This window comes from Lonchura striata, chromosome 38 (genome assembly GCF_046129695.1).
Source record: "Lonchura striata isolate bLonStr1 chromosome 38, bLonStr1.mat, whole genome shotgun sequence".
Classification (NCBI taxonomy): domain Eukaryota; kingdom Metazoa; phylum Chordata; class Aves; order Passeriformes; family Estrildidae; genus Lonchura; species Lonchura striata.
Window position 1 is genome coordinate 1,820,729 of NC_134640.1, and position 140,193 is coordinate 1,960,921.

At 54.7% G+C, this 140,193-nt stretch overlaps 4 protein-coding genes and 3 long non-coding RNA genes across 7 annotated transcripts in view; 4 read left to right on the forward strand and 3 right to left on the reverse strand.

The window, feature by feature from the left end:
- LOC110483345 (uncharacterized) overlaps positions 1–3,102 on the reverse strand; it is a 29,678-nt gene extending 26,576 nt beyond the window's left edge. The window contains exons 1-3 of the mRNA XM_077789860.1: positions 1,215–3,102; positions 892–1,026; positions 553–626 (exon numbers count right to left, since the gene is read on the reverse strand). The gene's annotated coding sequence lies outside the window, so the exon portion shown is untranslated. The remainder of the gene's footprint in view (positions 1–552; positions 627–891; positions 1,027–1,214) is intronic.
- A 10,115-nt stretch (positions 3,103–13,217) lies between these two features.
- On the forward strand, positions 13,218–18,073 carry LOC144248121 (uncharacterized). The gene is made up of 3 exons (XR_013341526.1): positions 13,218–13,269; positions 15,280–15,334; positions 18,010–18,073. It is a non-coding gene; the product is annotated as an uncharacterized LOC144248121 (long non-coding RNA).
- A 5,704-nt stretch (positions 18,074–23,777) lies between these two features.
- LOC144248142 (uncharacterized) lies at positions 23,778–29,865 on the forward strand. Its single transcript, XR_013341529.1, has 3 exons — positions 23,778–23,860; positions 27,305–27,387; positions 29,836–29,865. It is a non-coding gene; the product is annotated as an uncharacterized LOC144248142 (long non-coding RNA).
- A 9,728-nt stretch (positions 29,866–39,593) lies between these two features.
- On the forward strand, positions 39,594–100,599 carry MYBPC2 (myosin binding protein C2). Its single transcript, XM_077789861.1, has 29 exons — positions 39,594–39,624; positions 45,174–45,255; positions 47,467–47,555; positions 48,832–48,980; positions 50,546–50,663; positions 52,983–53,031; positions 54,088–54,147; positions 55,622–55,821; positions 60,066–60,198; positions 61,520–61,644; positions 62,795–62,900; positions 64,311–64,477; positions 65,492–65,657; positions 69,194–69,300; positions 72,008–72,037; positions 72,734–72,873; positions 74,865–75,024; positions 76,151–76,255; positions 77,580–77,768; positions 80,610–80,744; positions 83,234–83,401; positions 84,718–84,806; positions 86,317–86,509; positions 89,373–89,512; positions 91,533–91,692; positions 95,681–95,817; positions 98,382–98,568; positions 99,830–99,856; positions 100,505–100,599. Exons 1-28 carry the CDS (start codon positions 39,606–39,608, stop codon positions 99,838–99,840), a joined length of 3,414 nt encoding a protein of 1,137 aa, XP_077645987.1. The 5' UTR covers positions 39,594–39,605; the 3' UTR covers positions 99,841–99,856; positions 100,505–100,599.
- Positions 100,600–104,491: 3,892 nt separating this feature from the next.
- LOC110478299 (myeloid-associated differentiation marker homolog) lies at positions 104,492–105,127 on the reverse strand. Its single transcript, XM_021544853.2, has one exon. The coding sequence runs from the start codon at positions 105,125–105,127 to the stop codon at positions 104,492–104,494; it is 636 nt and encodes a 211-aa protein (XP_021400528.2).
- Positions 105,128–111,888: 6,761 nt separating this feature from the next.
- LOC144248153 (uncharacterized) lies at positions 111,889–113,399 on the reverse strand. Its single transcript, XR_013341538.1, has 3 exons — positions 113,296–113,399; positions 112,408–112,481; positions 111,889–111,930 (listed from the first exon to the last, which is right to left on the reverse strand). It is a non-coding gene; the product is annotated as an uncharacterized LOC144248153 (long non-coding RNA).
- Positions 113,400–135,373: 21,974 nt separating this feature from the next.
- LOC144248129 (glutamate receptor ionotropic, NMDA 2D-like) overlaps positions 135,374–140,193 on the forward strand; it is a 21,317-nt gene continuing 16,497 nt past the window's right edge. Inside the window, exons 1-4 of the mRNA XM_077789828.1 lie at positions 135,374–135,798; positions 136,511–137,103; positions 137,952–138,066; positions 138,991–139,202. Of these exons, the coding sequence (XP_077645954.1) occupies positions 135,391–135,798; positions 136,511–137,103; positions 137,952–138,066; positions 138,991–139,202 (1,328 nt within the window). The 5' untranslated portion in view covers positions 135,374–135,390. The remainder of the gene's footprint in view (positions 135,799–136,510; positions 137,104–137,951; positions 138,067–138,990; positions 139,203–140,193) is intronic.

Here is a 140,193-nt window from a genome sequence, read left to right on the forward strand (position 1 = left end):
TTCATCCTATTATTATTTCAATTTAGTAAGGATTATTGATTTTTTCATCCTATTATTATTTTAATTTACTCTAGTACTGCTTATCTCCATCCTATTATTATTTTAATTTACTCTAGTAAGGTTAAATTCTAACTAAAATCTCTAAATTCCTCAAAATTTAATTTCAATTGGCATTGCGAGATTTGATTTTTCATCCTATTATCATTTCAATTTAGTAAGGATTATTGATTTTTTCATCCTATTATTATTTTAATTACCTCTAGTACTGCTTATCTCCATCCTATTATTATTTTAATTTACTCTAGTAAGGTTAAACTCTAAGTCAAATCTCTAAATTCCTCAAAATTTAATTTCAATTTGCATTGCGAGATTGGATTTTTCATCCTATTATTATTTCAATTAAGTCTAGTACGGATTATTGATTTTTCATCCTATTATTATTTTAATTTACTTTAGTAAGGTTAAACTCTAACTAAAATCCCCAAATTCTCAAAATTTACATTTCAATTCGCCCCCGCAGATCCTCCGCCCGCCCCGAACCCCCTCGGGTACCTTCGCCGGGCTCCGAGCAAAAGCTTCGACGAAATCCACCGTGTGCTTTGCATGAAGCGGCACCCATCCGGGATCTGAAAAAGAGGGAAAAAATCCAAATTATCGCCGCCGAGGACGGATGCGGAGCTGGGATTCCTTCCCCGCCGCGACGCTCACTGAGGTGCAGCTCCTCCACCGCGGTCACCGAGGTGGGTTCCTCAGAGTCCTTCTCTCCGATAACCTCCACCACCTCCCGAAAAGCCACTTTGGGTCGTTTTGGGGGTTTTTTCTCCATTTCGGATGAGACAAGAATGCAATTTGGAATGTTTTAGGTCAGACGCGAGCCAGCACCGTGCTCACCCGTCGCTGTCCTGGCGGACAGTGCGGGGCTCGGGTGGGTTCCGTGGTCGCCAGGGGTGCCGCGGGTGACAAATCCTTTGTGACATCGCCGCGGTTTTTATCCTCCCGCCGGGACGTTCCGCGACGAAAAACCCGCTGTGGAAACGCAGAATTTTTCAAATCAAACGCAGCAAAGCGATAGAGCAGAGCGGGCGCGACTTAAGGGGGAAAAAACCCAAATTTAATAAAGCTACTCCTGGTGTTTTACTATAAAAAATAAAGCGGAAAAAACCTGCAAAATTCAAATTAAAAGATTAAAAAATGTTCCTTTTCTTACCACTCACCTCGCAACAAGCTGGACTTCGATCAGGTTCACACACTCCTGATAATCAATATTCAGTTTATTGAGGGATGCCCTCCAGATTATCAATATTTAATTTATTGAGGGATTCCCTCCAGATAATCAATATTTAATTTATTGAGAGAGGCACTCCACATAATCAATATTTAATTTATTGAGAGAAAGAGGCACTCCAGATAATCAATATTCAGTTTATTGAGGGAGACAGGCCCTGCAGATAATCAATATTTAATTTATTGAGGGAGAGAGGCACTTCAGATAATCAATATTCAGTTTATTGAGGGATGCCCTCCAGATAATCAATATTTAATTTATTGAGGGATTCCCTCCAGATAATCAATATTTAATTTATTGAGGGAGAGAGGCACTTCAGATAATCAATATTCAATTTATTGAGAGAGGCACTTCAGATAATCGATATTCAGTTTATTGAGGGAGACAGGCCCTGCAGATAATCAATATTTAATTTATTGAGGGAGAGAGGCACTTCAGATAATCAATATTCAGTTTATTGAGGGAGGCACTCCAGATAATCAATATTTAATTTATTGAGGGAGAGAGGCCCTCCAGATAATCAATATTCAGTTTATTGAGGGAGGCACTCCAGATAATCAATATTCAATTTATTGAGGGAGAGACACTCCAGATAATCAATATTCAGTTTATTGAGGGATGCCCTCCAGATTATCAATATTTAATTTATTTAGAGAGAGAGGCCCTCCAGATAATCAATATTTAATTTATTGAGGGCTTCCCTCCAGATTATCAATATTTAATTTATTGAGAGAGGCACTCCACATAATCAATATTCAGTTTATTGAGAGAGGCGCTACAGATAATCAATATTTAATTTATTGAGGGAGAGAGGCACTCCAGATAATCAATATTCAGTTTATTGAGGGATTCCCTCCAGATAATCAATATTTAATTTATTGAGAGAGGCACTCCACATAATCAATATTCGGTTTATTGAGAGAGGCACTCAAGATAATCAATATTCAGTTTATTGAGGGAGAGACACTCCAGATAATCAATATTTGATTTATTGAGGGAGGCACTCCAGATAATCAATATTCAGTTTATTGAGGAAGAGAGGTGCTCCAGATAATCAATATTTAATTTATTGAGAGGCATTCCAGATAATCAATATTCAGTTTATTGAGAGAGGCGCTCCAGATAATTAATATTCAATTTATTGAGGGAGAGAGACCCTCCAGATAATCAATATTTAATTTATTGAGGGAGAGAGACCCTCCAGATAATCAATATTCAGTTTATTGAGGGATGCCCTCCAGATAATCAATATTTAATTTGAGAGAGGCCCTCCAGATAATCAATATTCAGTTTATTGAGGAAGAGAGGTGCTCCAGATAATCAATATTTAATTTATTGAGAGGCATTCCAGATAATCAATATTCAGTTTATTGAGAAATTCCCTCCCGATAATCAATATTTAATTTATTGAGGGGTCTGTGACCCCCAAAACCACAACAGCCACCCGAGGAGGGATGGAGGAGAGCAGCCAAAAAATATTAAAAAAATAAAAATAAAAGATTAAAAATTTAAAAATATATAAAAAATTAAAAAGAAAACACATTTTTAAAATAATATAAAAATATTTTAAAATTTAAAAAAATTTCAAAAGATAAAAATATTTAAAATAGAAACGATGTAAAAATATATAACATATATGGAGGAGAGCAGCCAAAAAATATTAAAAAAATAAAAATAAAAGATTAAAAATTTAAAAATATATAAAAAATTAAAAAGAAAACAAATTTTTAAAATAATAAAAAAATATTTTAAAATTTAAAAAAATTTTCAAAATATAAAAATATTTAAAATGGAAACGATGTAAAAATATATAACATATATGGAGGAGAGCAGCTAAAAAATATTAAAAAATATAAAAATCAAAGATTAAAAATTTAAAAATATATAAAAAATTAAAAAGAAAACAAATTTTTAAAATAATAAAAAAATATTTTAAAATTTAAAAAAAAATTCAAAATATAAAAATATTTAAAATAGAAACTATATAAAAATATATAACATATATATAAATATTAAAATTATTAAAAATATAAAATTAATATTAAAAATATTAAAAATTTAAAAATAAAAATATATAAAGATATGAAAAATATAAGAATATTAAAAATAACATATAAAAATATATTAAAATCTGAAAAACATAAAAAATATAAGATAAAAAATGAAAATATAAAAAATAAAATATAAAAATATATTATAAATATGAAAAATATAAAATATATAAAATATATAAAAATATAAAAATATTTAAAGATATTAAAAATATTAAAAATTTAAAAATAAAAATATATAAATCAAAATATAAGAATATAAATATATAAAAAATATGAAAAATATAAAAATATTTTAAAAGTTAAGAACATAAAAATATGAAAAAAAATATAAAATAAATTAGAAATAAAAATAAAATATAAAAAATATAAAAAATATAAAATACATTAAAAATACAAAATATATAAAATTTATATAAATATATAAAATATATAAAATATATATAAAATATAAAAAATATTAAAAAACATTACAAATATAAAAAGTAAAAAATGCTAAAAAATATAAAGAATATAAAAATATATAAAAATATTAAAATATGAAAAATATGGAAAATCTAAAAATATTAAAAATATCATAAATATTAAAAATATAAAAATATAAAATATATAAAAATATAAAAATAAAATAAATAATACAATATAAAAAATTGGAGGAAATGTGAGGGAAAAAATGAGAAATGTGAGGAAGAAATGGTGGGAAAAAGAAAGGGGAAAAGGAAGGAAATGTGAGGGGAAAATGGGAAATATGAGGGGGAAAAGGGCGGGAAACGTGAGGGGAAAAGGAGGAAAATGTGAGGGAAAAAATGAGAAATATGAGGGGAAAATGGGAAAAGTGAGAGGGAAAAAATGGTGGGAAATTTGAGGGGGAAAATGGTGGAAAATGTGAGGGGGAAAATGGGAAAAGTGAGAGGAAAAAATGGTGGGAAATTTGAGGGGAAAAGGGAGGAAAATGTGAGGGAAAAAATGGGAAAAGTGAGAGGGGAAAATGGTGGGAAAAGTGAGAGGGGAAAAGGGAGGAAATGTGAGGGGAAAAAAAAAGAAATATGAGGGGAAAAAAGGGCGGGAAAAGTGAGAGGGGAAAATGGTGGGAAACTTGAAGGGGAAAAGGGAGGAAAATGTGAGGTAAAAAATGAGAAATATGAAGGAAAAAAGGGCGGAAAAAGTGAGGAAAAAATGTCGAGAAAAGGGGAGGGGAGAGAAAAGGGAGGGAAATTTGAGGGGAAAAAGGTGGAAAATGAGAGGGGGAAAAGGCAGAAAAGTGAGGTAATAAAAGAGAAATATTAGGGGGAAAATGGTGGGAAAAATGAGAGGAAAATATGGGGGGAAATTTGAGGGGAAAAGGGAGGAAAATGTGAGGGAAAAAATGGGAAATATGAGGGGAAAATGGTGGGAAAAAAAGGGGAAAAGGGAGGAAATGTGAGGTAAAAATGGGAAATATGAGGGGAAAATGGTGCGAAAAAGAGAGGGGAAAAGGGAGGAAATGTGAGGGGAAAATGGGAAAAGTGAGAGGAAAAAATGGCAGGAAATGTGAGAAAAGAGTGGGAAATGTGAGGGGAAAAAGGCAGAAAATGTGAGGTAAAAAATGAGAAATACGAGGAAAAAAATGGTGGGAAAAGTGAGAGGGAAAAATGGTGGGAAACGTGATTGGAAAAAGGTGGAAAATATGAGGGGGAAAAGGCAGAAAACTGAGGTAAAAAAAGAGAAATATTAGTGGGAAAATGGTGGGGAAAATGAGAGTAAAAATGGCGGAAAATTCGAAAGGGAAAAAGGCGGAAAATGTGAGGTAAAAATGGGAAAAATTAGGGAAAAAGGGGTAGGAAAAGTGAGGGGGGAAATGGTGGGAAATTTGAGGGGAAAAGGAAGGAAAATGTGAGGGAAAAAATGAGAAATATGAGGGGAAAAAGGGCGGGAAAAATGAGAGGAAAAAATGTCAAGAAAAGGGGATGGGGGAGAAAAGAGTGAGAAATCTGAGGGAAAAAAGCAGAAAACTGAGGTAAAAAATGTGAAATTTAAGGGGAAAATGGTGGGAAAAGTGAGAGGAAAAAAATGGTGGGAAATTTGAGGGGAAAAAAGCCAGGAAATGTGAAGGAAAAGGGAAAATTTAAAGAGAAATGACATGAGCCGAGGATTTCCTGGTCAGGGTCAAATTCTGAATATTTTGGGTGTTTTTGCACCTTGAAGAAATTTTGGTTTCGGTGGAACAAAATGTTTGAGAATCTGAAGCTGAAAAATAGATGGAAAATTGTAAATTTTATTTTGTAAAGGGATTTCAGGGCAAGAAAGGAGAAATTTTATATTGAGCGGGAAAAGAGGAGGAATGGGGCAAAAAAGAGAATTTTGGGGATTTTCAGTGGGTATTGGGAGGGATTTTTGGTGTCAGAAAGGGAAATTTGGGGTGCAGGGAGGGAATTTGGGGGTTTGGGAGCAGGATTTGGGGTTCAAAAAGGGGTGAAAAAATGCAAAAAAGGGAAAATTTGGATTGAGGAGGAAAAAGAGAAGGAATGGGGCAAAAAAGAGAATTTTGGGGATCTGGGGATTTGGGAATTGGGAGGGATTTGAGGGATTTTTGGTGTCAGAAAGGGAAAATTTGGGGTGCAGGGATTTGTGGATTTGGGGTTCAAAAAGGGGCAAAAAAGGAGAAAATTTGGATTTAGGGGAAAAGAGGAGGAATGGGGCAAAAAAGAGAATTTTGGGGATTTTCAGTGGGTATTGGGAGGGATTTTTGGTGTCAGAAAGGGAAAATTTGGGGTGCAGGGATTTGTGGATTTGGGGTTCAAAAAGGGGCAAAAAAGGGGAAATTTTGGGTTGAGGGGGAAAAAGAGGAGGAATGGGGCAGAAAGGAGAAATTTGGGGATTTTCAGTGGGTGTTGCGAGGGATTTTTGGGGTCAGAAAGGGAAATTTGGGGTGCAGGAACGGAATTTGGGGGAATTGGGGGGCTCAGAGCTCCTGGGGGGGGTTCAGGGTGAGAATTGGGGGGTCCCCCCCTTTTTTTTACTGTGAAATTTTGGGGTGTTAAAAGAGATTTTTTTAATTTTCCCAAAATTTGGGGAAATTTTGAGAAAATTGGGGGAATTTGGGGGGGTCCGGGCGGGGATTTTGGGGGGAAAATGAGGGCAGGAATGGGGGGGGGTCCATAAGATTTGGGGGAGGGGGCAGCGAAGACCCCCAAAACAACACCCAGGACCCCCCAAAATCCCCTTGAGACCCCCAAACCCCCTCGGGACCCCCCAAAATCCCCCCGGAACCCCCAAAATCCCCTCGAGACCCCCAAAAATCCCCCCAGGACCCCCAAAATCCCCTCGAGACCCCCAAAATCCCCCCAGGACCCCCCAAATCCCCTCCCTAAAACCCTAAAATCCCCTCGGGACCCCCAAATCCCCTCCCTAAAACCCTAAAATCCCCTCGAAACCCCCAAAATCCCCTAGGGACCCCCAAAATCCCCCCAGGACCCCCCAAAATCCCCTCGAGACCCCCAAATCTCCTCCCCAAAACCCCCAAATCCCCATGGGACCCCCAAAATCCCCTCCCCAAACCCCAAAATCCCCTCAGGACCCCCCAAAATCCCCTCGGGATCCCCAAACACACCAAGGACCCCCAAAATCCCCTCGGAACCCCCAAAATCCCCTCGGGACTCCCAAAATCCTCTCGGGATCCCCCAAAATTCCCTCGGGACCCCCCAAACACACCAAGGACCTCCCAAAATCCCCCCAGGACGCCCCAAATCCCCCAGGACCCCCGAAATCCCCTCGAGACCCCCCAAAATCCCCGCAGGACCCCCAAATTCTCTCGAGACCCCCCCAAATCCCCCCAGGACTCCCAAAATCCTCTCGAGACTCCCCAAAATCCCCTCGGGACCCCCAAATTCTCCTCGGGACCCCCAAAATCCCCCCAGGACCCCCAAAATCCTCTCGAGACCCCCCAAAATCCCCCCATGATGCCCAAAATCCTCTCGAGACCCCCCAAAATCCCCCCAGGACCCCCAAAATCTTTTCGAGACCCCCCAAAATCCTCTCGAGACCCCCCAAATTCTCCTCGGGACCCCCAAAATCCCCCCAGGACCCCCCCAAATCCCCTCGAGACCCCCCAAAATCCCCTCGGGACCCCCCAAATTCTCCTCGGGACCCCCAAACCCCCTCCCCAACCCCCCAAATCCCCCCCCCGCTTCCGGGCGCGGGAAAGGGGGGCGTGGCCTCCCGTTAATTTATTCAAACCCCGCCCCTTTCACGCGCCCCCTCCCATATAAGGCAATAAAGGCGGGGGCAGTGGGCGTGGCCTGGGGCGGCAAGGCCGGCTGTGATTGGTCCTGGGCGGGGGGGGGAGGGAGGGGCGTGGCCTCGGCGGCGGCGTCGCCCGGCAACGGCGCGCGCGCGCGCGCTGGGCGCGGGTCCTCCCCCCCGGTAGGCGGCGCTACCCGGCGTGCCCCGCGCGCGGGCAGCGGAGCGGCCGCGGTAAAATGGCGGCGGGGCCCGGCCCCGGGCGGGGGGGGGGGCGAGGGAGGGGATCGGGAGGGGATTTTGGGGGGTCCTGAGGGGGTTTTGGGGGGCGGGAGGGGGTGGGGAGGGGGGGGTGGGGTGGGGAGAGGGGTTTGGGGGGGGTTTGGGGGGTCTGGGGGGCGGGGGGAGGGTGGGGAGGGGGCGGGAGGGGAAGAGGGAGGGGAGGGGGCTGAGGGGGAGAAAAGGAAAATTTGGGGTGCAGGGAGGGGATTTGGGGGTTCTGGAAAGGATTTGGGGGGATAAAATAAAGGTTTGGGGTTCTGGAAAGGATTTGGGTGAAGAAAAGGAAAATTTGGGGTGCAGGGAGGGGATTTGGGGGAGATTTGAGGGGATTTGGGGTTCTGGAAAGAATTTGGGGGGAGAAAAGTAAAATTTGGGGTGCAGGGAGGGGATTTGGGGGAGATTTGAGGGGATTTGGGGTTCTGGAAAGGATTTGGGAGGAGAAAAGGAAAATTTGGGGTGCAGGGAGGGGATTTGTGGTTCTGGAAAGGATTTGGGGGAAGAAAAGGAAAATTTGGGTGCAGGGAGGGGATTTGGGGGAGATTTGAGGGGATTTGGGGTTCTGGAAAGGATTTGGGTGAAGAAAAGGAAAATTTGGGGTGCAGGGAGGGGATTTGGGGGGATTTGGGGGTTCTGGAAAGGATTTGGGGGGATAAAATAAAGGTTTGGGGTGGAAGTCAGGGATTTGGGGTTCTGGAAAGGATTTGGGTGAAGAAAAGGAAAATTTGGGGTGCAGGGAGGGGATTTGGGGGGATTTGGGGGTTCTGGAAAGGATTTGGGGGGATAAAATAAAGGTTTGGGGTGGAAGTCAGGGATTTGGGGGAGATTGGGGGGGTTTGGAGGAAGAAAATGAAAATTTGGGTTGCAGGGAGGGGATTTGGGGGAGATTTGAGGGGATTTGGGGTTCTCAAAAGGGATTTGGGGAGAGAAAACAAAAATTTGGGGTGCAGGGAGGGGATTTGGGGGAGATTTGAGGGGATTTGTGGTTCTGGAAAGAATTTGGGTGAAGAAAAGGAGGATTTGGGTTACAGGGAGGGGATTTGGGGGAGATTTGAGGGGATTTGGGGTTCTGGAAAGGATTTGGGGGAAGAAAAGGAAAATTTGGGGTGCAGGGAGGGGATTTGGGGGAGATTTGAGGGGATTTGGGGTTCTCGAAAGGATTTGGGGTGGAAGTCAGGGATTTGGGGGAGATTTAGGGGGTTTTGAGGAAGAAAAGGAGGATTTGGGTTACAGGGAGGGGATTTGGGGGGATTTGAGGGGATTTGGGGTTCTGGAAAGGATTTAGAGGAAGAAAAGGAAAATTTGGGGTGGAAATCAGGGATTTGGGGATATTTGAGGGGATTTGGGGTTCTGGAAAGAATTTGGGGGAAGAAAAGGAAAATTTGGGGTGCAGGGAGGGGATTTGGGGGAGATTTGAGGGGATTTGGGGTTCTGGAAAGGATTTAGGGGAAGAAAATGAAGATTTGGGGTTCTGGGAGGGGATTTGGGGGAAAAAAAGGAAAATTTGGTGTTCTGGAAAGGATTTCAGGGAAAAAAAGGAAGATTTGGGGTGGGATCAGCAAATTGGGATTCTGGGAAAGATTTGGGGCAAGGAAAGGAAAATTTGGGGTTAGAAATTGGTATTTTGGGTTCTGGAAAAGATTTGGGGAAAGAAAAGGAAAATTTGGGGTTGGAATTTGGGATTTTGGGGAAGAAAAGGAAAATTTGGGGTGGGATGGGGAATTTGGGGTTTCTGGAAAGAATTTGGGGGAAGAAAAAGAGGATTGAGGTTAGAATTTGGGATTTTGGGATTCTGGGAAAGATTTGGGGCAAGGAAAGGAAAATTTGGGGTTAGAATTTGGGATTTTGGGTTCTGGAAAGGATTTGGGGAAGAAAAGGAAAATTTGGGGTTAGAATTTGGGATTTTGGTGCTGGAAAGGATTTGGGGGAAGAAAAGGAAAATTTGGGGTGGGAATTGGAGTGAAAGGATAATTTCGGGGTGGGATTTTGAGGGAGAAGTGGAGGATTTGGGGCTAAAAAAGGAATTTTTGGGGGGAATAGAAGGGATTTGGGGGCGGGAATTGAGAATTTTGGGGAGAAAATTATAATTTTGGGGTGGAATTGAGAATTTTTGGGTGGGAATTGAGGATTTTGGGGTGGGAATTCAGGATTTTGAGGAAAAATAGAGAATTTTGGGGAAAATTTGAGATTTGGGGAAAAAAGAAGAGATTTTGGGGCAGGAATTGACAATTTTGAGGCAGAATTGAGAATTTTGGGGTGGGAATTCAGGATTTTGGGAAAAAATGAGAATTTTAGGGTAAAATTGAGGATTTTGTGGTGGGAATTGGGAATTTTGGGGGGGGAATTGAGAATTTTGGGGGCTGGAATTGAGAATTTTGTGAAAAAAATGAGGATTTTGGGTAAAATTGAGAATTTTGTTGTGGGAATTGAGAATTTTAGGGTAAAATTCAGAATCTTGGGGTAGAAATTGAGAATTTTGAGGAGGAATTGAGGATTTTGGGGAGCAATTGAGAATTTGTGGAGGGAATTGAGAATTTGGGGTGGGAATTGAGAATTTTGGGACAAGAATTGAGAATTTTGGGAGAAATTGAAGCTTTTGGGTAGAAATTGAGAATTTTGTGGTGAAAATTCAAATTTTGTGGCAGAAATTTCGAATTTTTGGGTGAAAATTTTGGATTTTCGGGCGGGAATTCCAATTCGAGAGCCACAAGTGTCGAATTTATGCCCAAAAAGACCCGAAAAAATCCGAAATTGGGGAAATGGGGCCGGAATTGGGGTGAAACCCCCCGATTTTGGGGTCCCCCCAACCCCAATTTCCTCCCAGGCCATGGAGGAGGAGGAGAAGCCCCCCCGGGGGGGGAGGAGCCGGGCGAGGAGCGGGAGCGGCACGGCCAGGGGCTACTGGTGAGACTGGTTTGTACTGGGAGGGACTGGGAGGGGTCTGGGGGGGACTGGGATAAACTGGGAGGGGATTGGGATAAACTGGGAGGGACTGGGAGGGGTCTGGGGGGACTGGGAGGGACTGGGGGGGACTGGGAGGGACTGGGATAAACTGGGGGGGACTGGGAACCAAACTGGGAGCACTGGGAGGGAACTGGGATAAACTGGGAGGGACTGGGAGGGGTCTGGGGGGGACTGGGATAAACTGGGAGGGGTCTGGGGGGAACTGGGAGGGAACTGGGATAAACTGGGGGGGACTGGGAACCAAACTGGGAGCACTGGGAGGGAACTGGGATAAACTGGGAGGGACTGGGAGGGGACTGTGGGGGGACTGGGAGGAACTGGGAGGGACTGGGGGAAACTGGGAGGGATTGGGAGGGACTGGGATAAACTGGGACAGACTGGGAGGGGACTGGGAGGGACTGGGATAAACTGGGAGGGACTGGGAGGAACTGGGAGACAAATTGGGAGGAGACTGGGAGCGGACTGGGATAAACTGGGACAGACTGGGAGCGGACTGGGATAAACTGGGACAGACTGGGAGGGGACTGGGAGGAACTGGGATAAACTGGGAGCACTGGGAGGGGTTTGGGGTGGGTTTTGGGGTGATTTTTGGGATATTTTTTGGGTGATTTGGGGTGATTTTGGGGCAATTCATGGGCTGATTTTGGGTAATTTTGGCTTGAATTTCGCTATTTTTGGGGGTTTTTTGTTGTGATTTTGGGCTGGTTTTGGGGTTATTTTTGGGCTGATTTGGGGTGATTTTGGGGTGAATTTTGGGATATTTTTTGGCTGGTTTTGGGGTGATTTTTGGGCCGATTTGGCATGATTTTGGGTGATTTTGGCTGCTTTTGGGCTGATTTGGGGTTATTTTTGGGCTGATTTGGGGTGATTTTGGGGTGAATTTTGGGATATTTTTTGGCTGGTTTTGGGCTGATTTTGGGATATTTTTTGGCTAGTTTTGGGGTGGTTTTGGGTTATTTTTGGGCTGATTTGAGGTGATTTTGGGGTGAATTTTGGGATATTTTTTGGCTGCTTTTGGAGTGATTTTGGGCTGATTTTGGGATATTTTTTGGCTGTTTTTGGAGTGATTTTGGGATATTTTGTGGCTGTTTTTGGGCTGATTTTGGGTTATTTTTGGGCTGATTTGGGGTGATTTTGGGATATTTTTGGGCTGTTTTTGGGGTGGTTTTGGGTTATTTTTGGGCTGATTTGGGGTGATTTTGGGGTGAATTTTGGGATATTTTTTGGCTGTTTTTTGGGCTGATTTTGGGCTGATTTTGGGATATTTTTGGGCTGTTTTTGGGGTGATTTTGGGTTAGTTTTGGGCTGATTTGGGGTGATTTTGGGTTGATTTTGGGATATTTTTGGGCTGATTTGGGGTGATTTTGGGTCCCCCACAGAAAGCCCTGCAGCGCCTCCTGAGTGGCGCCGGCACCTGGGGACAAGGTGAGAGCCCCGGGGTCACCTGGGGGGTCCCCGATGTCACCTGGGGGTGTCCCCAATGTCACCTGGGGTCACCTGGGGGTCCCCAATGTCACCTGGGGGTCCCCAATGTCACCTGGGGGTCCCCGATGTCACCTGGGCGTGTCCCCGATGTCACCTGGGGGTCCCCGATGTCACCTGGGCGTGTCCCCGATGTCACCTGGGGGGTCCCAAATGTCACCTGGGGTCATCTGGGGGGTCCCCAATGTCACCTGGGGTGTCCCCAGTGTCACCTGGGGGTCCCCAATGTCACCTGGGGGTCCCCGATGTCACCTGGGGTCACCTGGGGGTCCCCGATGTCACCTGGGGGGTCCCCGATGTCACCTGGGGGTCCCAAATGTCACCTGGGGGGTCCCAGAGGTCACCTGGGGGTCCCAGAGGTCACCTGGGGGTCCCAAATGTCACCTGGGGGTCCCCAATGTCACCTGGGGCCACCTGGGGGTGTCCCTGATGTCACCTGGGGGGTCCCACATGTCACCTGGGGGTCTCCAATGTCACCTGGTGTCCCCTGGGGGGTCCCAAAATGTCACCTGGGGGGTCCCCGACGTCCCCTGGTGTCACCTGGGGTGTCCCCGATGTCCCCCGATGTCACCTGGGGTCCCCTGGTGCCACCTGGGGGTGTCCCCAATGTCCCCTGGGGTCCCCTGATGTCACCTGGGGTCCCCTGGTGCCACCTGGGGTGTCCCCAATGTCCCCTGGTGTCACCTGGGGTCACCTGGGGGTGTCCTGGGGCTGTCCCGATGCCACCTGGGGGTCCTGATGTCCCCTGGTGTCCCCTGGTGTCCCCTGGGGTGTCCCCGATGTCCCCCGATGTCACCTGGGGTCCCCTGGTGCCACCTGGGGTGTCCCCGATGTCCCCTGGGGTGTCCCCAATGTCCCCTGATGTCCCCTGGTGCCACCTGGGGTGTCCCCGATGTCCCCCCGACCGTGTCCCCTCTGTCCCCAGCCCCCCCCCGGAAGCCGCCCCGGCTGCAGCGCTGGTGCTGGGGAGCCCGGCCCGAGGGCGGCGCGGTGAGTCACCAGTACGGACCAGTACGGACCAGTATAAACCAGTATGGACCAGTATAAACCAGTACGGACCAGTATGGACCAGTACGGACCAGTACGGACCAGTACGGACCAGTACGGACTGGCATAGACTTGTATGGACCAGTATGGACCAGTATGGACCAGTATGGACTAGTATGGACCAGTATGGACCAGTACAGACTAGTATGGACCAGTATGGACCAGTACGGACCAGTATGGACCAGTACAGACCAGTACGGACCAGTACAGACCAGTACAGACCAGTACGGACCAGTATAGATCTATATGGACCAGTATGGACCAGTACGGACCAGTATGGACCAGTACGGACCAGTATGGACCAGTATAGATCTGTATGGACCAGTATGGACCAGTACGGACCAGTATGGACCAGTACGGACCAGTATGGACCAGTATAGACCAGTATGGACCAGTACGGACCAGTATGGACCAGTACGGACCAGTACGGACCAGTATAGACCAGTATGGACCAGTATAAACCAGTATGGACCAGTATAAACCAGTATGGACCAGTATGGACCAGTATGGACCAGTACGGACCAGTATGGACCAGTACAGATCTGTATGGACCAGTATGGACCAGTACGGACCAGTATGGACCAGTATAGACCAGTATGGACCAGTATGGACCGGCATAGACTTGTATGGACCAGTATGGACCGGCATAGACTTGTATGGACCAGTATGGACCAGTATGGACCAGTATGGACTAGTAGGGACCACTATAAACCAGTATGGACCAGTATAGACCAGTATGGACCAGTACGGACCAGTACGGACCAGTACGGACTGGCATAGACTTGTATGGACCAGTATGGACTAGTATGGGCCCGTACGGACTGGTATAAAGCAGTATGGACCAGTATAGACCAGTATAAACCAGTATGGACCAGTGTGGACCAGTATGCACCAGTACGGAGTGGCATAGACTTGTATAGACCAGTATGCACTGGTATACACCAGTATAAACCAGTATAGGCCAGTATGGACCAGTATGAACCAGTATAAACCAGCATGGACCAGTATAGACCCGTACAGACCTGTATGGACCGGTACAGACCAGTATGGACCAGTATGGACCAATATAGACCAGTATGGACCAGTACAGACCAGTACGGACCAGTATGGACCAATATAGACCAGTATGGACCAGTACAGACCAATACAGACTAGTTCAGACCAGTATGGACCAGTCCATCCCAGTCCATCTCACTTCTGTTCCCAGTTCATCCCAGTACAACCCAGTTCCCTTCCCGGTATATCCCAGTATATCCCAGTACCTCCCAGTATAAACCAGTCCCCTCCCAGTCCTTCCCAGTTTGTCCCAGTTTGCTCCCAGTTCCCTCCCAGTATAAACCAGTTCCATCCCAGTCCCTCCCAGTTTCCCCCAGTTCCCTCCCAGTCCCTCCCAGTCCCTCCCAGTTCCCTCCCAGTTCTCTCCCAGTTCCTCCCAGTCCCTCCCAGTTCCCTCCCAGTCCAAACAGTACCAGTCCCTCCCAGTCCAAACCAGGCCCTCCCAGTCCCTCCCAGTTCCCTCCCAGTCCAAACCAGTCCCTCCCAGTCCAAACCAGTCCCTCCCAGTCCCTCCCAGTCCCTCCCAGTTCCCTCCCAGTCCAAACCAGTCCCTCCCAGTCCAAACCAGTCCCTCCCAGTCCCTCCCAGTTCCCTCCCAGTCCCTCCCAGTCCCTCCCAGTTTATCCCAGTTCCCTCCCAGTCCCTCCCAGTTTATCCCAGTCCCTCCCAGTTTATCCCAGTCCCTCCCAGTCCCTCCCAGTCCCTCCCAGTTTATCCCAGTTCCCTCCCAGTCCCTCCCAGTTTATCCCAGTCCCTCCCAGTTCCCCCCAGTCCGTCCCAGTCCCTCCCAGTCCCTCCCAGTCCCTCCCAGTTTATCCCAGTTCCCTCCCAGTCCCTCCCAGTCCAAACCAGTCCAAACCAGTCCCTCCCAGTCTGACCAGTTCCGTTTCCCCCCAGGTTTGGGAGCCCGTGGGGGGCCCGGGGGGGGCCTGGAGCAGCTGCAGCTCAGCAGGTGAGGGGGGACCCCAAAATTTGGGGGGACACCCCAAAAATTTGGGACGTAACCCCAAAATCAGGGATGGAAAACCCAAAATTTGGAGGAAATCCCCAAAAATTGGGGGGGATCCCCAAAAATTGGTGGGGGGGGAACAACCCAAAATTTGGGGGGACACCCCAAAAAATGGGGAGACCCAAAATTTGGGGGGGACACCCCAAAAAATGGGGAGACCCCAAAATTTGGGGGGGACACCCCAAAAAATGGGGAGACCCCAAAATTTGGGGGAGGACACCCCAAAAATTTGGGTTGGGATCCCCAAAATCAGGGATGGAAAAAACCCCAAAATTTGGAGGAAATCCCCAAAAATTGGGGGGGGGGTCCTCAAAAATTGGATGAGGAGCCCAAAATTGGTGGGGGGGGAACAACCCAAAATTTGGGGGGGACACCCCAAAAAATGGGGAGACCCCAAAATTTGGGGGGGACACCCCAAAAAATGGGGAGACCCCAAAATTTGGGGGAGGACACCCCAAAAATTTGGGTTGGGATCCCCAAAATCAGGGATGGAAAAAACCCCAAATTTGGAGGAAATCCCCAAAAATTTGGGGGATCCCCAAAAATTGGATGAGGACCCCAAAATTGGTGGGGGGGAAACAACCCAAAATTTGGGGGGGACACCCCAAAAAATGGGGAGACCCCAAAATTTGTGGGGGGGGACACCCCAAAAATTTGGGTTGGGATCCCCAAAATCAGGGATGGAAAACCCCAAAATTTGGAGGAAATCCCCAAAAATTGGGGGCGTTCCCAAAAATTGGGGGGAAAATTCAAAATTTTTGAGGGGGACCCCAAAAAATTTGGGAGGACCCCAAAAATGGGGCGGGGAACAAACCAAAATTTGGGGGAAATCCCCAAAAATTGGGGTGACCCCAAAAATGGTGAAGGGAGACCCCAAAAATTTGGGTTTCTGTGCCCGTTTTTGGGGTACAGGAGGGAATTTTGGGGTCCATTTTTGGGATCTATTTTTGGGATTTTGGGGTCCGTTTTTGGGGTCCATTTTTCGGATTTTGGGGTCTGTTTTTGGGGTCCATTTTTGGGATTTTTGGGCCTATTTTAGGGGTACATTTTTGGGATTTTTGAGCCCATTTTTGGGATTTTGGGGCCCATTTTTGGGGTCCATTTTTGGGATTTTGGGGCCCATTTTTGGGATCTATTTTTGGGATTTTGGGGTCCATTTTTGGGATTTTGGGGTCCATTTTTGGGGTCCATTTTTGGGATTTTTGGGCCTATTTTAGAGTTACATTTTTGGGATTTTTGAGCCCATTTTTGGGATTTTGGGGCCCATTTTTGGGGTCCATTTCTGGGGTTCGGGGGGTGATTTTGGGGTCCATTTTAGGGATTTTGGGGCCCATTTTTGGGATTCATTTTTGGGATTTTTGAGCCCATTTTTGGATTTTGGGGTCCATCTTTCGGGCCCATTTTTGGGGTCCATTTTTGGGTTCAGGGCAGATTTTGGGATCCATTTTTGGGATTTTGTGGCCAATTTTTTTTGCCCCATTTCTGTGGTTCCGGGTGGGATTTTGGGGTCGGTTTTTGGGATTTTGGGGCCAATTTTTGGGGTCCATTTTTGGGATCCATTTTTGGGATTTTGGGGCCCATTTTTGGGATTTTGGGCCCCATTTTTGGGATTTTGCGGCCAATTTTTTTGCCCCATTTCTGTGGTTCCGGGTGGGATTTTGGGGCCAATTTTTGGGATTTTGGGGCCCATTTTCTGAGGTCCATTTCTGTGGTTCTGGGTGGGATTTTGGGCCCCGTTTTTGGGATTTTGGGGCCCATTTTTGGGATTTTGGGCCCCGTTTTTGGGATTTTGGGGCCCATTTTTGGGATTTTAGGGCCAATTTTTGGGATTTTGGGGTCGGTTGTTGGGATTTTGGGGTCCATTCTTGAGGTCCATTTCTGGTGTTTGGGGATTATTTTGGGGCCCATTTTTGGGATTTTGTGGCCAATTTTTGGGCCCCATTTCTGTGGTTGGGGGGTTCTATTTTGGGGTCGGTTTTTGGGATTTTGGGGTCGGTTTTTGGGATTTTGGGGTCGGTTTTTGGGATTTTGCGGCCAATTTTTTTGACCCATTTCTGTGGTTCCGGGTGGGATTTTGGGGCCAATTTTTGGGATTTTGGGGCCCATTTTCTGAGGTCCATTTCTGTGGTTCTGGGTGGGATTTTGGGCCCCGTTTTTGGGATTTTGGGGCCCATTTTTGGGATTTTGGGGCCAATTTTTGGGATTTTGGGGTCGGTTTTTGGGATTTTGGTGTCCAGTTTTGAGGTCCATTTCTGGTGTTTGGGGATTATTTTGGGGCCCATTTTTGGGATTTTGGGCCAATTTTTTTGCTCCATTTCTGTGGTTCCGGGTGGGATTTTGGGGTCGGTTTTTGGGATTTGGGGTCGGATTTTGGGATTTTGGGGCCCATTTTTGGGATTTTGGTGTAGGCTTTTGGGATTTTGGGGCCAATTTTTTTGCCCCATTTCTGTGTTTCCGGGTGGGATTTTGGGGTCGGATTTTGGGATTTTGGGGTCGGTTTTTGGGATTTTGGGGCCCATTTTTTTTGCCCCATTTCTGTGCTTCCGGGTGGTATTTTGGGGTCAGATTTTGGGATTTTGGGGTCGGTTTTTGGGGCTCACCCGTCCCTGTGCCCCCAGCGGGGAGGGGTCCCCCGAGGACGAGGAGCTGGAGTTGGTGGCCGAGGTTCGCGTGGCCGATCTGGGGGGGCTGGTGGCCACCTCGGGGCTCCTGCGCCGGGAGCGGCCCTGGAGAGCCCCCAAAGGAGGTCAGGGGGGATTTTTGGGGATTTTGGGATTTTTGGGAGGGTTTGGGGGGGATTTTGGGGGGATTTGAGGGGATTTGGGGAGATTTGAGGGGATTTTGGGGGAGTTTGAGGGGATTTTGTGAGGATTTTGGGGGCGTTTCTGAAGGGATTGAGTGGATTTTGGGTGGATTTTGGGGGAGTATTTGGAGGGTTTAGGGGATTTTGGGGGATTTGAGGAGATTTTGGGGGGATTTGGGGGGATTTGAGGGGATTTTGGGGAGATTTGGGGGGGCTGGTGGCCACCTCGGGGCTCCTGCGCCGGGAGCGGCCCTGGAGAGCCCCCAAAGGAGGTCAGGGGGGATTTTTGGGGATTTTGGGATTTTTGGGAGGGTTTGGGGTGGATTTGGGGGGATTTTGGGGGATTTTGGGGGAGTTTGAGGGGATTTTGGGGAGGTTTTGGGGGGATTTAGGTGGATTTTGTGAGGATTTTGGGGGATTTTCTGGAGGGTTTGGGTGGATTTTGGGGGAGTATTTGGAGGGTTTAGGGGAATTTGTGGGATTTGAGGAGATTTTGGGGGGATTTGAGGGGATTTGGGGAGATTTGAGGGGATTTTGGGGGGATTTGAGGGGATTTTGGGGGAGTTTGAGGGGATTTTGGGGAGGTTTTGGGGGGATTTAGGTGGATTTTGGGGGGTTTCTGAAGGGATTGAGTGGATTTTGGGATGGATTTTGGGTGGATTTTGGGGGGGTATTTGGAGGGTTTAGGGGATTTTGGGGGATTTGAGGAGATTTTGGGGGGATTTGAGGGGATTTTGGGGGGATTTTGGGGGAGTTTGAGGGGATTTTGGGAAAGTTTTGGGGGGATTTAGGTGGATTTTGGGAGGATTTTGGGGGATTTTCTGGAGGGTTTGGGTGGATTTTGGCTGGATTTTGGGGGGTTTGGGTGGATTTTGGGGTTTGGGGTGGATTTGGGGTGGATTTTGGGGAGTTTGGGACGGATTTTGGAGGATTTTTGGGGGGATTTGGGGGATTTCTGAGCGGGTTTTGGGGGGGATTTTGGGTGGGTTTGGGTGGATTTTGGGCGGATTTTGGGGCAGATTTTTGAGGTTTTGGGTGGATTTTGGGGAGGTTTTGGGTGGGTTTGGGTGGATTTTGGGGGGGTATTTGGAGGGTTTAGGGGATTTTGGGGGATTTGAGGAGATTTTGGGGGGATTTGAGGGGATTTGGGGGGATTTGAGGGGATTTTGGGGGGATCTGGGGGGGCTGGTGGCCACCTCGGGGCTCCTGCGCCGGGAGCGGCCCTGGAGAGCCCCCAAAGGAGGTCAGGGGGGATTTGGGGGATTTTGGGATTTTTGGGAGGGTTTGGGGTGGATTTTGGGGAGATTTTGGGGGATTTTGGGGGAGTTTGAGGGGATTTTGGGGAGGTTTTGGGGGGATTTAGGTGGATTTTGTGAGGATTTTGGGGGGGTTTCTGAAGGGATTAAGTGGATTTTGGGTGGATTTTGGGATGGATTTTGGGATGGATTTTGGGATGGAATTTGGGGGATTTGAGGAGATTTTGGGGGGATTTGAGGGGATTTGGGGAGATTTGAGGGGATTTCAGGGGATTTTGGGGAGATTTGGGGGGCTGGTGGCCACCTCGGGGCTCCTGCGCCGGGAGCGGCCCTGGAGGGCCCCCAAAGGAGGTCAGGGGGGTTTTTTTGGGATTTTGGGATTTTTGGGAGGGTTTGGGGTGGATTTTGGGGGATTTGAGGGGATTTTGGGGAGGTTTTGGGGGGATTTAGGTGGATTTTGTGAGGATTTTGGGGGGGTTTCTGAAGGGATTGAGTGGATTTTGGGATGGATTTTGGGTGGATTTTGGGGGAGTATTTGGAGGGTTTAGGAGATTTTGGGGGATTTGAGGAGATTTTGGGGGATTTGAGGAGATTTTGGGGGATTTGAGGGGATTTGGGGGGATTTTGGGGGAGTTTGAGGGGATTTTGGGAAAGTTTTGGGGGGATTTAGGTGGATTTTGTGAGGATTTTGGGGGATTTTCTGGAGGGTTTGGGTGGATTTTGGGGGGTTTGGGGGATTTTGGGGGGATTTGGGGTGGATTTTGGGAGGATTTGGGGTGGATTTTGGGGAGTTTGGGACGGATTTTGGAGGATTTTTGGGGGGATTTGGGGGATTTCTGAGCGGGTTTTGGGGGGGATTTTGGGTGGGTTTGGGTGGATTTTGTGGGGGTATTTGGAGGGTTTAGGGGATTTTGGGGATTTGAGGAGATTTTGGGGGGATTTGAGGGGATTTGGGGAGATTTGGGTGGATTTTGGGGTGGTTTGGGTGGATTTTGGGGGCGTTTGGGTGGATTTTGGGGGCGTTTGGGTGGATTGTCGGGGGATTTGGGTGGATTTTGGGGGGATTTGGGGTATTTTGGCTAAAAATGGGATATTTTGGGGTACAAATGGGATATTTTGGGGTGAAAATGGGATATTTTGGGGTACAAATGGCATTTTGGGGTGAAAACGGCATATTTTGGGGTGAAAATGGGATATTTTGGGGTGAAAATGGGATATTTTGGGGTACAAACGGCATTTTGGGGTGAAAATGGCATATTTTGGGGTGAAAATGGGATATTTTGGGGTGAAAAAGGCATATTTCGGGTGTCTCTGTGCACAATTTGACGCCACCTCTCCGTCCCCCGCCAGGTCCCCTCCCCGGCTCCTCGTCCCGCCGCTGGCGCGTCCCCGGGGGTCCCCCCGGCCCCCCGGGCCCCCCGGCCGGACCCCCGCCGGCGCCTCCCCTCCCCCACCGGACCCGCCGCGCCCCTCCCCCGACCCCGGCCCGGCCCCGCCGGCCCCGGGGACCCCGAGCGGCCGCCCCGGGCGGGCCGGGGGCGCCCCAAAACCAGCAGCAGCCCCAACAGCAGCGCCCCCCGGCGCCGCCCCCCGCCGGCCGCCAGCAGCCCGGCCGCGCCCACCCCCCCGAAAAAGCCGATTCCTCCTCTTCATCCTCCTCCTCCTCCTCCTCCTCATCCCGCTCTTCCTCCTCCTCGTGCCCCCCGCCCGTCTCCGCCCGGCCCCGCTCGCCTTCCTTGGATATTTATGATCCTTTCCACCCCACGGACGAGGAGAACCCGGCGGCGGCGGCGGCGGAATTCGGTTACGGCGCCGGCGCGGCCTCGTCTTCCTCGCCCGGCAAAGAGGCCGAAGGCCGGCAGGACCAGAAGTACGACCCCTTCGACCCCACCGGCTCCAACCCCAGCTCGTCGCGCAGCAGCCCCAGCCCCGAGGAGGAGGAGGACGAGGAGGAGGATGAGGACGAGGACGAAGACGAGGAGGAGGAAGAGGAGGAGGAGGAGGAGGAGGAGGAGGAGGAGGAGGAAGAGCAGGCGGCGCTGCCGGACGTGTCGCACAGCATCAGCCGCATCTCGGAGACCTTGGCCGGCATCTACGACGACAACAGCCTGAGCCAAGACTTCGAGAAAGATCCGGAGCCGGCGCCGCCCAAAACGCCGCCCAACGCGCCCGGCGCCGACTCCACGCTGCCCGAGGAGGAGGAGGACGACGAGGAGGAGGAGGAGGACGACGAGGAGGAGGAAGGCTCCTCGCCCCGCAACGCCGCCGCCGTGGAGGCGGAGCCGCGCCGCCGCGTCTTCGTGGTGGAGCTGGGCGGCAAAGGCGGCGCCGAGAGCGAGGCGCGCGCCAAGTTCGACGGCAAGCTCTCGCTGGAGGTGGTGACCGCCGGTAACGCCAAAGCGGCGACGGCGGCGACGGCGACGCAGCAACCGCGCGGCGCGGCCGGGGCGCCGAAAGCGGCGCGGCACCGCGGGCGGCGCGAGTGGGGCGCGCCGGGCGATTCGGAGATCGAGGAGGGCGAGATCGTGCAGCCCGAGGAGGAGCGCTTCAGCCCGCCGAGGATCTTCCGCGGCGGCGCCGGCAACGCCGCCGGCAACGCCGGCACCGGCACCGCCACCCGCGGCCGCGCGCCGGAGCCGCGGCCGGTGCGGCTGCCCGAGGGCGGCGACGATTTCCTGTCGCTGCACGCCGATTCGGACGAGGAGGCCGATTTCGGCGCCGAATCCCAACCGGATCCGCGGTGGAAAAGCGGCGGCGCCGGCTCCGGCGGCGGTTCCGACCTGCGGCGCAAAATCCTGAGCCAGCGGCGGCTCCGCGCGCCGCCCTCGCCGCGCTCGCCGTCGGCGGCGTCGCGGAAGAAGCCCAAGCGGTCCCGCGAGCGCGGCGGCGACGCCTGGGCCGCCGGCGGCGGCAAGAAAGCGCCGGAGCCGTCGCCGAAAGCGAAGGAGCGTCGGCACGGCGGCGGCGGCTCGCGGTCGCGCTCGCGCCGGCGCTCGTGGTCGCGGCGGTCGCGCTCGCGGGAGAAGCGCCGCCGGCGCCGCTCCGGCAGCTCCGGGCGCTCGCGGCACAAGGAGAAGCACCGCGGCGAGAAGAAGAAGAAGAAGCAGCGCTCGAGGTCGCGGGAGCGGCGCGGCTCCCGGCGCGACGCCGACGCCAAGGCGGAGAAGGGCGAGGCGGCGCGGCGGCGCCAGGCCCGCGCCGTGGTGCCGCCGTCGGTGCAGGAGCTGAACGACTCGGAGCTGTTCGCCATCAAGAGGACCATCACGGTGAGCCGGCGCGCCGGCGGCGCGGCCGAGCCCAAGCGCGAGGTGCTCTACGACTCGGAGGGGCTGAGCTTCGAAGGCGGCTCCGACCGCGAGCACGCCGAGCCGCCGGCGCGCCAAGCCGAGGCGCGGCCCGCGCCCGCCGAGCCCGCCAAGAAGGACAAGGAGAGGAAGCGCGGCCGCGCCGAGGAGCGCCCGGCGGCCAGGGAGAAATACAAGAAGAAATTCAAGGATTACGCCGAGCCGGCGCCGGCCGAGCCGGCGAAAAACAAGGAGAAACAACGGGAAAAAAGCGGGCGGAAAAGCAAAAGCGGGCACGGCAAGGACGGCGCGGAAACGGCGGCGCCCAAACCGCCGGCGTCGGCGGCGGCGCCGAGGAAGGTGAAGCTGCAATCCAAGGTGTCGGTGTTGATCCGCGAGGGCGTCAGCTCCACCACGACGTCCGGCAAGGACGGCGGCATCGGGGTGAAATTCGCCCGCGACGCCGAAAACCGCGCGGCGTTCCTCAAGGCCGAGGAGAAGGCGGAGAAAGGAACGGCCAAAAACGAGGCGGGCGCCAAAGCGCGCAAAGCCAAACCCGCCAAAACCAAGGGCGCGGCCAAGAAGGTGAAGATGAAAACCAAGGGTGAAGCGCGCAAGAAGAGGAAAACCAAAACCAAGAGCGGCGGCACCGGCGGCACCGGCGCGGCGCTGAAGAAATCCAAGGCCGACAGCTGCAGCCAAAGCGCCGCCTCCCCTCCTCTCCGCCTGCCCCCCAAAACCGACCCAACGTGGTCCGGCTCGGAGAAATCCGCCGGGGGAACCCCAAAACTTCCCAGCCCCGTCTCGGCGGCGGCGGCGGCGGCGCCGAAATGCGGCGCGGCGGAGCGGGAGCTGACGCCGGATTCGCAGACGGTGGACAGCAGCTGCAAGACCCCCGAGGTTTCGTTCCTGAGCGAGGAGGGAGCCCCAAAAATGGAGGGGACGGGAGAGGGGGACCCCCAGAGTCGAGGGGAGCCCGAGGCCGACAGCCGGAGCGAGGGGAAGGACGACGGCGGCGGAGCGGCGCCGGCACCGGCAACACCGGCGGCACCGGCAACACCGGCACCGGCGCCGGGGTGGAGCCTCCAGGGCGGCGTGGACTGCGCCGCCAGCGGCGTCCTGGCGCGTGGGTTTGGGGGTTTTTGGGGGGTTTGGGGGGTTTGGGGGGTTTTGGGGGTTTTTTGGGGTTTTTTGGGGTTTTTTGGGGGTTTTTTGGGGTTTTTTAGGGGGGTTTTGGGGGGGGTTTGGGGTTTTTTTGGGGTTTTTTAGGGGGGTTTGGGGGGCTTTTGGGGTTTTTTAAGGGTTTTTTGGGGGGTTTTTAGGGGGTTTTGGGGGGGTTTGGGGTTTTTTGGGTTTTTTTAGGGGGGGTTTGGGGGTGTTTGGGGTTTTTTAGGGGATTTTTGGGCGGGTTTGTGGGTTTTTTGGGTGTTTTTAGGGGGGGTTTGGGGGGGTCTGTGGGTTTTTTGGGTTTTTTAAGGGGGGGTTGGGGTTTTTTTAGGGGGGTTTTTGGGGGGTTTGGGGTTTTTTAGGGGGGTTTTAGCGGGATTTGGGGGTTTTTTTGGGGTGTTTGGGGTTTTTTTAGGGGGGTTTGGGGGTGTTTGGGGTTTTTTGGGTTTTTTTTAGGGGGGTTTTGGTGGGGTTTGGGGGTTTTTTGGGGTTTTTTAGGGGGGATTTGGGGGGATTTTGGGGATTTTTTGGGTTTTTTAGGGGGGGTTTTGGGGGTTTTTTGGGGTTTTTTGGGGTTTTTTAGGGGGGTTTTGGGGGGGTTTGGGGTTTTTTTGGGGTTTTTTAGGGGGGTTTTGGTGGGGTTTGGGGGTTTTTTGGGTTTTTTTAGGGGGGGTTTGGGGTTTTTTGGGTTTTTTTAGGGGGTTTTGGGGGGGTTTTTGGGGGATTTGGGGTTTTTTGGGGGTTTTTTAGGGTTTTTTTGGGGTTTTTTGGGTTTTTTTGGGGGGTTTGTGGGTTTTTTGGGGGGATTTTGGGGGTTTTTTAGGTTTTTTTAGGGGTTTTGGGGGGGTTTGTGGGTTTTTTGGGGTGGATTTTGGGGTTTTTTGGGATTTTTTAGGGGGGGTTTGGGGGGGTTTGTGGGTTTTTGGGTTTTTTAAGGGGGGTTTGGGGATTTGGGGGTTTTTTGGGTTTTTTTAGGGGGGTTTTGGGTGGGGGGTTTGGGTTTTTTTGGGTTTTTTGGGAGATTTTGGGGATTTTTTGGGGGGGTTTTTGGGGTTTTTTGGGGGGTTTGGGTTTTGGGGGATTTTTTTGGGGTGGTTTTGGGGGTGTTTGGGGTTCTTTTAGGGGGGGGTTGGGGGTTTTTTGGGGGGATTTTGGGGGTTTTTTGGGTTTTTTAAGGGGGGGTTTGGGGTTTTTTGGGGTTTTTTAGGGGGTTTTTGGGGGGGTTTGGGGGGGTTTTGGGTTTTTTAAGGGGGGTTTTGGGGGGGGGTTTGGGGTTTTTTGGGAGATTTTGGGGATTTTTTTGGGGGGGTTTTTGGGGTTTTTTGGAGGGTTTGGGTTTTGGGGGGGTTATTGAGGTTTTTTGGGGGGGTTTGTGGGTTTTTTTGGGAGATTTTGGGGCTAATGGGTTTTTGGGATATTTCGGGGTATTTTTGGGTGTTTTTGGGGTATTTTTTGGGTGTTTAGGGGTATTTTTGTGGTACTTTTGGGGTATTTTTGGGGTGATTTTGGGGGTAACGGGTTTTTGGGATATTTCGGGGTATTTTCGGGGTGATTTTGGGGGTAACGGGTTTTTGGGATATTTTGGGGTATTTTTAGGGTGATTTTGGGGGTAATGGGGTTTTTTGGGTATTTTCGGGGTGATTTTGGGGGTAACGGGTTTTTGGGATATTTTGGAGTATTTTTTTGATATTTTTTGGGTATTTTTGGGTATTTTTGTGGTACTTTTGTGGTATTTTTGGGGTGATTTTGGGTGTAACGGGTTTTTGGGATATTTCGGGGTATTTTTGGGGTGATTTTGGGGGTTTTTTGGGATATTTTGGGGTATTTTGTGGTATTTTCGGGGTGGTTTCGGGGCGGTTTTGGGGGTAACGGGTTTTTGGGATATTTCGGGGTGTTTTCGGGGTGATTTTGGGGGTAACGGGTTTTTGGGATATTTCGGGGTATTTTTGGGGTGATTTTGGGGTTTTTTGGGATATTTCAGGGTATTTTTGGGGTGATTTTGGGGGTAACGGGGATTTTTGGGATATTTCAGGGTATTTTTGGGGTGATTTTGGGGTTTTTTGGGATATTTCGGGGTATTTTCGGGGTGATTTTGGGGTTTTTTGGGATATTTCGGGGTATTTTTGGGGTGATTTTGGGGTTTTTTGGGATATTTCGGGGTATTTTTGGGGTGATTTTGGGGTTTTTGGGATATTTCGGGGTATTTTCGGGGTGATTTTGGGGTTTTTTGGGATATTTCGGGGTATTTTTGGGGTGATTTTGGGGTTTTTTGGGATATTTCGGGGTATTTTTGGGGTGATTTTGGGGGTAACGGGTTTTTGGGATATTTCAGGGTATTTTCGGGGTGATTTTGGGGTTTTTTGGGATATTTTGGGGTATTTTTGTGGTATTTTTGTGGTATTTTCGGGGTGGTTTCAGGGTGATTTTGGGGGTAACGGGGATTTTTGGGATATTTCGGGGTATTTTTGGGGTGATTTTGGGGATTTTTGGGATATTTTGGGGTATTTTTGTGGTACTTTCGGGGTGGTTTTGGGGTGATTTTGGGGGTAATGGGTTTTTGGGATATTTCGGGGTATTTTCGGGGTGATTTGGGGGTTTTTTGGGATATTTCAGGGTATTTTTGGGGTGATTTTGGGGTTTTTTGGGATATTTCAGGGTATTTTTGGGGTGATTTTGGGGGTAACGGGTTTTTGGGATATTTCGGGGTATTTTTGGGGTGATTTTGGGGTTTTTTGGGATATTTCAGGGTATTTTGGGGTGATTTTGGGGGTAACGGGGATTTTTGGGATATTTCAGGGTATTTTTGGGGTGATTTTGGGGTTTTTTGGGATATTTCGGGGTATTTTCGGGGTGATTTTGGGTGTAACGGGTTTTTGGGATATTTCAGGGTGTTTTCGGGGTGATTTTGGGGTTTTTTGGGATATTTTGGGGTATTTTTGTGGTATTTCTGTGGTATTTTCGGGGTGGTTTCAGGGTGATTTTGGGGGTAACAGGTTTTTGGGATATTTCGGGGTATTTTCGGGGTGATTTGGGGGTTTTTTGGGATATTTCGGGGTATTTTTGGGGTGATTTTGGGGTTTTTTGGGATATTTCGGGGTATTTTTGGGGTGATTTTGGGGGTTTTTTGGGATATTTTGGGGTATTTTTGTGGTATTTTCGGGGCGATTTTTGGGGGTAACGGTTTTTTGGGATATTTCGGGGTATTTTTGGGGTGATTTTGGGGTTTTTGGGATATTTTGGGGTATTTTTGGGGGGATTTTGGGGTATTTCGGGGTATTTTCGGGGTGATTTTGGGGTTTTTTGGGATATTTTGGGGTATTTTTGGGGGGATTTTGGGGTATTTCGGGGTGTTTTCGGGGTGATTTTGGGGTAACGGGGATTTTTGGGGCGCCCCTCTCCCCAGTGACGGCGCTGCTGTTCAAGATGGAGGAGGCCAACCTGGCCAGCCGGGCCAAGGCCCAGGAGCTGATCCAGGCCACCAACCAGGTGGGACACGGGGCACCCCGAAATTTGGGGGGGACCCCGAAACTGGGAGGGTGCGGTGACCCCGAAATTGGGGGGGGGGGGACCCCAAAATTTGGGGGGAGACCCCGAAATTGGGGGGGGGGACCCCAAAATTTGGGGGGAGACCCCGAAATTTGGGGGGGGGACCCCAAAATTTGGGGGGGGGACCCCGAAATTTGGGGGGGCACACCGAAATTTGGGGGGGGGACCCCGAAATCTGGGGGGGCACCCCGAAATTTGGGGTGGGGACCACGAAATTTGGGGGGACCCCGAAATTTGGGGGGGAACCCCGAAATCTGGGGGGGGACCCCGAAATTTGGGGGGGGACCCCGAAATTTTGGGGGGTACCCCGAAATCTGGGGGGGGACCCCGAAATTTGGGGGGGGACCCCGAAATTTGGGGGGGGGGACCCCGAAATTTGGGGGGGGACCCCGAAATCTGGGGGGGCACCCCGAAATTTGGGGTGGGGACCACGAAATTTGGGGGGGGGCACCCCGAAATTTGGGGGGGACCCCGAAATTTGGGGGGGGGCACCCCGAAATTTGGGGTGGGGGACCCCAAAATTTGGGGGGCATCCCGAAATTTGGGGGGGACCCCGAAATTTGGGGGGGACCCCGAAATTTGGCGGGGGGAACTCGAAATTAGGGGGGGGCACCCCGAAATTTGGGGGGGGACCCCGAAATTTGGGGGGGGACCCCGAAATTTGGGGGGGAGACCCCAAAATTTGGGGGGGCACCCCGAAATTTGGGGGGGACCCCGAAATTTGGGGGGGCACCCCGAAATTTGGGGGGGGAACCCCGAAATTTGGGGGGGAACCCCGAAATTTGGGGTGGGGACCCCGAAATTTGGCGGGGGGACCCCGAAATTTGGGGGGGGGGCACCCCGAAATTTGGGGGGGAACCCCGAAATTTGGGGGGGGGACCCTGAAATTTGGGGGGGCACCCCGAAATTTGGGGGGAGACCCCGAAATTTGGGTGGGGAACCCCAAAATTTGGGGGGGACCCCGAAATTTGGGGGGGCACCCGAAATTTGGGGGGGGGGACCTCGAAATTTGGGGGGGACCCCGAAATTTGGGGGGGGGACCCCAAAATTTGGGGGGGGAGACCCCGAAATTTGGGGGGAGACCCCGAAATTTGGGGGGGGGACCCCGAAATTTGGGGGGGGACCCCGAAATTTGGGGGGACCCCGAAATTTGGGGGGGGCACCCCGAAATTTGGGGGGGGACCCCGAAGTTTGGGAGGGGGACCCCGAAATTTGGGGGGGACCCCGAAATTTGGGGGGGGGGACCCCGAAATTTGGGGGGGGGACCCCGAAATTTGAGGGGGGAACCCCGAAATTTGGGGGGGGGACCCCGAAATTTGGGGGGGGACCCCAAAATTTGGGGGGGGGGACCCCGAAATTTGGGGGGGGGACCTCGAAATTTTGGGGGGGACCCCGAAATTTGGGGGGGACCCCGAAATTTGGGGGAGACCCCGAAATTCGGGGGGGGACCCCGAAATTTTGGGGGGCACCCCGAAATCTGGGGGGGGACCCCGAAATTTGGGTGGGAGACCCCGAAATTTGGGGGGGGAACCTGAAATTTGGGGGGGCACCCCGAAATTTGGGGGGGGGACCCCGAAAATGACCTGGGATACCCCAAAATGGGGGTGGGGACCCCAAAAATTAATAGGGACACCCTAAAATGGGGGTGGGGACCCCAAAAATGGGTTGGGGGACCCCAAAAAGGAACAAGGGCAGCTCAAAATGAGGGTGGGGACCCCAAAAATGACCTGGGATGCCCCAAAATGGGGGTGGGGACCCCCAAAAAGCACCGAGGACCCCCCAGAATGGGGATGGGGACCCCCAAAAAGGACCAAGGACACCCCAAAATGGGGATGGGGACCCCCAAAATGAATAGGGACACCCCAAAATGAGGGTGGGGACCCCACCCCCAGAAAATTAATAAGGACACCCCAAAATGAAGGTGGGGACCCCAAAAACGACCAGGGATCCCCCAAAATGGGGATGGGGACCCCAAAAAGGACCAAGGATACCCCAAAATGGGGGTGAGGACCCCAAAATGAATAGGGACACCCCAAAATGGGGGTGGGGACATCCAAAATGGGGATGGGGACCCCAAAAACACCGAGGACCCCCCAAAATGGGGGTGGGGACCCCCAAAAATGACCAGGGATACCCCAGAATGAGGGTGGGGACATCCAAAATGGGGATGGGGACCCCAAAATGGGGATGGAGACCCCCAAAAAGGACCAAGGACACCCCAAAATGGGGGTGGGGACCCCCAAAATGAATAGGGACACCCCAAAATGAGGGTGGGGACATCCAAAATGGGGATGGGGACCCCGAAAACAGGTTGGGGGACCCCAAAAGAAAACAAAACAACCCATAATTTTTTAAATTTTTTTTTTTTTTGAATTTTTTTTTTGGCAGATCCTGAGCCAGAGCAAGGCGGCCCCTCCCCCCCTGGGCCCCGCCCAGCCCCCCCCCGCCCCCCCGGGCCCCCCCCAGGGCCCCCCCCCGTACCTGCTGCCCCTCGGGGGGGGGACCCCCCGCGCCCCCCACCCCCGCCCTGCCCGGCCCGGGGGGGGCGGCCGGAGCCCCCCTGTACGGGGGGGACAGGAGGGACGGCGAGGGCAGAGGGGACAGCGACAAGGTGCGGGGACAGCGGGGGGACACTGGGGACATTTGGGGGGGTTGGGGACACTGGGGGGATTTGGGACATCAGGGGGGGTTGGGGACACTGGGGACATTGGGGACATTGGGGACATTGGGGAGATTGGGGGAATTTGGGGGGATTGGGGACACTGGGGGGATTTGGGACGTTGGGGGGGTTGGGGACATTGGGGAGGTTGGGGGGATTTGGGGGGTTTGGGGACATTTGGGGGATTGGGGACATTGGGGAGATTTGGGACATTGGGGACATTGGGGACATTTGGGGGGTTGGGGACATTGGGGACGTTGGGGGGATTTGGGGGGCTTGGGGGGTTTGGGGACATTTGGGGGATTGGGGACATTGGGGGGGATTGGGGACACTGAGGACACGGGGGATTTGGGGAGATTTGGGGTATTGGGGACATTGGGGAGATTTGGGACGTTGGGGACATTGGGGACATTTGGGGGTTTAGGGGACATTGGAGGGACGGCAAGGGCAGAGGGGACAGCGACAAGGTGCGGGGACAGCAGGGGGACATTGGGGGGATTTGGGGACATTTGAGAGATTGGGGGGATTTGGGAATTTGGGGGGGTTGGGGACATTGGGGGGATTTGGGGACGCTGGGGACATTGGGGAGATTTGGGAGATTGGGGACATTTTGGGACATTTGGGGACATTGGAGGGACGGCGAGGGCAGAGGGGACAGCGACAAGGTGCGGGGACAGCGGGGGGACATTGGGGACATTTGGGGACATTTGGGGGGTTGGGGACAATGGGGGGATTTGGGACATCAGGGGGGGTTGGGGACATCGGGGACATTGAGGGATTTGGGACATTGGGGGTGTTGGGGACATTGGGGGGGTTGGGGACATTGGGGACATTGAGGGATTTGGGGACATTTGGGGGGATTTGGGGACATTTGGGGGGATTTGGGGATATTTGGGGATATTTGGGGTATCGAGGCCATTGGGGACAATGGGAACATTTGGGGGGATTTGGGATATTGAGGGGACTGGGGACATTGGGGACAGGAGGGGACATTGGGGACATTTGGGGGGTTAGGGGGATTCAGGGGATTGGGGACACTGGGGGGTTTGGGACATTGGGGACACTTGGGGGATTTGGGGATATTTGGGACATTGAGGGGATTGGGGACATTGGGGACAGGAGGGGACATTGGGGAATTGGGGACATTTGGGGGATTTGGGGGGATTTGGATTATTGGGGACATTGGGGACATTGGGGACTTTAGGGGACTTGGGACATTGGGGACATTGAGGGATTTGGGGACATTTGGGGGGATTTGGGGGATTTGGGGTATCGAGGCCATTGGGGACATTGAGGGGACATTGAGGGATTTGGGACATTGGGGACACTGGGGGGTTTGGGGACATTTGGGGACATTTGGGGTATCGAGGGAGTTGGGGACATCGGGGACAATGTGGAGATTTGGGGGATTTTGGGACATTTGGGGACATTTGGTGACCTCGTGGTGACCCCGTGCTCAGCCATGACCTCGCCGTGACCCTGGGTGACCCTCTGGGTGACCTTGTGGTGACCCCCGGGTGACCCCCATGACCTTGTGGGGACCCCGTGACCCCTGGTGACCCGAGACCTAATGGTGACCCCGTGACCTAATGGTGACCCCATCGTAACCCTGGGTGGGGTGACCTTGTGGTGACCCTGTGACCTCTGGGTGACCTCATGACCTCGTGGTGACCTCATGGTGACCCCGGGTGACCCTGTGACCTTATGGTGACCCCATGACATCGTGCTGATCCCATGACCCCTCCATGACCCCTGTCTGACCCCATGACCTTGTGTTGACCTTGTGGTGACCCCGTGACCCCTGCGTGACCTCATGACCTCTGTGTGACCCAATGGTTATTCTGGATGGCCTCTGATGACTCCATGACCTTGTGGTGACCCCGTGACCCCATGATGACCCCTGGGTGACCCCATGACCCCTGGGTGACCCCTGCATGAACCTGTGACCTCTGTGTGACCTTGTGACCCTGTGTGACCCCATGACCCCTGGGTGACCCTTGGGTGATCTACGATTACTCCATGACCTCGTGGTGACCCCATGACCCTGGGCGACCCCTGGGTGACCCCGTGACCCCTGGGTGACCTCGGATGACTCCACGACCTTGTGGTGACCCCTGGGTGACCCCACCACTCACGGTGACCCTAAATGACCCAGTGACCTTTTGGTGACCTCGTGACCTTGTGGTGACCTCATGGTGACCCCTGGGTGACCCCCTGACCTCGTGGTGACCCCAAGGCCCTGGGTGACCCCTGGGTGACCCCATGACCCGTGGGTGACCCCCTGACCTCGTGGTGACCCCAAGGCCCTGGGTGACCCCTGGGTGACCCCGTGACCCCCGTGTGACCCCTGGGTGACCCCGTGACCCCCGGGTGACCCCCGGGTGACCCCGTGACCCCCGTGTGACCCCTGGGTGACCCCGTGACCCCCGGGTGACCCCTCGGTGACCCCAAGGCCCTGGGTGACCCTTGGGTGACCCCATGACCCGTGGGTGACCCTTGGGTGACCTCAGCTGACTCCATCACTTTGTGGTGACCCCGTGACCCCCGGGTGACCCCCGTGTGACCCCTGGGTGACCCCGTGACCCCCGGGTGACCCCGTGACCCCCGTGTGACCCCGCAGTACCTGCAGAAGCTGCACACGCAGGAGCGCGCGGTGGAGGAGGTGAAGCTGGCGATCAAACCCTTCTACCAGCGCAAGGACATCAGCAAGGACGAGTACAAGGACATCCTGCGCAAGGCCGTGCACAAGGTCCGACCAAATTGGGGGAAAAAAGGGAAAATTTGGGAAAAAACGGTGAAAATTTGGTGAAAATCGGGCGAAAAATGGGGAAAAACGGGCGAAAAATGGGGAAAAAACGAGCGAAAAATGAGGAATCTGCCAGAGGAAGGAGATCAGCAAGGAGGAGTACAAGGTGACTCAAAACTGGGGGGAAAAGGGAAAAAAAAAAGAAAATTTGGGGAAAATGGTGAAAATTTGGGGAAAAACGGGCAAAAAATGGGGAAAATGGGCAAAAAATGGGGAAAAAACGGGCGAAAAATGAGGAATCTGCCAGAGCAAGGAGATCAGCAAGGAGGAGTACAAGGACATCCTGCGCAAGGCCGTGCACAAGGTCTGACCAAATTGGGGGGAAAAAGGGAAAATTTGGGGAAAAACGGTGAAAATTTGGTGAAAATCGGGCAAAAAATGGGGAAAAACGGGCAAAAAATGGGGAAAAAACGGGCGAAAAGTGAGGAATCTGCCAGAGCAAGGAGATCAGCAAGGACGAGTACAAGGACATCCTGCGCAAGGCCGTGCACAAGGTCTGACCAAATTGGGGGAAAAAGGGAAAATTTGGGAAAAAACGGTGAAAATTTGGTGAAAATCGGGCAAAAAATGGGGAAAAATGGGCGAAAAATGGGGAAAAACGGGCGAAAAGTGAGGAATCTGCCAGAGCAAGGAGATCAGCAAGGAGGAGCACAAGGTGACACAAAACTGGGGGGAAAAGGGAAAAATAGAGAAAATTTGGGGAAAATGGTGAAAATTTGGGGAAAAACGGTGAAAATTTGGTGAAAATCGGGCAAAAATGGGGAAAAACGGGCAAAAAATGGGGAAAAAATGGAGAAAATTGGAGGAAAATAAGGAATCTGGCAATGTAAGGAGATCAGCAAGGAGGAGTACAAGGTACCCAAAAATGGGTTGAAAAATTGGAAAAACAGGAAAAAATGGGAAAAATAGAGAAAATTTGGGGAAAACGGTGAAAATTTGGTGAAAATTGGGCAAAAAATGGGGAAAAATGGGCAAAAAGTGGGGGAAAAATGGAGAAAATTGAGAAAAATTGGCAAATATTGGGGGGAAATAGAGAAAATTTGGAGGGAAATGGTCAAAAATGGGAAAAAAAAAACCCTTAAAAATTTCCTCTATTTTTTTCCCAAATCAAACACAAATCAAAAAAAACATTAAAATCTAAACCCCTTCAAACGTTAAAAAAAAAAATTTGGAAAATTCCCAATCCCAAACCCCCCAAATTTCCCCAAATCCCCAAATTTCCTAAAATCCTCCATAAAACCCCTTAAAAATCAAATAAAATCCCCAAAAACCCCTTAAAAACCCCCCAAAACCCCTAAACCCCCCTGAAAAAAATCCCAAAGAATCCCCAAAAACTACAAATTTCCCCAAATTTCCACAAATTTTCCCCAAATCCTCCATAAAAACCCTTAAAAACTCAAATAAATCCCAAAAAACCCTTAAAAACCCCCAAACCCCTAAACCCCCCCAAAACCCCCAAAAAATCCCCAAAATTCCCCAAAAACCCCAAATCCCCAATTTCCCAAATCCCCCCAAATTTCCCCAAATCCCCAAATTCCCCAAAATCCTCCCAAAAAACCCCTTAAAAACTCAAATAAAATCCCCAAAAACCCCTTAAAACCCCCCAAAACCCCCCCAAACAACCTCAAAAAAACCCCAAAAAATCCCAAAAAACCCCAAACCCCCCAAATTTCCCAAATCCCCCCAAATTTCCCCAAATCCCCAAATGTCCCCAAAATCCTCCATAAAACCCCTTAAAAAACTCAAATAAAATCCCAAAAACCCTTAAAAACCCCCAAAACCCCCTAAACCCCCCCCAAAAAATCCCAAAAAACCCCAAATTCCCCCAAATTCCCCCAAATTCCCCAAAACCCTCCAAAAAAAACCCCTTAAAAACCCAAATAAATCCCCAAAAACCCCTTAAAACCCTTAAAAACCCCTTAAAACCCCCCCTAAACCCCCTAAACCCCCCCCAAAAAAACCCCCAAAAAATCCCAAAAAACCCCAAAAACCCAAAACTCCCCAAATTTCCCAAATCCCCAAATTCCCCAAAATCCTCCATAAAACCCCTTAAAAACTCAAATAAAACCCTTAAAAACCCCAAAACCCCCCCCAAAAAAACCCCCAAAAAATCCCCAAAAATCCCCAAAACCCCAAAACTCCCCAAATCCCCCAAATTCTCCCAAATTCCCCCAAATTCCCCAAATCCCTCCCAAAAACCCCTTAAAAAACTCAAATAAAATCCCCAAAAACCCCTTAAAAACCCCCCAAAACCCCCCAAACCCCCCCCAAAAAAACCCCAAAAAATCCCAAAAATCCCCAAAATTTCCCCAAATCCCCAAATGTCCCCAAAATCCTCCCAAAACCCCCTTAAAAATCAAATAAAATCCCCAAAAACCCTTAAAAACCCCCCAAAATCCCCCAAAACCCCCCCAAAAAAAACCCCAAAAAATCCCAAAAAATCCCAAAAACCCCAAATCCCCCCAAATCCCCCCAAAACCCCCCAAATCCCCCCAAAACCCCCCAAATCCCCAAATGTCCCCAAAATCCTCCAAAAAACCCCCTTAAAAATCAAATAAAATCCCCAAAAACCCCTTAAAAAACCCCCCTAAACCCCCCCCAAAAAAATCCCCAAAAAATCCCAAAAAATCCCCCAAACCCCCAAAACCCCAAATCCACCCAAATCCCCCAAATCCCCCAAATTCCCCCAAATTCCCCCAAATTCCCCCAAATTTCCCCAAAATCCTCCATAAAACCCCTTAAAAAACTCAAATAAAATCCCCAAAAACCCCTTAAAACCCCCCCAAAACCCCCAAAACCCCCCCAAAAAAACCCCAAAAAATCCCAAAAAATCCCAAATCCCCCCAAACCCCCCAAATCCCCCAAATTCCCCCAAATTCCCCCAAAATTCCCCAAATCCTCAAAAAAAACCCTTAAAAACTCAAATAAAATCCCCAAAAACCCCTTAAAAACCCCTTAAAACCCCCCCAAAACCCCCCAAAACCCCCCAAACCCCCCAAAAAAACCCCCAAAAAATCCCAAAAAATCCCCAAATTTCCCCAAATCCCCCCAAATTTCCCCCAGATCTGCCACAGCCGCAGCGGCGAGATCAACCCGGTGAAGGTGACGCGCCTGGTGGGCGCCTACGTGCAGCGCTACAAATACTTCCGGCGCCGCCGCCGCCGCCCCGCCCCCCCGAGGACCCCCCGGACCCCCCGGGACCCCCCAAATCCCCGGGGGGCCCCGCCCCGCCCCCCCTGCCCCTCCCCCCGCTGTAAATAACCCCAAAAACCCCGCGGGAAACGCCCGAAAAACGACGAAACCGCCCCAAAATGTGCCCCCGGCTCCCCCCCCCGGGGAGGGAATGGTTCGGTCCGGCGGTGGAGGGGGGGGGGATGGGGGGGGTTGGGGGATTTTGGGGGATTTTGGGGGGTTTTGGGGGGTTTTGGAGGATTTTGGGGGATTTTGGGGGATTTTGGGAGATTTTGGGGGATTTGGGGGGGATTTGGGGGATTTGGGAAGAATTTGGGTGGATTTATGAGGATTTTCGGGGATTTTGGGTGGATTTTGGAGGATTTTGGTGATTTTGGGGGGATTTTGGGGGAATTTGGGTGAATTTGGGAGGATTTGGGTGGATTTTGGAAAAATTTGGAGGATTTGGGTGGATTTTAGAGGATTTGGGTGGATTTTGAAGATTTTGGAGGGTTTTGGAGTATTTTGAAGGATTTTGGAGGATTTGGGAGGATTTGGAGGATTTGTGTGCATTTGGGAGGATTTGGGTGGATTTTGGAGGATTTTGGGGGATTTTGGGTGCATTTTGGGGGATTTTGGTAGATTTGGGTGGATTTTGGAGGATTTGGGTGGATTTTGGGTGAATTTGGGAGGATTTGGGGAATTTTGGATAATTTAGGTGGATTTGGGTGGATTTTGGGTGGATTTTGGAAAATTTTGGAGGATTTGGGTGGGATTTTGAGGATTTTGGAGGGTTTTGGAGGATTTGGGTGGATTTTGGGAGGATTTGGAGGATTTGGGTGCATTTGGGTGGATTTGGGTGAATTTTGGAGGATTTGGGTGGATTTGGGGGATTTTGGGGGATTTGGGAAGAATTGGGTGGATTTTGGAAGATTTGGGTGGATTTTGGGTGAATTTGGGAGGATTTGGGTGGATTTTGGAGGATTTTGTAGGATTTGGGTGAAATTGGGTGGATTTCAGGGGATTTTGGGTGGATTTGGGGTGGATTTTCATGGATTTTGAAGGATTTTGGAGGATTTGGGTGAATTTGGGTGGATTTGGGGGGATTTTGGAGGATTTTGTAGGATTTGGGTGGATTTGGGTGGATTTTGGAAGATTTGGCAGATTTTGGTGGATTTGGGTGGATTTGGGTGGATTTTGGGTGGATTTTGGGTGGATTAGGGTGAATTTTGGGTGGATTTTGGAGGATTTTGGAGGATTTGGGTGGATTTTGGGTGGATTTGGGTGGATTTGGAGGATTTTGGAGGATTTTGGAGGATTTTGTTGCCCCCCCGAGGGAAGTTCCCCCCGCCCGATGCCGGAGTTGGAGATAAAAACGGAGTTTGGGCACCTGGAGATGGTCTGGGGTTTTTTTTTGGGGAAAAATCCCGAAAAATTGGGGTGGGAAGTGAAAATTTGGGAGGAAAAGGCAAAAATTGGGGTGGGAATCCTAAAACTGGGGGGAAAAAACCCAAAAAATTGGGGTGGGGAGTGAAAAAAATTGGGGTGGAAATTGAAAATTTAGGTGGAAATCCCCAAAAATTGGGGAAATCCCCAAATTGGGAGGGAAATTCCAAAATTTGGGAAAAAACTCCAAAAATTGGGAAAAAAACCCTAAAATTGGGGTGGAGATCCTTGAAATTGGGAAAAAATCCCAAAAATTCAGTGGAAATCCCCAAATTTGGGGCAAGAAATGGAAATTTTGGGCAGAAATACCAAAATTGGGAGGAAATCCTAAAAAATTGGGGAAAAAAACCCCAAAATTGGGGTGGAAATTCCAAAAATTGGGGTGGGAATCCCAAAAATTGAATGGAAGTCCCAAAATTTGGGTGGGAAATGGTAAAAAATTGGGGTGGGAATCCTAAAATTGGGGGAAAAACCCAAAAAATTGGGGTGGGAGTGAAAATTTGGGGGGAAATCCCAAAAATTGGGAAAAAATCCCAAAAAATTGGGGTGGGAATCCCAAAATTTAGGACAAAGGCTGAAAAATTGGGGTGGGAATGAAAAATTTGGGAAAAAAACCCAAAATTTGGGTGGGAAAAAATAAAATTGGGAGGAAATCCCAAAAAATGTGGGGTGGAAATGTCCAAAAACTGGGGGAAAACCCCAAAAAATTGGGGAAAAAAAAAACCAAAAATTGGTGTGCAAATCCTAAAATTTGGGGTGGGAAACCCCAAAAATTGGGGTAGAAAATTACAAAATTGGGGGGAAATCCCAAAAATTGGAGCAGAAATTCAAAATTTGGGGGGAAATCCCAAAAATTGGGAAAAAATCCCAAAAAATTGGGGTGGGAATCCCAAAAGTCGAGGCAGAAATTGAAAATTTGGGTGGAAATCCCAAAAATTTGGGGTGGAAATCCCAAAAATTGGGATAAAATCTCCAAAAATTGTGTAAAAAAATCCCCAAAAATTGGGGGAAAAACCCCAAAATTGGGAGAAAATCCCAAATATTATTAAAAAAATCTCAAAAATTGGGAAAAAATCCCAAAGAATTGGGGAAAAAAATCCCAAAAAATTGGGGAAAAAAACCCCAAAATTGGGTAAAATATCCCCAAAAATTGGGGAAAAAAACCCCAAAAATTGTGGAAAAAACCCAAAAAATCAGTGGAGATCCCTAAAATCAAGGCAGAAATTGAAAATTTGGGAGAAAAATCCCAAAAATTTGGGGTGAAAATCCCCCCAAAATTGGGTAAAAATCCCAAAAAATTGGGAAAAAAAAAACCAAACCCAAAATTGGGGAAGAAATCCCAAAAATTGGGGAAAAAAAACACCAAAATTTGGGGAAAAAAATCCCAAAAATTTGGGGAAAACAATCCCAAAAATTTGAGAAAAACATCCCAAAAATTGGGTGGAGATCCCAAAAATCGAGGCAGAAATGGAAAATCTGGGTGGAAATCCCAAAATTTGGGTGGAAATCCCCAAAAATTGGGGGAAAAAACCCCAAAATCTGGGAGGGGCGGGGCTGGAAGGTTCCATTGGGATTGGGGGGGGGAGAGGGGCCGGACGGTTCCATTGGCGGGGGGGGCTGAGGGGGCGTGGCTTGAGTGAGGGGGCGTGGCCTCAAGTGCCATTGACTAAACAAGGAGGGGGCGTGGTCTGTGTGAATGGGCGTGGTGTGCGTGAGGGGGCGTGGCCTCAATGGCCATTGACTTAATAGGGAGGGGGCGTGGCCTGCGTGGGGGGCGTGGCCTCAATTACCATTGACTTAATACGGAGGGGGCGTGGCCTGTGTGAATGGGCGTGGCCTGTGTGAATGGGCGTGGTCTGCGTGAGGGGGCGTGGCCTCAATTACAATTGACTTAATACGGAGGGGGCGTGGCCTGCGCGAGGGGCGTGGCCTCAGCCCCATTGACTTCCATGAGGGGGGCGTGGCCTTGAGGGGGCGTGGCCTGTGGTGGGCGTGGCCGGCGTGGGCGTGGCCAATGGGGTTTAAGCGCGGGCGCGGGGGGGGCGGGGCCAGTCGGGACCCCCGAGCGCCGCCGCCATGCCCGAGGCCAAGGCCGGTAATTAACGCGCCTAATTAGCGAGGGGCTTAATTAGCGCCGCCCCCAAGGGCCCTGGGGGGGTTAATGATTTATTTTAATCGTTTCATTAATTTGGTTTTGTTGATTGCAGTGATTTCAGTGGGGTTTTGCGTTGGTTTCTTTAATTAATTGATGGTGGTAATTAATTAGCCGGGGGAATTAATTGGCTCGGGGGTAGTTTAATTAATTTTAATTTTTTTTAAATTACTCAATTAATTGAATTTATTCAATTTTTCAATTTTTTAATTAACTAATGGGGAGAATTAGCTATTTATCAACCATTAATTACCCCTAAATTATCCACTAATTACCCATTAATTATGTATTAATTACCTGTAAATTACACGTCAAATACCCATAAATTACCACCAATTACATATTAATCATCTGTTAATTACACGTTAATTATCCATTAATTACCCCTAATTACTCATTAATTACTCATTAAGTACCCATAAAGCATGGATTAATTATACATTAATCACCCATTAATTACCCGTTAATTGCCCATTAATAACTAATTAGTTGCTCATTAATTACATATTAATTACCCTTTATTAACTCGTTCATTACCCGTTCATTACCTATTTATTACTCATTAATTACCCCGTTCATTACCCATTAATTGCCCCGTAATCACCATTAATTACACATTAATTACCCATTATTAACTCATTAATAGTTCCTTAATTACTCATTAATTACCCCTAAATTACTCGTTTATTACTCATTAATCAATCATTAATTACCACTATTAACTCATTAATCACCCCTTAATTCCTCATTAATTACTCATTAATCACCATTAATTAATGAGCAGCTGAATTAATCGGGAGGAGAATTAATTAAAACATTCAATTAAATCCTTAATTAACGGAGCTAATTAATGCCCGGGAAGGCGGGGACCAATTTTGGAGTAAAAAAATGCAAATTTTGGGAGAAAAATGCAAATTCTGGGGTGAAAATGCAAATTTAGGGGTAAATATTCAAATTTTGGGGTGAAAAATGCAAATTTTGGGGTGAAAATGCAAATTTGGGGGTAAATATTCAAATTTTGGGGTGAAAAATGCGAATTTTGGAGGGAAAATTTTGAATTTTTGGGGGTGAAAAAAGCGAATTTTTGGGAGGAAGTTTGGGTGAAAAAAGGGAATTTTTGGGGCGATTTTTGGGGGTAAAAATTTGAAATTTTTGGGGGAAAAAATGTGAATTTTTGGGAATAAAAATGCGATTTTTTGGGGTATAAAAAGCGAATTTTTAGGGTGTAAAAAGCGAATTTTGGGGTGTAGAAATGCAAATTTTAGGGGAGTAAAATACGATTTTTGGGGTGATTTTTGGGGTGTGAAAAGCAAATTTTGGGGTGATTTTTGAGATATAAAAATGCGATTTTTTAGGGTGGTTTTTGGGTACAAAAAGCGAATTTTGGGGGAGTAAAAAGCGACTTTTTGGGTCGATTTTCGAGATATAAAAATGCGATTTTTTTGGGGTGATTTTGGGATGTAAAATTTGAATTTTGGGGTGATTTTGGGGTGTAAAATTTGAATTTTTGGGGTTTTTTGGGGTGATTTTGGGGCGTAAAATTTGAATTTTGGGTTTTTTGGGGGCGTAAAATTTGAATTTTGGGTTTTTTGGGGTGTAAAATTTGAATTTTGGGGTTTTTTGGGGTGATTTTGGGGCGTAAAATTCGAATTTTGGGGGGTTTTTTTCCGCCGTTGCTGACTCAGCGCTTTGGGGGGGGGGGGCGACATTTTTGGGGGGTGACAAATTTGGGGGGGGGGGGGGGAGGGGACAAATTTGGGGGGTTTGGGACAAATTTTGGGAATTCATGAGAATTTTGGGGGGTGACAAATTTGGGGAGGTTTGGGACAATTTTGGGAATTTGTGACAATTTTGGGAAGGGACAAATTTGGGGGGTTTGAGACAAATTTTGGGAATTCGTGAGAATTTTGGGGGGTGACAAATTTGGGGGGATTTGGGACAATTTTGGGGGGTGACAAATTTGGGGGGTTTGAGACAAATTTTGGGAATTCTTGACAATTTTGGGGGGATGACAAATTTGGGGGGATTTGGGACAATTTTGGGAATTCTTGACATTTTTGGGGGGTGACAAATTTGGGGGTGACAATTTTTTGGGAAGGGACAAAATTTGGGGGATTTGGGACAAATTTTGGGAATTCTTGACAATTTTGGGGGGCAAAAATTTTTGGGAAGGGACAAATTTGGGGTTTTGTGACATTTTTGGGGGTGACAATTTTTGGGGAAGGGAGAAAATTGGGGGGTTTGAGACAAATTTTGGGAATTCGTGACATTTTTGGGGGGTGACAAATTTGGAGGTGACAAATTTTGGGGGGGGAGGGGACGGTTATTTTGGGGGGTGACATTTTAGGAGGCGACAATTTTTGGGGGGGGGGGGGTTGTGACATTTTTGGGGGGGGTTGTGACATTTTGGGAGGATTCCAAAAATTTTGGGGGGGTTCCAAAATTTGAATTCCAAAAATTTGGGTAAATTTATTTTTTTTTGGTGAGGTCTCGCCAATTTTTTGGGGGGATTTGGACAATTTTTTGAGGGATTTGGACAATTTTTGGGGGGATTTGGACAATTTTTGGGCGTTCATGACACTTTTGGGAAGTTCCAAAAATTTTGGGGGGTTCTCCAAAAAATTTTGGGGGGGGGGGGAGGTTTCCAAAATTCGTGTCCCAAAAATTTGGGGGGATTGTGACAATTTTTTGGGAGGGTTCCAAAATTAATTTGGGGGGGGGGGATCTGATAATTTTAATTGGGGGGGTTTCCAAAAATTTTGGGGGAGATTCCAAATTTTGGGTTCCAAAAATTTGTCAAATTTTCCTTTTTTGGGGGGGGGGATTTTGACAATTTTTGGGGGGTTTTTGCCCCAATTTTTGGGGGGTTTTGCCCCAATTTTTGGGGGGTTTTGCTTCAATTTTTGGGGGGTTTTGCCCCAATTTTTGGGGGGTTTTGCTTCAATTTTTGGGGGGTTTTGCCCCAATTTTTTGGGGGGTTTGTCCCAATTTTTGGGGGGTTTTGCTTCAATTTTTGGGGGGTTTTTGCCCAATTTTTTTGGGGGGTTTTGCTTCAATTTTTGGGGGGTTTTGCTTCAATTTTTGGGGGGTTTTGCCCCAATTTTTTGGGGGGTTTTGTCCCAATTTTTTGGGGGGATCTCTCCAATTTTTTGGGGGGTTTTGCTTCAATTTTTGGGGGGGTTTTGCCCCAATTTTTGGGGGGGTTTTGCCCCAAATTTTTGGGGGGTTTTGCTCCAATTTTGGGGGGATCTCTCCAATTTTTTGGGGGGGTTTGCTCCAATTTTTGGGGAGTTTTGCCCTAATTTTTGGGGGGTTTTGCTCCAATTTTTGGGGGGGTTTTGCTCCAATTTTTGGGGGGTTTTGCTCCAATTTTTTGGGGGTTCTCTCCAATTTTTTGGGGGGTTTCGCGCCGATTTTTGGGGCTCCTCGCCCTTAAAAAACCCCAAATTTCCTTCCCCCCCTCCCCCACCCCCCGATTTTATTTTTAAATTTTATTTTGGCCGCGGGGGGGGGGGGGGGGGGGGGGGGGTGGGCCCCCCCAAAAATGTCACCCGAGCCCGGAGGTGACACCGGAGCCGCCGCTATTTTTGGGGGGGTCACGGAGCGAACCCCAAAATTTGGCAGGGCCAAAATCCGCCCCTCCCCCACCCAAAAAATCCCCCAAAAAAATCCTCCCCTCCCCACACAAAAAAAAATCCCAAAAACCAAATCCCAAAAAATCCCCAAAATCCCAAAAAATCCCCCAAAAAATCTGCCCCTCCCCCACACACAAAAAAAAAATCCAAAAAATCCCCCAAAATCCCAAAAAAATCCCCCAAAAAGCCAAAAAATCCCCCAAAAAATCCGCCCCTCCCCCACCAAAAAATCTCAAAAAAATCCCAAAAAATCCCCCAAAAAATCCGCCCCTCCCCCACACACACAAAAAAAAAATCCCAAAAAATCCCCCCAAAATCCAAAAAATCCCAAAAAATCCCCCAAAAAATCCGCCCCTCCCCCACCAAAAAATCTCAAAAAAATCCCAAAAAATCCCCCCAAAATCCCAAAAAATCCCCCCAAAATCCAAAAAAATCCCCCCTAAATCCGCTCATCCCCCACCAAAAAATCCCAAAAATCCGCCCCTCTCCACCCCCCCAAATCCCAAAAAAATCCGCCCCTCCCCCACCAAAAAAACCCAAAAAATCCTCCCAAAAATCTGCCCCTCCCCCACCAAAAAAATCCCAAAAAATCCCAAAAAATCCCCCCAAAATCCAAAAAAATCCCCCCAAAAAACCCACCCCTCCCCCACCAAAAATCCGCCCCTCCCCCACCAAAAAATCTCAAAAAAATCCCAAAAAATCCCCCCAAAATCCAAAAAAATCCCCCCCAAAATCCGCCCCTCCCCCACCAAAAAATCCCAAAAAACCGCCCCTCCCCCACCAAAAAATCTCAAAAAATCCCAAAAAATCCCCCCAAAATCCGCCCCTCCCCCACCAAAAAAATCCAAAAAAATCCCCCCAAAAACCCACCCCTCCCCCACCAAAAACCCGCCCCTCCCCCACCCCCCAAATAAAAAAAAAAATCCGCCCCTCCCCCACCAAAAAATCTCAAAAAATCCCAAAAAATCCCAAAAAAATCCCCCAAAAGCCAAAAAAAATCCCCCAAAATCCGCCCCTCCCCCACCCCAAAATCCCCCCCAAAATTCCCCCGAAATTTCCCCAAAATCCCCCCAAAAAAATCCCCCCAAATCCCCCCAAAAAAAAATTTAAATTGAATTTTTTTAATTTTTTAAAGTTTTTTGATTGTTGGAAAAATGTTTTGTCTTTAATTTTCTTTGTTTATTTCATTTTTGTTTTAAATCTTTTTTAATTTTTAAAATTTTAGTTCTTCATTTTTTTTTTAATTTTAATTTTCCGTTTTTTATTTTAATTTTCCATTTTTAAATTTAGGTTTTCATTTTTAGTTTTAGTTTTTAATTTATTCTATTTTAATTTTTTCATTTTTAATTCTAAGCTTTCATTTTTGAAATTTTAATTTTTAAATTTAGTTTTTCGGTTTTTAATTTTAATTTTTCTTTTTAAAAATTTTACTTCTTTGTTTTATTTATTTTCACTTTTCATTTCCTTCTTTTAATTTCTTTTTTATTTTAATTGTTATTTTTTTCTTTTAATTTTTCTTTTTTATTTTAAATTTTCATTTTTCAATTTTAATTTTAATTTTTTTTTTACATTTTCAGTTTTATTTTAATTGTTATGTTTTTCTTTTAATTTTTCTTTTTTATTTTAATTTTTCATTTTTTAATCTTAATTTTTCATTTTTTATTTTAACTTTAAATATTTTTTTTTAAAATTTCCCGTTTTAGTTTTAATTTTTCATTCTTTTCTTTTAATTTTTCATTTTGTTTCAATTTTAATTTTGATTTTATTGATTTTAATTTTTTATTTCTTTTGAATTTTATTTAATTTTCTTTTTTAATTTCTTTGGTTTTATTTTGATTTTTTTCCCCTCCCCGGCAGCTGCCAAAAAAGAGGCGAAAAAGGAGAAAAAAGAGAAAAAAGAAGAGAAAAATGAGGAGAAAAAGGAGGAACAAAATGAGGAGAAAAAGGCGAAATTGGGCAAAAGGCGGCGGGGGAGGGGCCCGAGGAGCCCCCGAAAGGTGGGGGAGGGGAGCGGGAAATCGGGATTTTTGGGGATTTTGGGGGAAATTTGGGAGTTTTTGGGGATTTTGGGGGATTTGGGGATTTTGGGGATTTTTTTGGGAAATTTGGGAATTTTTTGGGGGATTTTTTGGGGAAATTTGGGAATTTTTGGGGATTTTTGGGGAATTTTGGGGAATTTTGGGGAATTTTTGGGGAGGATTTGGGGAATTTTTGGGGATTTTTTGGGAAATTTGGGAATTTTTGGGGATTTTTTGAGGAAATTTGGGAATTTTTGGGATTTTTTGGGGATTTTTGGGGATTTTTTTGGGGGGATTTGGGAATTTTTGGGGATTTTTTGGGGGAAATTTGGGAATTTTTGGGGAATTTTTGAGGATTTTTGGGGGGAATTTGGGAGTTTTTGGGGAATTTTTGGGGGAAATTTGGGAGTTTTTGGGGAATTTTTGGGGATTTTTGGGGGGATTTGGGAATTTTTGGGGATTTTTTTGGGGAAATTTGGGAATTTTTGGGGATTTTTTGGGGAGAAATTTGGGAGTTTTTGGGGATTTTTTGGGGATTTTTGGGGAATTTTTGGGATTTTTTGGGGATTTTTGGGGGGATTTGGGAATTTTTGGGGATTTTTTGGGGGAAATTTGGGAGTTTTTGGGGATTTTTGGGGGGATTTGGGGGGAATTTGGGAATTTTTGGGGATTTTTTGAGGAAATTTGGGAATTTTTGGGGAAATTTGGGAATTTTTGGGGATTTTTTGGGGATTTTTGGGGGGATTTGGGAATTTTTGGGGATTTTTTTGGGGAAATTTGGGAATTTTTGGGGAATTTTTGAGGATTTTTGGGGGGAATTTGGGAGTTTTTGGGGAATTTTTGGGGGAAATTTGGGAGTTTTTGGGGAATTTTTGGGGATTTTTGGGGGGAATTTGGGAGTTTTTGGGGAATTTTTGGGGGAAATTTGGGAGTTTTTGGGGAATTTTTGGGGAAATTTGGGAATTTTTGGGGAATTTTTGGGGGGATTTGGGAATTTTTGGGGATTTTTTTGGGGAAATTTGGGAGTTTTTGGGGAATTTTTGGGGATTTTTGGGGGATTTGGGGGGATTTGGGAATTTTTGGGGATTTTTTTTGGGGAAATTTGGGAATTTTGGGGAATTTTTGGGAATTTTTGGGGGAAATTTGGGAGTTTTTGGGGAATTTTTGGGGATTTTTGGGGGGAATTTGGGAGTTTTTGGGGAATTTTTGGGGAAATTTGGGAATTTTTGGGGAATTTTTGGGGATTTTTGGGGGGATTTGGGAATTTTTGGGGGAATTTGGGAATTTTGAGGAATTTGGGGGATTTTCGGGGGCGATTTTGGGGGGATTTTGGGAATTTTGGGGGGAATTTTGGAGGGAATTTGGGAATTTTTTGGGATTTTTTTGGGGATTTGGGGGGATTTTGGGAATTTTTGGGGGGGATTTTGGGGTGATTTTGGGAGGATTTTCGAGAGAATTTTGGAGGATTTTGGGGTTATTTTGGGTGATTTTGGGAGGATTTTGGGGCGATTCTGGGAGGATTTTGGGATGATTTTGGGATGATTTTGGGATGATTTTGGGAGGATTTTGGGGTGATTTTGGGATGATTTTGGGGCGATTTTGGGATGATTTTTGGGTGATTCTGGGATGATTTTTGGATGATTTTGGGATGATTTTGGGTGATTCTGAGATGATTTTGGAGTGATTCTGGGATGATTTTTGGGATGATTTTGGGATGATTTTGGGATGATTTTTGGGTGATTTTGGGATGATTCTGGGATGATTCTGGGATGATTCTGGGATGATTCTGGGATGATTTTTGGATGATTTTTGGGTGATTCTGGGATGATTTTTGGGATGATTTTGGGATGATTTTGGGGTGATTTTGGGATGATTTTTGGGGTAATTTTGGGATGATTTTTGGGGTGATTTTTGGGGTGATTTTTGGGATGATTTTTGGGATGATTTTTGGGGTGATTTTGGGGCGCCTTTCCTCATTTTTTGGGGTCCCTCCCTCACTCCCCCTCCCCCCATTCCCTTCCAGAGCCCAAGGATGATTTGGGTGAGTTTTGGGGTTTTTTCCCCCCAAATTTTTGGTGCCCTCCCCCCTCCCCCTCCCCAAAATTTGGGGTTCTCGCCCCCCCTGACCCCCCCGCCCCCCCAGAGGAGCTGAACCCCCCCGGACCCCCCGACCCGGACGGGCTGTTCCTGAGCCAGCCCCAAAACGTGCTGGTGGAGAGCGGTGAGCAGGGATTGGGGATTGGGAATTTTGGGAATTTTGGGGATTTGGGGGATTTTGGGGGGGATTTGGGGGGGATTTGGGGGGATTTTGGGGGGATTTGGGGGATTTTGGGGGGATTTGGGGGAGGATTTGGGGGGATTTTGGGGGGGATATAGGGGGATTTGGGGATTTGGGGATTTGGGGGATTTGGGGGATTTGGGGAATTTGGGGGGATTTGGGGGATTTTGGGGGGGTTTGGGAATTTGGGGATTTTGGGGGATTTGGGGGGATTTGGGGGATTTGGGGATTTTGGGGGATTTGGGGGGATTTGGGGGATTTGGGGGATTTGGGGGATTTGGGGGATTTTGGGAATTTGGGGGAGATTTGGGGATTTGGGGAATTTTGGGGGGATTTGGGGGATTTGGGGGATTTTGGGGGGATTTTGGGGGGATTTGGGGGATTTTGGGGGGATTTGGGGGATTTGGGGGAGGATTTGGGGGATTTGGGGGAATTTGGGGGGGATTTGGGGGATTTGGGGGGATTTGGGGGGGATTTGGGGAATTTTGGGGGATTTTGGGGATTTGGGGGGATTTGGGGGGGATTTGTGGGAATTTTGGGGAATTCTGGGGGGATTTGTGGGGATTTGGGGGATTTGGGGGGATTTGGGGAATTTTGGGGGGATTTTGGGGAATTTGGGGGGGATTTGGGGGGATTTTGGGGGGGTTTGGGGGGGTTTGGGGGAGGATTTGGGGGATTTTGGGGGGATTTGGGGGAATTTGGGGTGGATTTTGGAGGATTTTGGGGGGATTTCAGGGGATTTGTGGGGGAATTTGGGGGGATTTGGGTGATTTGAGGGGGATTTTGGGGGGTTTTGGGGGGATTTGGGAGAATTTTGGGAGAATTTTGGGGGATTTGGGTGGATTTGAGGGATTTGGGGGATTTTGTGGGGAATTTGGGGGGATTTTGGCGAAATCTGGGAAAATTTGGGGGGATTTTGGGGGAGATTTATCCTGAGGTGGTTTGGGTAGATTTGAGGGAATTTTGGGGAATTTGGGGGTGAATTTCGTGGGGATTTTCGGGGAATTTTGCTTTTCTTTTTTCATATTATTTTTTCCCGATTTCATTTTCTCGGGGGGGGGGTATTTCTGCCGTGTTCTTTTCCCTTTTTTTCCCGGTTTTTTTTCCCTGTTTCCATCTTTTTTCCCCCAATTTCATTTTTTTTTGGATTTTTTTCAATTTTTTTGGATTTTTTTGGATTTTTTTGGATTTTTTTGGGATTTTTTTCCCCCCAAACCAGGCGGGGACGTTCTGGTGGTGGCGCGCGTGGACGGCGCCAAACTGGGAACCAAACCCGCCGTCAAATGGTTCAAGGGCAAATGGCTGGAGCTGGGCAGCAAGAGCGGAGCCCGCTTCCAGTTCCGGGACACCTGCGACAAGGACAGCCAGGTGGGACTGGTTTATACTGGTTTATACTGGTTTATACTGGTTTGTACTGGGAATGGACTGGGTTACACTGGGAATGAGCCGGGTTATACTGGGAGCACTGGGAATGAGCTGGGCAGCAAGAGCGGAGCCCGCTTCCAGTTCCGGGACACCTGCGACAAGGACAGCCAGGTGGGACTGGTTTGTACTGGTTTATACTGGTTTGTACTGGGAATGGACTGGGTTACACTGGGAATGAGCCGGGTTATACTGGGATGGACTGGGATGGACTGGGAGCACTGGGAATGAGCTGGGCAGCAAGAGCGGAGCCCGCTTCCAGTTCCGGGACACCTGCGCCAAGGACAGCCAGGTGGGACTGGTTTATACTGGTTTGTACTGGGAATGGACTGGGTTACACTGGGAATGGACTGGGTTATACTGGGATGGACTGGGATGGACTGGGAGCACTGGGAATGAGCTGGGCAGCAAGAGCGGAGCCCGCTTCCAGTTCCGGGACACCTGTGACAAGGACAGCCAGGTGGGACTGGTTTGTACTGGTTTGTACTGGTTTGTACTGGGAATGGACTGGTTTGGACTGGTTTGGACTGGGAATGAGCTGGGAGGGTCTGGGAGGGACTGGGGGGGGAACTCACCTGTCCGTTCTCACCTGTCCGTTCTCACCTGTCCTGTCTCACCTGTGCCAGGTGTTCTCACCTGTCCTTTCTCACCTGTCCATTCTCACCTGTCCATTCTCACCTGTGTCACCTGTCCCATCTCACCTGTCCCAGGTGTTCTCACCTGTCCATTCTCACCTGTCCATTCTCACCTGTCCCAGGTGTTCTCACCTGTCTCACCTGTCCATTCTCACCTGCCCATTCTCACCTGTCCCAGGTGTTCTCACCTGTCTCACCTGTCCATTCTCACCTGTCTCACCTGTCTCACCTGTCCCGTCTCATCTGTGCCAGGTGTTCACCTTCGAGCTGCCCATTCTCACCTGTCCCATCTCACCTGTCTCACCTGTCCATTCTCACCTGTCCAATCTCACCTGTCCCAGGTGTTCTCACCTGTCCTGTCTCACCTGTGCCAGGTGTTCACCTTCGAGCTGTCCATTCTCACCTGTCCTTTCTCACCTGTCCCAGGTGTTCTCACCTGTCTCACCTGTCCTGTCCCACCTGTGCCAGGTGTTCACCTGTCTCACCTGTCCATTCTCACCTGTCTCACCTGTCCCGTCTCACCTGTGCCAGGTGTTCACCTTCGATCTGCCCATTCTCACCTGTCCATTCTCACCTGTCTCACCTGTCCCAGGTGTTCTCACCTGTCTCACCTGTCCATTCTCACCTGTCCCAGGTGTTCTCACCTGTTCAATCTCACCTGTCTCACCTGTGCCAGGTGTTCTCACCTGTCCATTCTCACCTGTCTCACCTGTCCCAGGTGTTCTCACCTGTCCATTCTCACCTGTCTCACCTGTCCCAGGTGTTCTCACCTGTCTCACCTGTCTCACCTGTGCCAGGTGTTCTCACCTGTCCATTCTCACCTGTCTCACCTGTCCCAGGTGTTCTCACCTGTCTCACCTGTCTCACCTGTGCCAGGTGTTCACCTTCGAGCTCGCCATCTCCAAGGTGGTTCCGGGGGACCGGGGCGATTATCGCTGCGAGGTCACGGCCAAGGACAAGAAGGACAGCTGCTCCTTCAACATCGACGTCGAGGGTGGGAGCCCCAAAATCGCCCCAAATCACCCCAAAAATATCCCAAAATTCACCCCAAAAATATCCCAAAATCACCCCAAAAATATCCCCAAAATATCCAAAAAATATCCCAAAAATATCCATTAAATTATCCCAAAATTAACCGAAAATAACCCCAAAAACCTCCCAGGCACCCACTGCTCCTTCAACATCGACGTCGAGGGTGGGAGCCCCAAAATCGCCCAAAATCACCCCAAAAATATCCCAAAATTCACCCCAAAAATATCCAAAAAATATCCAAAAAATATCCCAAAAATACCCATTAAATTATCCCAAAATTAACCAAAAATAACCCCAAAAACCTCCCGGGCACCCGCTGCTCCTTCAACATCGAGGTCGAGGGTGGGAGCCCCAAAATCGCCCAAAATCACCCCAAAAATATCCCAAAATCACCCCAAAAATATCCAAAAAATATCCAAAAAATATCCCAAAAATATCCATTAAAATGTCCCAAAATTAACCGAAAATAACCCCAAAAACCTCCCGGGCACCCGCTGCTCCTTCAACATCGACGTCGAGGGTGGGAGCCCCAAAATCGCCCAAAATCACCCCAAAAATATCCCAAAATCACCCCAAAATTCACCCCAAATTATCCCAAAAATATCCCAAAATCAACAGAAAAAACACCCCAAAATTATCCCAAAATTAACCGAAAATAACCCCAAAAACCTCCCGGGCACCCGCTGCTCCTTCAACATCGACGTCGAGGGTGGGAGCCCCAAAATCGCCCAAAATCACCCCAAAAATATCCCAAAATTAACCCCAAAAATATCCCAAAATCACCCCAAAATTATCCAAAAAATATCCCAAAAATATCCATTAAAATGTCCCAAAATTAACCGAAAATAACCCCAAAAACCTCCCGGGCACCCGCTGCTCCTTCAACATCGACGTCGAGGGTGGGAGCCCCAAAATCGCCCCAAATCACCCCAAAATTCACCCCAAATTATCCCAAAAATATCCTAAAAATATCCCAAAATCAACAGAAAAAACACCCCAAAATTATCCCAAAATTAACCGAAAATAACCCCAAAAACCTCCCGGGCACCCGCTGCTCCTTCAACATCGACGTCGAGGGTGGGAGCCCCAAAATCGCCCCAAATCACCCCAAAAATATCCCAAAATTAACCCCAAAATTATCCCAAAAATATCCCAAAATCAGCAAAAATAACACCTCAAAATTATCCCAAAATCACCCCAAAATTATCCCAAAATTATCCCAAAATTATCCCAAAAATATCCCAAAATCAGCAAAAAATTCACCTCAAAATTATCCCAAAATTAACGCAAAAATATCCCAAAATCAGCAAAAAAAAAACCACCCCAAAACCACCCGAAAATTAACCCAAAATTAACCATAAAAATATCCCCAAAATATCCCAATATTAACCCAAAGTGATCCCAAATTAACCCCAAAAATATCTAAAAATTATCCCAAAATCAACCCCAAAATCATCCCAAAAATATCCCAAAATTAAGCCAAAATTAACCCCAAAAATGTCCCAAAATCACCCCAAAACCGCCTTAAAAACTCCCAAAAAAACCCAAAACTCCCTGAAAACAACACTGGGGACATTTGGGGACATTTTGGGGACATTTGGGAAATTTGGGGATATTTGGGACATTTGGGGACATTTTGGGGGGATTTGGGGACATTTTGGGAAATTTTGGGGACATTTTGGGAACATTTGGGAAATTTTGGGGACATTTTGGGACATTTGGGGACATTTTGGGGGGATTTGGGGACATTTTGGGAAATTTTGGGGACATTTTGGGAACATTTGGGAAATTTTGGGGACATTTTGGGACATTTTGGGGACATTTTGGGGGGATTTGGGGACATTTTTGGGACATTTTGGGACAATTTGGGGACATATGGGAACATTTGGGAAATTTGGGGATATTTGGGATATTTGGGGACATTTTGGGGGGATTTGGGGACATTTTGGGACATTTTGGGGACATTTTGGGGGGATTTGGGGACATTTTTGGGACATTTTGGGACATTTTGGGGACGTATGGGAACATTTGGGAAATTTGGGGATATTTGGGACATTTGGGGTCATTTTGGGGGGATTTGGGGACATTTTGGGACATTTTGGGGACATTTTGGGGGGATTTGGGGACATTTTTGGGACATTTTGGGACATTTTGGGGACGTATGGGAACATTTGGGAAATTTGGGGATATTTGGGACATTTGGGGTCATTTTGGGGGGATTTGGGGACATTTTGGGGCATTTTGGGGACATTTTGGGACATTTTTGGGACGCCCTCCCCAGCCGGCCGCCCCTCGGGCTCGGAGAACGTCCTGCAGGCCTTCAAGAGGACGTGAGTGGAGACCCCCCAAAAAACCCCAAAATCCCACCCGGGACACCCCAAAAACCCCAAAATCTCACCTGGGACACCCCAAAAAACCCAAAATCTCACCTGGGACACCCAAAAAACCCAAAATCCTACCCGGGAAACCCCCAAATCCCACCCAGGACACCCAAAAAACCCAAAATCCCACCCAGGACACCCAAAAAACCCAAAATCTCACCTGGGACACCCAAAAACCCCAAAATCCCACCCGGGACACCCCAAAAAACCCAAAATCTCACCTGGGACACCCCAAAAATCCAAAATCCCACCCAGGACCCCAAAATTTCACCTGGGACCCCCCAAAAAACCCAAAATCTCACCTGGGACACCCAAAAACCCCAAAATCCCACCCGGGAAACCTCAAAATCCCACCCAGGACACCCAAAAAACCCAAAATCTCACCTGGGACACCCAAAAAACCCAAAATCCCACCCAGGACACCCCAAAAACCCCAAAATCCCACCCAGGAAACCTCAAAATCCCACCCAGGACACCCAAAAAACCCAAAATCCCACCTGGGAAACCTCAAAATCCCACCCAGGACACCCAAAAAACCCAAAATCCCACCCAGGACACCCCAAAAACCAAAAATCTCACATGGGACACCCAAAAAACCCAAAATCCCACCCAGGACACCCCAAAAAACCCAAAATCTCACCTGGGACACCCAAAAAACCCAAAATCCCACCCAGGACACCCCAAAAAACCCAAAATCTCACCTGGGACACCCCAAAAACCCCAAAATCTCACCTGGGACACCCCAAAAACCCCAAAATCTCACCCGGGACCCCAAAATCCCCCGAAACTCCCCCAAAATCCCCTAAAAATCCCTTCAAAATGCCCCAAAATCCAACTTTGGGATCCCCAAAATCCTCCCAAATTCCCCCAAAATGCCACCCTGGGGATCCCCAAAATTGCCCAAATTCTCCCCAAAACCCACCCAGGGACTCCCCTGGACACCGAGACCCCCCTGGGGACCCCAAAATGCCCCAAAATCCCCCGAAATTGCCCCAAATTCTGCAGGGACGGCGCCAAGGACGAGACGGCCGGAGAGCTGGACTTCAGCGGGCTGCTGAAGAAGAGGTGAGGAGGAGGAGGAGGGGGAGGAAGGGCAGGGGGGGAGGAGGAGGAGGAGGAGGAGGAGGAGGAAGGGCAGGGGGGAGGGGAGGAGGAGGAGGGGGAGGAAGGGCAGGGGAGGAGGAGGAGGAGGAGGAAGGGCAGGAGGAGGAAGGGCAGGAGGAGGAAGGGCAGGAGGGGAGGAGGAGGAGGAGGAAGAAGAAGGGCAGGAGGAAGAATGGGAGGAAGAGCAGGGGAGGAGGATGAAGAGGAGGAGGAGGAGGAAGAAGAGAAAGAGGAAGAGGAAGAGGAAGAGGAAGAGGAAGAGGAAGAGGAAGAGGAAGAGGAAGAGGAAGAGGAAGAGGAAGAGGAAGAGGAAGAGGGAGGGCAGGATGAGGAAGAGCAGGAGGAGGATGAAGAGGAGGAGGAGGAAGGGCAGGAGGGACAAGGACGAGAATGATGAGGATGAGGATGAAGGATGAAGATGATGAGGACAAGGATGAGGATGAGGATGAGGATGAGGATGAAGATGGAGATGAGGATGAGGATGATGATGAGGATGAGGACAGGAACGGGGTTGAGTTGAGGAGAACTCTGGGATGAAGATGATGAGGATGAGGATGGTGATGGGGATGAGGATGATGATGATGACGATGGGGATGAGGAGAACAGGGATGAAGATGAGGATGAGGATGAGGACAGGAACGGGGTTGAGTTGAGGACAACTCTGGGATGAAGATGATGAGGATGAGGATGAGGATGAGGATGGTGATGGGGATGAGGATGATGATGATGAGGATGGGGATGAGGAGAACAGGCATGAAGATGAAGATGAGGATGAGGACAGGAACGGGGTTGAGTTGAGGACAACTCTGGGATGAAGATGATGAAGATGGAGATGAGGATGAGGACAGGAACGGGGTTGAGTTGAGGAGAACTTTGGGATGAAGATGGTGAGGATGAAGATGAGGATGAGGACAAAGGTGATGAGGATGATGATGATGAGGATGGGGATGAGGAGAACAGGGATGAAGATGAGGATGAGGATGAGGACAGGAACGGGGTTGAGTTGAGGACAACTCTGGGATGAAGATGATGAAGATGGAGATGAGGATGAGGATGAGGCTGAAGGCTCCGGCCGGCAGGGAGGAGCAGGCCGAGGAGGTGAAGAAGAAGAAGGGAATGAGGATGAGGATGAGGACAAAGGTGATGAGGATGAGGATGAAGATGATGAGGACAAGGATGAGGATGAGGATGAGGACGAGGATGAGGATGAGGATGAAGATGGAGATGAGGATGAGGACAGGAACAGGGTTGAGTTGAGGACAACTCTGGGATGAAGATGATGAAGATGGAGATGAGGACGAGGATGAGGATGAAGATGATGAGGATGAAGATGAGGATGAGGACAGGAACAGGGTTGAGTTGAGGACAACTCTGGGATGAAGATGAAGATGAAGATGATGAGGATGAGGCTGAGGCTGAAGGCTCCGGCCGGCAGGGAGGAGCAGGCCGAGGAGGTGAAGAAGAAGAAGAAGGACGACGAGGAGGACACCATCCCACCCGAGATCTGGGAGCTGCTCAAGGGCGTCACCAAGAAGAGCGAGTACGAGCGCATCGCCTTCCAGTACGGCATCACCGACCTGCGCGGCATGCTCAAGCGCCTCAAGAAGATCAAGGTGGAGCCCAAGAAGAGCGAAGGTGGGACATCTTGGGGAAAATTTGGGAAAATTTGGGAAAATTTGGGAGAAAATTGGAAAAAATTGGAGGAAATTTGGAGAAATTTTGGAGAAATTTTGGGGTTTTTACGTGAAATCCTTGAGGGGATTTTGAGGGTTTGAAGGACAGGAGATGCTCAAGAAGATCAAGGTGGAGCCCAAGAAGAGCGAAGGTGGGACATCTTGGGGCAAATTCGGCAAATTTTGGGAAAATTTGGGAAAAAATTGGAAAAAATTGGAGGAAATTTGGAGAAATTTTGGGGTTTTTACGTGAAATCCTGGAGGGATTTTGAGGGTTTGAAGGACAGGAGATGATCAAGAAGATCAAGAAGATCAAGGTGGAGCCCAAGAAGAGCGAAGGTGGGACATCTTGGGGCAAATTCGGCAAATTTTGGGAAAATTTGGGAGAAAATTGGAGAAATTTGGGAAAAAATTGGAGGAAATTTGGAGGAATTTTGGGGTTTTTTACGTGAAATCCTTGAGGGGATTTTGAGGGTTTGAAGGACAGGAGATGATCAAGAAGATCAAGGTGGAGCCCAAGAAGAGCGAAGGTGGGACATCTTGGGGCAAATTTGGGAGATTTTGGGAAAATTTGGGAGAAAAATGGAGAAATTTGGGAAAAAATTGGGAGAAATTTGGAGAAATTTTGGGGGTTTTGTGATATCTGGAGGGGATTTTGAGGGTTTGAAGGACAGGAGATGCTCTAGAAGATCAAGAAGATCAAGGTGGAGCCCAAGAAGAGTGAAGGTGGGACATCTTGGGGCAAATTTGGGAGATTTTGGGAAAATTTGGGAGAAAAATTGGAAAAAATTGGAGGAAATTTGGAGAAATTTTGGGGTTTTTGTGGAATCCTGGAGGGACTTTGAGGGTTTGAAGGACAGGAGATGCTCAAGAAGATCAAGGTGGAGCCCAAGAAGAGCGAAGGTGGGACATCTTGGGGCAAATTTGGGGGATTTTGGGAAAATTTGGGAGAAAATTGGAGAAATTTGGGAAAAAATTGGAGGAAATTTGGAGAAATTTTGGGGTTTTTGTGATATCTGGAGGGATTTTGAGGGTTTGAAGGACAGGAGATGCTCAAGCGCCTCAAGAAGATCAAGGTGGAGCCCAAGAAGAGCGAAGGTGGGACATCTTGGGGCAAATTTGGGAGATTTTGGGAAAATTTGGGAGAAAATTGGAGAAATTTGGGAAAAAATTGGAGGAAATTTGGAGGAATTTTGGAGAAATTTTGGGGTTTTTGTGATATCTGGAGGGGATTTTGAGGGTTTGAAGGACAGGAGATGCTCTAGAAGATCAAGGTGGAGCCCAAGAAGAGCGAAGGTGGGACGTCTTGGGGCAAATTCGGCAAATTTTGGGAAAATTTGGGAAAAAATTGGAAAAAATTGGAGGAAATTTGGAGAAATTTTGGGGTTTTTTGTGGAATCCTGGAGGGATTTTGAGGGTTTGAAGGACAGGAGATGCTCAAGAAGATCAAGGTGGAGCCCAAGAAGAGCGAAGGTGGGACATCTTGGGGCAAATTTGGGGGATTTTGGGAAAATTTGGGAGAAAAATGGAGAAATTTGGGAAAAAATTGGAGGAAATTTGGAGGAATTTTGGGGTTTTTTGTGGAATCGTTGAGGGGATTTTGAGGGTTTGAAGGACAGGAGATGATCAAGAAGATCAAGGTGGAGCCCAAGAAGAGCGAAGGTGACACATTTTGGGGGAAATTTGGCAAATTTTGGGGTTCCTGGGTGGTGTTTGGGTTCCTGGGTGGTTTTTGGAGGTTCTCAGGTGGTTTTTGGAGGTTCCTGGGTGTTTTTTGGAGGTTCCTGGGTGGTTTTCGGGTGGTTTTTTGGTGTCCCCAGGTCATTTTGGGGTTCCTGGTGGATTTTTGGAGGTTCCCTGACCTCCCCTGTCCCCCCCAGCCTTCATCCGGAAGCTGGACCCCTGATGGTTCCCTGAGGAACCTTTTGGGTTTTTTGGAGGTTCCTGGGTGGTTCCTGGGTGGTTTTTGGAGGTTCCTGGGTGGTTCCTGGGTGGTTTTTTGGGTTCCCAGGTGACTTTTTGGGGTTCCTGGGTGGTTTTTGGAGGTTCCTGGATGTTTCTTTGGGGTTCCTGGGTGGTTTTTGGAGGTTCTCAGGTGGTTTTTGGAGGTTCCTGGGTGGTTTTTGGAGGTTCCTGGGTGGTTTTTTGGGGTTCCTGGGTGGTTCCCAGGTGACTTTTTGGGGTTCCTGGGTGGTTTTTGGAGGTTCTCAGGTGATTTTTGAAGGTTCTCAGGTGGTTTTTGGAGGTTCCTGGGTGGTTTTTGAAGGTTCTCAGGTGGTTTTTGGAGGTTCCTGGGTGGTTTTTGGAGGTTCCTGGGTGGTTTTCGGGTGGTTTTTTGGTGTCCCCAGGTCATTTTGGGGTTCCTGGTGGATTTTTGGAGGTTCCCTGACCTCCCCTGTCCCCCCCAGCCTTCATCCGGAAGCTGGACCCCTGATGGTTCCCTGAGGAACCTTTTGGGTTTTTTGGGGTTCCCAGGTGACTTTTTGGGGTTCCTGGGTGGTTTTTGGGTTCCTGGGTGGTTTTTGGAGGTTCTCAGGTGATTTTTGGAGGTTCTCAGGTGGTTTTTGGAGGTTCTCAGATGGTTTTTGGAGGTTCCTGGGTGGTTTTTTGAGGTTCCTGGGTGGTTTTTGGGTTCCTGGGTGGTTTTTGGAGGTTCTCAGGTGATTTTTGAAGGTTCTCAGGTGGTTTTTGGAGGTTCCTGGGTGGTTTTTGGAGGTTCTCAGGTGATTTTTGGAGGTCCCCGGGTGGTTTTTGGAGGTTCCTGGGTGGTTTTTGGGTGGTTTTTTGGTGTCCCCAGGTCATTTTGGGGTTCCTGGTGGATTTCTGGGTTCCTGGTGGATTTTTGGAGGTCCCCTGACCTCCCCTGTCCCCCCCAGCCTTCATCCCGAGGCTGGACCCCTGATGGTTCCCTGAGGAACCTTTTGGGTTTTTTGGGGTTCCTGGGTGGTTCCTGGGTGGTTTTTGGAGGTTTCTGGGTGGTTCCTGGGTGGTTTTTTGGGTTCCCAGGTGACTTTTTGGGGTTCCTGGATGGTTTTTGGGGGTTCCTGGATTTTTTTGGGGGTTCCTGGGTGGTTTTGGGGTTCCTGGGTGGTTTTTGGAGGTTCTCAGGTGGTTTTTGGAGGTTCCTGGGTGGTTTTTGGAGGTTCTCAGGTGGTTTTTGGAGGTTCCTGGGTGGTTTTTGGAGGTTCTCAGGTGATTTTTGAAGGTTCCTGGGTGGTTTTTGAAGGTTCCTGGGTGTTTTTTGGAGGTTCCTGGGTGGTTTTTGGGTGGTTTTTTGGTGTCCCCAGGTCATTTTGGGGTTCCTGGTGGATTTTTGGGTTCCTGGTGGATTTTTGGAGGTTCCTGGGTGGTTTTTGGAGGTTCCTGGGTGGTTTTTGGGTGGTTTTTTGGTGTCCCCAGGTCATTTTGGGGTTCCTGGTGGATTTTTGGGTTCCTAGGTGATTTTTTTGGGTTCTCAGGTGATTTTTGGAGGTTCCAGGGTGGTTTTTTGGGGTTCCTGGGTGGTTTTTCGGGGTTCCCAGGTGATTTTTTGGGTTCCTGGGTGGTTTTTGGAGGTTCTCTGGTCGTTTTTGGAGGTTCCCGGGTGGTTTTTGGAGGTTCCTGGATGGTTTTTGGGTGGTTTTTTGGTGTCCCCAGGTCATTTTTGGGGTTCCCAGGTGACTTTTTGGGGTTCCTGGGTGGTTTTTGGAGGTTCCTGGATGTTTTTTTGGGGTTCCTGGGTGGTTTTTGGAGGTTCTCAGATGATTTTTGGAGGTTTTCAGGTGGTTTTTTGGGGTTCCTGGGTGGTTTCTGGGTGGTTTCTGGGTGGTTTTTTGGGGTTCCTGGATGTTTTTTTGGGGTTCCTGGGTGGTTTTTGGAGGTTCCTGGGTGGTTTTTGGAGGTTCTCAGGTGATTTTTGAAGGTTCTCAGGTGGTTTTTGGAGGTTCCTGGGTGGTTTTCGGGTGTTTTTTTGGTGTCCCCAGGTCATTTTTGGGTTCCTGGTGGATTTTTGGAGGTCCCCGGGTGGTTTTTGGAGGTTCCTGGGTGGGTTTTGGGTTCTAGGGTGGTTTTTGGAGGTTCCTGGGTGGGTTTTGGGTTCCTGGGTGGTTTTTTGGAGGTTCCTGGGTGGGTTTTGGGTTCCTGGGTGGTTTTTGGAGGTTCTCAGGTGGTTTTTGGAGGTCCCCGGGTGGTTTTTGGAGGTCCCCTGACCTCCCCTGTCCCCCCCAGCCTTCATCCGGAAGCTGGACCCCGCCTACCAGGTGGACAAGGGCAACAAGATCCGGCTGATGGTGGAGCTCAGCAACCCCGACCTGCCCCTCAAGTGGTACAAGAACGGGCAGCTCATCAAGCCCAGCAACAAGTGAGTGCCAGGTGGGCACAGGTGGGCACAGGTGTGGCACAGGTGTGGCACGGGTGGGCACAGGTGTGGCACAGGTGTGGCACAGGTGTGGCACAGGTGTGGCACAGGTGTGGCACAGGTGCTCCCCAGTTGTCCCCAGTTGTCCCCAGACACCCTCAGGTGTGCCCAGGTGTGCCCAGGTGTCCCTCAGACCACCCCAGGTGTCCCCAGGTGTCCTTAGACACCCCCAGGTGTGCCCAGGTGTCCTTAGACACCCCCAGGTGTGTCCAGGTGTGCCCAGGTGTCCCTCAGACCACCCCAGGTGTCCCCAGGTGTCCTTAGACACCCCCAGGTGTGCCCAGGTGGGCACAGGTGCTCCCCAGTTGTCCCCAGCTGTCCCCAGTTGTCCTTAGATGCCCCCAGGTGCCCCCAGGTGCCCCCAGGTGTGCCCAGGTGTGCCCAGGTGTGGCCCAGGTGTGGCACAGGTGCCCCCAGGTGTCCCTCAGACCACCCCAGTTGCCCCCAGGTGTCACACAGGTGTGGCACAGATGTGCCCAGTTGTCCCAGTTGCCCCCAGGTGTGGCACAGGTGTGGCACAGGTGCCCCCAGGTGTCCCACAGGTGTGGCACAGGCGTGCCCAGGTGTGCCCAGGTGTCCCCAGGTGACCCCAAGTGTGGCACAGGTGTGTCCAGGTGCCCCCAGGTGTGGCACAGGTGCCCCTCAGCTGTCCCCAGGTGTCCCTCAGACTACCCCAGGTGTCCCCAGGTGTCTCCAGGTGTGCCCAGGTGTGGCACAGGTGCCCCCAGGTGCCCCCAGGTGTGCCCAGGTGTGTCCCAGGTGGGCACAGCTGTGGCACAGGTGCCCCCAGTTGTCCTTAGACTCCCCCAGGTGTCCCCAGGCGTGCCCAGGTATGTCCCAGGTGTGGCACAGGTGTGCCCAGGTGTGGCACAGGTGTGTCCCAGGTGTGGCACAGGTGTGTCCCAGGTGCCCCCAGGTGCCCCCAGGTGCCCCCAGGTGTGCCCCAGATGCCCCCAGGTGCCCCCAGGTGCCCCCAGGTGTCCCCAGGTGTGCCCAGGTGTGCCCAGGTGTCCCCAGACACCCCCAGGTGCCCCCAGGTGTCCCCAGGTGTGCCCAGGTCTCCCCAGGTGTCCCCAGGTGTGTCTCAGGTGCCCCCAGGTGCCCCCAGGTGCCCCCAGGTGCCCCCAGGTGTCCCCAGGTGCCCCCAGGTGCCCCCAGGTGCCCCCAGGTCCCCCCAGGTGCGCCCAGGTGCGCCCAGGTGTGCCCAGGTGTGCCCAGGTGCCCCCAGGTGTGCCCAGGTGTGCCCAGGTGTGCCCGCCCGCAGGTACGTGTTCGAGAACGTGGGGCTGAAGCGCATCCTGACCATCAACAAATGTTCCCTGGCCGACGACGCCGCCTACGAGTGCCGGGTCAACGACGAGAAGAGCTTCACCGAGGTCTTCGTCAAAGGTGGGACACCTGGACACCTGGGCACCTGGGCCACCTGGGACACCTGGGACACACCTGGGGACCTGGGACACCTGGGACACACCTGGGACACCTGGGACACCTGGGACAGCTGGGGACCTGGGGACCTGGGACACCTGGGACACACCTGGGACACCTGGGACACCTGGGACACACCTGGGACACCTGGGACATCTGGGACATCTGGGACACACCTGGGACACCTGGGACACCTGGGACACACCTGGGACACCTGGGACACCTGGGACACACCTGGGACACCTGGGACACCTGGGGACCTGGGACACCTGGGACACCTGGGACACCTGGGACACCCCTGGGGACCTGGGCACCTGGGCACCTGGGCACCTGGGCACCTGGGGACCTGGGGACCTGGGGACCTGGGCACCTGGGACACCTGGGGACACCTGGGACACCTGGGACACCTGGGACACCTGGGACACCTGGGGACCTGGGACACCTGGGACACCTGGGACACCTGGGACACACCTGGGGACCTGGGACACCTGGGGACCTGGGACATCTGGGACACCTGGGACACACCTGGGACACCTGGACACCTGGGGACCTGGGGACCTGGGACATCTGGGGCATCTGGGACACCTGGGACACCTGGGACACCTGGGACACCTGGGCACCTGGGGACCTGGGGACCTGGGACACCTGGGACACCTGGGACACCTGGGACACCTGGGGGCACCTGGGGGGGGTTTGAGGGCATCTGGGGGGGTTTGAGGGCATCTGGGGAGGTTTGAGGGCATCTGGAGGTACTTTGGGACACCTGGGGGCACCTGGGGGGGGGTTTGAGGGCATCTGGGGGTACTTTGGGGTACCTGGGCACACCTGGGGCCACCTGGGGCATCTGGGGGGGTTTTGGGGGCTCTGTGAGATGTTTGGGGCTCACCCTCGGCTGTCCCTCACCTGTCCCATGTCCCCTGTCCCCCTCAGAGCCACCGGTGACCATCGTTCATGGTCCTGAGGACCAGCAGGTTCTGGTGTCCCCTGTGTCACCTCACCTGTCCCTCACCTGTCCCTCACAGAGCCACCGGTGACCATCGTTCATGGTCCTGAGGACCAGCAGGTTCTGGTGTCCCCTGTGTCACCTCACCTGTCCCTCACCTGTCCCTCACAGAGCCACCGGTGACCATCGTTCATGGTCCTGAGGACCAGCAGGTTCTGGTGGGCGAGCGGGTGGTGCTGGAGGCCGAAGTGTCCGAGGAGGGCGCGCAGGTCATGTGGTACGGCCGGAGACGGACCTCCGTGTGTCCGTGTCCATCTCCATGTCCATCTCCATCTCCATCCCCATGTCCATCCCCATGTCCATCTCCATGTCCATCTCGTGTCCACGTCCATGTCTATCTCCATGTCCACCCCGTGTCCATCTCCATGTCCATGTCCATCTCCATCGCCATCTCCATCCCCATCTCCATCTCCATCCCCATGTCCATCCCCATGTCCATCTCCATGTCCATCCCCATGTCCATGTCCATGTCCATTTCCATCTCCATCTCCATCTCCATCCCCATCTCCATCTCCATCCCCATCTCCATTTCCATGTCCACCCCATGTCCATCTCCATGTCCACCCCATGTCCATGTCCATCTCCATGTCCATGTCCATGTCCATCTCCATGTCCATCTCCATGTCCATCTCCATGTCCATTTCCATGTCCATCCCATTTCCATCTCCATGTCCATCCCCATCTCCATTTCCATGTCCATCTCCATGTCCACCCCATGTCCATGTCCATGTCCATGTCCATGTCCATGTCCATCCCATCTCCATCTCCATCTCCACCCCATGTCCATCCTTGTGTCCACCCCATGTCCATCTCCATGTCCATCTCCATCCCCATCTCCATTTCCATGTCCATCCCATGTCCATCTCCATGTCCATCTCCATCCCCATCTCCATTTCCATGTCCACCCCATGTCCATGTCCATCTCCATGTCCATCCCATGTCCATCTCCATGTCTACCCCATGTCCATGTCCATGTCCATGTCCATCCCATCTCCATCTCCATCTCCACCCCATGTCCATCCTTGTGTCCACCCCATGTCCATCTCCATGTCCATGTCCATCTCCATCTCCATCTCCATCTCCATCTCCATCTCCATCTCCATCTCCAAGTCCATCCCCATCTCCGTGTCCATCTCCATGCCCACCTCATCTCCATCTCCATGTCCATCTCCATGTCCACTCCATGTCCATCTCCATGTCCACTCCATATCCATCTCCATGTCCATCTCCAAGTCCATCCCCATCTCCATGTCCATCTCCATGTCCATCTCCATGCCCACCTCATCTCCATCTCCCTGTCCATCTCCATGCCCACCCCATCTCCATGTCCATCTCCATGTCCGTCTCCATGTCCACCTGGTGTCCACCTCATGTCCATCTCCATGTCCACTCCATGTCCGTCTCCATATCCATCTCCATGTCCACTCCATGTCCATCTCCCTGTCCATCTCCATGCCCACCCCATCCCCATGTCCATGTCCGTCTCCATGTCCACCTGGTGTCCATCTCCCTGTCCATCTCCATGCCCACCCCATCCCCATGTCCATGTCCGTCTCCATGTCCACCTGGTGTCCATCTCCCTGTCCATCTCCACGCCCACCCCGTGCCCACCCCGTGTCCCCCTCAGGACGAAGGACGGGGTGGAGCTGACCCGCGAGGAGACCTTCAAGTACCGCTTCAAGAAGGACGGCAAGAAGCACTTCCTGATCCTCAACGAGGCCACCAAGGAGGACACCGGCCGCTACCGCATCATGACCAACGGCGGCGAGGCCGAGGCCGAGGTCATCGTGGAAGGTGGGACCTCCTCCGCCGTTCCTCCGCGGTTCTTCGTGGTCCTGGGAGGTCCCAAAAGCTCCAGGAGATGTTTGAGGGTCACCTTGTGGAAGTTCTTGGAGATCTCAGAAGGTTTCAGAGGAATTTGAGGGGTCCTGGAAGGGCCCGGGAGGTCCCAAAAGCTCCAGGAGATGTTTGAGGGTCACCTTGGAGAAGGTCCTGGAGGTTCCCATAGAATTTTTTGAGGTTCCCATGGAATTTTGGGGGTTCTGATGGAATTTTGGGGTTTTTGGCCTGCAGAGAAGCAGCTGGAGGTGCTGCAGGAAGTTCTCCAGATGTTCTCCATGGGTTCTTCAAGGGTTCCTGTGGGGTTTTTTGGGTTCCCATGGAATTCTTTGGGGTTCTCATGGAATTTTGGATTTTCTGGCCCACAGAGAAGCAGCTGGAGGTGCTGCAGGAAGTTCTCCAGATGTTCTCCATGGGTTCTTCAAGGGTTCCTGTGGGGTTTTTTGGGTTCCCATGGAATTCTTTGGGGTTCTCATGGAATTTTGGATTTTCTGGCCCACAGAGAAGCAGCTGGAGGTGCTGCAGGAAGTTCTTCAGATGTTCTCCATGGGTTCTCCAAGGGTTCCTGTGGGGTTTTTTGGGTTCCCATGGAATTCTTTGGGGTTCCCCTGGAATTTTTTGAGGTTCCCATGGAATTTTTTGGGGTTCTCATGGAATTTTGGGGGCTTTGGCCCGCAGAAAAGCAGCTGGAGGTGCTGCAAGAAATTCTCCAGATGTTCTGCATGGGTTCTTCAAGGGTTCCTGTGGGGTTTTTTTGGGTTCCCATGGAATTTTGGGTTTTCTGGCCTGCAGAGAAGCAGCTGGAGGTTGCTGCAGGAAGTTCTCCAGATGTTCTCCATGGGTTCTTCAAGGGTTCCTGTGGGTTTTTGGTGGTTCCAATGAACTTCTTGGTGTTTCCATGGAATTTTTTGGTGTTCCCATGGAATTTTTTGAGGTTCTGATGGAATTTTGGGGTTTTTTGGCCCGCAGAGAAGCAGCTGGAGGTGCTGCAGGGCATCGCGGACCTGACGGTGCAGGCGGCCGAGCAGGCCGTGTTCAAGTGCGAGGTGTCGGACGAGAAGGTCACCGGCCGCTGGTTCAAGAACGGCGTCGAGGTCCGGCCCAGCAAACGCATCCACATCTCGCACACCGGCCGGTGAGGCTCCGAAAATCCCAAAATATCCCAAAAATATCCCAAAAAAAAATCCCAAAAATATCCCCAAATGTCCCAAAATATCAAAAAAAATCCCCAAAAAAATATCCCCAAAATATCCCAAAAATATCCCAAAAAAAATCCCAAAAATATCCCAAAATGTCCCAAAATATATAAAAAAATCCCCCAAAAAAATATCCCCAAAATATCCCAAAAATATCCCAAAAAAAAAATCCCAAAAATATCCCAAAAAAATATCCCAAAAATATCCCAAAATGTCCCAAAAATATCCCAAAAATATCCCCCAAAAAAATCCCAAAAATATCCCAAAAATATCCCAAAATGTCCCAAAATATCAAAAAAAATCCCCAAAAAAATATCCCCAAAATATCCCAAAAATATCCCCAAAATATCCCAAAAATATCCCAAAATGTCCCAAAATATAAAAAAAAAATCCCCAAAAAAATATCCCCAAAATATCCCAAAAATATCCCAAAAAAAAATCCCAAAAATATCTCCAAATGTCCCAAAATATCAAAAAAAATCCCCAAAAAAATATCCCCAAAATATCCCAAAAATATCCCAAAAAAAATCCCAAAAATATCCCAAAATGTCCCAAAATATCAAAAAAAATCCCCAAAAAAATATCCCCAAAATATCCCAAAAATATCCCAAAAAAAATCCCAAAAATATCCCAAAATGTCCCAAAATATCAAAAAAAATCCCCAAAAAAATATCCCCAAAATATCCCAAAAATATCCCAAAAAAAATCCCAAAAATATCCCAAAATGTCCCAAAATATCAAAAAAAATCCCCAAAAAAAATCCCCAAAAAATCCCCAAAATATCCCCAAAATATCCCAAAAATATCCCAAAATATCCCAAAAATATCCCAAAAAAAATCCCAAAAATATCCCAAAATATCCCAAAAATATCCCAAAAATATCCCCCAAAAATATCCCAAAAAAATCCCAAAAATATCCCAAAATGTCCCAAAATATCAAAAAAAATCCCCAAAAAAATATCCCCAAAATATCCCAAAAATATCCCAAAAAAAATCCCAAAAATATCCCCAAAAAAATCCCAAAATATCCCAAAAATATCCCCCAAAAAAATCCCAAAAATATCCCAAAAATATCCCAAAATGTCCCAAAAATATCCCCCCAAAAAATCCCAAAAAAATCCCAAAAATATCCCAAAATGTCCCAAAAATATCCCAAAATTACCCGAAAAAATCCCCCCCAAAATATCTCAAAAAAAAAAAAATTAAAAAACTGGCAAAATATCCCCAAAATATCCCAAAAATCCCAAAATTTCCCCCCAAAAATCCCCAAAATTCCCAAAAAAAAATCCCAAAAATTCCCCAAAAGTCCCCAAAATTCCCCAGAAATCTCAAGAATTCCCCAAAAAATCCCAAAATTCCTGAAAAACTCCCCAAAAATCCCCAAAATTCCCCAAAAAATCCCCAAAATCACCCCCCACCCCCCCCCAAAAAAAAAAAAACCCGAATGGAATTTTTGGGATTTTTGAACGGAATTTTTTTGGATTTTGGGATTTTTGGGATTTTTGAGTGGGAATTTTTTGGGATTTCACCAATTTTGGCTGGGAATTTTTGGGATTTTTGTGAAGGAATTTTTGGGATTTTTGGGATTTTTGGGATTTTTTTGGATTTTGGGATTTTCGGGCGGGAATTTTTTTGGGATTTTGGGATTTTCGGCTGGGGCTTTTTGCAATTTTCAATTTTTGAGTTGGAATTTTTTTGTTTTTGTGATTTTTGAGTTGGAATGTTTTCGGATTTTGGGATTTTTGGGATTTTGTGATTTTTGAGTTGGAATTTTTTCGGATTTTCTGATTTTCGGCTGGGACTTTTTGCAATTTTGGTGATTTTCGGGCGGGAATTTTTTTGGATTTTGGTGATTTTCAGGCGGGAATTTTTTTGGTTTTTTGATTTTTGGCTGGGAATTTTTTTCGATTTTGGGATTTTCGGGCGGGAATTTTTTTGGATTTTGGTGATTTTCAACCAGAAATTTTTTTGGTTTTGTGATTTTTGAGTTGGAATGTTTTTGGATTTGGGGATTTTCGGGCGGGAATTTTGGTGATTTTTGAGCGGGAATTTTTGCAATTTTGGTGATTTTTGAGCAGGAATTTTTGCAATTTTGCGATTTTCGGCTGGGGATTTTTTTGGCTGTGGGGATTTTGGGGATTTTTGGGATTTTTGAGCGGGAATTGTTGGGATTTTGGTGATTTTTGAGCGGGAATTTTTGCAATTTTGGTGATTTTCGGGTGGGAATTTTTTTGGATTTTGGTGATTTTCGACCAGAAATTTTTTTTGGTTTTGTGATTTTTGAGTTGGAATTTTTTTGGATTTGGGGATTTTCGGGCGGGAATTTTGGTGATTTTTGAGCGGGAATTTTTGCGATTTTGGTGATTTTTGAGCGGGAATTTTTGCAATTTTGGTGATTTTTGAGCAGGAATTTTTGCAATTTTGCGATTTTCGGCTGGGGATTTTTTTGGCTGTGGGGATTTTGGGGATTTTTGGGATTTTTGAGCGGGAATTTTTGCAATTTTGGTGATTTTCGAGCGGGAATTTTTGCAATTTTGGTGATTTTTGAGCGGGAATTTTTGCAATTTTGCGATTTTCGGCTGGGGATTTTTTTGGCTGTGGGGATTTTGGGGATTTTTGGGATTTTTGAGCGGGAATTGTTGGGATTTTTGGGATTTTTGAGCGGGAATTTTTGCAATTTTGGTGATTTTTGAGCAGGAATTTTTGCAATTTTAGTGATTTTCGGCTGGGGATTTTTTGGCTGTGGGGATTTTGGGGATTTTGGGGATTTTTGAGCGGGAATTTTTGCAATTTTGGTGATTTTTGAGCAGGAATTTTTGCAATTTTAGTGATTTTCGGCTGGGGATTTTTTGGCTGTGGGGATTTTGGGGATTTTGGGGATTTTTGAGCGGGAATTGTTGGGATTTTTGGGATTTTTGAGCGGGAATTTTTGCAATTTTGGTGATTTTCGAGTGGGAATTTTTGCAATTTTGCGATTTTCGGCTGGGGATTTTTTTGGCTGTGGGGATTTTGGGGATTTTTGGGATTTTTGAGCGGGAATTGTTGGGATTTTTGGGATTTTTGAGCGGGAATTTTTGCAATTTTGGTGATTTTTGAGCAGGAATTTTTGCAATTTTAGTGATTTTCGGCTGGGGATTTTTTGGCTGTGGGGATTTTGGGGATTTTGGGGATTTTTGAGCGGGAATTTTTGCAATTTTGGTGATTTTTGAGCAGGAATTTTTGCAATTTTAGTGATTTTCGGCTGGGGATTTTTTGGCTGTGGGGATTTTGGGGATTTTGGGGATTTTTGAGCGGGAATTGTTGGGATTTTTGGGATTTTTGAGCGGGAATTTTTGCAATTTTGGTGATTTTTGAGCGGGAATTTTTGCAATTTTGGTGATTTTCGAGCGGGAATTTTTGCAATTTTGCGATTTTCGGCTGGGGATTTTTTTGGCTGTGGGGATTTTGGGGATTTTTGGGATTTTTTGGCCCCGCAGGATCCACAAGCTGGTGATCGACGACGTGCGGCCCGAGGACGAGGGCGATTACACCTTCGTCCCCGACGGCTTCGCCCTCACGCTCTCGGCCAAGCTCAACTTCCTCGGTGGGCACGGGCAAATCTGGGGCAAATCTGGGGGGTTTTGGGAAATTTGGGGAAAAATTGGGGGAATTGGGGGGAAAAATTGGGGAAAAAATTGGGGGAAAATGAGGGGAATTGGGGGAAATTTGGGGAAAAATTGGGTAAAAAATTGGGGAAAATTTGGGGAAAGAATTGGGGGAAATTTGGGGGGAAATTGGGGGAAAAAATTGGGAAAAAATTGGGGGGAATTGGGGGAAATTTGGGGAAAAAATTGGGGAAATTGGGGGAATTGGGGGAAAAAATTGGGGAAATTTGGGGGAATTGGGGGAAAAAATTGGGAAAAAATTGGGGAAAATTTGGGGAAAAAATTGGGGAAAAAATGGGGGGAATTGGGGGAAATTTGGGAAAAAATTGGGGAAAAAATGGGGGGAATTGGGGGAAATTTGGGGAAAAATTGGGGAAAAAATGGGGGGAATTGGGGAAAAATTGGGGAAAAAATGGGGGGAATTGGGGAAAAATTGGGGAAAAAATTGGGGGAAATTTGGGGAAAAATTGGGGAAAAAATGGGGGGAATTGGGGGAAATTTGGGGAAAAAATTGGGAAAAAATTGGGGAAATTTGGGGGAATTGGGGGAAAAAATTGGGGAAAATTTGGGGAAAAAATTGGGGAAAAAATGGGGGGAAATTTGGGGGAAAATTGGGGAAAAAATGGGGGGAATTGGGGGAAATTTGGGGAAAAAAATTGGGGAAAAAATGGGAGGAATTGGGGGAAATTTGGGGAAAAAAATTGGGGAAAAAACTGGGGAAAAATTGGGGGAATTGGGGAAAAATTGGGGGAATTGGGGGAAATTTGGGGAAAAAATTGGGGAAAAAATGGGGGGAATTGGGAGAAATTTGGGGAAAAATTTGGGGTTTTGGAGGGATTTGGGGGGGATTTGGGAAAAAATTGGGAAAATTGGGGAAAAAACTGGGGAAAAATTGGGGAAAAAATGGGGGAAAATTGGGGGAATTGGGGAAAAATGGGGGGAATTGGGGGAAATTTGGGGAAATTGGGAAAAAATTGGGGAAATTGGGGAAAAATTGGGGGAATTGGGGGAAATTTGGGGGAAAATTTGGGGTTTTGGAGGGATTTGGGGGGGATTTGGGAAAAAATTGGGGAAATTGGGGAAAAATTGGGGAAAAAACTGGGAAAAATTGGGGGAATTGGGGAAATTTGGGGGAATTGGGGGAAATTTGGGGGAATTGGGAAAAAATTGGGGAAATTGGGGAAAAATTGGGAAAAAACTGGGGAATAATTGGGGAATTGGTGAAATTTGGGGAATGGAAATTTGGGGAATTGGGAAAATTGGAAATTGGGAAAATTGGAAAAACTGGGAATAATTGGGGGAATTGGGGAAATTGGGGGAATTGGGGGAAAATTGGGGGACTTGGGGAAAAATTGGGAAGTTGGGGAAAATGGGGTTCTGGGGGATTTGGGGGGATTTGGAAAAAATGGGGAATAGGGGAAATTTGCAGAAAAACTGGGGAAAATTGGGAAATTGGGAAAAATGGGGGAATTGGGAAAATTGGGAATTGGGAAATTTGGAATCTGAAAATTGGGAAATTGGGGGGAAGTTGGGAAAATTGGGTTCTGGGGGGATTTGGGGGAAATTTGGGGATTTGGGAAAATTGGGAAATTGGGAAACTTGGGGGAATGGGATATGAAATTTGGGAAATGGGTTTTGGGATTTTGGAAAAAATGGGCAATGGGGAAATTGGGGATTTGGGGAATTGGGGAAATTGGAAAAATTGGGAAAATTTGGGGGTTTGGGGGATTTGGGAAATTGGGAAAATTGGGAAAAATTGGGAAATTGGGGAAAATTTGGGGGGTTGGGGGATTTGAGGGAATTTAGGGGAAATTTGGGGGGATTTGGGGGGAATTGGGGGCAATTTGGGGGACATTTGGGAGGATTGGGGAAAAAAATGGGAGATTTGGGGGAAATTTGGGGAAATTGGGGAAAAAATTGGGGGATTTGGGGAAAAATCTGGGGGTTTTGGGGGGATTTCTGGGGGATTTGGGGGAATTTTGGGGAATTTTGGGGGGATTTAGGGACAATTTAGGGGATTTGGGGGAAATTTAGGGGTTTTGAGGAAAACTGGGGGAAAATTTGGGGGAATTTTGGAAAAAAATCGGGTTCTGGGGTGGATTTGGGGGGATTTTGGGGGGATTTAGGGGAAATTTGGGGGAAATTTAGGGAGATTTGGGAAAAATTTGGGCGATTTGGGGGGTATTTGGGGAAATTTGGGGGGAATTTGGGGGTTTTGGGGGTTTTGGGTGGGATTTGGGGAAAATTTGGGGAAATTTGGGGGGTTTTGGGGGAATTTGGGGGGATTTGGGGAAAATTTGGGGGTTTTGAGGGGATTTAGTGGAAATTTGGGGGGAGGTTGGGGATATTTGGGGAAATTGGGGAAAAATTGGGGGAAATTTGGGAAAAATTTGGGGGATTCGGGAGCAATTTGGGGGAAATTTTGGGGGCCTTTAGAGGAAATTTGGGGGAAATTTAGGGAGTTTTGGGGGGATTTGGGAAAAATTTGGGGGAATATGGGAAAAATTTGGGGGTTTGGGGGAAATTTGGGGGGAATTTGGGGGGCAATGGGGGCAGTGACGTCACCGCCTTCCCGGTGACGTCATCGATGACGTCACGGCCGCTGGGCGGGGCCTGTGACGTCACTGACCCCCCTCTCCCCAACAGAGATCAAGGTGGAGTACGTGCCCAAGCAAGGTGAGGGCAGCGGGCACCTGGGGACACCTGGGGATACCTGGGCACACCTGGGCACACCTGGGGACACACCTGGGGACACCTGGGCACACCTGGGCACACCTGGACACACCTGGGGACACCTGGGACACCTGGGGACACCTGGGGACACCTGGGCACACCTGGGCACACCTGGGGACACCTGGGACACCTGGGGACACCTGGGGACACCTGGGGGAGCACCTGAGGGGACACCTGGGGGACACCTGGGGGAGCACCTGAGGGGACACCTGGGGGACACCTGGGCACACCTGGGCACACCTGGGACACCTGGGGGGGCACACCTGGGGACACCCGGGCACACTTGGGGGGACACCTAGACACACCTGGGACACCTGGCAACACCTGAGGTGACACCTGGGCACACTTGGGGGGACACCTGGCACACCTGGGACTCACTGAGGGCACAGAGCACACCTGGGGGGACACCTGGGCACAGCTGGGCACACCTGGGGGCACCTGGGGACACCTGAGGGGGACGCCAGGGAAGACACCTGGGCACACCTGGGGGCACCTGGGCACACCTGGGGGCACCTGGGAGGACATGTGGGCACACCTGAGGGGACAGAGCACACCTGGTGGGGAGAAGAAACCCCTGGCAGGACAGAGCACACCTGTGCCCACCTGTGGCCACCTGTGCCCACCTGTGCCCGCCTGCAGAGCCGCCCAAGATCCACCTGGACTGCTCGGGCCGGGACGCGGAGAACAGCCTGGTGGTGGTGGCGGGCAACAAAGTGCGGCTGGACGTGCCCATCTCCGGAGAGCCACCACCCAGCGTCACCTGGAGCAGGGACGGACAGGTGAGACCCCTGTGGCACACCTGTGTCACCTGTGTCACCTGTGTCACCTGTGTGTCACCTGTGTCACCTGTGTCACCTGTGTGTCACCTGTGTGTCACCTGTGTCACCTGTGTCACACCTGTGTCACCTGTGTGTCACCTCTGTGTCACCTGTGTGTCACCTGTGTCACCTGTGCATCACCTGTGTCACCTGTGCCCATCTCCGGAGAGCCCCCGCCCAGCGTCACCTGGAGCAGGGACGGACAGGTGAGACCCCTGTGGCACACCTGTGTGTCACCTCTGTGTCATCTGTGTCACCTGTGTCACCTCTGTGTCACCTGTGTCACCTGTGTCACACCTGTGTCACCTGTGTCACACCTGTGTCACCTGTGTGTCACCTGTGTGTCACCTGTGTCACCTGTGTCACCTGTGTCACCTGTGCCCATCTCCGGAGAGCCCCCGCCCAGCGTCACCTGGAGCAGGGACGGACAGGTGAGACCTCAGTGTCACCTGTGTCACCTGAGTGTCACCTGTGTCACACCTGTGTCACACCTGTGTCACCTGTGTCACCTGTGTCACCTGTGCCATCTGTGTGTCACCTGTGTGTCACCTGTGTCACCTGTGCCCATCTCCGGAGAGCCACCACCCAGCGTCACCTGGAGCAGGGACGGACAGGTGAGACCTCCTGGGTGTCACCTGTGTGTCACCTGTGTCACCTCTGTGTCACACCTGTGTCACCTGTGCCATCTGTGTGTCACCTGTGTCACACCTGTGTCACCTGTGCCCATCTCGGGAGAGCCCCCGCCCAGCGTCACCTGGAGCAGGGACAGACAGGTGAGACCTCAGTGTCACCTGTGTGTCACCTGTGTGTCACCTGTGTCACCTGTGTCACCTGTGTCACACCTGTGTCACCTGTGTCACCTGTATCTCACCTGTCCATCTCACCTGTCCATCTCACCTGTATCTCACCTGTCCATCTCACCTGTCCCACCTGTCCCACCTGTCCCACCTGTCTCACCTGTCCATCTCACCTGTCCATCTCACCTGTCCATCTCACCTGTATCTCACCTGTGCAGGAGTTCTCGGCCACCGAGGGCCGCGTCCGCCTCGAGTCCAAGCACGAGCTGAGCAGCTCCTGGTGTCCTCTCACCTGTGTCACCTGTGTCACCTGTGTCACCTGTCCCACCTGTGTCACCTATCCCACCTGTCTCACCTGTCCATCTCACCTGTATCTCACCTGCAGGAGTTCTCGGCCACCGAGGGCCGCGTCCGCCTCGAGTCCAAGCACGAGCTGAGCAGTTCTGGTGTCCCCTCACCTGTGTCACCTGTGTCACCTGTGTCACCTGTCCCACCTGTGTCACCTATCCCACCTGTCTCACCTGTATCTCACCTGTATCTCACCTGCAGGAGTTCTCGGCCACCGAGGGCCGCGTCCGCCTCGAGTCCAAGCACGAGCTGAGCAGTTCTGGTGTCCCCTCACCTGTGTCACCTGTCTCACCTGTCCCACCTCTCTCACCTGTCCCACCTGTCTCACCTGTCCATCTCACCTGTATCTCACCTGTGCAGGAGTTCTCGGCCACCGAGGGCCGCGTCCGGCTCGAGTCCAAGCACGAGCTGAGCAGCTCCTGGTGTCCCCTCACCTGTGTCACCTGTCCCACCTGTCCCCCTGTGCAGGAGTTCTCGGCCACCGAGGGCCGCGTCCGGCTCGAGTCCAAGCACGAGCTGAGCAGCTCCTGGTGTCCCCTCACCTGTGTCACCTGTCCCACCTGTCCCACCTGTGTCACCTGTCTCACCTGTCCATCTCACCTGTATCTCACCTGTATCTCACCTGTCCATCTCACCTGTGCAGGAGTTCTCGGCCACCGAGGGCCGCGTCCGCCTCGAGTCCAAGCACGAGCTGAGCAGCTCCTGGTGTCCTCTCACCTGTCCCACCTGTGTCACCTGTGTCACCTGTGTCACCTGTCCATCTCACCTGTCCATCTCACCTGTATCTCACCTGTATCTCACCTGCAGGAGTTCTCGGCCACCGAGGGCCGCGTCCGGCTCGAGTCCAAGCACGAGCTGAGCAGTTTCGTCATCGAGAGCGCCGAGCGCGCCGACGAGGGACGGTACCAGATCCGGGTCACCAACCCGGCCGGAGAGGACACGGCCACCATCAACATCCGCGTCGTGGGTGGGCACACCTGGGGACACACCTGGGGACACACCTGGGGCGGCTGGGGACACACCTGGGGCAGCTGGGGACACACCTGGGGATACCTGGGGACACACCTGGGGCAGCTGGGGGCACACCTGGGGCAGCTGGGGGCACCTGGGCACACCTGGGGAGAACCTGGGGGCACACCTGGGGCGGCTGGGGACACACCTGGGGCAGCTGGGGGCACCTGGGGACACACCTGGGGATACCTGGGGACACACCTGGGGCGGCTGGGGACACACCTGGGGCAGCTGGGGGCACCTGGGCACACCTGGGGACACCTGGGGGCACACCTGGGGCAGCTGGGGACACACCTGGGGCAGCTGGGGATACCTGGGGACACACCTGGGGCAGCTGGGGACACCTGGGGACACCTGGGCACACCTGGGGAGAACCTGGGGGCACACCTGGGGCAGCTGGGGACACCTGGGCACACCTGGGCACACCTGGGCACACCTGGGGGCACCTGGGCACACCTGGGGAGAACCTGGGGGCACACCTGGCGCACCTGGGGACACCTGGGGGCACACCTGGCGCACCTGGGGGCACCTGGGCACACACCTGGGGACACCTGGGCGCACCTGGGGACACCTGGGGGGACACGGCCGCCATCAACATCCGTGTCATGGGTGGGCACACCTGGCGCACCTGGGGACACCTGGGGGCACCTGGGGGCACCTCAGGCAGCTGGGGGCACACCTGGGGACACCTAGGCACACCTGGGCGCAGCTGGTGCACCTGGGGGCACCTGGGGAGAACCTGGGGACACACCTGGGGACACCTGGGCACACCTGGGGACACCTGGGGAGAACCTGGGGACACACCTGGGGACACCTGGGCACACCTGGGGACACCTGGGGAGAACCTGGGGACACCTGGGGACACCTGGGCGCACCTGGGGACACCTGGGGGGACACGGCCGCCATCAACATCCGCGTCATGGGTGGGCACACCTGGCGCACCTGGGGGCACACCTGGGGAGAACCTGGGCACACACCTGGGCACCCCTGGAGACACACCTGGGCACACCTGGGGGCTCCTGGGGATACCTGGGGGCACACCTGGGCACACCTGGGCGCTCAGGTGTGCCCTGTCCCCGCAGACGTCCCCGACCCGCCCGAGGCCGTGCGCGTCACCCAGGTGGGCGAGGACTGGGCCGTGCTGGTCTGGGAGCCCCCCAAGTTCGACGGGGGGCAGCCGGTGACAGGTGAGGGCCACACCTGGCAGGTGGCACCTGGGCACGCACCTGGGCGTCCCCTCCGTGCCACCGCTGCGGGCTGGGCTGGGGGTCCTGGCACAGCCGGGCCTCACCTGGGCCACCTGTGTCTCACCTGTGTCACCTGTGTCTCACCTGGGACTCACCTGGGCCACCCGTGTGTCCTCACCTGTGCCATGTGTGCCCTCACCTGTGTCACCTGTGTCTCACCTGGGACTCACCTGGGCCACGAGTGTCCTCACCTGTCTCACCTGTGTCTCACCTGGGACTCACCTGGGCCACCCGTGTGTCCTCACCTGTGCCATGTGTGTCCTCACCTGTCTCACCTGTGTCACCTGTGTCTCACCTGGGACTCACCTGGGCCACCCGTGTCCCACCTGGGCCACCCATGTGTCCTCACCTGTGTCACCTGTGTCTCACCTGGGACTCACCTGGGCCACCCGTGTGTCCTCACCTGTGCCATGTGTGCCCTCACCTGTGTCACCTGTGTCTCACCTGGGCCTCACCTGGGCCACATGTGTCCCACCTGGGCCATGTGTGCCCTCACCTGTCTCACCTGTGTCACCTGTGTCTCACCTGGGCCACCTGTGTCTCACCTGTGTCACCTGTGTCTCACCTGGGCCTCACCTGGGCCACCCGTGTCCCACCTGGGCCATGTGTGTTCTCACCTGTGTCTCACCTGTCTCACCTGTGTCTCACCTGGGACTCACCTGGGCCACGTGTGTCCCACCTGTGTCTCACCTGTCCCACCCATCCCACCTGTCCCACCTGTCCCTCACCTGTCTCACCTGTGTCCCACCTGTGTCCCACCTGTGTCCCACCTGTCCCACCTGTGTCCCACCTGTGTCCCACCTGTCCCTCACCTGTCCCACCTGCCCAGGTTACCTGGTGGAGAGGAAGAAGAAGGGCTCCCACCGCTGGATGAAGCTCAACTTCTGTCCCTCACCTGTCCCACCTGTGTCCCACCTGTGTCCCACCTGTGTCCCACCTCTCTGACCTGTCCCTCACCTGTCCCACCTGTCCCTCACCTGTCCCCCACCTGTCCCACCTGTCCCACCTGTCCCACCTGTCCAGGTTACCTGGTGGAGAGGAAGAAGAAGGGCTCCCACCGCTGGATGAAGCTCAACTTCTGTCCCTCACCTGTCCCACCTGTGTCCCACCTGTGTCCCACCTGTGTCCCACCTCTCTGACCTGTCCCTCACCTGTCCCACCTGTGTCTCACCTGTCCCACCTGTGTCCCACCTGTCCCACCTCTCTCACCTGTCCCTCACCTGTCCCACCTCTCTCACCTGTCCCACCTGTCCCACCTGCCCAGGTTACCTGGTGGAGAGGAAGAAGAAGGGCTCCCACCGCTGGATGAAGCTCAACTTCGAGGTGCTGCCGGCGCTCACCTTCGAGTCCACGCGCATGATCGAGGGTGTGCTCTACGAGATGAGGGTCTTCGCCGTCAACGCCATCGGCGTCTCGGCCCCCAGCCTCAACACCCCCCCCTTCATGCCCATCGGTGGGTGGGGGTCCCAGAGGGGTCCCAGAGGGGTTTGGGGGGGATTTGGGGAGGATTTGGGGGATCCTGGATTGGGTCTGGGGGCTCCTGGAGGGGATTTGGGGGGTCCCGGTGGGTTTGGGGGGGATTTGGGGGGGATTTTGGGGGTCCCGGTGGGTTTGGGGGGGATTTGGGGGGTCCTGGAGGGAATTTGGGGAGGATTTTGGGGGTCCTGGATTGGGTCTGGGGGTACCCAGGGGGATTTGGGGGTTCCTGGAGGGGATTTGGGGAGGATTTTGGGGGTCCCGGATTGGGTCTGGGGGATCCTGGAGGGGATTTGGGGGGTCCTGGATTGGGTCTGGGGGATCCCAGGGGGATTTGAGGAGGATTTGGGGGTCCCGGATTGGGTCTCGGGGCTCCTGGAGGGGTTTGGGGAGGATTTGGGGGGTCCCGGGTGGGGTTTGGGGGGGATTTGGGGAGGATTTGGGGGGTCCCGGGGGGATTTGGGGGGGATTTGGAGAGGATCTGGGGGATCCTGGATTGGGTCTGGGGGCTCCTGGAGGGGATTTGGGGGGTCCCGGTGGGTTTGGGGGGGATTTGGGGGGTCCTGGAGGGAATTTGGGGAGTATTTTGGGGGTCCTGGATTGGGTCTGGGGGTACCCAGGGGGATTTGGGGGTTTCTGGAGGGGATTTGGGGAGGATTTTGGGGGTCCCGGATTGGGTCTGGGGGATCCTGGAGGGGATTTGGGGGGTCCTGGATTGGGTCTGGGGGATCCCAGGGGGATTTGAGGAGGATTTGGGGGTCCCGGATTGGGTCTCGGGGCTCCTGGAGGGGTTTGGGGAGGATTTGGGGGGTCCCGGGTGGGGTTTGGGGGGGATTTGGGGAGGATTTGGGGGGTCCCGGGGGGGTTTGGGGGGGCTCTACGAGATGAGGGTCTTCGCCGTCAACGCCATCGGCGTCTCGGCCCCCAGCCTCAACACCCCCCCCTTCATGCCCATCGGTGGGTGGGGGTCCCGGGGAGGGGTCCCAGGGGGGTCCTGGGGGGGATTTGGGGGGGATTTGGGGGGTCCCGGGGGGGTCTGGGGGGATTTAAGGGGATTTGAGGGGTCCTAGAGGGGATTTGAGGGAGGATTTGGGGGGTCCCGGAGGGGATTTGGGGAGGATTTGGGGGGTCCTGGATTGGGTCTGGGGGGTCCCAGGGGGATTCGGGGGTCCTAAAGGAGATTTGGGGGTCCTGGATTGGGTCTGGGGGCTCCTGGAGGGGATTTGGGGAGGATTTGGGGGTCCCGGATTGGGTCTGGGGGCTCCTGGAGGGGATTTGGGGAGGATTTGGGGGGTCCCGGTGGGTTTGGGGGGGATTTGGGGGGTCCTGGAGGGAATTTGGGGAGTATTTTGGGGGTCCTGGATTGGGTCTGGGGGTACCCAGGGGGATTTGGGGGGTCCTGGAGGGAATTTGGGGAGTATTTTGGGGGTCCCGGATTGGGTCTGGGGGTCCCAGGGGTATTTGGGGGAATTTAAGGAGATTTTGGGGGTCCTGGTGGGGATTTGAGGGGGATTTGGGGGAGATTTTTGGGGTTGATAATTTTGGGGTGATTTTTGGGGTCGATCATTTTGGGGTCGACCATTTTGGGGTGATTTTTCGGGTCAATAATTTTGGGGTGATTTTTGGGGTCGACCATTTTGGGGTTGAGGATTTCAGGTTGATTATTGGGGTTCATAATTTCGGGTCGATTTTTTGGGGTCGACCATTTTGGGGTGATTTTTGGGGTCGACCATTTTGGGGTGATTTTTGGGTTGATAATTTTGGGGTTGAGGATTTCGGGTTGATTTTTGGGGTCAATAATTTTGGGGTGATTTTTGGGGTCGATCATTTTGGGGTTGAGGATTTGGGGCTGGTTTTTGGGGTTCATAATTTCGGGTTGATTTTTGGGGTCCATCATTTTGGGGTTGATCTTTTTGGGTCAATAATTTTGGGGTGATTTTTGGGGTCGACCATTTTGGGGTCGACCATTTTGTGTTGATTTTTGGAGTCGACCATTTTGCGTCGATTTTTGGGGTCGACCATTTCGGTGTCGACGATTTCGGGCTGAATTTTGGGGTTTCGAATTTCGGGCTGAATTTTGGGGTGCATCATTTTGGGGTGATAATTTTGGGGTGATTTTTGGGGTCGATCATTTTGGGGTCGATTTTTTGGGGTCGATAATTTTGGGGTGATTTTTGGGGTCGATCATTTTGGGGTCGATCTTTTTGGGTCGATAATTTTGGGGTGATTTTTGGGGTCGATCATTTTGGGGTCGATTTTTTGGGGTGATCATTTTGGGGTGATTTTTGGGGTCGATCATTTTGGGGTTGATCTTTTTGGGTCGATAATTTTGGGGTGATTTTTGGGGTCGATCATTTTGGGGTCGATCTTTTTGGGTCGATAATTTTGGGGTGATTTTTGGGGTCGATCATTTTGGGGTTGATCTTTTTGGGTTGATAATTCTGGGGTGATTTTTGGGGTCGATCATTTTGGGGTTGATCTTTTTGGGTCAATCATTTTGGGGTGATTTTTGGGGTCGATCATTTTGGGGTCGATTTTTTGGGTCGATAATTTTGGGGTGATTTTGGGGTTGACGATTTCGGGTTGATTTTTGGGGTCGATCATTTTGGGGTTGATCTTTTTGGGTCGATAATTTTGGGGTGATTTTTGGGGTCGATCATTTTGGGGTCGATCTTTTTGGGTCGATAATTTTGGGGTGATTTTTGGGGTCGATCATTTTGGGGTTGATCTTTTTGGGTCGATAATTTTGGGGTCGATCATTTTGGGGTCGATTTTTTGGGGTGATCATTTTGGGGTGATTTTTGGGGTCCCCCCGCAGCCCCCACCAGCGAACCCACCCACCTGGTGCTGGAGGACGTCACCGACACCACGGCCACGCTCAAGTGGCGCCCGCCCGAGCGCCTGGGCGCCGGCGGCATCGACGGCTACCTGGTGGAGTGGTGCCGCGAAGGGGGTGAGTGGGCACCCCAAAATCCGGGGGGAACCCTAAAATTTGGGGGGGAATCCAAAAAATTTGGGGAAAATCCAAAAAATTTCCGTTACGACCAAAAAACTTGGTGGGAATGGCTGAAATTTGGGGCGAAACCAAAATTTTATGGGAAATCAAAAGTTTGGGGGACATCGAGGTGGACTGGGGAGTGGGGCACCCCAAAATTTGGGGGGAAGTCCCAGAATTTTGGGGGAATTCCAAAATTTGGGGGAAAATCCAAAAAATTTCAGTTACGACCAAAAAACTTGGTGGGAATGGCTGAAATTTGGAGTGATACCGAAGTTTGGTGGGAATTCCAAAATTTGGGGGCATCGAGGTGGACTGGGGAGTGGGGTACCCCAAAATTTGGGTGGAAGTCCCAGAATTTTGGGGGAATTCCAAAATTTGGGGGAAAATCCAAAAAATTTCGGTTACGACCAAAAAACTTGGTGGGAATGGCAGAAATTTGGAGCGATACCAGAATTTCATGGGAATCCCAAATTTTGGGGGACATCGAGGTGGACTGGGGAGTGGGGCACCCCAAAATTTGGGGGGAAGTCCCAGAATTTGGGGGGATCCCCAAAATTTGGGGGAAAATCCAAAAAATTTTGGTTACGACCAAAAAACTTGTTGGGAATGGCAGAAATTTGGAGCGATACCAGAATTTCATGGGAATCCCAAAATTTGGGGGACATCGAGGTGGACTGGGGAGTGGGGTACCCCAAAATTTGGGGGGAAGTCCCAAAATTTGGGGGGGAATCCAAAAAATTTGGGGAAAATCCAAAAAATTTCAGTTACGACCAAAAAACTTGGTGGGAATGGCTGAAATTTGGAGCGATACCAGAATTTCATGGGAATCCCAAAATTTGGGGGACATCGAGGTGGACTGGAGAGTGGGGCACCCCAAAATTTAGGGGGAAGTCCCAGAATTTTGGGGGAATCCCAAAATTTGGGGGAAAATCCAAAAAATTTCGGTTACGACCAAAAAACTTGGTGGGAATGGCAGAAATTTGGGGTGACCCCAGATTTGGTGGGAATTCCAAAATTTGGGGGACATCGAGGTGGACTGGGGAGTGAGGCACCCCAAAATTTGGGGGGAATCCAAAAATTCAGGGGAACCCCAAAATTTTGGGGAAAATCCAAAAAATTTCGGTTAAGACCAAAAAACTTGGTGGGAATGGCTGAAATTTGGAACAATCACAAAATTTCGTGGGAAATCAAAATTTTGGGGTGCATCGAGGTGGACTGGGGAGGGGTGGTGAGTGGGCACCCCAAAATCCGGGGGGAATCCAAAAATTCGGGGGAAAATCCAAAATTTTGGGGAAAATCCAATAGATTTTGGTTGGGATCCAAAAGCTTGTTGGGAATGGCTGAAATTTGGGGCGATACCAAAATTTTATGGGAAATCAAAAGTTTGGGGTGCATCGAGGTGGACTGGGGAGGGGTGGTGAGTGGGGCACCCCAAAATTTTGGGGTGGGATCCCAAAATTTGGTAACTCCGAACCCCTAAGCCCAGATTTGGCCCCCCAGAGGCCACGTGGACCCCCGCGAACACGGAGCTGGTGGAGCCCCCAGCCCCAAAACCCCAAAATCTGAGACCCCCAACCCCCTAACCCCCCAAATCCGATACCCCCAACCCCATAACCCCAAAATCCGAGACCCCCAACCCCATAACCCCCCAAATCCGATACCCCCCGACCCCATAACCCCCTCCCCAAATCCATAACCCCCCAAAATTTGGTACCCCCGACCCCCTAACCCCAATTTCGGCCCCCCAGAGTCCACGTGGACCCCCGCGAACACGGAGCTGGTGGAGCCCCCAGCCCCAAAACCCCTTTCCTGACCCCATAACCCCCCAAATCCAATAACCCCCAACCCCACAACCCCAAAATTTGGTACCCCCGACCCCCTAACCCCAATTTCGGCCCCCCAGCGTCCACGTGGACCCCCGCGAACACGGAGCTGGTGGAGCCCCCAGCCCCAAAACCCCAAAATCCGGTACCCCCAACCCCATAACCCCAAAATCTGATACCCCCCGACCCCATAACCCCCCAAATCCGGTACCCCCAACCCCCTAACCCCCCAAATCCGGTACCCCCGACCCCCTAACCCCAATTTCGGCCCCCCAGAGTCCACGTGGACCCCCGCGAACACGGAGCTGGTGGAGCCCCCAGCCCCAAAACCCCTTTCCTGACCCCATAACCCCCCAAAATCCGACACCCCCCGACCCCCTAACCCCAAAATCCAATAACCCCCAACCCCACAACCCCAAAATTTGGTACCCCCGACCCCCTAACCCCAATTTCGGCCCCCCAGAGTCCACGTGGACCCCCGCGAACACGGAGCTGGTGGAGCCCCCAGCCCCAAAACCCAATAACCCCCAACTCCACAACCCCAAAATCCAATAACCCCCGACCCCCTAACCCCCCAAATCCGATACCCCCGACCCCCTAACCCCAATTTCGGCCCCCCAGAGTCCACGTGGACCCCCGCGAACACGGAGCTGGTGGAGCGCTGCGGCCTCACCGTGCGGGGGCTGCCCACGGGGGAGAAGCTCCTGTTCCGCGTGGTGGGCGTCAACATCGCGGGCCGCAGCCCCCCGGCCACCATGGCCCAGCCCGTCACCATCCGCGAGATCGTGGGTGCGCCCCGGGGCACCCCAAAATCACGGGGGGCACCCCCAAAATTACGGGGGGTGGCACCGAAATCCGGGGGGTGGCACCGAATCACGGGGGGGGTGGCTCCGAATAAAGGGGGACACAGCGGGAATGGGGGGGAGGCTGAAATTGGGGGGGGGTCCCGAAATTTGGGGAGAAACCTGAAATCAGTGGGGCACCCCCAAATCTGAGGGGGTATCCCCAAAATCACGGGGGGCACCCCCAAAATTACGGGGGGTTAGCCCCAAAATCCGGGGGGTGGCTCTGAATCACGGGGGGGTGGCTCCGAATAAAGGGGGGCATGGCGGGATTGGGGGGGGGGTCCCGAAATTTGGGGAGAAACCTGAAATCAGAGGGGCACCCCCAAATCTGAGGGGGTATCCCCAAAATCACGGGGGGCACCCCCCAAATCTGAGGGGGTATCCCCAAAATCACGGGGGGCACCCCCAAAATCGCGGGGTTAGCCCCGAATTAGGGGGAACACCCCCAAATCAGGGGGGGAGCCCAAAATTAGGGGAGGAGGCTGAAATTGGGGGGGAGGCTGAAATTAGGGGAGACCCCAAAACATCGCGGGAGGGACCCCCAAATCAGGGGGGAATCCCGAAATTAGGGGGGTCCCAAAAATTTGGAGGACCCTAAAAATTGGGGAAGGAGCCCAGAAATGGGGAGAGACCCCAGAAATGAGGTGGGACCCCAAAATTGGGGAAGGAGCCCAAAAATGGGGAGAGACCCCCAAAATGGGGAGAGACCCCAGAAATGAGGTGGGACCCCAAAATTGGGTAGGACCCCAATATTGGGGAGGGACTACAAAAATGAGGAGGGACCCCAAAATTGAAGAAGGACCCTAAAAATGGGGGGTGACCCTAAAAATCAGGTGGGAACCCAAAATTGGGCAGTGACCCCAAAAATTTGGAGGAGACGGAAAATGGGGAGTGACCCTAAAAATGGGGAAAGACCCCAAAAATGGGGAGAGACCCTAAAAATAGGGAGAGATCCCAAAATTGGGGTGGGACCCCAAAAATGGGGAAGGAGCCCAAAATCGGGGGGAGACCCCAAATTTGGGGGGAATTTGTGAATAAGGGGGGGGAGCGATGACCCCAAAATTGGGGTGGGACCCCAAATTTGGGGAGAATTTGTGAATAAGGGGGGGGAGCGATGACCCCAAAATCGAGGTGGGACCCCAAATTTGGGGGGAATTTGTGAATAAGGGGGGGGAGCGATGACCCCAAAATTGGGGTGGGACCCCAAATTTGGGGGTTCTGCCCCATAGACCCCCCCCAAGCGTTGTCGCACCCCCCCAGAGCGCCCCAAAATCCGGCTGCCGCGGCACCTGCGGCAGACGTACGTGAGGAAGGTGGGGGAGCAGGTGAACCTGGTGATCCCCTTCCAGGTGAGCCGGGACCCACAACTTATGGGGCAGCCGCCCCATGGGGAGCCCTATAGGGGCAGCTCGGACCTATAGATTTATTGGGGAAATTCAGCCCCATAGGGGAGCTCTGCCCTATAGATTTGTAGGGGAAATTCAGCCCCATAGGGGAGCTCTGCCCTATAGATTTGTAGGGGAAATTCAGCCCCATAGGGGAGCTCTGCCCTATAGATTTATTGGGGAAATTCAGCCCCATAGGGGCAGCTCTGCCCTATAGATTTATTGGGGAAATTCAGACCCATAGGGGAGCTCTGCCGTATAGATTTGGAGTGGTAACTCAGCCCCATAGGGACAAATCAGCCCCACAGATCCCATAGGGACCCCACAGCCCCATAGGGACCCCATAGATCCCATAGGGACACCCCAGCCCCACAGATCCCATAGGGACACCCCAGCCCCACACCCCCACAGCCCCATAGGGACCCCACAGCCCCACAGATCCCATAGGGACACCCCAGCCCCATAGGGACACCCCAGCCCCATAGGGACCCCACAGCCCCATAGATCCCATAGGGACCCCACAGCCCCACAGCCCTACAGCCCCATAGGGACCCCACAGCCCCATAGGGACTCCACAGCCCCATAGGGACCCCATAGCCCCACAGCCCCATAGGGACACCTCAGCCCCATAGGGACCCCACACTCCCACAGCCCCATAGGGACACCCCAGCCCCACAGCCCCATAGGGACCCCACAGCCCCATAGGGACTCCATAGATCCCATAGGGACCCCACAGCCCCATAGGGACCCCACAGCCCCATAGGGACACCCCAGCCCCATAGGGACCCCACACTCCCACAGCCCCATAGGGACACCCCAGCCCCACACCCCCACAGCCTCATAGGGACCCCACAGCCCCATAGGGACCCCACAGCCCCATAGGGACCCTACAGCCCCATAGGGACTCCATAGATCCCATAGGGACCCCACAGCCCCATAGGGACTCCATAGATCCCATAGGGACCCCACAGCCCCATAGGGACCCCACAGCCCTATAGGGACACCCCAGCCCCATAGGGACCCCACAGCCCCACACCCCCACAGCCCCATAGGGACCCCACAGCCCCATAGGGACCCCACAGCCCCACACCCCCACAGCCCCATAGGGACCCCACAGCCCCATAGGGACCCCACAGCCCCACACCCCCACAGCCCCATAGGGACCCCACAGCCCCACACCCCCACAGCCCCATAGGGACCCCACAGCCCCACAGCCCCATAGGGACCCCACAGCCCCATAGGGACCCCCCAGCCCCATAGGGACCCCACAGCCCCACAGCCCCATAGGGACCCCACAGCCCCATAGGGACCCCCCAGCCCCACAGCCCCATAGGGACCCCACAGCCCCATAGGGACCCCACAGCCCCATAGGGACCCCCCAGCCCCACAGCCCCATAGGGACCCCACAGCCCCATAGGGACCCCCCATCCCCACCCCCCCCCATGGGGTCTGACCAAGCCCCGCCCCCCGGCAGGGTAAGCCCCGCCCCCAGGTCACGTGGACGAAGGAGGGCGGGCCCCTGGGCGAGGACGTGCACGTGCGCACGTCGGACCGCGACACGGTGTTCTTCATCCGCGCCGCCGCCAGGGGGCACTCGGGGCGCTACGGGCTCAGCGTGCGCATCGAGGGCATGGAGGACACGGCCGAGATGCGCCTGCGCGTCGTCGGTAACTGGGAGCACTGGGAGGGACTGGGAGGGATGGGATGGACTGGGAGGGATGGGAGACATGGGAATGGTGTGAGGGGAACAGGGCTGGGCACTGGGATTGGGAACTGGGAGCACTGGGATTGGGAACTGGGAGCACTGGGATTGGGGACTGGGAGCACTGGGACGGACTGGGAGCACTGGGATTGGGAACTGGGAGCACTGGGAATGCCAGGCTCAGCGTGCGCATCGAGGGCATGGAGGACACGGCCGAGATGCGCCTGCGCGTCGTCGGTAACTGGGAGGGACTGGGAGGGACTGGGAGGGACTGGGAGGGGAGGGATGGGAATGGTGAGAAGGGAACAGGGCTGGGCACTGGGATTGAGGACTGGGAGCACTGGGAGTGATGGGAGACATGGGAAACATGGGAATGGTGTGAGGGGAACAGGGCTGGGCACTGGGATTGGGAACTGGGAGCACTGGGACGGACTGGGAGGGATGGGAAACATGGGAATGGTGTGAGGGGAACAGGGCTGGGCACTGGGATTGGGGACTGGGAGCACTGGGAGCACTGGGAATGCCAGGCTCAGTGTTGGCATCGAGGGCATGGAGGACACGGCCGAGATGCGCCTGCGCGTCGTCGGTAACTGGGAGCACTGGGAGCGACTGGGAGGGATGGGAGGGATGGGAATGGTGTGAGGGGAACAGGGCTGGGCACTGGGATTGGGAACTGGGAGCACTGGGAGTGATGGGACGGCAACTGGGGGAACTGGGTCTGGGCATTGGGATTGGGAACTGGGAGCACTGGGATGGACTGGGAGGGATGGGAGACATGGGAATGGTGTGAAGGGAACTGGGCTGGGTACTGGGATTGAGGACTGGGAGCACTGGGAGTGATGGGACGGCAACTGGATGAACTGGGTGAACTGGGACTGGGCATTGGGATTGGGAACTGGGAGCACTGGGAGAGACTGGGAGCACTGGGATGGACTGGGAGGGACTGGGAGGGATGGGAATGGTGTGAGGGGAACAGGGCTGGGCACTGGGATTGGGAACTGGGAGCACTGGGAATGCCAGGCTCTGTTGGCATCGAGGGCATGGAGGACACGGCCGAGATGCGCCTGCGCGTCGTCGGTAACTGGGAGCACTGGGAGGGACTGGGAGCACTGGGATGGACTGGGAGGGACTGGGAGTGATGGGATTGGGAACTGGGAGCACTGGGAATGCCAGGCTCAGCGTGCGCATCGAGGGCATGGAGGACACGGCCGAGATGCGCCTGCGCGTCGTCGGTAACTGGGAGCACTGGGAGGGACTGGGAGCACTGGGAGGGATGGGAGACATGGGAATGGTGTGAGGGGAACAGGGCTGGGCACTGGGGTCGGGGACTGGGAGCACTGGGATGGACTGGGAGGACTGGGAGTGATGGGACGGCAACTGGATGAACTGGGTGAACTGGGACTGGGCATTGGGATTGGGAACTGGGAGCACTGGGAGAGACTGGGAGGGATGGGAAACATGGGAATGGTGAGAAGGGAACAGGGCTGGGCACTGGGATTGGGAACTGGGAGCACTGGGAGGGACTGGGAGGGATGGGAGTGATGGGACGGCAACTGGGGGAACTGGGTCTGGGCATTGGGATTGGGAACTGGGAGCACTGGGATGGACTGGGAGGGACTGGGAGGGATGGGAATGGTGAGAAGGGAACTGGGTCTGGGCACTGGGATTGGGGACTGGGAGCACTGGGAGCACTGGGAATGCCAGGCTCTGTTGGCATCGAGGGCATGGAGGACACGGCCGAGATGCGCCTGCGCGTCGTCGGTAACTGGGAGCACTGGGAGGGACTGGGAGGGATGGAAGGGATGGGAAACATGGGAATGGTGTGAGGGGAACAGGGATGGGCACTGGGATTGGGAACTGGGAGCACTGGGAGTGATGGGACGGCAACTGGGGGAACTGGGTGAACTGGGACTGGGCATTGGGATTGGGAACTGGGAGCACTGGGAGAGACTGGGAGCACTGGGATGGACTGGGAGGGACTGGGAGGGACTGGGAGGGATGGGAATGGTGTGAGGGGAACAGGGCTGGGCACTGGGATTGGGGACTGGGAGCACTGGGATGGACTGGGAGGACTGGGAGTGATGGGACAGCAACTGGGGGAACTGGGCTGGGTACTGGGATTGGGAACTGGGAGCACTGGGAGGGACTGGGAGCACTGGGATGGTTTTTTGGCTGGTTTTTTTTGAGGATTTTGGGGGATTTTGGGGTGGTGTTTTTTTGGTTTTTGTTTTTTCTGGGTTGTTTTTTGGGATATTTTGGGGTTTCTTTGCATGTTTTTGGGGTTTTTTTTGTGGGTTTTGGGGGTGTTTTTTGGGTATATTTTTGGGGTGTTTTTGGGTATATTTTTGGGTATATTTTTGAACTGGTTTTGGGTATATTTTTGGAGTGTTTTTGGGTATATTTTTGGAGTGTTTTTGGGTATATTTTTGGGGCGGTTTTGGGGTGATTTTTTGTTTTTTCTGGGTTGTTTTTTGGGATATTTTGGGGTTTCTTTGGATGTTTTTGGGGTGTTTTTGGGGTGATTTTTGGTGTGTTTTTGGGTATGTTTTTGGGGTGTTTTCGGGGTGATTTTTGGTGTGGTTTTGGGTATGTTTTTGGGGTGTTTTTGGGTATATTTTTGGCATGTTTTTGGATATATTTTTGGAGTGTTTTGGTTGATTTTTTGGTTTTTCTGGGGTGTTTTTTGGGATATTTTGGGGTTTCTTTGGGTGTTTTTGGGGTGTTTTTGGGTAAGTTTTTGGGGTGTTTTTGGGGTGGTTTTGGGTATGTTTTTGGGGTGTTTTCGGGGTGATTTTTGGGGTGTACCTGAGGCGTTCCCCCCGTCCCAGAGCGGCCGGGGCCCCCCCGGAAGGTGCAGGTGAAGGAGGTTTGGGGGTTCAACGCGCTGGTGGAGTGGGAGCCCCCCGAGGACGACGGCAACGCCGAAATCACCGGCTACACCATCATGAAGGCCGACAAGAGAACCATGGTGAGGGGGCAGCGCCCCAAAATCCGCCCGGGGGAACCCCCAGAATCCTGAACGGAACCCCAAAATCCTCAAGGGAACCCCCAGATTTTGAGCGGAAATCACAAATCTTGAATTGAACCCTAAAATCCTGAATTAAGCCCCCAAATTCTGAGTGGAACCCACAAATTCTGAGTGGAGCCCCCAAATCCTCAAAGGATCCCCCAAATTCTGAATGGAACACCCAGATTGTCAATGGAACCCCCAAATCTTGAACTGAACCCCAAAATCCTCAAGGGAACCCCCAGATTTTGAGTGGAAATCACAAATGTTGAATTGAACCCCAAAATCCTGAATTAAGCACCCAAATTCTGAGTGGAACCCACAAATCGTCAATGGAACCCCGAAATCTTGAATTGAACCCCCAAATCCACTCAGCACCCCAAAATCTCCCCCAAAACCTCCCCAAAACCACCTCAAATCTTCCCCAAAAATCCTGCAGTGCCCAAAATTCTTCCCCAAACCTCCCCAAAACCACCTCAAACCCCCCCAAAAACCCCTCAACTCCCCAAAATCTCCCCTAAACCTTCCCAAAAACAACTCAAAGCCCCCAAAAACCCCTCAAATCCCCAAAATCTCCCCCAAACCTCCCTAAAACCACCTCAACGCCCCCCAAAAACCCTTAAATTCCCCAAAATCTCCCCCAAAACCACTTCAAACCCCCCCAAAAACCCCTCAATTTCCCAAAATCTCCCCCAAAACCTCACCAAAACCACCTCCAACCCCCCCAAAAACCCCTCAATTTCCCAAAATCTCCCCCAAAACCACCTCAAACCCCCCCAAGAACCACCTCAAATGCCCCAAAACCCCTCAGCTCCCCCAAACCTCCCCAAAACCACCTCAAACTCCCCCAAAAACACCTCAAATGCCCCCAAACCCCCTCAGCTCCCCCCAAAACCCCCAAAATCTCCCCCAAACCTCCCCCAAAACCACCTCAAACCCCCCAAAACCCCTCAACTCCCCAAAATCTCCCCCAAAACCTCCTCAAACCCCCCCAAGAACCCCTCAACTCCCCAAAATCTCCCCCAAACCTCCCCAAAGCCACCTGAAATCTTCCCCAAAAACCCATCAAGTCCCCAAAATCTCCCCCAAAGTTCCCCAAAACCACCTCCAACCCCCCCAAGAACCACCTCAAATGCCCCAAAACCCCCTCAGCTCCCCCCAAAAACCCCTCAGCTCCCCCAAACCTCCCCAAAACCACCTCAAATGCCCCAAAACCCCTCAACTCACCAAAATCTCCCCCAAAACCACCTCAAATGCCACAAAACCCCCTCAGCTCCCCCCAAAAACCCCTCAGCTCCCCCAAACCTCCCCAAAACCACCTCCAACTCCCCCAAAACCACCTCAAATGCCCCCAAAACCCCTCAGCTCCCCCAAACCTCCCCAAAACCACCTCCAACTCCCCCAAAACCACCTCAAATGCCCCCAAACCCCCTCAGCTCCCCCCAAAAACCCCTCAGCTCCCCCAAACCTCCCCCAAAACCACCTCCAACTCCCCCAAAACCACCTCAAATGCCCCAAAACCCCCTCAGCTCCCCCCAAAAACCCCTCAGCTCCCCCAAACCTCCCCAAAACCACCTCCAACTCCCCCAAAACCACCTCAAATGCCCCCAAAACCCCTCAGCTCCCCCCAAAAACCCCTCAGCTCCCCCAAACCTCCCCCAAAACCACCTCCAACTCCCCCAAAACCACCTCAAATGCCCCAAAACCCCCTCAGCTCCCCCCAAAAACCCCTCAGCTCCCCCAAACCTCCCCCAAAACCACCTCCAACTCCCCCAAAACCACCTCAAATGCCCCAAAACCCCCTCAGCTCCCCCCAAAAACCCCTCAGCTCCCCCAAACCTCCCCCAAAACCACCTCCAACTCCCCCAAAACCACCTCAAATGCCCCCAAAACCCCTCAGCTCCCCCAAACCTCCCCCAAAACAACCCCCCCAAAAAAAACCCCCTCACGACCCCCCGAAACCCCCCCCCCCAAACCGCAGGAGTGGTTCACGGTGTACGAGCACAACCGGCCCCTGCGCTGCACGGCCTCGGAGCTGGTGATGGGCAACGAGTACCTGTTCAAGGTGTTCAGCGAGAACCTGTGCGGGCTGAGCGAGAAACCCGGGCTGTCCTCCAACACCGCCCTCATCCCCAAAGCGGGTACCCCAAAATTCGGGGGCTCTGGGGGGGGTCTGAGGGGGTTTTGGGGGAGATTTTGGGGAGTTGAGGGGTTTTTGGGGGGTTCTGAGGTGGTTTTGGGGGGATTTGAGATGGTTTTGGGGGGGTTTGAGATGGTTTTGGGGGAGGTTTGAAGGGATTTGGGGGTTTTGGGGGGATCTGAGGTGATTTTGGGGGAGATTGAGGTGGTTTTGGGGAGGTTTGAGGTGGATTTGGAGGGGTTTGAGGTGGTTTTGAGATGGTTTGGGGGCGGTTCAAGGTGGTTTTTGGGGGGATCTGAGGTGATTTTTGGGGAGATTGAGGTGGTTTTGGGGAGATCTGAGGTAGATTTGGGGGGGTTTGAGGTGGATTTGGAGGGGTTTGAGGTGGTTTTGAGATGGTTTAGGGGCAGTTCAAGGTGGTTTTTGGGGGGTTTGAGGTGGTTTTGGGGGGGATGTTGATGTGGTTTTCCAGGGTTTGAGATGGTTTTGGGGGACACTGAAGGGATTTGGGGGTTTTGGGGGGATTTGAGGTGGGTTTGGGGGGTTTGAAGGGATTTGGGGGGATCTGAGGTGATTTTGGGGGGATTTGAGGGGAGATCAAAGGGATTTGGGGAGGAACCTGTGCGGGCTGAGCGAGAAACCCGGGCTGTCCTCCAACACCGCCCTCATCCCCAAAGCGGGTACCCCAAAATTCGGGGGCTCTGGGGGGGGTTTGAGGGGGTTTTAGGGGAGATTTGGGAGAGATTTGGGGGGGTTTGCGGGGATTTGAGGGGGTTTTTGGGGGGTCTGAGGTGGTTTTGGGGGGATCTGAGGTGGTTTTGGGGGGGGGTTTGAGATGGTTTTGGGGGGGTTTGAGATGGTTTTGGGGGAGGTTTGAAGGGATTTGGGGGTTTTGGGGGGATCTGAGGTGATTTTTGGGGAGATTGAGGTGGTTTTGGGGAGGTTTGAGGTGGATTTGGGGGGGTTTGAGGTGGTTTTGAGATGGTTTTGGGGCAGTTCAAGGTGGTTTTTGGGGGGTTTGAGGTGATTTGGGGGGGATGTTGATGTGGTTTTCAGGGGTTTGAGATGGTTTTGGGGGAGGTTTGAAGGGATTTGGGGGTTTTGGGGGGATCTGAGGTGATTTTGGGGGGATTTGAGGGGATATCAAAGGGATTTGGGGAGGAACCTGTGCGGGCTGAGCGAGAAACCCGGGCTGTCCTCCAACACCGCCCTCATCCCCAAAGCGGGTACCCCAAAATTCGGGGGCTCTGGGGGGGGTTTGAGGGGGTTTTGGGGGAGATTTGGGGGAGATTTTGAGGAATTGAGGGGTTTTTGGGGGGGTCTGAGGTGGTTTTGGGGGGATTTGAGGTGGTTTTGGGGGGGTTTGAGGTCGTTTTGGGGGGGATTGAGGTGGTTTTGGGGGAGGTTTGAAGGGATTTGGGGGTTTTGGGGGGATCTGAGGTGATTTTGGGGGAGATTGAGGTGGTTTTGGGGGTGTTGAGGTGGATTTGGGGGGGTTTGAGGTGGTTTTGAGATGGTTTGGGGGCAGTTCAAGGTGGTTTTTGGGGGGATCTGAGGTGATTTTTGGGGAGATTGAGGTGGTTTTGGGGGGATCTGAGGTGGATTTGGGGGGGTTTGAGGTGGTTTTGAGATGGTTTTGGGGCAGTTCAAGGTGGTTTTTGGGGGGTTTGAGGAGATTTGGGGGGGATGTTGATGTGGTTTTCCAGGGTTTGAGATGGTTTTGGGGGAGACTGAAGGGATTTGGGGGTTTTGGGGGGATCTGAGATGATTTTGGGGGGATTTGAGGGGAGATCAAAGGGATTTGGGGGGGCACCTGTGCGGGCTGAGCGAGAAACCCGGGCTGTCCTCCAACACCGCCCTCATCCCCAAAGCGGGTACCCCAAAATTCGGGGGCTCTGGGGGGGGTTTGAGGGGGTTTTGGGGAAATTTGGGGGAGATTTTGAGGAATTGAGGGGTTTTTGGGGGGGTCTGAGGTGGTTTTGGGGGGATTTGAGGTGGTTTTGGGGGGGTTTGAGGTCGTTTTGGGGGGGATTGAGGTGGTTTTGGGGGAGGTTTGAAGGGATTTGGGGGTTTTGGGGGGATCTGAGGTGATTTTGGGGGAGATTGAGGTGGTTTTGGGGGTGTTGAGGTGGATTTGGGGGGGTTTGAGGTGGTTTTGAGATGGTTTGGGGGCAGTTCAAGGTGGTTTTTGGGGGGATCTGAGGTGATTTTTGGGGAGATTGAGGTGGTTTTGGGGGGATCTGAGGTGGATTTGGGGGGGTTTGAGGTGGTTTTGAGATGGTTTTGGGGCAGTTCAAGGTGGTTTTTGGGGGGTTTGAGGAGATTTGGGGGGGATGTTGATGTGGTTTTCCAGGGTTTGAGATGGTTTTGGGGGACACTGAAGGGATTTGGGGGTTTTGGGGGGATCTGAGGTGATTTTGGGGGGATTTGAGGGGATATCAAAGGGATTTGGGGAGGAACCTGTGCGGGCTGAGCGAGAAACCCGGGCTGTCCTCCAACACCGCCCTCATCCCCAAAGCGGGTACCCCAAAATTCGGGGGCTCTGGGGGGGGTTTGAGGGGGTTTTAGGGGAGATTTGGGAGAGATTTGGGGGGGTTTGCGGGGATTTGAGGGGGTTTTTGGGGGGTCTGAGGTGGTTTTGGGGGGATCTGAGGTGGTTTTGGGGGGGGTTTGAGGTGGTTTTGGGGGGGATTGAGGTGGTTTTGGGGGAGGTTTGAAGGGATTTGGGGGTTTTGGGGGGGTCTGAGGTGGTTTTGGGGGAGATTGAGGTGGTTTTGGGGAGGTTTGAGGTGGATTTGGGGGGGTTTGAGGTGGTTTTGAGATGGTTTAGGGGCAGTTCAAGGTGGTTTTTGGGGGGTTTGAGGAGATTTGGGGGGGATGTTGATGTGGTTTTCAGGGGTTTGAGATGGTTTTGGGGGACACTGAAGGGATTTGGGGGTTTTGGGGGGATTTGAGGTGGTTTTGGGGGGGTTTGAGGTGGTTTTGGGGTGTTTTTCAGGAGGTCCAAGGTGGTTTGGGGGGATTTGAGGTGGATTGAGGGGCGATTGAGTTGCTTTTGGGGGGATTTGAGGTGATTTTGGGGTAGATTTGAAGGGATTTGGGGGGTGTTGAGGTATTTTTGGGGGCTATTGAGGTGATTTTGGGAGGATTTGAGGTGATTTTGGGAGGATTTGAGGTGATTTTGGGGTAGATTTGAAGGGATTTGGGGGGTGTTGAGGTATTTTTGGGAGCTATTGAGGTGATTTTGGGAGGATTTGAGGTGATTTTGGGAGGATTTGAGGTGATTTTGGGGTAGATTTGAAGGGATCTGGGGGGTGTTGAGGTGTTTTTGGGGGGTGTTGAGGTGATTTTGGGGGCATTTGAGATGGTTTTGTGGGGAGATTGAAGGGATTTGAGGTGATTTTTCAGTGATTTGAGGTGTTTTTTGGGGGATTTGAGGTGATTTTGGGGTGTTTTTCAGGAGGTCCAAGGTGGTTTTGGGGGGATTTGAGGTGGATTGAGGGGGGGTTGAGTTGCTTTTGGGGGGATTTGAGGTGATTTTGGGGTAGATTTGAAGGGATTTGGGGGGTGTTGAGGTATTTTTGGGAGCTATTGAGGTGATTTTGGGAGGATTTGAGGTGATTTTGGGAGGATTTGAGGTGATTTTGGGGTAGATTTGAAGAGATTCGTTGCATTTCCTGTGGTCTCAGGAAGATCCCCACGATCCCAAAACCACTTCCAGCATCCCCAAACCCCCAACCCCAAAACCACAGCCTTAATTAACCTCTTAATTAGTATTTTTAATGAATTGCTGTCTGTTTAATTGTGAGGCATTAATTTTGGCGTGTTTAACGGTGACTTTATGAAGATTTTTAAAGGGGTTTTTTTGGCACTGGGGTCTCACCCTGATTTCACCCACCCATTTTTGAGGTCGGGGGTGGAACCCCAGACAATTCTCACCCCCTTGAGAATTTCGGGGTCCCCCTAACTGCTGTGGGACCCCCCCCCAGAGCTGCGGCTGAAGCCCCCCCAGTACCAGGAGCACGATTTCCGCTCGGCCCCCCAGTTCCTGACCCCGCTGGTGGATCGCAGCGCCGTGGCCGGATACTCCACCGCCCTCAACTGCGCGGTCAGGGGGCACCCCAAGGTCTGGGGAGGGGTCCTGGGGGGAATTTGGGGTCCCCCAGAGCACGCTCACCCCGAAATTAGGGGGGTTTGGGGGTCCTAGGTGGAGATTTGGGGGGGTTCTGGGTGGGTTTTGGGGTTAAAAATCAAAAATTAACCACTCCGCTCTTAACTGGATAATTATGGGGGGGTCTTGGGGGTCAGTTTGGGGGTCCTGGGGGGATTTTGGGGTCCCCCTGAGCACGTTCACCCTGAAATTAGGGGGCTTTGGATGGAGATTTGGGGTCCTGGGGGGATTTTGGGGTCCCCCTGAGCCTGTTCACCCCAAAATTAGGGGGGTTTGGGTGGAGATTTGGGGTCCTGGGTGGAGATTTGGGGGTCCTGAGGGGATTTTGGGGTCCCCCTGAGCACGTTCACCCCAAAATTAGGGGGGTTTGGATGAAGATTTGGGGTCCTGAGGGGATTTTGGGGTCCCCCTGAGCCTGTTCACCCCAAAATTAGGGGGGTTTGGATGGAGATTTGGGGTCCTGAGGGGGTTTTGGGGACCCCCTGATACTGTTCCCATTAAAATTAGGGGGCTTTGGGTGGAGATTTGGGGTCCTGAGGGGATTTTGGGGTCCCCCAGAGCACGCTCACCCCGAAATTAGGGGGGTTTGGGGGTCCTAGGTGGAGATTTGGGGGGGTTCTGGGTGGGTTTTGGGGTTAAAAATCAAAAATTAACCACTCCACTCTTAACTGGATAATTATGGGGGGGTCTTGGGGGTCAGTTTGGGGGTCCTGGGGGGATTTTGGGGTCCCCCTGAGCATGTTCACCCCAAAATTTGGGGGGGTTTGGATGAAGATTTGGGGTCCTGAGGGGATTTTGGGGTCCCCCTGAGCACGTTCACCCTGAAATTAGGGGGCTTTGGATGGAGATTTGGGGTTTGGGTGGAGATTTGGGGGTCCTGGGAGGAATTTGGGGTCCCCCTGATACTGTTCCCATTAAAATTAGGGGGCTTTGGGTGGAGATTTGGGGTCCTGAGGGGATTTTGGGGTCCCCCAGAGCACGCTCACCCCGAAATTAGGGGGGTTTGGGGGTCCTAGGTGGAGATTTGGGGGGGTTCTGGGTGGGTTTTGGGGTTAAAAATCAAAAATTAACCATTCCGCTCTTAACTGGATGGGTGGGGATAATTATGGGGGTCAGTTTGGGGGGTCCTGAGGAGGTTTTGGGGTACCCCTGAGCCTGTTCACCCAAAAATTACGGGGGTTTGGATGAAGATTTGGGGTCCTGGTCAGGTTTTGGGGTCCCCCTGAGCACGTTCACCCCAAAATTAGGGGGGTTTGGATGAAGATTTGGGGTCCTGGTCAGGTTTTGGGGTACCCCTGAGCATGTTCACCCCAAAATTAGGGGGGTTTGGGTGGAGATTTGGGGTCCTGAGGGGATTTTGGGGTCCCCCTGATACTGTTCCCATTAAAATTAGGGGGGTTTGGATGAAGATTTGGGGGTCCTGGGTGGGTTTTGGGGTCCCCCAGAGCACGCTCACCCCGAAACTAGGGGGGTTTGGGTGTCCTAGGTGGAGATTTGGGGGGGTTCTGGGTGGGTTTTGGGGTTAAGAATCAAAAATTAACCACTCTGCTCTTAACTGGATAATTATGGGGGGTCTTGGGGGCCAGTTTGGGGGTCCTGGGGGGATTTTGGGGTCCCACTGAGCATGTTCACCCCAAAATTTGGGGGGTTTGGATGAAGATTTGGGGTCCTGAGGGGATTTTGGGGTCCCCCTGAGCACGTTCACCCCAAAATTAGGGGGGTTTGGGTGGAGATTTGGGGTCCTGAGTGGAGATTTTGGGGTCCTGGATGAGTTTTGGGGCATTTTTGGGGTACCTTGGGTGGTTTTTGGGGTGCCTTGGGTGGTTTTTGGGGTGCCTTGGGGTATTTTTGGGGTACCTTGGGTGGTTTTTGGGGTACCTTGGGTGGTTTTTGGGGTACCTTGGGTGGTTTTTGGGGTGCGTTTGGGCCTCACCTGGCCAGGTGTGCCCCTCCCATCCTGAAGATCCAGGTGTGGGGTTCACCTGAGGGAGGGATTTCGGGGTGTCCCCGTGGGGCTGTGAACCCATCCCCAGATCTGGGAGTTTTTGGGGTGCCTTGGGTGGTTTTTGGGGTACCTTGGGATATTTTTGGGGTGCGTTTGGGCCTCACCTGGCCAGGTGTGTCCCTCGCAGCCCAAGGTGGTGTGGCTGAAGAACCAGGTGTGGGGTTCACCTGAGGAAGGGATTTTGGGGTGTCATAATGAGGCTGTGAACCCATCCCCAGGTCTGGGAGTTTTTGGGGTGCCTTGGGTGGTTTTTGGGGTACCTTGGGTGGTTTTTGGGGTACGTTTGGGCCTCACCTGCCCAGGTGTGCCCCTCCCAGCCTGAAGATCCAGGTGTGGGGTTCACCTGAGGAAGGGATTTTGGGGTGTCCCTGTGGGGCTGTGAACCCACCCTCAGGTCTGGGAGTTTTTGGGGTACCTTGGGTGGTTTTTGGGGTACCTTGGGGCATTTTTGGGGTACCTTGGGATATTTTTGGGGTGCGTTGGGGCCTCACCTGGCCAGGTGTGTCCCTCGCAGCCCAAGGTGGTGTGGCTGAAGAACCAGGTGGCCATCGGGGAGGACCCCAAATTCCTGGCCAGGCACAGCCAGGGGGTCCTGACGCTGCTGATCCGCAAGCCGGGACCCTTCGACGGCGGCACCTACACCTGCAGGGCTGTCAACGAGCTGGGCGAGGCCCTGACCGAGTGTCGGCTCGAGATTCGGGGTGAGGGGGTCCCCGAAATCATGGGGGGGTCCCCAAAATCTGGGGGATCCCCAAAAATCGGGGAGGAGTTCCCAAAATTTTTTAGGGAGGTGGTGGATACCTGGGGGAGGGTTGTGGTACAAGGGGGTGAAGGAATAATGGAAAGGAGAAGGGGCACCCCAAAATTTGGGGGAGGTCCTCAAGGTTTGAGGGGGTCCCCGAAATCATGGGGGGTCCCCAAAATCTGGGGGATCCCCAAAAATCGGGGAGGAGTTCCCAAAATTTTGGGGGAGGTGGTGGATACCTGGGGAAGGGTTGTGGTACAAGGGGGGAAGGAATAATGGAAAGGAGAAGGGGCACCCGAAAATTTGGGGAGGTCTTCAAGGTTTGAGGGGCTCCCCAAAATCATGGGGGGGTCCCCAAAATCTGGGGGATCCCCAAAAATCGGGGAGGAGTTCCCAAAATTTGGGGGGAATTTGTGAATATCTGGGGAAGGTTGTGGCACAAGGGGGAGGTGCTGGGGGAAGGAATAATGGAAAGGAGAAGGGGCACCCCAAAATTTGGGGGAGGTCCTCAAGGTCTGAGGGGGTCCCCGAAATCATGGGGGGTCCCCAAAATCATGGGAGGGTCCCCAAAATCTGGGGGATCTCCAAAATCGGGGAGGAGTTCCCAAAATTTTTTAGGGAGGTGGTGGATACCTGGGGGAGGGTTGTGGTACAAGGGGGTGAAGGAATAATGGAAAGGAGAAGGGGCACCCCAAAATTTGGGGGAGGTCCTCAAGGTCTGAGGGGGTCCCCAAAATCATGGGGGGGTCCCCAAAATCTGATGGATCCCCAAAATCGGGGAGGAGTTCCCAAAATTTGGGGGGAATTTGTGAATATCTGGGGGAAGGTTGTGGTACAAAGGGGAGGTGCTGGGGGAAGGAATAATGGAAAGGAGAAGGGGCACCCCAAAATTTGGGGGAGGTCCTCAAGGTTTGAGGGGGTCCCCGAAATCATGGGAGTGTCCCCAAAATCATGGGAGGGTCCCCAAAATCTGGGGGATCCCCAAAAATCGGGGAGGAGTTCCCAAAATTTTTTAGGGAGGTGGTGGATACCTGGGGGAGGGTCGTGGTACAAGGAGGTGAAGGAATAATGGAAAGGAGAAGGGGCACCCCAAAATTTTGGGGAGGTCCTCAAGATTTGGGGGGGGTTCCCCAAAATTTTGGGGGTACCTTGGGAGGGGTTCCTGATATTTGGGGGGGAGCTGAAGCCCCCTCAATGAGTTTCTCTCCCTTCCACAGTGCCTCAGTGATGGTGACAAAAAAATGGTGAGAGGGGGCTTAATTTGTTGGGAGGGGGTATTAATTAGAGCAGCTTTAATTGGGGGGTTTGATTGGGTTGTTAGATTGGGGTGTGTTAATTGGGGGGGGTTAATTGGGGGGGTTAATTGAGGGGGATTAATTGAGGGGTCTTGGGGGGGTTAAATTGGTTTTTACTTGGGTTTAATTGGGGTGTTTTAATTGAGGGGTTTAATTGGGGGGTTTAATTGGGGGGGTTAAATGGAGTTATTAAATTAGGGGTGTTAATTGGGGAGGTCTTTAATTGAGGGAGTTAAATGGAAATATTAAATTAGGGGTGTTAATTAGGGAGGTCTTTAATTGGGGGAGTTTAATGGAGTTGTTAAATTAGGGGTGTTAAGAAGGTCTTTAATTGAGGGAGTTAAATGGAGTTATTAAATTAGGTATTTTAATTAGGGAGGACTTTAATTAAGGAGATTTAATGGTGATTTTTGAGGCTGTATTTGGTATATTTGTAATTCAGGCTAAGGTTTAATTAGGGGGTTTTTAATTAGGGGGTATTTAATTAGGGGGTATTTAAGGGGGCGGGTGTTTAATTAGCGGGATGGATTTTGAGGTCAAATTTGAGGGGATTCCCCCAAATTTTGGGGCGCTGACCCCCATTTTCGCCACCTCCAGCCCAGCACCATCGTGCACGGCCGGGAGAAGGAAAAGAAGATTGTGTGGGTGACAAAAAACCCCCAAAAAATAAAGAATCTGAGCAATTCCCCAGAGTCTGTGCTTCGTTTTGGGGAGGAATTTTCCCCCTCAAATTCCCCACTCTTTTCCCCTCACATTTCCTTTTTTTTCCCCTCAAATTTCCCACATTTTTCCCCTCTCATTCCCAACTCTTTTCCCCTCACATTTCCTTTTTTTCCCCTCACATTTCCTTTTTTTTCCCCTCTCATTCCCAACTCTTTTCCCCCCACATTTCCTTTTTTTTTCCCTCAAATTTCCCACATTTTCCCCCTCACATTCCCCACATTTTCCCCTCACATTTCCTTTTTTTTCACCCCCATCACATTTCCCACCATTTTCCCCCTCAAATTTCCCACTCTTTTCCCCTCACATTTCCTTTTTTCCCCCTCAAATTTCCCACATTTTTCCCCTCTCATTTCCCATTCTTTTCCCCTCACATTTCCTTTTTTTTCACCCCCATCACATTTCCCACCTTTTCCACTTTGTCTTTTCTTCTCTTTTCCCTTCGTCTTTCCTGGCTCTGTATCCACTCGTGGATCTTGCTTTTTCTCCCATTTCTCTTCATTTTCTCCCCTCACATTTCCTGCCCTTTTCCTCCTCAAATTTCCCACTCTTTTTCCCCTCACATTTCCTTTTTTTTAACCCCATCACATTTCTCACCCTTTTTCCCCTCATATTTCCCCCCTTTTTCTCCCCTCACATTTCCCGCTCTTTTCTCCTCATATTTCTTCCTCTTTCCCCCTCACATTTCCCACCATTTTCCCCCTCTCGTTTCCCACTTTTCCCCCCTCACATTTCCATTTTTCCCCCTCACATTTCCTGCCTTTTTCTCCCCTCACATTTCTCTTCATTTTCTCCCCTCATGTTTCCCACCCTTTCTCCCCTCACATTTCCTGCCCTTTTCTTTCCTCATATATCTTCTCCTTTTCCCCCTCACATTTTCCACAATTTCCCCCTCTCATTTCCCACACTTTCCCCCTCACATTTCCTTTTTCCCCCCTCACATTTCATTTCTCTCCTCATGTTTCCTTCCCTTTTCTTCCCTCACATTTCTCTTCTTCTTCTCCCCTCACATTTCTTCTCCTTTTCCCCCTCACATTTCCCATAATTTCCCCCTCTCATTTCCCACACTTTTCCCCTCACATTTCCTTTTTTTCCCCTCATGTTTCCCCCCTTTTTTCCCCTCACATTTCCCGCCCTTTTCTCTCCTCTCTTTTCCCGCCATTTTCTCCCCTCACATTTCCCACTCTTTTCCCCCTCATGTTTCCCACCCTTTTTTTCCCCTCCTGACAAGTTTCCCACTATTTTTTTCCCCTCACATTTTCTACCCTTTTCTCCCTCACATTTCTCTTCTTTTTCTCCTCTCACATTTCTTCCCCTTTTTCCCCTCACATTCCCCACTCTTTTCCCCTCACATTTCCTTTTTTCCCCCCCCACATTCCCCACATTTTCCCCCTCACATTCCCCACTCTTTTCCCCTCACATTTCTTTTTTTTCCCCCCTCACTTTTCCCCTCACATTTCCTTTTTTTTCGCCCCCATCACATTTCCCACCTTTTCCACTTTGTCTTTTCTTCTCTTTTCCCTTCGTCTTTCCTGGCTCTGTATCCACTCGTGGATCTTGCTTTTTCTCCCATTTCTCTTCATTTTCTCCCCTCACATTTCCTGCCCTTTTCCTCCTTAAATTTTCCACTATTTTCCCCCTCAAATTTCCCACTCTTTTTCCCCTCACATTTCCTTTTTTTTCCCCCCTCACATTTCCCCCCTTTTTCTCCCCTCACGTTTCTCTTCATTTTCTCCCCTCACATTTCCCGCTCTTTTCTCCTCATATTTCTTTCCCTTTTCCCCCTCACATTTCCCACCATTTCCCCCCCTCATTTCCCACTCTTTCCCCCTCACATTTCCATTTTTCCCCCTCACGTTTCCCGCCCTTTTCTCCCCTCACATTTTCTGCCTTTTTCTCTCACACATGCTGCTTTTTTCCTCTCTTTTCTCACCCTTTCCCCCCTCACACTTCCCACACTTTGCCCTTCACGTTTTTTCCCCATTTTCTCCTCTTTTCCCCATCCCTCCCCTTTTCCCCTCAAATTTCTTACCCTCTTCCCCCTCATGTTGCCCACCATTTTCCCCCTCACGTTCCCCTCCCTTTTTCCCCTCACATTTTCTGCCCTTTCTCCTCTCACACTTCCTGCCTTTTCCCTTCATATTTCCTGGCTTTTTTCCCTCATATTTTCTTCCCTTTTCCCCCCTCACATTTCCCACCCTTTCCCCCTCACCTTTTCTACCCTTTTTCCTCTCACACTTCCTGCCTTTTTCCCTCTCTTTTCCCCCTCAGCCTCCCCACACTCAAGTTTTTTTTCCCCATTATCTCCTCTTTTCCCCATCCCTCCCCCTTTCCCCTCAAATTTCTTACCCTCTTCCCCCCTCATGTTTTTTTCCCCATTTTCTCCTCTTTTCCCTATCCCTCCCCTTTTCCCCTCAAATTTCTTTCCCTCTCCCCCCTTCCCGTTTCCCATCATTTTCCCCTCACATTTCCCACACTTTTCCCTCCCTCACGCTCCATCACAGACACTCAGCAGCTCATTAAGAAGCAGAAATATCTCTTTAATGACATTTTCACCCCCCAAATTAAGGCCTCGGCGGTGTCCCCCTCCCCAAGACCCCCTTGTGATCCCAACTTCCCTCCAGGCACTTGATCCCAGAGCCCCAAAATCGCCAGATCCCGCCCCATAGAGGATGCAGAACCCATTTAGCACCCAACCCCACCCTGGGGTGACCCCAGACCCCTGCCAGGGCTGGATCCCACCCCACAGAGGAACCAGGACCCCCACTGGGGTCCCGTTATCTCCCCAGAGGGGACCCCCACCCTGATAAGGACCAGGAATGCCCCAAAAAAGGATCCAGGGCTCCCATGAGGGGCTCGATCTCACTCCACGGGGAGACCCCAGACCCCCATTAGCATCCCGATCCCACCTGGTCACCCCCAGACCCCCATTAGGGGCTCAATCCTGCCCTATAGAGGGTCCAGGACCCCCATTAGGGGCTTGATCCCACCCTGGGGAGACCCCAGACCACCAGAGAGGCTGGATCCCACCCTGGGGTGACCCCAGACTCGCAGAGAGGTTGAATCCCACCCTGGGGTGACCCCCAGACCCCCATTAGCGGCTCAGTCCTGCCCTACAGAGGGTCCAGGGCTCCCATGAGGGGCTTGATCTCATCCCATGGGGAGACCCCAGACCCCCATTAGCATCCCGATCCCACCTGGTCACACCCAGACCACCATTAGGGGCTCAATCCTGCCCCATAGAGGGTCCAGGGCTCCCATTTGGAGTCTGATCCAATCCCAGGAGAGGACCCCAGACCCCCAGAGAGGCCAGATCCCACCCTGGGGTGACCCCAGACCACCAGAGATGCTGGATCCCACCCTGGGGTGACCCCAGACCCCCATTAGGAACTCAGTCTTGCCCTATAGAGGGTCCAGGGCTCCCATTAGGAGCTTGATCCCACCCTGGGGTGACCTCCGGACCCCCAGAGAGGCCGGATCCCACCCTGGGGTGACCCCAGACCACCAGAGATGCTGGATCCCACCCTGGGGTGACTCCAGACCCCCAGAGAGGCCGGATCCCACCCCGGGGTGCCCCCCAGACCCCAATCCCCCTCCAGATCCCTCTTAGGACCCCAAACCTCCACAGAAGAATCCTTTGGGAGCCTGATCCCACCCCAGCGATCACCCCAGACCCCCACAAAGACCCCGATCCCAACCTGCGGGAGACCCCAGACCCCCAGAGAGGCTGGATCCCACCTTAGGGTGACCCCCAGACCCCCAGAGAGGCCGGATCCCACCCTGGGGTGACCCCAGACCCCCGTTACTGTTCTGACCCCCCCAGTATCCCCCCCCCCCACCACCACTCACCCTGGAGACCCCCCCTCACGCCCTCAACAGCACCAACCGTCCCGTCTGCCCCAAATCCACGCCGAACGCCACCAGGTTGAGCCCGCTGAGCACGGCCACCAGCACCCTCCTGTCCCAGGCGCAGGTGGCGGGGCAGCCGTGGGGTCTCCGCGCCTGGCCGCCCACGTCGTCCGAGAAGCTGTAGAGCGCCCACAGCACCGTGGCCGCCCCGTAGGCCAGCACCCCCAGCCCCGCGTAGACCCCCAGCCCCCAGCGCATCCCCTCGGGGTCCCGCATCCAGCCGCACCACCCCCAGCCCAGCAGGCAGCCCCCCACCAGCAGCACGCCCAGCACGAAGGACACGCAGAAGATGCCCAGGCACCAGCGCAAGGCCGCCGGCCCCGACGCCGCGCCCAGCTCGGCCGACAGCCCGAGGAGGACGAGGGCGAGGAAGGCTTCGGCCACCTTGAGCAGCCCGGACGGGGTCGCCAAGTACGGGGCGGCCTCGCCGGGTCGCGCCCGGTCCCGGGCGACCTCGGCGGCGTAGGCCAGCGTGGCCACGGCCGAGGCGGCGGCGGCGGCGGCGCGGAGGGCGCGGGGGCGACCTTGGCCGCCCTCGTGCCCGCGCAGGTGGCCCAGCGGCCACAGGACGGTGGCGGTGGCGCAAGCCATGGCGGCGGCCAGCGCCAGGGCCAGCGGGAGGTCGCGGCGGGGCGGCGGGCGGCGGAGGGCGTCGTGGAGGAGGAGGAGGAGGGTGAAGACGAAGGACAAGGCCCAGGCGGACAGGCAGCCGTCGCCCTCGCCCGAGTGCCAGTAGCCCGGGGCCGCGGCCAGCGCCAGCGCCAGCAGCGCGCTGAGGGCCTGGACGCAGCGCAGAAGGGACGGGGGGCGGCACGGGGCGGGCATCGCGGCGGCTGCGGAGAGAGGGGGACAGGGTTTCGGGGGGTTACGGGGGGTTTGGGTGTTGGGGGTTTGGGTATTGGGGGGTATTGGGGGGTATTGGGGTATTGGGGGTTATTGGAGTATTGGGGTATTGGGGGGTATGGGGGTATTGGGGTATTTGGGTATTCGGGGGTATGGGGGTATTGGGGTATTTGGGTATTGGGGGTTTTGGGGTGGCTATTTGGGTATTGGGGTATTGGGGTATTGGGGGTTTTGGGTATTGGGTTTTGGGGTGGGTATTTGGGTATTGGGTATTTGGGTATTGAGGGGTCTTGGGGTGGGTATTGGGGGGTTTTGGGGTGGGGATTGGGTTGGGTATTGGGTATTTGGATATTGGATATTGGGTGCTGGGTGGGTATTGGGGGGTATTTGGGTATTTGGGTATTGGGTATTGGGTATTTGGGTATTGGGTATTGGGGTGCTGGGTGGGTATTGGGGGGTTTTGGGGGGTATTTGGGTATTGGGGTGTTTTGGAGTGGGTATTGGGGGGCTTGGGGGGTTTTGGGGTGGGTACTGGGGGGTATTTGGTTATTGGGGGTAAATTTTTAATTTTAGTTTTCTTTTTGTAATTTATTTTTTAATGGGGTTGGGGTTAAATTTTTACCTTTATTTGTGTGGGGTTTTTTTTCATAATTTATTATTTAATGGGGTCCGGGGGTTAAACATTTACTTTTTTTTGTGGGTTTTTTTTTTTGATAATTTATTTTTTAATGGTATTTGGGGTAAATTTTAAAACTTTTTTTTTTTCTTTTTGTAATTTATTTTTTAATGGAGGGCTGGAGAGGGTTTTGGGGGAGTGGAGAGGATTTTGGGGGGCTGGAGAGGATTTTGGGGAGGCTGGAGAGGGTTTTGGGGGGCTGGAAGGAGTGAAGGAAACTGGGATTTTGGGGGGGGGGATTCCCTGCACTGGGGGGATCCTGGGGTTCCCCCCGGGGGTCCCGGGGGTCCCGGGGGTGGGCGCGGTCAGGGCTGTGCCCATAAAAGGCCTCGGAAAATTCTCCTTCCTCTCCCCCCGCCCCCGCCTCATCCCCGCCCCGGCCGGGCGCTGGCTGCATCCTGTGGGTGATGGGCGGGGGTCCCGGGGGACGGGGAGACCCCCGGGGGGCGGGGGAGACCCCCGAGGGGAGGAGGAGACCCCCGAGAGGCGGGGGAGACCCCAAAGTTCTGGGGGAGACCCCCGAAAGGCGAGGGAGACCCCAAGGATATGGGGGAGACCCCAAGGATATGGGGGAGACCCCAAGGATATGGGGGAGACCTCCGAGGGGCGGAGGAGACCCCCGGGGGACGGGGGAGACCCTCGAGGGGCGGAGGAGACCCCAAAGTTCTGGGGGAGACCCCCGGGGGGCGGAGGAGACCCCCGAGGGTCCCGGGAGACCCCAAGGATCTGGAGGAGACCCCCGAGGGGCGGAGGAGACCCCAAAGTTCTGGAGGAGACCCCCGAGAGGCGGAGGAGACCCCAAAGTTCCGGGGGAGACCCCCGAGGGTCCGGGGAGACCCCCGAGGGGCGGGTAGACTCCCGAGGGGGCGGAGGAGACCCCAAAGTTCCGGGGGAGACCCCCGAAGGGCAGAGGAGACCCCAAAGTTCTGGAGGAGACCCCCGAGGTCCGGGGAGACCCCCGAGGGTCCCGGCACTCACCCGAGCGCGTTCGGGCTGTTCCGGAGGAGTTTTTGGGGAGTTCGGTTCGGGTCCTTACGGACGGGACGGTGCCGGTTCGGGTCCCGGTTCGGGGTCCCGGTTCGGGGTCCCGGTTCGGGGTCCCGGTTCGGGGTCCTGGTTCGGGGTCCCGGTTCGGGTCCCGGTTCGGGGTCCCGGTTCGGGTCCCCTCCGGGCGGGTTCCGGTCCCTTGGCGCGGGACGCTGCCGGTTCGGGTGGTTCGGGACGGTTCGGGTGGTTCGGGACGGTTCGGCTCCTCCCGGCTCGGGCGGTTTGGGACGGTTCGGGTCTCTCCGGAGCGGTTGGGCTCCTCCCGGTTCGGGACGGTTCGGGTCTGTCCGGAGCGGGTTCGGGACGGTTCGGTTCCCTCAGGCGGGTTCGGGACGGTTCGGTTCCCTCAGGCGGGTTCGGGACCGTTCGGTCCCTCCGGAGCAGTTGGGCTCCTCCCGGTTCGGGTGGTTCGGGACGGTTCGGCTCCCTCGGGCCGGTTCAGGACCGTTCGATCCCTCCGGAGCAGTTGGGCTCCTCTCGGTTCGGCTCCTCCCGGTTCGGCTCCCTCAGGCGGGTTCGGGACCGTTCGGTCTCTCCGGAGCTCCTCCCGGTTCGGCTCCTCCCGGTTCGGCTCCTCCCGGTTCGGTTCCCTCAGGCGGGTTCGGGACCGTTCGGTCTCTCCGGAGCTCCTCCCGGTTCGGCTCCTCCCGGTTCGGCTCCTCCCGGTTCGGTTCCCTCAGGCGGGTTCGGGACCGTTCGGTCTCTCCGGAGCTCCTCCCGGTTCGGCTCCTCCCGGTTCGGCTCCTCCCGGTTCGGTTTCCCTCAGGCGGGTTCGGGACCCTCCGAACAGTTTCGTGTCCACGTTCGGGCCCCCCCCCGAGCGAGTTCGGCTCCCTCCGGGAGTGTTCGGCTCCCGCTTCGAGTCCAAGTTCGGCTGTTTCCGGAGCGGTTCGGCGCCTCCCGGTTCGGCTCCGCTCGGGCCGGTTCGGGTGTCTCCGGAGCGGTTCGGCGCCTCCCGGTTCGGCTCCGCTCGGGCCGGTTCGGGTGTCTCCGGAGCGGTTCGGCGCCTCCCGGTTCGGCTCCGCTCGGGCCGGTTCGGCTCCCTTCGGGTCTCTCCGCCGGGCCGGTCCCGCTCGCGCCGCTCCGGGCGGTGCCCCAGGGGGCGTGGCCGGCGGGGTGTGACGTCACGGGGGTCCCGGGAATGACGTCACGGCATCACCACGAACCGGGCGGGGGTCCCCGGGGCGGGGGGGGGTCCCCGGGGCGGGGGAGGGGCCCCCACGTGCGTCCGCAGCCCGTGGGTGGGTGGGTGCCACGGGGGGGACGAAGGGCGGCGCCCCCGCCCCTCCCCCCGCTGGTTTTTGGGCCGTTTCGGGCTGTTTTGGGAAGTTTGGGCCGTTACCGGGACAACGCGGCCGCCACCGCCCCAAATATTGACGCGGTTGCCGCGGGAACGGGGGGGGAGGGGCTCAGGGCCCGGGGGGGTCGCGGGGACCCCCCAGACTCAGCCGGGGGGTGGGGAGGGGTCCCTCGCGGCTCAGCACCTGTGGGAGGAGGGGGCTTGGGGGGGCACCCGCGCGTCCAGGACCCCCCACCCATAGGGCTGGGACCCCACCCATGGGGCTGGGACCCCACCCATGGGGCTGGGACCCCACCCATAGGGCTGGGACCCCCACCCATGGGGCTGGGACCCCCACCCATAGGGCTGGGACCCCCCCCATGGCACCGGGACCCCCACCCATAGGGTTGGAACCCCCACCCATAGGGCTGGGACCCCACCCATGGCACCGGGACCCCCACCCATAGGGCTGGGACCCCACCCATAGGGCTGGGACCCCCACCCACGGCACCGGGACCCCCCACCCATAGGGCTGGGACCCCACCCATGGCACCAGGACCCCCACCCATAGGGCTGGGACCCCCACCCACGGCACCGGGACCCCCCACCCATAGGGCTGGGACCCCACCCATAGGGCTGGGACCCCACCCATAGGGCTGGGACCCCACCCACGGCACTGGGACCCCCCACCCATAGGGCTGGGACCCCCACCCATAGGGCTAGGACCCCACCCACGGCACCGGGACCCCCACCCATAGGGCTGGGACCCCCCCTCATGTCCCAGAACCCCTCTATGGGTGCCAGGACCCCCACCCAAGGGTGCCAGCCCCCCCGTGCCCCCACCTCTCTCAGGACCCCCACCCAAGGGTGCCAGCCCCCCGTGCCCCCACCTCTCTCAGGACCCTCTCCCGCAGCTCTCGGGGGCTCAGGGGTCTCTCCTCCTCCTCCTCCTCCCTGGGGGGCGGGGGGGATGTGGGGGGCACCCTTGGGTGCTGTGACCCCCCCCACCCCGCTGCCAGGGTGGGTCTGGGGGGTCCCGGGGGGCTCACCTGGGGCTGGGGGGGCGCAGAGGGGGGGGGCGGCTCCAGCGGGGCTCGATCCCTGCCAGGACCTGGGGGGGACCCCAAAATTGGGGGGGACACCAAAACTGGGGGGGACCCCCAAATTGGGGAGGACCCCAGACCCCGAGCAGGGACCCCAAACCCCGAGCGGGGACCCCCAAAATTGGGGGGGGACCCCAAGCCCCGATTGGGGACCCCAGACCTCGAGGGGGGACCCGAAAATTTTGGGGGACCCCAAACCCCGAGGGGGGACCCCCAAACCTGCAAGACCCCCAAATTCTCCCCAATGAACCCCCAAATTCTCCCCAATGAACCCCCAAATTCTACCCATGAACCCCCAAATTTTTCCCCAATTATCCCCCAATATTTCCTCAATGAACCCCAAATTATCCCCGTGAACCCCAAAATTTCCCCAGTGAACCCCAAATTATCCCAAATGAGTCCCCAAATTATCCCAAATTAGCCCCAAATTCTCCCCCATGAACCCCCAAATTTTTCCCCAATTATCCCCGTGAACCCCTAAATTTTCCCCAATGGACCCCAAATTTTTCCCCATGAACCCCCAAATTCTCCCAATGAACCCCCAAAATTTCCCCATGAACCCCAAATTATCCCCGTGAACCCCAAATTCTCCCCCAATGAACCCAAAATTGCCCCCCCAAAACCCCCCGACCTCCCCTTCCCAAACTCCCAGTCACTCCCAGTGCTCCCAGTCTGTTCTCCCAGTCCTTCCCAGTACTCCCAGTTTGTGTTCCCAGTCCCTCCCAGTGCTCCCAGTTGTTCCCAGTACTCCCAGTTTGTGTTCCCAGTCCCTCCCAGTGCTCCCAGTTGTTCCCAGTACTCCCAGTTTGTGTTCCCAGTCCCTCCCAGTACTCCCAGTCTGTTCTCCCAGTCCCTCCCAGTACTCCCAGTTGTTCCCAGTACTCCCAGTTTCTCTCTCCCAGTCCCTCCCAGTCCCTCCCAGTGTTCCCAGTTTGTGCTCCCAGTCCCTCCCAGTGCTCCCAGTCCCCCCCAGTACTCCCAGTCTGTTATCCCAGTCCCTCCCAGTGCTCCCAGTCCCCCCCAGTACTCCCAGTCTGTTCTCCCAGTCCCTCCCAGTGCTCCCAGTTTCTCCCTCCCAGTCCCTCCCAGTACTCCCAGTTCCCCCAGTTGCTCTCACCGTCCCCGGCTCCCCACTCCGGTTCACGGCCAGCTCCAGGCGCCGCAGCTGCTCCCACAGGGGGTCCCCAATTCCGGGGGGGTCCCACAGGGGGTCCCCAGTTCCGGGGGGATCCCCAATTCCGGGGGGGTCCCACAGGGGGTCCCCAATTCCGGGGGGGTCCCACAGGGGGTCCCCAGTTCCGGGGAGGTCCCACAGGGGGTCCCCAGTTCCGGGGGGGTCCCCAGTTCCGGGGGGGTCCCACAGGGGGTCCCCAATTCCGGGGGGGTCCCACAGGGGGTCCCCAATTCCGGGGGGGCCCCCGGGGGGGTCCCCGGCCCCCGGCCCCCCCTCCAGCCGGGCCGGCAGCACCCCCAGCCCTGGGGGGGGACGCACCCGTGAGACACCCCCCCCCCAAAAACCGGACCGGACCCCCAAAAACCTGCGTGTACCCCCCCCCAGACCCCAAATTCCACCCCAGGATCCCCCTAAATCGCCCCCTCGGACCCCAAATTCCACCCCCACGAACCCCAAATTCCCCCCCAGGATCCCCCTAAATTAACCCCTACGAACCCCAAATTCCCCCTCCAGGACCCCAGATCGCCCCCCAGACCCCAAATTCCCCCTCCCAGACCCCAAATTCCCCCCCAGACCCCAAATTCCCCCTCCCAAACCCCAAATTCCCCCCCAAACCCCAAATTCCCCCCCAGACCCCAAATTCCCCCTCCCAAACCCCAAATTCCCCCCCAAACCCCAAATTCCCCCCCAGACCCCAAATTCCCCCTCCCAGACCCCAAATTCCCCCTCCCAGACCCCAAATTCCCCCTCCCAAACCCCAAATTCCCCCCCAAACCCCAAATTCCCCCCCAGACCCCAAATTCCCCCTCCCAGACCCCAAATTCCCCCTCCCAGACCCCAAATTCCCCCTCCCAAACCCCAAATTCCCCCCCAAACCCCAAATTCCCCCCCAGACCCCAAATTTCCCCCCAGACCCCAAATTCCCCCCCAGACCCCAAATTTCCCCCCAAGGACCCCAAATCCCCCCCCAGACCCCAAATTTCCCCCCCCAAGGACCCCAAATCCCCCCCCAGACCCCAAATTTCCCCCCCAAGGACCTCAAATCCTCCCCCAGACCCCAAATTTGCCCCCCAAGGACCCCAAATTCCCCCCCAGACCCAAAATTTCCCCCCCAAGGACCCCAAATCCCCCCCCAGACCCCAAATTTCCCCCCCCGAACCCCGAATTCCCCGGGGGTCCCCCCGTGCCTGCCCGGGGCTCCGGCTCGGGGTCCCCCGGGGGTCCCCCCGGCTCCTCCTCGGGGGTCTCGGCGGCTGCCACGGCGGCCCGGAGCTGGGGAGGGGTTTGGGGGGATTTTGGGGGGATTTGGGGGGTTTGGGGGGATTTTGGGGGGGTTTGGGGAGGATTTGGGGGGTTTGGAGGAGATTTGGGGGGTTTTGGGGTTTTTTTTGGGCTGTTGGAAGGGGATTTTGGGGGATTTGGGGGGGATTTGGGAGGGTCCAGAGGGGTTTTGGGGAGGTTTGGGGAGGATTTGGGGGGGTCTGGAGGGGTTTGGGGGGTTTTGGGGTGCTGGGAAGGGTTTTGGGGTTTTTTTGGGGTGTTGGGAAGGGATTTTGGGGGGTTTTGGGGGGGTTTTGGGGGAATTCTGGGGTTTTTTGGGGTTTTGGGGGGTTTGGGGGGATTTCAGGGGGATTTTGGTGGTTTTGGGGGGATTTTGGGGGGGGAATTTTGGGGTTTTGGGGGGGATTTTGGTGGTTTTGGGGTGGTTTTGGAGGATTTTGGGGTTTTTTGGGGGTTTTGGGGTCCCACCTGCTCCACCTCCTGCTGCAGCTCCTGCAGCTGCCGCTGCTGCTCCGTCAGCAGCAGGAACTGCGAGAAGGCCCCTGCACCCCAAAATCAGCGGGGAACCCCAAAAATCAGCAGGGAGACCCCAAAATCCACCTTGGGAACCCTAAAAATCACCTTGGGAACCCCCCTGCACCCCAAAAATCAGCGGGGAACCCCAAAAATCAGCAGGGAGACCCCAAAATCCACCTTGGGAACCCCAAAAATCACCTTGGGAACTCCCCTGCACCCCAAAAATCAGCGGGGAACCCCAAAAATCAGCAGGGGAACCCCAAAAAATCAACCTGGGAGCCCCCTGCAACCTGAAAATTGACAGGGAACCCCAAAATCCACCCTGGGAGCCCCCTGCACCCTAAAATCAGTGGGGGGACCCCAAAAATCACCATGGGAACCCCAAAAATCAGTGGGGGAACCCCAAAATCACCATGGGAACCCCAAAAATCAACTTGGGACCCCCAAAATCCACCTCGGAACCCCAAAATCCACCTTGGGAACCCCCCTGCACCTCCAAAATCAGCGGGGAACCCCAAAAATCAACCTGGGAACCCCAAAATCAACCTGGGACGGACCCCCAAAATCAACCTCGGAACCCCAAAAATCACCCTGGGAACCCCAAAAATCACCCTGGGAGCCCCCTGCACCCCGAAAATCAGCAGGGGGACCCCAAAATCAACTTGAGAACCCCAAAAATCAGGAGGGGAGCCCCAGAACCACCATGGGAACACCCTGAGACCCCCCCGAACCCCAAAACCCACCATTGGAGCCCCCCTGAACCCCAAAAATCAGCAGGGAACCCCAAAAATCACCATGGGACCCCTCAGACCCCCCCAAACCCCCCCAGCCCCCCCTCACCGTCCAGCCAGGTCTCCTCCTCCTCCTCCTCATTTTTGGGGGGCTCCAGCCCCTCCCCCACCCCCTCAGGGGGGTCCCCGGGGGTCTCGGGGGGGTCCCGGGGCTTCGGGTGGGGCTGTGCTGGGGGGGGACACCCATGAGGACCCCCAAAATCCTCACAGGGACCCCAAAATCCCCCCCCAGGGACCCCAAAATCCTCACAGGGACCCCCAAAATCCCCCCCCAGGGACCCCAAAATCCTCCCAGGGACCCCCAAAATCCCCCCAGGGACCCCCAAAATCCTCCCCGGGACCCCCAAATCCCCCCAGGGACCCCCAAATCCCTCAGGGACCCCCAAAATCCCCCCCAGGGACCCCAAGCACCCCGAGGTGCCCCCAGTAGCCCCCACTTGCCCCTCGGCAGCCCCGGAAACCCAGTAGCCCCCCGGTAGCCCCGTCACACCCCCCCGGTAACCCCCCAAGTAGCCCCGGTAGCCCACCGGTAGCCACTCAGACACGCCCGTTAACCCCGTTACCCCCCCGGTACCCCCGTTATCTCCCCCGGTAACCCCGTTACCTCCCCTGGTCCCCCGGTAGCCCCCGTTACCCCCCCCCCCCCCCGGTAGCCCCTCAGTCATCCCCGTTAGCCCCGGTACCCCCCGGTAGCCCCGTTACTCCCCCCCGGTACCCCACCGGTATCCCCCCGGTAGCCGCTCAGACCCCCCCGGTTCCCCGTTAACCCCCCGGTTCCCCGGTTCCGTCCCGGTCTCCCCCGGTTCCCGGTTCCCCGTTCCCCCCGGTTCCCCGTTAACCCCCCGGTTCCCGATCCCCCCCCGGTTCCCCCCGGTTCCCCGTTCCCCCCGGTTCCCCGTTAACCCCCCGGTTCCCGGTCCCCCCCGGTCCCCGGTTCCCGGTCCCCCCCCGGTTCCCGGTTCCCGGTGCCCGGTTCCCGGTTCCCCGTTCCCCCCGGTTCCCCGTTAACCCCCCAGTTCCCGATCCCCCCCCGGTTCCCCCGGTTCCCGGTTCCCCGTTCCCCCCGGTTCCCCGTTAACCCCCCGGTTCCCGGTCCCCGGTCCCCCCCCGGTCCCCGGTTCCCCGGTCCCCCCCCGGTTCCCGGTGCCCGGTTCCCGGTGCCCGGTTCCCGGTGCCCGGTTCCCGGTTCCCCGTTCTCCCCGTTTCCCCCGTTCCCCCCGGTCCCCCCGGTTCCCCTTTAACCCCCCGGTTCCCCGGTTCCGTCCCGGTCCCCCCCGGTTCCCCGTTGACCCCCCGGTTCCCGGTGCCCGGTGCCCGGTCCCCGGTCCCCGGTCCCCCCCGGTTCCCGGTTCCCGGTCCCCGGTTCCCGGTTCCCGGTGCCCGGTTCCCCGGTTCCCCGGTCCCCCCCCGGTTCCCGGTGCCCGGTTCCCGGTTCCCCGTTCTCCCCGTTTCCCCCGTTCCCCCCGTTCCCTCCGGTCCCCCCGGTCCCCCCCGGTTCCCCGTTAACCCCCCGGTTCCCGGTGCCCGGTTCCCGGTCCCCCCGGTTCCCGGTTCCCCGGGCCGCACCCGCTCGGGGCCGCTGCCGCCCCTTGGTCTCCAGGAAGCTCCGCAGGCGCCGCTGCCGCTCCCGGCCCCGCTCGGCCTCGCCCGGAGCCCCCCGGGACCCCCGGGACCCCCGCGGGACCCCCGGGGCGCTGCGGGAGCGAGAACGGCGGCGGTCCCGGGGGAACGGGGGTCCCGGGGGGCATTTGGGGGGTCCCGGGGGGGATTTTGGGGGTCCCGGGGGGGATTTGGGGGGTCCCGGGGGGGTTTTGGGGGGTCCCGGGGGGGATTTGGGGGATCCCGGGGGGGATTTGGGGGGTCCCGGGGGGGATTTGGGGGATCCCGGGGGGGATTTGGGGAGTCCCGGGGGGGATTTGGGGGGTCCCGGGGGGGATTTGGGGGATCCCGGGGGGGATTTGGGGGTCCCGGGGGGGATTTGGGGGTCCCGGGGGGGATTTGGGGGGTCCCGGGGGGGATTTGGGGGATCCCGGGGGGGTTTTGGGGGGTCCCGGGGGGGATTTGGGGGTCCCGGGGGGGATTTGGGGGTCCCGGGGGGGATTTGGGGGGTCCCGGGGGCGTTTTGGGGGCTCCCAGGGGGGTTTTGGGGGGTCCCGGGGGGGATTTGGGGGGTCCCGGGGAGGATTTTGGGGGTCCCTGGAGAGGATTTTGGGGTCCCAGGGGGGGTTTTGGGGGGTCCCGGGGGGTTCGGGGTTTCCCGGGGGATTTGGGGGGTCCCGGGGGGATTTGGGGGTGTCGGGTTTGGGGGTCCCAGGGGGGTTTTCGGGGTCCCACGTGATTTGGGGGTGTCAGGTTTGGGGGTATCAGGGTTTTTTGGGGGGTTTTTTGGGAGGTTTTTGGGAGGTTTTTGGGGGGGTTTTGGGGTTTTTGGGGGGGTTTTTGGGGTTTTTTGGGGGGTTTTTTGGGAGGTTTTTGGGGTTTTTTGGGGGGGTTTTGGGGTTTTTTTGGGGGGTTTTTTGGGGTCCCCACCCGTCCTTCGGCGCCGGCGCCGCTCGCTGCAGCTCGGCCTCGATCTCCCGCTGGGTCTCCTCCAGCTCCTGCAGCCAATCAGAGCCCTTGGGATCCACCCCCAGCCAATCAGAGCCCTCCGGGATCCACCCCCCCCCCCCAGCCAATCAGAGCCCTCCAAGATCCCACCCCCAGCCAATCCGAGCCCTCCAAGATCCACCCCCAGCCAATCAGAGCCCTCCGGGATCCACCCTCAGCCAATCAGAGCCCTCCAAGATCCACCCCAGCCAATCAGAGCCCTCCAGGATCAACCCTCAGCCAATCAGAGCCCTCCAGGATCCACCCCCCCCCCCCCCAGCCAATCACAACCCTCCAGGATCCACCTCCCCCCCAGCCAATCAGAGTTCTCTGACACCCCAGGATCCCCTCCCCAGCCAATCACAGCGCTCGATTGCCCCGGGATCCACTCCCCAGGGTTCAGGAGGGTTTTGGGGGTGTCACAGGGATTTTTGGGGGCTCAGGAGGATTTGGGGGGGTTCAGGGATGAGTTTTGGGGGTTCAGGGATATTTTGGGGGGTTCAGGGATGATTTTTGGGGTTCAGGGCTGTTTTTGGGGTTCAGGGATGATTTTTGGGGGTTCAGGGTTGATTTTTGGGGTTCACGGCTGTTTTTGGGGGTTCAGGGCTGTTTTGGGGGGTTCAGGGTTGATTTTTGGGGTTCACGGCTGTTTTTGGGGGTTCAGGGCTGTTTTGGGGGGTTCAGGGTTGATTTTTGGGGTTCAGGGCTGTTTTTGGGGGTTCAGGGATGATTTTTGGGGGACTCAGGGATGATTTTGGGGGGTTCAAGGATATTTTGGGGTTTCAGGATTGATTTTTGGGGCTTCGGGGTTATTTCTGGGGTTCAGGGCTGTTTTTGGGGGTTCAGGGCTGTTTTTGGGGGTTTCAGGGTTATTTTTGGGGCTCAGGGTTGATTTTTAGGGGGGCTCAGGGCTGTTTTTGGGGTCTCACCCTCAGCCGCCCCCTCAGGAGGCGCCGCAGCCGCCGCCGCTCCCCCCGCAGCCGCTCCAGCTCCCGGCGCAGGGGGGCAGGACCCCCAGGGACCCCCCCAGAGCCGCCCCGGCCTGGGGGGACCCCAAAAACGGGTCAGGGACCTCCAAAATGGGGCAGGGACCCCAAAAACGGGTCAGGGACCCCCAAAATGGGGCAGGGACCCCAAAAACGGGTCAGGGACCCCCAAAAACGGGTCAGGGACCCCCAAAACGGGTCAGGGACCCCCAGGGACCCCCCCTGAGCCGCCCCGGCCTGAGGGGACCCCAAAAACGGGTCAGGGACCCCCAAAATGGGGCAGGGACCCCAAAAACGGGTCAGGGATCCCCAAAAACGGGTTAGGGACCCCAAAAACGGGTCAGGGACCTCCAAAATGGGGCAGGGACCCCAAAAACGGGTCAGGGACCCCCAAAATGGGGCAGGGACCCCAAAAACGGGTCAGGGACCCCCAAAAACGGGTCAGGGACCCCCAAAACGGGTCAGGGACCCCCAGGGACCCCCCCTGAGCCGCCCCGGCCTGGGGGGACCCCAAAAACGGGTCAGGGACCCCCAAAATGGGTCAGAGACCCCCAAAATGGGTCAGTGACCCCAAAAACGGGTCAGGGACCCCCAAAATGGGTCAGAGACCCCAAAAACGGGTCAGAGACCCCCAAAGGGACCCCCAGAGACCCCAGACCCCCACCCGTGTCCGTGGGACTCCACCCGTGTCTGTGGGACCCCCACCCACATCTCAGGGACCCCCACCCGTGTCTGTGGGACCCCCACCCGTGTCCAGGGACCCCCACCCACATCTCAGGGACCCCACCCGTGTCTGTGGGACCCCCACCCGTGTCCGTGGGACCCCCACCCACATCTCAGGGACCCCACCCGTGTCTGTGGGACCCCCACCCGTGTCCGTGGGACCCCACCCACATCTCAGGGACCCCCACCCGTGTCCATGGGACCCCCACCCACATCTCAGGGACCCCACCCATGTTCATGGGACCCCCACCCACATCTCAGGGACCCCACCCGTGTCTGTGGGACCCCCACCCGTGTCCGTGGGACCCCACCCACATCTCAGGGACCCCCACCCGTGTCCGTGGGACCCCCACCCGTGTCTGTGGGACCCCACCCGTGTCCCCCCCGCTCTCACCCTCTGCACCTGATCCTGCAGCAGCTCCAGGCGGCGCTGGGCCCCAGCCATCTGTGGGGGGGGGGGGGGGGTCTGAGACCCCCGAAATCCCCCCAAAATCCATCCCAGACCCCCAAATTCCATCCCAGACCCCCAAATTCCATCTGAGACCCCCGAAATCCCCCCAAAATCCATCCCAGACCCCCAAATTCCATCCCAGACCCCCGAAATCCCCCCAAAATCCATCCCAGACCCCCAAATTCCATCCCAGACCCCCGAAATCCCCCCAAAATCCATCCCAGACCCCCAAATTCCATCCCAGACCCCCAAATTCCATCTGAGACCCCCGAAATCACCCCCAAAATCCATCTGAGACCCCCCAAATTCCATCTGAGACCCCCGAAATCACCCCCAAATTCCATCTGAGACCCCCCAAATTCCATCTGAGACCCCCGAAATCACCCCCAAATTCCATCTGAGACCCCCCAAATTCCATCTGAGACCCCCGAAATCACCCCCAAAATCCATCTGAGACCCCCCAAATTCCATCTGAGACCCCCGAAATCCATCTGAGACCCCCGAAATTCCCCCAAAATCCATCCCAGACCCCCGAAATCCCCCCAAATCCCATCCCAGATCCCCAAAATCCATCCCAGACCCCGAAAATCCCCCCAAATTCCATCCCAGCCCCCCAAATTCCATCTGAGACCCCCCAAATCTCCCCAAATCCCATCCCAGCCCCCCCAAAATCCCAACCCAGCCCCCTAAATTCCATCCCAGCCCCCCCAAATCCCCCCAAATCCCATCCCCCCCCCTCCCCCGTACCCCACCGCCCCAAATCCCCCAAAATGGGGTCCCGGACCCCCCAAAATCTCCCACCCCCCCCCAATTTCCCCCCCTGGGACCCCCCAAATTTCCCCTCGCGCTCGGACCGCGGTCACGTGACCCCCGCCGTTGCCATGGCGCCGTCGCCAGGGGCGGGGCCTCGCCCGACCACGTGACACGGACGGAAAAGAGGGCGTGGCCACAAGGACCACGTGATCCGCGATTTTCTCCACCTCAGCGCGAATCAACCAATCAGAGGCTGGGCGGGGCTCGGGCTCGCAGCCAATCACAAACAGGGCGCGGTCCCCGCGCCATCGGCCAATCAGAAGATGCTATTTACCTTTAAACCACGCCCCTGTCCTTCTGCACCAATCAGAGCGCAGCGCGCCGCGGGGAAGGGAGGGGGGGAAACCCAAAAAACCCTCCCAGCCAATCAGAGGCTGCCAAAGTTTTCCGCCAATCAGGCGCCTCCCAAAAATCAGCACCCAATCAGAAGGCAGGATGTGGGGTGGGCGTGGCCAGGGAGTGTGTGACCGGCTGTGGGCGTGGTCGCGGTGGGTGTGGTCGTTCGGGGGCGTGGCCTGGGCGGGGAGGCCACGCCCACCCCGCACCGAGCGAGCGGAGCTGCGGGAGAGGCGCGACCCCCAAAAAAAGTGGGTGGGGGGGGTTTGGGGGGGATTTGGGGGGGGTTTGGGGGGCTCTGAGAGGGTTTGGGGTGGGATTTGGGGGGGCTCTAAGAGTTTTGGGGGGATTCGGGGGGATTCGGGGGGGATTTGGGGGTTCTGAGGAGATTTGGGGGTTCCGAGGGGATTTTGGGGGGATTCGAGGGTTTTTGGGGGGATTCTGAGAGGGTTTGGGGGGATTCGGGGGGAATCTGGGGGGGATTCGGGGGTTCTGAGTGGGATTTTGGGGGGATTCGGGGGTGATTTGGGGAGTTCTGAGAGGATTTGGAGGGATTCGGGGAGATTTGGGGGGGATTTGGGGGGCTCGGAGGGATTTTGGGGAAATTCGGGGGGGGATTTGGGGGGATCGGAGGGATTTTGGGGGAATTCGGAGGGGATTTGGGGAGTTCTGAGAGGATTTGGGGGGCTTCAGGAGGGATTTGGGGGACTCAGAGGGATTTTTGGGGGGTGTTTGGGGGGCTCTGAAGGACTCTTGGGGGGCTCCCGGGGGTTTTTTTGGGGTGGTTTTTGGGGGGCTCCCGGGGTGGTTTCTGGGGGGCTCCCGGGGGGTTTTTGGGGTAGTTTTTCGGGGGCTCCCGGGGAGGTTTTTGGGGTGGTTTTTGGGGGTCTCCCGGGGGGTTTTGGGGTGGTTTTTGGGGTGGTTTTTGGGGGTCTCCCGGGGGTTTTTGGGGTGGTTTTTGGGGGTCTCCCGGGGGGGGTTTTGGGGTGGTTTTTGGGGGTCTCCCGGGGGGTTTTTGGGGTGCCCGACCCCCTCTCCCCCAGCCCCCCATGGAGCTGCTCCCGGCTGCCGTCAGCGCCCTTCACCTGCTCGTGCTGCTGCTGCTCTTCCTCGCCACGCTGGGCAAGGTGGGACCCCAAAAACTGCCCTGGGACCCCCAAAAAATGTCCCTGGGACCCCCAAAAATGTCCCTGGGACCCCAAAATACCCCTGGGACCCCCCCAAAACCAGCCCTGGGACCCCAAAATGTCCCTGGGACCCCAAAAACAGCCCTGGGACCCCCAAAAATGTCCCTGGGACCCCAAAAACAGCCCTGGGACCCCCAAAAATGTCCCTGAGACCCCCAAAAACAGCCCTGGGACCCCCAAAAATGTCCCTGGGACCCCAAAAACAGCCCTGGGACCCCCAAAAATGTCCCTGAGACCCCCAAAAACACCCCTGGGACCCCCAAAACTTGCCTGGGACCCCCCAAAAAACAGCCCGGGGACCCCAAAATGTCCCCGGGACCCCAAAAACAGCCCTGGGACCCCCAAAACTTGCCTGGGACCCCCCAAAAAACAGCCCGGGGACCCCAAAAATACCCTGGGACCCCCAAAACTTCTCTGGGACCCCCAAAAAACAGCTTTGGGATCCCCAAAATACACCAGGGACCCCAAAAGACCCTTGGGACCCTCCAAAAATACAGCCCTGGGATCCCCCAAAAATGTCCCTGGGATCCCAAAAACAGCCCTGGGACCCCAAAAAACACCCCAGGGACTCCAAAAATACCCTGGGACCCCCAAATCCCAGAGTGGGATCCCCCCAAACACTGCTGAACCCCCAAGTCCCCAGGGGTGTTTTTGGGGTGTTTGGGGATATTTTTGGGGTGTTTTTGGGATGTTTTGGGATATTTTTGGGGTGTTTTTGGGATATTTTTGGGGATGTTTTGGGGGTGGTTTGGGGATGTTTTTGGGGGTGTTTAGGGGTTGTTTTTGGGGCTGTTTTTGCTGTGATTTTGGGGTATTTTTGGGGCGGTTTTGGGATATTTTTGGGGTGCTTTTGGGGGTCCCCCACCCCTCCCCTGCCCCCCAGGGCTGGTGGGTGCTGCCGGACTCGCAGGCGCTGAACCTTTGGTTCGACTGCGCCCCCCAAAATCTCAGCCGGGGCTGGGAGTGCCGCAGCCTCGGGCTCAGCCGTGAGTGGGGGTCCCGGGGGGGTCCCGGGGGGTTTTGGGGGGATCTAGGGGGATTTGGGGGGGTTTTGTGTGGGTCTTGGGGGTTTTGGGGGGGTCTTGGGCATTTTGGGGGGGTTTTGGGGGATCCCTGGGGATTTTGGGGGGGGTCCTGGGAGGTTCTGGGGGATCCTGGGGTGGGGGTTGGGTGGGTATTTGGGGTTTTGGGGGGGTCTTGGGGGGGTCCTGGGGAGGTTTTGGGGGGATCTTGGGCATTTTAGGGGGGTTTTGGGGGGTCCCTGGGGATTTTGGGGGGGGTCCTGGGAGGTTCTGGGGGATCCTGGGGGGTTTTGGGGGGGTCTTGGGGGTTTTGGGGGCTTTTTGGGGGGTCCCTGGGGGGGTTGTTTTGGGGGGATCTTGGGGGTTTTGGGGGGGTTCCCTTGGGCTCCATGGGGGTCCCTGGTGGGGTTTAAGGGCGTCTCTGGGGGGTCCTGGGGGTCCTTTGAGGGTCTGGAGGGAGGTTCTGGGGGGGCCCTGAGGGTTTTGGGGGGGTCCTGGGGGATTTGGGGGGGTTCTGGGTGGTCCTTGGGGGGTCTTGGGGGTCCTGGAGGGGTTCTGAGGGGGTTTAGGGGCATCTCTGGGGGGGTCTCTGGAGGGTCTTTGGGGGTGCTGAGGGGGGGGGTCTGTGCCCACTTTGGGGGGGCTGTGCTCAGTTTGGGGGTTCTGTGCTCGTTTTCGGGGGGCTCCTCTCGTTCTCGGGGGGCTGTGCTGGGTTTGGGGGGGCTGTGCTCACTTTGGGGGGTCTGTGCTGGGTTCGGGGGTCTCCTCTCGTTCTCGGGGGGCTGTGCTGGGTTTTGGGGAGCTCCGCTGGTTTTCGGGGGCTCCGCTGGTTTTTGGGGGGCTCCGTTCGGTTTCGGGGGGCTGTGCTGGGTTTTGGGGGCTGTGCTGGGTTTGGGGGTCTCCACTCATTTTCGGGGGGCTCCTCTCGTTCTCGCGGGGCTGTGCTGGGTTTGGGGGGGCTGTGCTCACTTTGGGGGCTCTTTGCTCGTTTTCGGGGGTCTCCTCTCGTCCTCGGGGGGCTGTGCTGGGTTTGGGGGTCTCCTCTCGTTCTCGGGGGGCTGTGCTGGGTTTGGGGGGGCTGTGCTCACTTTGGGGGGTCTGTGTTGGGTTTGGGGGTCTCCTCTCGTTCTCGGGGGGCTGTGCTGGGTTTGGGGGGGCTGTGCTCACTTTGGGGGGTCTGTGCTCGTTTTCGGGGGTCTCCTCTCGTTCTCGGGGGGCTGTGCTGGGTTTGGGGGGGCTGTGCTGGGTTTGGGGGGGCTGTGGTCGTTTTCGGGGGTCTCCTCTCGTTCTCGGGGGTCTCCTCTCGTTCTCGGGGGGCTGTGCTGGGTTTGGGGGGCCTGTCTCACTTTGGGGGGTCTGTGCTCGTTTTCGGGGGTCTCCTCTCGTCCTCGGGGGGCTGTGCTGGGTTTGGGGGGGCTGTGCTCACTTTGGGGGGGCTGTGCTGGGTTTGGGGGTCTCCTCTCGTTCTCGGGGGGCTCTGTTGGGTTTGGGGGGGCTGTGCTCACTTTGGGGGGGCTGTGCTCGTTTTCGGGGGTCTCCTCTCGTTCTCGGGGGTCTGTGCTGGGTTTGGGGGTCTCCTCTCGTTCTCGGGGGGCTGTGCTGGGTTTGGGAGGCCTGTGCTCACTTTGGGGGGGCTGTGCTCGTTTTCGGGGGTCTCCTCTCGTTCTCGGGGGGCTGACGGGGGCTCGGTGTCCCCAGCGCTGCTGCGGGGGGTGCAGGGGCTGATGGTGGCCGCGCTGCTGCTCTCGGCCTTCGGCCTCCTCCTCTTCCTCGGGCAGCTGCTGGGGGGGCCCCGCGGGCGCCTCTTCCTCCCCTCAGCCACCGCCCAGCTGCTGGCAGGTCCGTGCCCCCCAAAAACGGGGCTCCCCAAAACCCCTGACACCCCCAAAAATCTCCTCTGGGACCACCCAAAACCCCTGGGACCACCCAGGCTCACCTGGGACCACCCAAAAATCCCCTGGGACCACCCCAAAAATCCTCTGGGATCCCTCAAAACACCTTGGACCACCCAAAACCCTGGGACCACCCAAAACTTCCCTGGCACCACCCAAAACTCCCCTGGGACCCCCCCAAGCTGCCCTGAGAGCCCCAAAACTCCTCTGGGAGCCCCCAAACTCCCCTCAGACCCCTCCAGACTCACCTGGGATCCTCCAAACTACCCTGGACCACCCCCAAACTCCTCTGGGACCACCCAAAACTCCTCTGAGACCCCCTAAACTACTCCAGGACCCCCTGAAACTCCCCTGGGACCCCCCAAAACTCTCCCGGGACCCCCCAAAACTCCCCCAGGACCCCCCAAAATTCCCTGGGAACCCCCAAACTCCCCTGGGACCCCCCAAACTTCTCCAGGACCCCCCAAAACTCCCCTGGGACCCCCCAAACACCCACTCTGGTGTCACCTCCCCTCGTCCTGTGTTCCCCCCCGGTGTCACCCTCCTGTGTCCCCCCCACCGATGTCCCCATCCCGATGTCCCCCCGGGTGTCCCCGCAGGACTGGCGGCGCTGCTGGCGGTGGGGCTGTTCCTGGCCAGCGGGGGCCACCCCGGGGCGCTCGGGGACCACCCCGAGGTGCTCGGGGGGCACCCTGGGGTGCTCGGGGGCCACCCCGGGCACTGCCCGGCGCTGGCCGGGCTGGGCGGGGCCCTGGCGCTGGCCAGCGGGGGCGGCTACCTGCGGCTGCGGGGGCGGGACTGAGCCGGACACGCCCACCCGGGACACGCCCACCCGGGACACACCCAATGGACACACCCATGGACACACCCAATGGACACACCCAATGGACACATTCAATGGATGCACCCAATGGACACACCCATGGACACACCCAATGGACACATTCAATGGATGCACCCAATGGACACACCCATGGACACACCCAATGGACACACCCAATGGACACACCCAATGGACACATTCAATGGATGCACCCAATGGACACGCCCAATGGATACACTCAATGGACACGCCCAATGGGCACACCCAATGGGCACGCCCAATGGACACGCCCAATGGACACGCCCAATTGACACACCCAATGGGCACACCCATGGACACTCCCACTGGACACACCCAATGGACACATTCAATGGATGCACCCAATGGACACGCCCAATGGATACACTCAATGGATACACTCAATGGACACGCCCACGAACACACCCAATGGACACGCCCAATGGACACTCACACTTGACACACCCAATGGACACGGCCAATGGACACATCCAATGAACACACTCAATGGACATGCCCACTGGACACGCCAAATGAACATGCCCAATGGACACACCCAGTGGACGTGCCCATGAACACACCCAATGGACGCACCCAATGGACACGCCCATGAACACGCCCAATGGACGCACCCAATGGACACACCCAGTGGACGCGCCCATGAACACACCCAATGGACACACCCAATGGATGCGCCCATGAACACACCCAATGGACACGCCCAATTGACACTCCCACTTGACACGCACAATGGACATACCCAGGCACAAGCCCACCTGGGGCACGCCCAATGGACACAGCCAATGGACGTGCCCACCCAGGACATGGCCACCTGGGACACGCCCACCTAGGACACACCCAATGGACACACCCCACGGGACACCCCCACTGACACACGGCCTCCGGACATGCCAAAAGGACACGCCCACTTGACACGCCAAATGGACACACTCAATGGACACACCCAATGGACGTGCCCACTAGACACACCCAATGGGCACGCCCACTGGGTACACCCATGGAGACGCCCAATGGACACGCCCACTGGACACGCCCACTTGACACACCCAATGAACACGGCCAATGGACATACCTGCTGTACATGCCCCAAACGGTCACGCCCACCTGGGACACACCCACCTGGGACACACCCATTGACACACCCATTGGACACACCCACTAGAAATCCCTCTGGGATACAACCAATGGACACGCCCATCTGGGACACGCCCACTGGACACACCCACTGACACACCCACCTGGGACACACCCACTGGACACATCCACACAGGACACACCCATCAGGGTCATTCCCATTGGACATGCCCTCCTGGGACATGCCCACTGGACACGCCTACCTGGGAATGCACCAACGGGACACGCCCACCACGCTGTCCCCCCCAGCCCAACCCCTGACCCTGCAATGACATCATCAATGGCCACCTGATGACATCATCACACACTGGGGGTGTGGCCAGTGACGTCATCGGTGGTACAGATACCAACAATGACATCGGCAGCGAGATGGGCATGGCCAATGATATCATCAGCCAGATATGGGCGTGGCCGGCATCGTCTGTGATGTCATTGGGAGGCCACGGGCAGCCAATGGCAGAACGGACATGGCCGATGACATCATCAGCAGGATGGGTGTGGCCAATGACAACACTGACAGGATGGGTGTGGCCAATGACATCATCAACATTGCCAATGACGACACAGGATGGGTGTGGCCAATGACATCATCAACATGGCCAATGATGTCACTGACTGGGTGGGCGTGGCCAATGACATCATCAACGTGGCCAATGATGTCACCGACTGGGTGGGTGTGTCTGGTGATGTCACTGCAGCCATGTCAACACGACCGATGATGTCATTGGTGTGGCTGATGATGTCATCGCCGGGGGGGCGGGTCAGGCATTGCCCCAGGGCATTGTGGGTAATGGGGTTCGATATAGGGTCTCTATGGGTGTCTAGGGGTCTCGTCTCTATAGGGTCTCTATAGGGTATCTATAGGGTCTCTGTAGGCTCTCTATGGGTCTCTATGGATCTCTGTAGGGTGTCTATGGATCTCTGCATCTCTATGGGTCTCTAGGGTCTCTATGGGTCTCTATAGATTCTCTATAGGATCTCTATGGGTCTCTATAGGGTCTCTATAGGGTCTCTATAGGGTCTCTATAGGGTCTCTATAGGGTGTCTATAGGGTCTCGATGGGTCTCTATAGGGTCTCTGGGTCTCTCTCTATGGGTCTCTATAGGGCACTATAGGGTCTCTATGGTTCTCTATAGGGTGTCTATAGGGTATTTCTCTATAGGTCTCTATAGGGTCTCTATAGGGTGCTATAGGGTTTCTATAGGGCATTGTAGGGTTTCTATGGGTCTCTATAGGGTCTCTATGGGTCTCGGGTCTCTATGCGTCTCTCTCTATAGGGTCTCCATAGGGTCTCTATAGGGTCTCTATGAGTCTCTCTCTGTGGGTCTCTATGGGTCTCTCTCTATGGGTTTCTATGGGTCTCTATAGGGCACTATAGGGTTTCTATAGAGTGCTGTAGGGTCTCTATGGGTCTCTGGTTCTCTGTAGGGTCTCTATGGGTCTCTGGGTCTCTATAGGGTCTCTATAGGCGCTATAGGGTTTCTATAGAGTGCTATAGGGTCTCTATAGGGTCTCTATAGGCGCTATAGCGTTTCTATAGAGTGCTATAGGGTCTCTATAGGGTCTCTATGGGGTCTCCATAGGGTCTCTATAGGGTCTCCATAGGGCGCCTTTGGCCACGCCCCCTCCTGCATAGGCCACGCCCCCACCGCAGACCCGCACGAGGCAGGGGGCGGAGCCTCGCCCAGGCCGCGGCCAATCAGAAGCCGGCGCGCGGGGCGCCCCCTAGCGGCCGCGCGGGAAGGAAAAAGGGCGGGAAAGCGCTGAGGGGAGGCGGGGCGGGAGAGAGACCCCAAAAACTCCATCAGGAACCCCAAAAACTCCCTCGGGACCCCCAAACTTCCCTCGGGACCCTCCCGGACCTGAACAGGAGGCTCTCCAAATACGGGTCCGGCCATGGGGGGCTCCCCTCGCTGGCCTCCCCTCAGGCCGAGGGTGCCAAGATGGCGGGCGGCGCCATTTCCCTCAGCCAGCTCCCCTCACGCCGACGGGGGGATGGCGGGCACGGCTCCGGTCCCCTCCGCGTCGCTTTTCGTCCTCCTCGCTGCCGTCGCCGTCAGCCAAGCGTGGCCCTGGACTGGAAGCAGCTGCTGGGCAGGTGATGGACGCGGCTTGGGCAGCGCCGGGGCAGCGGCGCGTGGAGGAGCGGGCCTCGCGCTGTCCCCTGGGCTGTCCCCACACTGTCCCCTGGGCCTGTCCCCAGCTGTCCCCTGGGCCTGTCCCCAGCTGTCCCCTCTGCTGTTCCCCACTGTCCCCTGGGCCTGTCCCCAGCTGTCCCCTCTGCTGTCCCCACACTGTCCCCTGGGCCTGTCCCCACACTGTCCCCTGGGCCTGTCCCCAGCTGTCCCCTGGGCTGTCCCCACACTGTCCCCTGGGCTGTCCCCACACTGTCCCCTGGGCTGTCCCCAGCTGTCCCCTCTGCTGTCCCCACACTGTCCCCTGGGCCTGTCCCCAGCTGTCCCCTGGGCCTGTCCCCAGCTGTCCCCTGGGCCTGTCCCCACACTGTCCCCTCTGCTGTCCCCACACTGTCCCCTGGGCTGTCCCCAGCTGTCCCCTGGGCTGTCCCCAGCTGTCCCCTGGGCCTGTCCCCACACTGTCCCATGGGCCTGTCCCCAGCTGTCCCCTGGGCTGTCCCCAGCTGTCCCCTGGGCCTGTCCCCACACTGTCCCATGGGCCTGTCCCCAGCTGTCCCCTGGGCTGTCCCCAGCTGTCCCCTGGGGCTGTCCCCAGCTGTCCCCTCTGCTGTCCCCACTCTGTCCCCTCTCCTGTCCCCTCTGCTGTCCCCACACTGTCCCCTGGGCCTGTCCCCAGCTGTCCCCTGGGGCTGTCCCCAGCTGTCCCCTCTGCTGTTCCCCACTGTCCCCTCTGCTGTGCCCACACTGTCCCCTCTGCTGTCCCCACATTGTCCCCTGGGGCTGTCCCCACACTGTCCCCATGGCCTGTCCCCAGCTGTCCCCTGGGCCTGTCCCCAGCTGTCCCCTCTGCTGTTCCCCACTGTCCCCTGGGCCTGTCCCCACACTGTCACCTGGGTCTGTCCCCTCTCCTGTCCCCACTGTCACCTGGGCCTGTCCTCATGCCACCACCCACCCCTGTCCTCACACTGTCACCTGGGCTTGTCCCCACTCTGTCCCCTGGGTCTGTCCCCAGCTGTCACCTGGCCCTGTCCTCTCTCCTGTCCCCCACTATCACCTGGGTCTGTCCCCACTCTGTCCCCTGTCCTCCCACCTGTCCCCAAGCCACCACCAGACCCTGTCCCCTCACCTGTCCCCTGTGTCCTCCCACCTGTCCCTGTCCCCTGTCTTCTCTCCAAGCTGTCACTTGGACCTGTCCCAAATTGTCACCTGGATCTGTCCCCACTCTCACCTGAGTCTGTCCCCTCTCCTGTCCCCATCTGTCACCTGCCCTCGCCCCCAAAACCGGGAGGGGCGGGGCGGTACCGGGAGGGGGCAGAGCCGGTACCGGGAGGGGCTGGACTGATACCGGGAGGGGCGGGGCAGTACCGGGAAAGGTGGAGCCGGTACCGGGAGGGGCGGAGCCGGTACCGGGAGGGCGGAGCCGGTACCGGGGGGGTGTGGCCGGTACCGGGAGGGCGGAGCCGGTACCGGGAGGGCGGAGCCGGTACCGGGGGGGTGTGGCCGGTACCGGGGGGGTGTGGCCGGTACCGGGAGGGGCGGGGCGGTACCGGGAGGGGCGGAGCCGGTACCGGGAGGGGCGGGGCGGTACCGGGAGGGGCGGAGCCGGTACCGGGAGGGGCGGAGCCGGTACCGGGAGGGGCGGGGCGGTACCGGGGGGGCGGAGCCGGTACCGGGGGGGTGTGGCCGGTACCGCAGGGGCGGGGCCGGGCCGGTGTGTCCCAGTGACCGGCGGCGGCAGCGGCGGGGATGCGGCGGGCAGCGTGAGAGGTGAGCGGCGGCTGCAGACCCCTCCCCACAGACCTCCCCCACCCCACCCTGGGGACCCCCCCTCAACACCCTGAAACCCCGATGGACCCCCCGAGACCCCCCCGGTACCGAAAGCCCCCCCCGGTTTTCCCTCGAGACCCCCAAATCCCCCCCGGGAGCTGCTCACAGTCCCCCCCGCGCTGCCCTGAGGACCCCCCCTCAATTCTCGGACTCCATCACTGACCCCCCCCCCCCGGGACCCCCGACCCCCATCCGGCCCCCCACAACCTGACACAGCCCCCTGGGGTCCCCCCCAGCTCTCTGACACCCCCTGGGACCCCCCAACACCCCCCGGGACCCCCCAACACCTCACACCAGGACACCCCCAATACCCCCCAGGGCACCCCCAACAGCCCTGGGACCCCCCAACACCCCCCAGGATACCCCCTGGGACCCCCCAACATCTCACAGCCCCCCCCCCAGGACACCCCCAACACCACCCGGGACCCCCCAGGGCACCCCCAACACCCCCCGGGACCCCCCAACACCTCACAGCCCCCCACCAGGACACCCCCAACATCTCCCGGGACCCCCCAACACCCCCCAGGACACCCCCCGGAACCCTGAGACCCTCTCAGGACCCTCCAGCACCCCCCGCTCTGGAACCCCAACTCCCCCTGGGACCCCCCAACACCCCTTGAGCCCCTTCCCCTGGGACCCCTGGGACCCAAATATCCCCTGGGACCCCTCCCACCCCAGCACCCAAAAACATCCCTGATACAGAACCCCCCAACAACACCTCCCTGACACCCCCAAATCCGCCAGCAACCCACAGAGCCCCCCAACAACACCTCCTTGACACCCCCAAACCCCCAAAACCCCCCAACAACACCTCCCCGACACCCCCAAACAACCCCCACATGCACCCCCAAACAACTCCACACCTCATAACACCCCCAACTGCCCCCCTCCCGACACCCCCCAAACATCTCCAGGACACCCCGACAACACCCCGACACCCCAAAACCGCCCCCCAGCACCCCAAATCCCCCCTCTCCCCTTTCCCCGCGGGCTGGGGACACCCCGAGACCCCTCGGGGGGGGCAGGGCAGGGGGACACGGGGACAGCGGGACACAGGGATGGACAGACAGGCGGACAGACAGACGGACAGGCGGACGGACAGGCGGCCCCGCCGCACCACCCGCCTGCCCCATTAGTATTCTGCGAGCGGCAGCGGCTGCTGCAGGGCCGGGGGGGCGGCGGGGCCGGACTGGAGGGCACTGGGAGGGACTGGGGGGCACTGGGCAGGACTGGGGGGCACTGGGAGGGACTGGGAGGGGATGGGGGGGTGGTGGTGGCCAGTTGGGGGGTCTGGGGTGGGATTGGGGGGCACTGGGGGGGTTTGGGGGAGAGGAGATGGGGAGGGTCTCATCGCAGGGGAGTGGGGTGGGGTTGGGGGGATTGGGGGGGGATGGAGAGGGAGCCAGGGCCCAGTTTGGGGGGCTGGGAGGAGACTGGGGGGACTGGGAGGGGATGGAGAAGGAACTGGGAACCAGTTTGGGGGAACTGGGGTGGGACCGGGAGGACTGGGATGGGATGGAGAGGGAGCTGGGATCCAGTTTGGGGGGGCTGGGGTGAAACTGGGGGGACTGGGATGGGACTGGGATGGAGTTGGGGGGGATGGAGATGGGGCTGGGACCCAGTTTGGGGAACTGGGGTGGGACTGGGAGAACTGGGATGGGATGGGATGGGGGGAATGGGGTGACTGGGGAGGGCTGAGTGAGGAATGGAAGGAGCTGGGGGCGAACTGGGGGGGCTGGAATGGAAAAGGGGGAACTGGGAGGGACTGGAACGGGATTTGGGGGGACTGGGAGGGATTTGGGGTGGAATGGGGGGACTGGGATGGACTGGAATGGGATTTGGGGGAACTGGGAGGGATTTGGGGTGGAATGGGGGATTTGGGGGGACTGGGATGGACTGGAATGGGATTTGGGGGGACTGGGATGGACTGGAATGGGATTTGGGGGGACTGGGAGGGTTTTGGGGTGGAATGGGGGATTTGGGGGGACTGGGATGGACTGGGAGGAGCTGGGACCCAGCTCCGGGCTGTGGAATGGGAGGGGAGGCAGGATTGGGGGGGGGAACTGGGGGATGCTGGAGTTTAACTGGGGGGCACTGGTGACCAGTTTGGGGGTGCTGGCACCCAACTGGGTGAACTGGGAGTGGACTGGGAGGCACTGGGGTCCCCGCTGGGGGGGGATCCGATATTTTGGGGAGCATTTGGGCGTTCTGGGGATTTTGGGGGGAGGGTCGGGTGCTCGGGAAGGGCCGGACCTTCCCCTCACTGTCCCCTCCCCCCCACCAGGTGCAGCCACCAGGCTGACCCCCCCAGTGTCCCCAACCCCCCCAGTGTCCCCAAACCCCCCGTGTGTGTCCCCAACCCCCCCATTGTCCCCAAACCCCCCGTGTGTGTCCCCAACCCCCCCATTGTCCCCAAACCCCCTCTGTGTGTCCCCAACCCCCCTCTGTGTGTCCCCAACCCCCCCGTGTGTGTCCCCAACCCCCCCATTGTCCCCAAACCCCCCGTGTGTGTCCCCAAGCCCCCCGTGTGTGTCCCCAAACCCCCCATTGTCCCCAACCCCCCCATTGTCCCCAAACCCCCCGTGTGTGTCCCCAACCCCCCTCTGTGTGTCCCCAACCCCCCATTGTCCCCAACCCCCCATTGTCCCCAACCCCCCCATTGTCCCCAAACCCCCCGTGTGTGTCCCCAACCCCCCTCTGTGTGTCCCCAACCCCCCCGTGTGTGTCCCAACCCCCCTCTGTGTGTCCCCAAACCCCCCATTGTCCCCAACCCCCCTCTGTGTGTCCCCAAACCCCCCATTGTCCCAACCCCCCTCTGTGTGTCCCCAACCCCCCATTGTCCCCAACCCCCCATTGTCCCCAACCCCCCCATTGTCCCCCCGGCCGAGATGAGGCAGAGCCCCCCGGAGAGGAGCTTGGGCCAGGTAGGACACGGGGGGGACACGGGGGGGACACGGGGGGGACACAGAGGGGACACGGAGGGGACACAGAGGTGTTGGGGACACAGCCGGTGTCGCTGGGGAGGGGACACGGAGGGGACATTGACTCGTCACCCCGTTGTCACGGGGACGGTGACACAGCTGTGCCTCCTGCTGGTGTGGGGACAGTGACACGGGGGTGTGGGGACAGTGACAGGGGGGTGTGGGGACAGTGACACAGGGGTGTGGGGACAGTGACAGGGAGGTGTGGGGACAGTGACAGGGGGGGTGTGGGGACAGTGACACAGGGGTGTGGGGACAGTGACACGGGAGTGTGGGGACAGTGACACGGAGGTGTGGGGACAGTGACACGGGAGTGTGGGGACAGTGACACGGAGGTGTGGGGACAGTGACATGGGGGGTGTGGGGACAGTGACAGGGGGGTGTGGGGACAGTGACAGGGGGGTGTGGGGACAGTGACACGGAGGTGTGGGGACAGTGACACGGGGGTGTGGGGACAGTGACACAGGGAGTTGTGTCCCACTCCGGCACGGGGACAGTTTGTCCTCACCAGGGTGGGGATGGTGACATGGGTTTGTCCCCTCCTGCTGTTCTGGGGACGATGGTGACAGAGGTTTGTCACCCGCTGGCACAGACTTGTCCCTGCTGTTCTGGGAACAATGGCACAGGCTTGTCCCTGCTGTTCTGGGGACAGTGACAGAGGTTTGTCACCCGCTGGCACAGGCTTGTCCCTGCTGTTCTGGGGACAGTGACAGGGGTTTGTCACCCGCTGGCACAGGCTTGTCCCTGCTGTTCTGGGGACAGTGACAGGGGTTTGTCACCCGCTGGCACAGGCTTGTCCCTGCTGTTCTGGGAACAATGGCACAGGTTTGTCCCTGCTGTTCTGGGGACAGTGACAGGGGTTTGTCACCTGCTGGCACAGGCTTGTCCCTGCTGTTCTGGGGACAGTGACAGGGGTTTGTCACCCGCTGGCACAGGCTTGTCCCTGCTGTTCTGGGGACAGTGACAGGGGTTTGTCCCTGCTATTCTGGGGACAATGACACAGGTTTGTCACCCGCTGGCACAGGTTTGTCCCTGCTGCTTTGGGTACAGTGACAGGGGTTTGTCACTTGTTCCCCCAGTGTTGTGGGGACAGTGACAGGGGTTTGTCCCTGTTGTTATGGGGATGGTGACAGAGGTTTGTCCCCACTGTTTGTGGGACAGTGACAGGAGCTTGTCACCTGCTGGCACAGGCTGGTCCCTGCTGTTCTGGGGACAATGACACAGGTTTGTCACTCGCTGGCACAGGCTTGTCCCGGCTGTTTTGGGAACGGTGACAGGGGCTTGTCACTTGTTCCCCCAGTGGTGTGGGGACAGTGACAGGGGTTTGTCACCCGCTGGCACAGGCTTGTCCCTGCTGTTCTGGGAACAATGACACAGGTTTGTCCCTGCTGTTTTGGGCACAGTGACAGGGGTTTGTCACCTGGTGTTTTGGGGACAGTGACAGGGGTTTGTCACCCGCTGGCACAGGCTTGTCCCTGCTGTTCTGGGAACAATGGCACAGGTTTGTTCCTGCTGTTTTGGGCACAGTGACAGGGGTTTGTTACCTGGTGTTTTGGGGACAGTGACAGGGGTTTGTCTCCTCTGTTTTGGGGACAGTGACAGGAATTTTTCACCTGCTGTTCTGGGGACGATGGTGACAGGGGTTTGTCACCCGCTGGCACAGGTTTGTCCCTTGTTGGCTTGGGGACAGTGGCAGGGGTTTGTCCCCATTGTTCTGGGGACAATGACACAGGTTTGTCACCCTCTGGCACAGGTTTGTCCCCACTGTTTTGGGGATGGTGACAAGGGTTTGTCACCCGCTGTTTTGCAGACAATGACACAGGTTTTCACCCGCTGGCACAGGTTTGTCACTGCTGATTCGGGGACAGTGACAGAGATTTATTCTTGCTGTTTTGGGGACAGTGACACTGGTTTGTCACCTGCTGGTTTGGGAATGGTGACAGGGTTTGGTCTCCTCTGTTTTGGGGACAGTGACAGAGATTTGTCACTCGCTCTCACAGGTTTGTCCCCTCTGTTTTGGGGACAGTGACAGGGGTTTGTCCCCGCTGTTTTGGGGACACTGACACCAGTTTGTCACCCGCTGGCACTGGTTTGTCCCCTGCTGTTTTGGGGACAGTGACAGAGATTTGTCACTCGCTCTCACAGGTTTGTCCGCTCTGTTTTGGGGACAGTGACAGGGGTTTGTCACCCTCTGGCAGATTTGTTCCCCCGGTGTTGTGGGGACAGTGACACCAGTTTGTCACCTGCTGGTTTGGGGTTGGTAACAGGGTTTTGTTCTGGGGGGTCACTGGTGGGCACTGGTGGTTACTGGTGGCACCGATATCTCCATACCTGACCCTCCCCTGGCACTGATGGTCACTGGTGGTTACTGGTGGTTACTGGTGGTCACTGATGGTCACTGGTGGTTACTGGTGGCACCGACATCTCCATGCCTGACCCTCCCCTGGCACTGATGGTCACTGGTGGTTACTGGTGGCACCGATATCTCCATACCTGACCCTCCCCTGGCACTGATGGTCACTGGTGGTTACTGGTGGCACCGACATCTCCATACCTGACCCTCCCCTGGCACTGATGGTCACTGGTGGTTACTGGTGGCACCGATATCTCCATACCTGACCCTCCCCTGGCACTGGTGGTCACTGGTGGTTACTGGTGGCACTGATATCTCCATGCCTGACCCTCCCCTGGCACTGATGGTCACTGGTGGTCACTGGTGGTTACTGGTGGCACCGATATCTCCATGCCTGACCCTCCCCTGGCACTGATGGTCACTGGTGGTTACTGGTGGTCACTGGTGGTTACTGGTGGCACTGATATCTCCATGCCTGACCCTCCCCTGCACCCGTGGGCACTGATGGTCACTGGTGGTTACTGGTGGTTACTGGTGGCACTGATGGTCACTGGTGGTTACTGGTGGCCACTGGTGGTCACTGGTGGTTACTGGTGGCACTGATATCTCCATGCCTGACCCTCCCCTGGCACTGATGGTCACTGGTGGTTACTGGTGGCACCGATATCTCCATGCCTGACCCTCCCCTGGCACTGATGGTCACTGGTGGTCACTGATGGTCACTGGTGGTTACTGGTGGTTACTGGTGGCACCGATATCTCCATGCCTGACCCTCCCCTGCACCCGTGGGCACCGGCGGGCACCGGCGGTGACCCGCGGCCGCCGTGTCCCCGCAGGGCGCAGCGGCGGCGGCGCGATGAGCCCCCCGGTCCCCGTCCCCGCCGGCAGGATGCTGCTCGCCCTGGCCCTGGCCTGCGCCAGCCCCTTCCTGGAGCCGCCGGCGGCGCCGCGCCGGACGCTCAACGTGGCCGTGATCCTCAGCGGGGCCTCCTACGGCCCCGCCGGGCCCCGCCTGGCGCCCGGAACCTTCCGGAACTTCTCGCTGGACGTCAACCCCGTGGGGGTGGTGCTGAACGACACCAACCCGCGCAGCCTCATCGTGCGCCTGTGCGACGTGCTGTCCTCGCTGCGCATCCACGGCGTCGTCTTCGAGGACGACACGCGCTCCGAGGCCGTGGCGCAGATCCTGGACTTCATCTCGGCCCAGACCTCCGTGCCCATCATCGGCGTCAACGGCGGCTCCGCCATCGTCCTCACGCCCAAGGTGACGCCCCCCGAGCGACGCCGGGCGTGTCTGGGGACACCCAAACGTCCCCGGGTGGATCTGGGACCGAGCGAGCGTCCTCGAGCCAACTGTCTCCAACCCCAGCCCTGCCTGGGGGCACCCGAGTGTCCCCAGCCGTGTCCTGTGTCACCCAACTGTCCCCAGCATGACCTCAGCCGTGTCTTGTGTCACCCAACTGTCCCCAGCCGTGTCCTGTGTCACCCAACTGTCCCCAGCATGACCCCAGCCATGTCTTGTGTCACTCAACTGTCCCCATCCTAACCCCAACAGTGTCTGGGGCCACCTGAATGTCCCCAACTCTGTCACATCCCAGCTGTGTCTGGAGCCATCTGAATGTCCCAAACCATGTCTGGAGCCACCTGAATGTCCCCAGCCATGTCTAGGGGCACCCAAATGTCCCCAAATGTGTCTGGAGCCATCTGAATGTCCCCAACTGTGTCCAGGGGCTCCCAAATGTCCCCAGCTGTGTCTGGAGCCACCTGAATGTCCCCAGCCCACCTGTCCCCAAGCCCCACCTGTGTCTGGTGTCACCCAAATGTCCCCAACCCAGCGGTTCCCAAACCCCAACTGTGTTCCAGCCCCACTCGACCCTCCTCAACCCAACCGTCCCTAAGCCCAACCTAGCGTGACCCAACCGTCCCCAACGCGACGTCCCCAACCCGTGTCCCCTCCCCGTCTCCCGCCACCGCAGGAGAAGGGCTCCACCTTCCTGCAGCTGGGCTCCTCCACGGAGCAGCAGCTCCAGGTGATCTTCGAGGTGCTGGAGGAGTACGACTGGACGGCCTTCGCCGTGGTCACCACGCTGCTGCCGGGCTACGAGGACTTCGTGGACTACGTGGAGGTGCTGACCGACAGCAGCTTCATCGGCTGGGAGCACCGCGGCGTGGTCACCCTGAACCTGACCGACGACCCCGAGGGCGCGCGGACGCGCCGGCAGCTGCGCGAGGTGACGGCGCAGATCCGGCTGCTCTACTGCTCGCGCGACGAGGCCGAGGCCGTGTTCCGCGCCGCCCGCGACGCCGGCCTCACCGGGCCCGGCTACATCTGGTTCGTGGTGGGCACCAACCTGGGGGGCAGCGAGCAGCTGCCCGAGCACGTCCCCGCCGGGCTGTTCGCCGTGCTGTCGGCCGGCTGGCGCGACGACCTCCAGCACCGCGTGCGCAACGGCGTGGCCATCGTGGCCAAGGGCGCCGAGGCGCTGCTGCGCGACTACGGCTTCATCCCCGAGTTCAACAACGACTGCCGCACGCCCAACGTCACCCAGATCAACGACAACCTGCACAGGTGGGACCCGGCGGCGCCGCCAGAGGGTGGCAGGTGGGGTCTGGGGTGGGTTGGGATGGTTGGGTTGGGGATGGTTGGGTTGGGGACAGTTGGGTGGTTCTAGACACGGTTGGGGACAGTTGGGTTGGGGACAGTTGGGTTGAGGACAGTTGGGTTGGGGACAGTTGGGTCAGAGACGGTTGGGTTGGAGATGGGTGGTTCTAGACATGGTTGGGGACATTTGGGTTGGGGACAGTTGGGTTGGGGACGGTTGGGTTGGGGACACTTGGGTGACTCTGGACATGGTTGGGGTGAGGTTGGGTTGGGGACAGTTGGGTTGGGGATGGTTGGGTGGTTCTAGACATGGTTGGGGACGGTTGAGTTGGGGACGGTTGGGTTGGGGACAGTTGGGTTGGGCATGTTCAGGTGGTTCTAGACCTGTTTGGGGACATTTGGGTTGGGGACATTTGGTTGGCTCTGGACATGGTTGGGGATGGGTTTGGGACGGTTGGTTTGAGGACAGTTGAGTTGGGGACAGTTGGGTTGGGGACGGTTGGGTTAGGGATGTTCAGGTGGTTCTAGACATGGTTGCGGTGAGGTTGGGTTGGGGACCTTTGGGTGGCTCTGGACATGGCTGGGGACAGTTGGGTTGGGGACATTTGGTGACCCCGGACACACTTGCGGTGGCGCTGGGGACATTGGGTGACCCTGGACACTCTCGGGGTGGCACTGGGGACATCGGGTGACGTTCCTGGGGTGGCGTTGGGGACATTGGGTGACATTCCCAGGGTGGCTTTGGGGACATGGGGTGACGTTCCTGGGGCGGCGTTGGGGACATTGGGTGACGTTCCCGGGGCGGCGTCCTGCAGGTACTTCATGAACATCACGTGGGGCCAGAAGGATTTCTCCTTCAACGAGGACGGGTACCTGGTGAACCCCTCGCTGGTCGTCATCTCCCTCAACAAGGAGCGCAGCTGGGAGGTGGTGAGTGCCACCCCCGGGACAGGGTGCCACCCCCGGGACAGGGTGCCACCCCCAGGACAGGGTGCCACCCCTGGGACAGGGTGCCACCCCCAGGACAGGGTGTCACCCCAGGGAACAGTGGGTGCTGCGGCTCAAGCACCCGGTGTGGTCACACTGTGGGTGGTGGCATCTCCTCATGGTGACACCTGGGCCTGTCACCTTCTGGGTATCTCCACGTGTCCCCAGATGCCACCAAGTGTCCCCAGATGCCACCACGTGTCCCCACGTGTCCCCGCAGGTGGGCAGCTGGGAGCAGCGGGTGCTGTGGCTCAAGTACCCGGTGTGGTCACACTGTGGGTGGTGGTATCTCCTCATGGTGACACCTGGGCCTGTCACCTTCTCAGTGTCCCCACGTGTCCCCAGATGCCACCACGTGTCCCCACGTGTCCCCAGGTGTCCCCACGTGTCCCCCCTGGGATCAGCAGGTGCTGCGGCTCAAGCACCTGGTGTGGTCACACTGTGGGTGGTGGTATCTCCTCATGGTGACACCTGGGCCTGTCACCTTCTCAGTGTCCCCAAGTGTCCCCAGATGCCACCACGTGTCCCCGCAGGTGGGCAGCTGGGAGCAGCGGGTGCTGCGGCTCAAGTACCCGGTGTGGTCACACTGTAGGTGGTGGGATCTCATCATGGTGACACCTGGGCCTGTCACCCTCTGGCTGTCCCCACATGTCCCCACGTGTCCCCAGATGCCACCACGTGTCCCCGCAGGTGGGCAGCTGGGAGCAGCGGGTGCTGCGGCTCAAGTACCCGGTGTGGTCACACTGTAGGTGGTGGGATCTCATCACGGTGACACCTTGGCCTGTCACCTTCTGGGTATCTCCACATGTCCCCACGTGTCCCCAAGTGTCCCCAGATGCCACCACGTGTCCCCACGTGTCCCCGCAGGTGGGCAGCTGGGAGCAGCGGGTGCTGCGGCTCAAGTACCCGGTGTGGTCGCGCTACGGGCGGTTCCTGCAGCCGGTGGAGGACGGGCGGCACCTGACGGTGGCCACGCTGGAGGAGCGTCCCTTCGTCATCGTGGAGAACATCGACCCCGCCACCGGCACCTGCATCCGCGACTCCGTGCCCTGCCGGCGCCAGCTCAACCGCACCGCCAGGTGGGGACACCGGGCACAGGTGGGGGTGGCACTGACCAGGTGGGGACAGCTGGGACAGGTGGGGGTGGCACTGCCCAGGTGGGGACAGCTGGGACAGGTGGGGGTGGCACTGCCCAGGTGGGGACACCTGGGACAGGTGGGGGTGGCACTGCCCAGGTGGGGACACCTGGGACAGGTGGGGGTGGCACTGCCCAGGTGGGGACAGCTGGGACAGGTGGGGGTGGCACTGACCAGGTGGAGGACAGCTGGGACAGGTGGGGGTGGCACTGACCAGGTGGAGGACAGCTGGGACAGGTGGGGGTGGCACTGACCAGGAGGGGACAGCTGCGACAGGTGAGGGTGGGGACACCTGGGACAGGTGAGGGTGGCACTGACTAGGTGGGGACACCTGGAACAGGTGGGGGTGGCACTGATCAGGTGTTGGTGGCACTGCCCAGGTGGGGCACACCTGGGACAGGTGGGGATGGCACTGACCAGGAGGGGACAGCTGGGACAGGTGGGGGTGGCACCACCAGGTGGGGACAGCTGGGACAGGTGGGGGTGGCACTGCCAGGTGGGGACACCGGGCACAGGTGGGGGTGGCACTGACCGGGGGGGACACCTGGGACAGGTGGGGGTGGCACTGCCAGGTGGGGACACCGGGCACAGGTGGGGGTGGCACTGATCAGGAGGGGACACCTGGGACAGATGGGGGTGGCACTGCCCAGGTGGGGCACACCTGGGACAGATGGGGGTGGCACTGACCAGGTGGGGACAGCTGGGACAGGTGGGGGTGGCACTGCCAGGTGGGGACAGCTGGGACAGGTGAGGGTGGCACTGACCAGGTGAGGACACCTGGGACAGGTGGGGGTGGCACTGCCCAGGTGGGGCACACCTGCGACAGGTGAGGGTGGGGACACCTGGGACAGGTGAGGGTGGCACTGACCAGGTGGAGAACAGCTGGGACAGATGGGGGTGGCACTGACCGGGTGGGGCACATCTGGGAGAGGTG

Excerpts from the sequence above, each read along its gene's own strand:
- MYBPC2 (XM_077789861.1), top strand. Across the intron at positions 48,981-50,545 it reads CCTGCGACAAGGACAGCCAG|GTGTTCACCTTCGAGCTCGC; the intron begins GTGGGACTGGTT and ends CACCTGTGCCAG. Across the intron at positions 64,478-65,491 it reads GGCCGAGGTCATCGTGGAAG|AGAAGCAGCTGGAGGTGCTG; the intron begins GTGGGACCTCCT and ends TTTGGCCCGCAG.
- LOC110478299 (XM_021544853.2), bottom strand. The coding sequence starts at position 105,127 with ATGGCTTGCGCCACCGCCACCGTCCTGTGGCCGCTGGGCCACCTGCGC.